The sequence below is a fragment of the Anguilla rostrata genome, chromosome 9, assembly GCF_018555375.3.
Source record: "Anguilla rostrata isolate EN2019 chromosome 9, ASM1855537v3, whole genome shotgun sequence".
NCBI lineage: Eukaryota > Metazoa > Chordata > Actinopteri > Anguilliformes > Anguillidae > Anguilla > Anguilla rostrata.
Genome location: NC_057941.1, coordinates 12,357,054 through 12,501,232, shown reverse-complemented (window position 1 = coordinate 12,501,232; position 144,179 = coordinate 12,357,054). Strand labels below are relative to the sequence as shown.

Sequence of the window (144,179 nt, the reverse complement as noted above, 5' to 3'; positions counted from 1 at the left end):
GGAGAGAGGCAAGCAGGCAGGCAAAGGGGTAGGCAGGCAAGCAGGCAGGCAAAGGGGCAAGCAGGCAGGCAAAGGGGTAGGCAGGCTCGCGGGCAGGTACGCAGGCAGGCGATAGGGGCAGGCAGGCAAGCAGGCAGATATGCAGGCAGGCGATACACGGTGTTTTAAATCAAGATTGTTTGAAGGGTTGAAAATTCCAATGTAAACAAAAAAGGGCCTTCTATAGCGTGAGTTTCCAAAAGTTTGAAGCTTTCGAAATGGCAAATTAAACTGAGCTTATAGAAGCGTAGAAGCGGTAAAAAACTATTGGTCACCCAGCGTCTTCCATTTTCCAAACTGTGAGACTCTCTCAGGGCGCATGGAAGACGCCATCTTAACTGATCAGGAGACCTGTGGCAAATGTCAAAATAAAAGTCTCAAGCCATGACTCTAAAGCAAAAAAAATAAGAGTCTCTCAAGGAAAACAAGTTTAAACTCAAATCTGGCTCCTACAGACTTCTCAATGTAAATGTTAAAACTGAAGCCAAATTTCTGTGGAATTTCAAACATTATACTCTTCATAGCTAATAAAATTATGTTAACAAATTTGGTTGACTAAGGGACGCCCCCTAATCATAATGTGGTGTCTAGAGTGCAAAATAAATCTTTCAGAAAATGTACTGTAGCCATGACACACTTTAACCATGAAATATGAGATTCATCAGGATACATAAATACAGTCAGGTCGGTTTGTCACTGTGATTTGAATCAACCCTAAACTAAAGCTAACAACTATGCCTGAAGCCATCAATATATAATCATTAAAAGGAGAAATATTGCTTGCTTTGAACACATTATATTAGATTACTCACATTAAACAGGTGCTCTCATCTTGAGTGACCTTTGTTAAAAATTGTTGTGCATTCTATATCAGTGTATGTACTGTAAAATGCATATTCAATGAGCAAATATGGAAGCCCTGGGTATTAGTCAATGTCAGAGACCTTGAGGAAATAAAGCTAATATGCCTTTGTCCCTTTAATATATGACTATTCAATACATATGCAGACCCTGCACACATTATCTGTAATGTAAACAGACATGTCCTTTGTTATTGACAGTTCAGGCTGTGGCAGGGCTGTCAGTCAGCAATGATATGTTATATCCCAACACCTCATCTGATGAATGATGCCTCATGCTCCCAGACTCCATTTCACAGTTCATTGACAAGGAGGAAACAAATGTCTCAGAAGGAATTAATAACTCTGTCATTGCTTTGACGAGGTGGTTCTCAATCCTTCTGCTGGGCCTCCAAGGGTTTTCAGCACGATACAAAGTAATGGACAGTACTTATTAAAATGTCATGTTAATTTCACATTATTATTATTTGGAAATAAATAAAAATATTTCAAAATGTAATATCGGACTCATATCCTGTGGATATGGCATCGTCATCATGCTACATAAATGGGTGGTGTGATGCAGCCTTGTGTTTACAAAGAGTTACCATGTTCACATCACTTATCTTATGAATAAATATAAAATATGAAAAATAATAAGGGACTGCTGGATGGTGACTGCATTCAGTTAAGGCACCGCACAGTGGTATGGATGAGTCCCAGTCCGGGATTGAATGTGGACCACGTCACTGTCAACTGTGGCTGGTATCCGCACAGGGTGATGCGCAATTAGCGATTGCGTTGCCAAGGGTATGGAAGGGTAATGTGTTCCATTTGTTTGGGGTCCTCATTTCATCATTCTCTTGTGACCCCCGCTGGTCGATCGGGTGCCCGTGGACCACGTACCAAAGCCGTATTCAAAATGTCTTCCTCCGACCATAGCTTTGCTGTGGGTAGCAGGGTGAAAAGAGGCAGACTAATGCCTAAATAGGAGAAGTACTGTATGGATGTCTTCAATGAAATATTATTGGACTTTGTAATTCTGTGAAGTTTGAAACACAAGTAAATGATATTTTTTGTATACGCATGGTTATGGTAAGTAAATTCAGCACACGCTTCATTCATATACCTGTGCTTTAAAAAACAAGTTCCTTGTTAGAGAGGTTAAAAACCAATAATCCTACGTTCAAACTGTACTGACTTTAGTTATTGGGTTGGTTTTTTGACTTTGATGTATATAGTAATGCTCATGTTCAGAACCACTGTGAGTAAAGTATCTGTGACCTTTAGCACTGTGAACATGTTGAAGATTTTTACTATGCTTAAGTTTTTTTTTTTTTGGGGGGTCTTCACGATGAATGTAGCCACTGCATTTCATGATAAGCCTTTTGACACTTTCTTTTGAAATCCTGCTTTCTGAAGCAACTCCCAGCACTTTGACATCAAATTTGTTTACTTCATGAATCATATTTCCTCCTATATAAATCCCACCAGATAATGTTGGTGGGATCACTAAAATAATTTTGGCCTCCGAATTCAATAAATTATCTCTATAGACCAGCTTATGTATGTGATTTATGACTGAGACAGTGTTGTACTTTCTCAGCATTGTCTATGAAGAAGGAAGGCCAAGCCTCTCTGCCTAGTGCTTGACCTTGGACAAGTTCCACATCCCGTTGCAGATTATACAGTCATTTTGAGTCACAATTAAACAGGAACACAATCTGACTGCAGAAGGTTCTAAATGCAGTCAGGATTTCACCATCAGATATGTATTCTATTGAAAAGGTATTCACCCTACCCTCAATTCCCAGCCACTGTAGTGTAAGGAAAAAAGGACGTCTCTCGAACGTGATGAAAATGTACAAAGTTTATTTCCAATACCGGCAGTGACAAAGCGCACGAATGACACTTTGGATTCAGCAGAGTCCGACTGAACCACAGACCTTTCCAGAGGCTGCTTCTTATTTGTTTTCAAAGCTTTGATCAGGAGTGTTGAATACACATACTAAGAAGAATGTAGTCAGTTTTGTAACACCTATAAATTAGGCCGTAGTGTATTGGTTGTCCTGTTGTGATTGAATTAGCACGTCTGTTGACTTGGATGGTTCCCAATCTTTCACTCCCGGTCGCTATTCTACCATTGTACCAACTGTATTGTGATAATGATAAGATCAAGGGAATGTGTGGCCAGCAGACATATTGGCATCAGAGACAGATTTCTTACAGTAGGCATAATTAATGAAATATTTATACTCAAATTCAGTGTTTGATCAATGCATGCATTCTGTTAATCAATCAGGAATTATAATGATTGTCATGAAATATGTTTTTTCCAGATTGTTTAGAGAGCATGAGTCTAACTTATTTGATTGATCTAGCTTATTTTGACAAAAATATGTCCCAGTGTTAATCTACAGAAAAAACACTTAAGGCATGTGTAGTTAAACTGAATTTATACAGCTTTGGTGAAATTCCTCAGATAATGCACAACTTTGTATACAGATTTTATTGAGACATACCTTCTGTACTTTCTTAGCACTCAAAGACATTGAGGTATATTAGTATACCCTAGGCCAGCTTCGCTTCTCCCAGAAATATATTTTCGCATGATGTTTACTTAGTCATGTAGATTGCGACTGAACGATCAGGGTGATGATGCTGGCTCATTGTCACTGGCTCATTGTCACTTGTTCCTCTTAGTAAAATAGCAGTATGGAAGACACAAGGAAAGGATGTGATGATGGCAGAATCAAGCAAATGTGTATTAAGAAAATTAAACCTCAGGACGCCTAGCACCTCCCCCTCTTCGCACCTGCACTTCCAGAACACGTCTCCTGTCTGTTCTGGCCCCACGATGGTGGAATGACCTCCCTGTGGAGGTCAGAACATCTGAGACTGTGACCCATTTCAAACGACGACTGAAGACCCACCTCTTCAGGCTGCACCTCTCCCCATCCCTCCCTTCCCCCCTGTAAATGACTAAAACTTAGGGTTGTAACTAGGCAGATGTTTCATAGGTGACTTGGTTGATGCGCCTGTCTTAACGACTACTTGTATTTTTATTTATTTTTATTTTTCCATAGATTGCGTTGTTGCCGTTCTCGTTGTTAGTGTTAATCAGTTTAACCATCAGGGTCCAAGTTGAACTATGCGGTTGTTCCCTGTACTTGGACCGGTACTTCTCTCTAGGGGTTTCGTCATACTTGTTCCTGGTTATGGTTATACACTTTGTTGTACGTCGCTCTGGATAAGAGCGTCTGCCAAATGCCTGTAATGTAATGTAATGTAATGTAATGTAAACGTTCTTGCTCTTTCAAGTGTCAGTTTGAAGCCACATCAATTACAGATGTGGCAGATTGGAAAGGTGCATCCACAGGTCAGTCATTTATATGTCACACGTTCTGATAAAGATACTTCCACTAAGGATACACTCATGTTTCCTTGCTAAAACATTCTTCAGGAGTTTCCTAGCTCCTCGCTTCTAGCTCCTTCAAGGAGCATTTAATGGGTTGGAATGTCCTTAAAGATGGTGGACCTTGATTGATTTTTAGGTCAGTCAAGGACCAAGGAGGCAAGAAAGAATAAAAAAAGCAATTTGAATGAGCCCCTGAAATCTTTTTATCTTTGTCTAATGAGCAGGGAGTAGCCTGCTGGTGCACTTAACGAGTGGGTGTTGCCACACAATAGGAAGATGTACTGCCAATGGTGTGGAAAGTATATGTCTTTCAATACCTTTCCTCTTGTTGTACCATGATCTTTCTTAACTCAGTGGAAAACATTAATGAGATTTATTACAACATTCTGGAAGCATCCATACTACTTAAATGATTTACAATTGAACAACAATTCTCTTTGATACACCAAAAGTTCCATACAAATTTTAAGAATCAGTTTGTAGGTTGCCATGGCATGGTTTGCTAAGCTGATCTTGAGCCAGTGATTTCAAATGCTTTCTCCTCATAATGACACTTTCAAGTTATATTGGTGACACAACATACTTTGGTATACACAATACTATACTTGAGACTCAGGGAAACACACTCCAATGTGAACAAACTCCTCTGATCTCAGTGGCTGCATGGGTGCAGGCGGTTAGGAGCTAGGTCACTAGGAGGCATATTCTTTTATGGGTACCTTCACGTTTAAGCTTTGTCATATCCACACATCCAGTTCACATTGTGTGACGTCCTCTGAAATGTTGAACAAATTCTGTGCTGTCGCATATGACACTAGCAAGTTAGTGATCCGTGTGAACATGCTAAGAGATATGTGGCAATGCACATTTCTGACTTGGTTCCATACATTCACAACAAAAATGAATTCATAAAGAGATGTTTGTTCACAAACAATCTATCACTAAATGTAGTAGGGATAAGGTTTGTGGTGGACTACGAAAATGGAAAAATATGAAAAATACTAAAAATTGTAGCTGGTAAATCCGGAAGAAACAAACTACTACTACTACTACTAATAATAATAATGAAGAAGAAGAAAAATTATGAATAATTAGAATAATAAGCAATATTCCATACAATACTACTCTCCTGTATATTTGCAGCATTCCCACCCTGATAAATGTTCTAGTCCCATTACACAAACCCAGTGAACACTGCAAAAAAAAAAAAATGATAAAACTAGCAACCTCAGCTGTTTTGTCTTATGTGGTTTAGCCAACTTCTTTCACACTTTTTCTTCTCTTTTCTCACTGTGATCATAAAATTTTTCGGGTATAGTGAAAAGGTTTTTGAGGTTTTGGTGTTTACAAAAAATTGCTGGCCATACTTTTAAAAACCACAGAGAATGTTGAGCTTTGCTGAACATAATGTAATTTAACTGAATGCAAACATAAGGGAAATAATGTTTCTCCTGATTCTGAACATGGTTTCTCACTCTTCCCACCTGCTACGTCGAAGCACTTGAGAATGGAAGTCAGAAGTTGCCAGGGAGTTCGGAGGCACACACAATAAGGGAGACATCTGCCTCATGGTGTGTCAGAATTATTACCTCTGTTAATGGACGAAGGTGTTCATTCGCAAGATAGCCGATACTGGGGAAATTCCAAGACAAACTATGACATCATATTTCACAAAGCCCCATCCCAAAATCATAATATTCCTAAAGAAAAGGTCTCAAGCAGAGGGGTTTACATAGCAAAGGCTAACTACAACAAAATCGAACCTTTTGTTTCTGCAGTGCTTCACATTCCTCTTTTCCTTCTAATTACTGTTAAGGTCCACACAAAATAAAACTGAAAAAGGCCATTTCCGATTATTATTTTTTAACACTGACAAACATTTCTCTCTGGAACCTATGCAAAACAGAATATAATGGAAAAGGAAACTGACGATTATTGCATTTTCAAGGCCCTTTTTCCTTCTTTTATGCACAGAGAGCAGCTGTTCCTTGGGAATATGCATTGGCTATTGGGGGGAAAAAACACCTTTACCACTGAAGTGCACTGCCCAATCCTGTGCTCCAGTAAACAGGAGTGAAAGTATACTGTGGCATTTTATGGTACAGTGTTACCCACCCATGAGATATTCATTTTAGTATTAGCATTTCAGTAGCATGGAAATGTGTTACCATGGTGCTAAGAAACCAAAAAAAAAAAAAACATATTCAATTTTTTAAAAAGTGAAATATGGCATGCTGGTTTTATCGCCATGTGAATCATCTCTTTGTACTTTGGATTGTCTAACACTTTCCAAAAACCTGGCTGATTTTCCTTAATTATCTTTAAGAAATGGTAGTATGGTCTTGTTTGGGATACTGAGATGAGAACTGTTGGCAAAGAAGGAAGGCCAAAAAAAAAAAAAAAACTGGTACCATATCCGTTCAGATAGTCTGAGAAAGGAACAATAAAAAAGGAATATTTGACACCATGGAAAATTATTGGATAGGTGAAGGTAATGGGGGGAAGTGACCTAATGAAATACAGACACGTTATTGTGCTGTCAGCATTCCTTGTCAGGAAGAATATCAATAGCAATTCTGCCTTTAGTTTTATGATTAGTGTAATTATCATTTAAATTGAACCTCAATAGGGTTTTATGGTCTGTTTTGAAGGGGTTGATCAATTGCAAAATGCATAATATGAATTATGCTGCCCTTTCATTAAACTTTAAGATCCATAAATGTCAAAGTTCAAATAAAACTGGGCATGAGAACATAGACTTGTCAGCACTTGCATGTGATGATCACAAAGAAGAGGTCAGTATAGAGAAAACCCTTTTTAACTCCACCTGTTTGTTTTCCCTAATGAGGACAATGTGGAAATCTTTGAAAGCATTGTAGCATTTAAAGTACAACAGCAAGGCTACTGATTTGTATGGATATATATTCAATAGAAAACTATTGATCTAACATTTAAGCAGGTTGTATGTTAAAGAGAATAACGTTTCAAAGTGGAGGCAGGCAGTGCATGGAATGGATCACAGTAACGGAACTGAAAGTACACATCATAAAGAAATAACTTTGAAGTGATTCAAAGCTGTGCCAATTTGTCAGTACTCTGGGAGCTACAAACAGCAAGCAACAAACTTAAGTTACAAAATGCCATTCAATATTATGAACCCATATGTGGGCTTTTATTGAGAAATTGATATTCTGTACTTTATAAGTCACTGCTACCAATAAAAAAAATAATAAAAAAATTTAAACCATCCTTTATCTAGACTCATCTTCCATGCAAGGTCTATCTGGGAGTTATACTTTGCACTATTTACACAACTCGGGGTCTAATTCCACAAGATCATGCACCCCCAACTTCAGTCCTCCAAATGCTATTTTACATCCAGTGGTGATGGTATTCATATTCTATGTATGTGAATTACTTCTTTAAATAAATAAATAATGTGGTATTCAGAATATTAAAATCAACATGAGGAGTATCTTTTCATTCAAGATTTTTAGTTTTTCCAAAAAAAAAAAAAAAGCCCTTTGAAGAGGACCATAATTAACAAGAGAGATTTCCTAGAAGCCTATTTATACCATGCTTTTAAAGAACTTCAAACAGTTTTACTGAACTCTGGGCAGAGCTCCGAGTTTGTTTTTTTTTTGTTTTGTTTTTTTTCTGAAAGCAGCACCTTGCTTATTTGTGAGATGTCATTACAGACTGGCGGTCAACTGCTCACAGCACCTTGCAGATGCTTTTGAAGTCAGCAGAGGGCTCCTTATGCAAACCCATCCAGCCTTATCCATGAAAATATGAAAGGGAGGTGCACTGTCAGCTCAACACAGAGATACAGTCACAGCACACAGCAGTGTTAAATCATGTGGAACTTTAAACTAGCATCATTCATGAAACCACCTACCTCCCCCCTCAAAAAAAATAAAATAAAATAAATAAATAAAAATAAATAAATAAAACAAAAATTATTAATAACAACAACAATAATAATAATAATAATAATAATAATAATAATAATAAGAAGAAGAAGAATGATTTAAAGTAAATGCAATAAGATGCCCTAAAAATGAGAATAGATGATTCTCCTTTCTCCTAATTGACCAAAATATATTGAATCTCAGTGTGGAATTGGGTTCATTATAACTGGTTGTCTGTCTAACAAATATGACTATGTTTTGTTTTTCATGTGACGATTTATTAAAGATGGCATAATTACATTACATTACATTACAGGCATTTAGCAGATGCTCTTTTCCAGAGCGACGTACAACAAGTGCATCAGTTCAAAGTGCAGAGGTGCAGAAAAACACACTAGAGTGAAGTAAAGATCGTAGTGCCAGAAGTGACCACAGATCAGGACTCCAACCCTGTAGGGTAATCTGTTCAGCAAATAAACAACAATCCTGCCAAGTACAAAACTAGCACTGAAATCACATTTGCGAATTCACATAATAGCTCAGTATTACAAGTTTAACATCATACTTGTCTTAATAATATCACTATGAACAGCTGAAATAGCCAATAACTGTGTAGCATTGAGCTCAAATGGAACCCAGGACTGTGTAATAATGATCAGTAGTTTACTTTATATTTAATAGATATGTGAAATTGTCGTATGCATAGGGAAAACATAAAATGTTGAAAATTACTGTTCATTGGAAATTAACTTAGAATTTGAATGAATGTCCCAAGAAGCAGACACAAGAGACAGTAAAAACATTTTAAAATAGTAATACAGCTACTTAACAAATGATTAATAAATGGATCACAGATGTCAATAATACTCCTTTAGTATTTCACTGTGAGTAATAACCTTACATTGGGCAACCAGACTATGCAATTTTATCAACCATATGTTTTATTTCAGCAAAAGTTCAAGTTGGGGTGTTCCCATGATGGGCTGAAACTATTCCAAGAAGCACATACTTAGATATTAGGGGCAAAGTAACCTAAGAAAACATCATTCATGTACACAGGACCACACAAGTTAAGGCCAAACATTTAGAAATGTGTCCACAAGGTTTTATCATTCTCTGGGTACTTAGATTAAGTAAATCATCAGGTAACTTCATTACAAATTGACATTAACAACAGCTGCTAACTATACAGAGGAATTGAGCCACTGTCTTTTTGTTCTTATGAAATTGACCCGTGTGGATTGTATTGGAGGTGTACTTTGAGTGGTTACTTATAAATAGATTAAATATGCCAAAACCTACTCCTTCAATGGATGACATCATACAAGGCTTGGTTGTAGTATCTAAAGATGCTAGTCAGCAGTATATTATTTGAATTATATGGAATGTGTTTTCACAGTTAAAATGTAGATTAAAAATGACCCTTAGAAAAAAGTATGTGATGTCTCAGTGTGATCCACTGTCAAAATCTGTGATTGGTTAACTTTCAGTCCCACTGAGTGGTATGGGACCCCTGCAGTCATGTGGTGGAAATAACTGAAATACAATAAAATAAAATAATAATGAATCATCTCATGAAAACAAGATACTATTTCTATTATCATAAAATAATATTTCTGGTATTAAGGACTGCCCATATCCTGTTTATTGAAGCCACATACAGTACATTAGTTTGAAATGGTTTTATGTAATTTATTGAATTACGATTGTGGGCTTAAATAAAGAAAGAATTTGCCTCTACCCCGAAAGCCATGGCTATTTAATACCCGAAAAGCTTTTCTTATACTAAAAAATATATATATATTTCGCAAAAGGCATACACCAACTTGATATTACAGAAATTGCATTCCTGTAATTCGGAAAGTGGAATCCAAGCATGTTTGTTTGTACTGGAACCATTGTATTATTCTCCAAATACTTTTGGACTACACTGTATATACCATGAGCTCCATAATGTTTGGGACAAAGACATTTTTTTCTTCATTTGGATTTGTACACCACAATTTTTAATTTGAAATAAAGCAATTCACCATTGATGTGGTTAAAATTCCGAGAATCAGAACTTTCCATAAATAGACTGCCCCCCCACACACCCTCTCCCTCCCTATATATATCACCCCAACCCACTAAAACACCCACATTGCAACCTAGAGGCAACATTGGAGTGGCAAGGAATAACTTCCAGCAAAAACATGTCAGAGGATAACTTGGGAAGAACCAGACTAAAAGTGGCTCTGGCTGGCTTATGTTGGAATTCAAGAAAAACAACTTCTCAGCACAGCTTATGTATAGGATAAGCCGTGCCAACCCATAACATGGTGGATATCACACCTGCCACCCCTGTATTAATGAGCAGACATTGGGCTAGCACTGTTTTGGCATTGCTGTGCTGTTTTGTTAGTTTTTCTCATTACCTTGTCAATCTCAGTTCACAAATATATTCCATTAACCCAGCATGAAAATGCAGGAAATCAGCTTACACCTACAATACTAGAAATAAATGCTCCATTAGCAATTACTTAGCCATGAAAAATGTATTACCTTCTTGCTTTTATCGAAAAGCAGAAGACGTTTCTTTGATGACACTGAAAAGACTGTGTGAGGAAATTTAAACTTAAAGGGCCTCATTCATAAAACATTTCTTAAATTATTCTTACTTTTAGTCTTAAAAAAAGACCTTTGTTTTTGTGAATATCCCAGGTGTATGATGAATGCTGACTGTTTGTAAATGTTATGTGCAATCCTGTTTATGGGATAAGCATAAGGAAACAGCCATGTACAAATATAGATAAGAAAAATAATGAATGCCAAAACGTTCTTGAAAATGTTCTTACACACAGCTTATGATCAAATGTGATCGTACACATGTTTTGTGAATGAGGCCAAATCACTGTGATGCTAATTGTCATTTTCTGCTGTCTGTTTGTTATGGGAAGCTGAGTTTGTATGCTTCTTGTGACTGGATACATTGGCTCAGTGATTTTGCAATGTGCTCATGATCATAGCCTATTAACTAGCCAATCAACAATTTTTTTTTGTGGATCATATAATTTCCATGTGATTCTGATATAAATTCCACAAGAAGGAAAATGCATACAATGCATTTATTGTTCATTGTCTTTTTTGGGCATTAGCTCAGGAGGTAGAGCAATCGTCTGGCAACCAGTGAGTTGATTGTTTGATCCCCAGCCTTCTGGGTGTGTCAAAGTGTTCTAGAGCAAGACGCCTAACCCGAATTGCTCCCAACAAGCTGGTTGGTGCCTTGCATGGTTGCCTTTCAGCGTTAATGTGTACGTGTGTGTATGGGTGAATGAAAGGCATTCATTGTATAGCGATTTATGCAGTAGTAACTGCAGTCCACATGCAGTCCATAATTTAAATTCCTGTATTTAATTATGTTTTTAATTGTTTATGGCTGTGGTCCCAGGGTACTGTATTCCATTATTTTTCTTGCACCCATCTATAATGAGAAGAATGACAGTAAATGCAACTTGAACATGACAAATGTTTTCATTTTAATTATGTGACTGTTAAAATAAATGTGTTCACCACATTTGATGTTCATTATCCCATGCAGTGCTGAAGGAGGTCTGGAAGGTAGTTGCATTTGACATTGAGGGTGACACAACAGGTTCCTTCATGCACCGAATTGTGCTCAAAGTGAGCCAGGGTGCTGTCAGCTCAGTTATTCATGCAGATTTTTTATTTATTTATTTTATTTAAGCTAGTCAATGAGTACATTGTTTTTCTTTCATCACCCGATTGCCAGTTCAGATCTAAAAACTTTCTGAGCAAATGTGGTTTTTGGTGCTAGTGGAGTTGGTTAAAAGGAGTGCGCAACTGCACTAGCAACAAAAACCCCAGAAAATGAGAATCAAATGGGGGTCCACTCCATAAACATCCAAGTGATACAAATTACCTGGTGGCAGGTAAGTTAGGAAAGTATTGAGATGGTTGGGTCCTGTCCCTTAAATACAATGAATGATTGAGCATACTTCATTTGTGATTTTAGACATTAACTTGTGAAACAAATACAAAAATGTGTACTATCATTGTTACAGTGATAGAACACATTTTTTGCAATACAAATATTTTCACCACAGAAACTGGCAGTACAGCAGGGTGCTTTGTGCCCCACTCTTAAAGGAAATAAAAAGAGGAAATATGATTGGCTATGAGTGAATCCAGCTGCAACACACCCATTGACAACATATTCAGCATAATCCCGCCAATTTCCATCTGTGCGGTGTGCTCCGCGCCTCTGGTCACAAAAATACCAACATTCAATAACCATGCCCACTGAGCCCACACATTGCACTATTTACTGTGCCCATGTGTCATGCAAGATTGATTCATGAAAATAGAGCCCATCCTGTTGAAAAGTAATATGGTTAAAATATGTGCATATACAGGAAAGCAGTTGTCTAATTCCACAGCATAACATTTGCTTCTTATTTGACTAATTAATTAATTAATTGGGGGATAAGACGATCATCTTTGATTGTTGCTTTTGGGATATCACCATCTCATTTGCTTGATGCTTCTTGGAAAGCGAAAGTCTTCTTTTCATGGCTGGAAGTTTTGGCCCAGGGCAATATTCTCACATGACTTTGAAAAGGGCCTCCAGAGCCTGCTTGAAGTTGAAGTCATGGAAAGCTGTAAGCTTGGGATGCTATTTTAACAGCGAGCCAGTGGCAATCAACAAAGCTGTTGCAAGAATTCCCAGAAGATCCGATAGAGGAGAATTTTTTTCTCTTTTTGCCCATGAAAAGTACAGTCAATGATGCTTCCAAGTGGTGACTGCTTCAACAGACACTACAGGCTATACTGGTTATGACTCAGGGCTGCAAAACACAGACCGGAATTACATAACCATGATTATTTTCATCTAGAACCATTTAGAGCACTGGCAGCCTGCCATGCTAATTATCAGCAATACACATTTGTTTATGAGAACCTTGTAATTTATTTATTTAGTGAAGTGTTATTCTATATGAAAGAGCACTACTTCATTTTATGATAATGGAAGATTCATCCTTCAACCGGATTTGCACATATCATTTTTTTTCTTCTCTGACCCCATAAAACAGTAAAACCCCTGTGGTAAACATGTGGTAACTGCAGGCTCCCCACAATAACTTGTTATATTTAGGTAAGTATCTGTTCTCACGGCCTTTCAGAACAGGTTGTAAATCTCTGAGTATTGCATGATGCTCTTGTAACAATCAAAATTTCTTTGGAAGATAAATATGAGCAACTATAAAATCACACTATGCTATAGTCACTGCCAATGTACCATTAATGCTTCTGATTTCATTATTATCAATTCAGTGTTTGGACCAACTACAAAAATTAGCAAATGATATTAGCAATTACATTAAACATTCATAGCAGTAAATGTCAACATACAGTACTGTTTGTATCCAGAATACCTTCAGCAGCACAGCCTTTGTTAAGTGATTCCAAGCACAGATTCCTCAAGGTGTGCTGTTAGCATACCCAAACCAGGTCATGACTACCCATCAATCATTGTGCCAAGGAACCAATGCAGGGCATTAATGTCTGGCTGGCGTGACACATTTGTTTTATATTATGTGACCCCTTCACTTGCCGAAAGTCCCTCTTTGTTTTGTTTGATTCCAGAGTTTTATACAGTACTGTATGGGAGGAAGTATGCGAGAGAGAGAGAGAGAGAGTCTACAAAATACAAGAAAAACTCAACACCCCAAACCTAACACTTACCAAAAGAAGAAAAAAGAAAACCTGTTTAAAAAGGCAAGAGACAACTCCCCAATGTCTTGAGCCATCAATAAATTGTCCATGACTGAGCAGGCAGGTACACAGCATGATTGACACTTGTGAATCAGTACCTTTAAATAATTCCTGAGCCTATTTGACAACACTTTTGACAGGACCTTACAATTTGTACATAAAAGTACAACAGGCCTCCATTTGTTTTTAAAGTGCTAAGTCCCCTTTCTTAGGCGGGAGAGTGTGCACTGCACATTGCCAGGAAACTGGTGGTGAGCATCCTTGAAAACACTCCATACAAACTTTTTTTTTTTTAAATCTCCAAAACTATATAAGTGTGGGAGGACAGCCTGTCAATACCATGCGCCCAACTTTATGAGAGCTGTTTTACTGTTGTTGTGAGCTCCTCAGAGTCTGAGGCATCCTGTTCCTCTGGCCCCAGCTGAGGTAGCCCCTGGAGAAGTTCCACAGTACAGAATTTCTCTGCCCAGCTACGTCTCCGCTAACCTCTTCTCTTGCCCTAGACCTGGCTGACAGGGTTCTGGCCACACCACCCTGTGTCTGCTGCCTATGCCGGCAAGTGAAAAGCTTGCAACCCATGCCCCCATACTTGAAACATTCCATGCTGCCAGAACTGACATAAACCATATATGACCCTTCCTCATGTTTTATCTAGAATTAAACATCTAAATCCTGTGTTGAAGAATCAAGAAACATTGATTAAAACAGTACCTCTACATCCAAGAGGTACTGTTTTAATCAAACTTCCAAAAATGCCAAAGCTCTTGTTCCAGCACCTCATCAGGGATAAAAGGAGGCACACCGGAAATAACTCACGTAGACAGGACGGCTAGTGGAGAAACCTGCACAAACACATTGTTATGAAAAACACCACTCTCAATTAGCCACCTTACAAAGCATTCTTTCAAAAACACAACTGCCTTATTCATACAGGAGACATAAGAGAGATTCTCATGGCCAACTTGTTCACCTGCGGTGAGGAGAAAATGGCTCGGGCACAATCCTCACGCCATGCCAACAAGAAAGCCATGGTGTCTCCCTTGTGGATGTCATCCCCACCAAACCCTGACCAAGCAAGACAACAAACACTAAAACAAGATACTTGCCACACAAACTAAAAAATGAAAACAAAAACAGTCAAAACCAGTCCTATTAGTTTTAAACTAAATTATGAATTAAATAGAAAAAAAAGCTAATAACAAAACTACAAACTCAGCAAAGGCTCTCAGTAGCAGCACCCTCTCACACGTACCCATCTCCCAGCATGCACTAGAGCGAGAGAGACACAGAGAGAAAGAGTGAAAGCGAGTTTTGAGTTTGATGGTTTTGCAGTGATGTAGGTACATAGTGAAAGTGAAGTGAGGAGGCAGGTTCCCCTTTTAGTGTCACTTACGAGCTGTACTCTGCACTGCCACCAGTATATGTAGGGCAGAGATGATGTTTTCTCCTATATCCGTCCAATGCTTTACAGATCATTTCTTAAAGTAGGGCAGAGAGGAAAAGGGGAAAAATAATGTTTTATAAACTTTCCCGCCAATAGTGAAGAATTTGGTGAACCTGAGTTCATGATTAAAGGAAATTGCAACCTGCAATTATTGCTGTCCTGTTTCCTTGTGATGTTGAACAAACGACTGCACTTGTGTTGCATGCAACATAATCTATGATCTTATGCTGTGACGTGAAATGCGCTATGATTATAAATGACTGTTTCTGGAAATCACCTCATTTTATGGCCTTTATGAATTACCTTAACTCACACAATTCTGGATAAGAAATTATCTTCTAGCTTAATGATTAATTATTGTCCTGATTGTGTTATAATGGGAGCATGAGAATAAAATGTATGATCAGAGAGTTTTTCCTGGTAGTGCAACACTAATCTTCGTTTTGCTTGGACCATCAAGTTTCCCTGAATGCCATTAAGGTCAGCGGATTATAGTCACCATTGTACCTTTACCATTGCCATTTGAAAACAATCCTGCTATAGATGGACTGCAGTCAATCTGCAAAATAATAATAATAATAGTAATAATAATAATAATAATAATAATAATAACAATAATAATAATAATAATAATAATATTATTTGTAACTTTATTTGTATAGCACCTTTCATACAGACTGCAGCTCAAAGTGCTTAACAGGAAAAATAAATACAAAAGGCAAAAAAAAACAAACAAAAAAAACACTACAAAACAAAGTGTTAATATGTGCCTTTGATTACTATTCTAACTTACACAAAATAGTCATTTCAAAGAACTTTTCGATATGTTTTTTCCATCTTGAAAATTACTTCCAATACTTGATTTTTTAAGTGACAGAATGGAAGTAATTGACTTTCTTAGTGGTGCCACTCCAGGTTGTGCTGGTTGTTGCTGTTTCAGAAGGAACAGAGTGCGTGGCTTCAGACCTATTAAAATGGGAGCAGTCCAAGGTGCTACCAGGAAAAAAAAAAAAAACACTACAAGTGCGGTGAGAACAACATACCTTTGAGCTGGAGTCATTTTGGAGTAATGATTTTCTGAAGTGCTGGGAAAGGGCTGAAAACAATCTTAATGTCTCCAAACATCTACTTTTACAACAGCTACAGACATTTTGTTGACAATTGTTTACACTTCGCAATATTGAACAGATGCATGGTAAAATAAAAAAGGCTTTGTATTGTATATTATATTTGATTTGATTTATAGGTTGAAATATACAAAATGCAGATTACCGGGTTATCCTCAATAGGGCAGAAACCCAAATGAAGTTTAATGGTGTAGATATCTTAATAGGAAACATATTATACTGTATACTGTATGATTATCATGACAGAAATTTTAAATAACAATCAACAACTACAAACAAATATAAGCAATGCAGTTGAAATCTGGAATTTCAAATATTTTTAATTTCTTCCCCAACAGTTTTGTGCAGGTGTGCGTTTGCATGTAGAAATTTAGTTACATTATACTTTGAATTTATATGGTTTTTAGAGATTTCCTGATTTGAGCAAGCAATAAAGATAACATATAAGTATAACCTAAAACTTTCACACTGCTTGGACTGGATTGCAGAGTCAACAGTTTGCCTCCCACAGAAAATGCCATTTCAGTTGTCATTATACAGCAGCCCCTTCTAAGTGCTTGTAGCAGAACTTTCCTGCAGTGTGACACGGCTGACCATTGAAGAGCACAAGCAGGTGATGCAAGTGTGGCACAGCAGCAATTGTTGTATTAAAGGTTTCCATGGAGTTATTATTCAGTCCTGACTTGGTCCTGATTACACAATTTACTTTGGGTTTCAGGGCTTACAAACTTAGTGGGCAACATTGTTTGTCATCAAATGTGGTCTCTTGCTCAAATACACACACACACACATGCACACACACACATACACCCACAACAGCATCTTTATATTGCTGTTGTCATGACAGTGCCCTCTAAAAGAATGGTAATGCTAGAAAATTTTGTTATTTTTGCTATATACATTTGGATTTGAGATCAAAAGATGACTATGGGAAAAAAGTACATTGTCAGCTTTTCTTTCATGGTATTAACATGCAAATATGTTTTAACCATTTTACAGAAACAGCTGTCGGCAGCCAATGGCAGTTTAAAGTATGCTGTAGAAGCTGATAGGATTGCATTCTGCTAGTTCCTTGCATTCAAAGCCGGTTATCTAAAAATTACTGAGCGATCTCTAGGAAAAAGAAATCAGACTCGCAACCTCATTTTTACAAATTGCATCTGCTCATTCCAGGTATTTGATGCAATCTTCAATACAATCTCCTTGTGCAGGATACCTTTCTTGGGCCTGTGGACAGCATGAGGTATCAGCCTGGTAAAGTCTGAATCACACAGAGGTAGGGTAAAATACAAGCAATTGGTCTGAGTTTGAATTTCCACCCTAATCTATGACTCTCTCATTTTAAATACATAACCTACTGAGATATACACATTTTCTTCATGAAGAAATAGTATGAACACATGATATTTCATGGAGAAAAGCATACAATGTTCACAGCCAGTGTGGAGATTGTAATTTTGAACCAGGCACCTGTAGTTTTGGCCTATAACGTTAAACTAAAAGATTTTCAGCAACAATTGTTTTCCTGGCCATTCAGGCAATTTTCTCATTTTCCATGACTTTTCCATGACTGGGGAACTCCAGGTTTACTGGGACGCATGGGAACCCTGCATCCCTAACATACACATGCAGTCCTTGTGCGGTGCCATGTGGTTCTTATGAACAAATTGGCCTTTTTGCTTCACTACAAAGTTATGTTGAGTCTGTGCTTGTGTTCACTCATTGAAGCGACTCATTCTAAATGGAAATTGAGGCTGTTGCCAACTGTCGAAATGTTCCTGTAGTATCTGTTCAACATAACGTGATCATTTTCAGAAGCTGAAAGCACAGTGATTGTCACTGCCAAACAGTTATAGGCTTACACAGATCAACAATTCCCAGATCAATGTGGATGCCTTGAAATGTCTCCATTGTCAGCGTAGCTGGTATGTCTGCTGCCAAATTGTTCTGTCAGGCTGCTGCCTCTGTCAGAAGAGATACAATGTCAAAAGGTAATGGCATGACGTAGCCAGACAGATATTGCTACAGAACAACTAGATGGTCGAGTCCATGTTCTCAACATCGACAGTTCCATTTACCTTCCACTGATGCTGAAACATTGCAATATTATGTCTCTGAAGATTACGATATAATTTCAATGTGTGTTCAAGTCACTGGAAATTCCCATTACTAGCCAGAGCCTCCTGCCATTAAGGAAAAAGCAGAAAAGAGACCATCTGGTTATACTATACTAACTGTGGCACTACCAGACATGTTTCCTGTACTGAACAAGATAGAATTCTAGTAAGTAGTATTTTAAATGGACCTTCCTGCAAGTCCGAAAAAATGTTAAATCTGTCTCAGAAGATAAGAGGGACTGCATCTTCCCTACATGCCACTGCTTTCCCAGTTCTATCTGCATTTCAAGTGGGTAATGTGAGTATTCTTCATTTCTCATATGGATGCCCTAGCACCCATGTCTTTATGTGAAAGAGCAATAATTATAGATGTCTGTGCTGATTCAGTCTTTTCTTGAACCACTGTCTGCATTGCCTTCAACACTTTAGATCCCTGTAGAAAGGTAAGGCTTAGTCTGGACTACATGAATGTGTCTCCCAAAAACAAACAACCAAACGCAGCATGCAATGGCGAAGAAAACGTAATCCCTACAATGTAAACGCACAAACTGTGAATCATTAATGCGTATCTATTGAGGCTGTGTTAGGCAGACTTTGTATAGCACTTTGAGGTACACTACTCTATGCTGTAAGGCATTTTGTTAAATTGTAGCCACCATAGCTAGATGTGCACGTTCGGGCACCATAAGGCGAACCTTGAAAACAGTGTCAAATGCATCCTCTGTTGTTCTGCCGAGTTTCAAACCGTACAGGGGTCTGTTCAGGGTCAGGAGCTGAGTCTCTACTGACTGCGAGGTTAAATGGCCCCTGGAATGCAGCTGGATAGAAAAAGCACAGTCCAGAGGACTCACTCAGCTTCCTCTTCTTAAAACAACAACCTTTTGACCTCTGTCTCCCAGCACTTCACTAATCCAGCATCAGAGAATCCCACACAGGCCATCCAGATACTGCTGTCTCCCAGACATCTGCCCAAATGTTCCATGTCAATCTATGTGACCTGGCTCAACAAACTCCAGCCCGGTAAAGGCCTTAGCAGGCCTAAGAAAGTGGGATGAGCGCAGAGAGCTGGTGGATAAGCAATAATGACATTGTGGGTTTTTGTTATGAAGAAAAATTATAAATCCATATAGATGTGTTAAAGTGAGATTGACATCTTTTAGTACATCTACCGAGTTTTCAAGTATACTTGCATTCAAACTGTTTTTTTTTTTTTGTTTTACTGAAAAACAGTTAAAAGTACGATTATAAAGGACAGAGATGCCTATTAATTTGAAATGGATCGAAATTTTAATATAACTGAAATATTTACTTTTAATGTCTAAATCCTCCAAGTAATGTTATTTTCAACAAGATGACTCTGGATGGGTTCACACAGATTGTGTGTGCGCGCACGTGTGTATGTGCATTTGTGTGTGTGCATGCGTGCATGACATATTTATTAATTCTGGTACAATCTAGTATGCCAGCCCATTATGATGAATATCTAGCTAGTAGCCATACTGAAAAAACACAGTGAGTAGCGTTTGAGCATGCTATATATTATTACAACTTATATTTACACACAATTTAACATCTTAAGGCAAAATTCTTAATATAATCAAGGCATGCATTATTGGTTCATGGATACATGCATACAATCACACAAATACAGGCACACACTCACACACACACACACACACAGACAGACACACACAAGCGGAGAAGTTAATGTATAAAGGTAGATTGGTGGTTTTCCTTGTTTCTGATGAGTTTTACACAGTCAGACACAGGCGATATTAATGAGGTGAGACTGAACGGATCAATAGCGCAGGTCAGAGGTCTAATCCTGACCTTGATCCAGGAATCGTGGTCTGCAAACCATCATTCCCAGGGAATTCCTATGGAAGTCAACCGAGCCAGTACTTCTGAAAGACTAAAACATTTAAATGCACGATCTAAAAAAATTTTCTGAGGGTACATTATATTTTCATTGGACAATATCTATTCCTGTTATTAGTATTATACTTCTTTATATGGTAATGTTTATAATCAAGCAAATAGCATGAAGCTGCAAAAAAAACTATTCTGAGCATAGCCTGGTTCCAAAATTCATTTCTGGCAATGGTGGTGATGGGTCCGATACCCTTGAAAATGGTAAGCCCTCCGTCCCTTCAGCAAAGAACCGCACATTTTTTTCAGGGGCAAGAAGGGAACAGCGTGCTCGGGAGCACACATTTGCATATCGGTTGTCCCAGAATGCCGTGCACCGTGGAAAGCAGCCTTGCGTGTCGCAGCAGCCTGAGGATGAGGGAAGTGTGGGTTCAGTGAGGCTAATGAGTACATGCTTTGTCCTGTCACTCACTTCATTGAAAAAAATGGAGGGGGGGGGGGGGGAGTGTAACACACAGACATGACCAGGTTCCCTTGGGTGCCCTGCAAAAACATACTTTTACACATTTGTAAAAACGCTGACACAGCCATTCACACCATGCTGCCGCTGAATGCACAAAGGAAGCATTTGATAAGACGGAGCTAAAATAAGGCTTGCATTACGATATGATAGGCCCACGTGAAAGAAAACATGTCTATGTTTGTGAATGCTCTGCACGTGTTTATCTGATGTTTCGATCCGGTCTGCAAGATCACAACAAAACAAACACGAAGAATTAAATTAGCAGCTGAATTCCTTTCTTTTCAAAAGCAGTGGTTTTGCGTGGTTGACCTTGAAAGGTTGTTGGGGGTGTGGGTTCTTTTTTTTTTTGCCTTCTGAGGGAAGTAAAGCTTCTACATGCTTCCTTGTACATGGTCTGTTTTGTAGTCTCACAGAAAGGTGCATTATCTCTTCGTTTGAAACTTTTCACACAGGCTGGGAAAAAAATGTAATTCTGCAACTTCAGCTGGGATAACATAAGGAAACAATGAAGACTTTTAAATGCAGGAAAGGAGTTTTGTGACACGACGGTGAAATTGCTCAGTCTGCCCTGCATATGATACTTTAGGTATTTCATATCATTTCGGCTTTGAAAGTCTTTTATTTCTTTCTCAGTCTGTTTTTATAACCAACACCTATACTATTATTTCAATACTTGTTATATTGGTATTTATCATATCTGATACAACAGATAACTTGTAAAAAACTATACAAATTGTAATGTGTATTTTATTTATTTTATTCCTTTGAGTCATTTTAGCTCATTGACTCACTGAACAATGTATAATCGTAATATGCTTGAACATTGTTAAACATAAAATGATATATGATTAAACACATAATCTTAATCATAAGAATAATATGTGAAACCAAGCAACTTGCCGAAAATGAGAGCATTCTGTAGTCCCTACGTTTTCAAAGCTATGGAATTGATACCGCTGTTCACAATGAAATCTAGGGACAGTATTAATAGGAACAGTTTGGTTTCTTTCGACCTGCTTTCAGTGGCTGTCGCTGCCTGCACACGTTGCTCCCTTTGGCAGATGGATCTGTCCATCGATATAGTTACTGCCAGTGTGGTTGGCATGCTACTGCATCCAGGGCCGCTCACCTCCAGAGCAGACAAACAGCTCGCCACAGTTCTAGGTGAGCGCTAACTCCAGCACGTAGGTTCCAGGGCATTAAAAAAAAAAACACCCGCAACCTGTCTTTCAAAATCCAGAATCTGGCCCCTCTGCTTCATCTAATGAGAAAGCAGCCATTTCAAACCCTAGACATGTCTGACTGATTTGATAGTCCTTTAGAAAATCTGTTCTGATTATGAACCTCTAGCATCTCTCAAGTGACAGCTGACTTTAGGGGGTTAGTGGTAATGTGAGAAGAAGAATAACAACATGAATATTGAGAGTAACATGAATCCCAGCCCACCCTGTGTCTTGACACAGCAGTGGCCCAGTGCACACAGAACTGATTCTCAGAAATGAGTATTTCTGTAATATTATTTCAAACAACAAGCCTCTGCCAACTCCAACAGCTTTGCCAGACCTTTGCTCAAACCTTAGCCTTGACCCAAGGACGGTGGGGATTCAGTTCATTTCTAAGGCATATTCTGTGAATTATCGATGGAGTTAGCAGTAGAATTCTGCGGGGAATATGATAATAACCATGTTACGCTTGGGTGTTTCCAAGTTTCGAGATGGAAGAAAAGCCGCGCTAGGTCAAAAGGAAAACATGCTCTACTTCGGATGCAATATCCAAGGGAACACAATAATTAATTTCAGAAAGTGTGCTTTATGTACATGGGCATGTTTTATTTATTTATTTATTTCCTCCGTATGTGCCTGACTGCTCCTGGTAAAACTAGGATAGTATAAGCTTTTATTAAAAAAACTAAATTTGACAGCTAATCCCATTTGAGGGAAGAATTTAAAGAAGGTGCATCCCTCAAGAATTGCATCCTGCAATTTCATTGTAACAATTTAATTAATTATTCATTAATTGTCACATGGGAATTTGTGTAATAAATTTGGAGATTTCAGAGCTTGGGGATTGATACAAGCTGGTGGAGCCATCCTGGGCACAAACTGAAGCTTGCATGTGGCTGTCACATTAACTCAAGGATAAAGGTATTGACCGCACTTCACAACTTCGCCCTTTGAAAAAAGCACTGGGCAGGGGCCAATCATTAGATTGCACACATGCAGCTGCATTCATCATGACATAGGATAAACTGTAGCTTGAAAGAATACAGTCGGCTGACCACATCAGATTGTTCTCTGTTGGTCTGTATTGGAGGAAGCTTACTTCCAGACTCCCCAATGCATTTTATAATTATCTGCAACATATTTAATTGCCTGGTAGCTTAATGCAGGCTCAAAATGATATGCACATTGTTTGCTCTATTAACACACTAAGGCTAAAACACATTGACTGATGTCACTTTATCGCATGCCTTGATTTAGATCATGATTTTATTCAAAAGGTTAGAAACTCCCTTCATTCCTTGTTGCTGCCAAAATATTTGTGTTCAAAACAGGTAAATGTACATAGTTTGAGGAAAGCTAGAAGTAATTCAGTATACACAGGCTGAATTAAATGTAAACACAATTATCTATTTTGCTTGTGCTCAACTTGCACACAGCCATAACAGTAAATGGCAAAGTATTTTGACCTGCATGGCTATATAACCATTTGACAACCAAAGCTGCATAATTATTTAAAGTTACACAGTTTATCATATTGTAAATCTTCAGCAATTGAAATAACCTTTCCCTTGTGGATTCTGTTTGTGCTTAAAAGACAATGTCAGAGATGTTCACAGTTCAGAGATTTTATGACATTTTTTTCTGAATTCACATTTCAAAATGATACTTACAGAGCTTGAATTATGAACCTTTGTATCTTTTCTGTGAGATGCAGTGTCATATCGCTTTCTGACATCGATTGGCATGTTCAGAAAATCCGAATGCCTCATTTCACGTGCTGCATGCTGCAAGCCCTTGCCTTGGAGCACTCGGGTCATCTCATTCCACCGGGCAGCCGTTGCCCGTTCGGCACGTGTGCCCTGCATTCAGTAGAACAGGTGGAGGAGTAAGAGGGTCAGAAAAGCAGCATGGATATCAAGGGAGGCAGGAATAATCATCGCAGGGAATTTGGAAACAGTCATGCCTCCCGAGACATCACCGTTTTCAAATCTATCTTGAGAAAAACCATCTCTATGCAAACCTACAGCAGCCACACACACACAAACACGTTCGCACACACACACACACACACACACACACATACACCGTGTTCTTGATGAAATATTTAAAGGCTCCATTTAAAGCACCGCAGAGAATAACAGACAAATATAAAGTGACAATGTTATTCCTAGAGGTGGCTGCCATTGACGTTGAGAGGTATTTGGAAATAATAAGACGTATAAATGGTGATCCATAAGCCCCAGCCCACGCAGTGCATTCTAATGAAGGGAATGGTTATAATTCAGTTCATAAAGAGCTCGGCAATCTCTTCCCCATGAGAGAGAGGGAAATACAATTACTAGAGGGAAGTGAGTACGCCTCCATTCTCAGCAAGCACAACCTAATCAAATGGACAAACTATCCCATATCTTTTGTCACTCCATTGCCGTGTCTATTACAGAGATAGCACAGGATGCGCCAAACTTCCGCTTCGATTTACAAGTATCCGATTCACCTGCTACTTCAAATGTAAATTGTGATTTACATTTGCTGGATGATAAAAAATAAATAAATAATAAATAAATTAAAAAAAAACATGCTAAATGCACTACACACAAATGCAAGCTGGGAATCGTGCTGATTCAATCGATGCTGAGTGTTTAATTTATTTGCAGGAACACACACACTATAATTCTGCTTTTGAGTGTCTTAAATGGAAGAACGTCTCATTTTCTGAAAAATAAAGAGTCTAAAAACTAATATAAAGAGTCTTATTACTTTTATTATTATTATATTTCTTATTATTATTGTTGAATTTTCATTAGAATTCCACACAGAGCACTCCCAGGATGAGGTGAACATTGTGCTCGTGCTTAGTGCAATGCACAGCATCCCTAGTGAGTGCATTGTACCTCCACACACGAAAATGTGCTTCCCCTCTTTCAGATTGGTATTGGATGGCTTTTCTGGGCAAAATAATGGCTTTGCTGTACTAGGAGGTGGCAGTTAGTCTTTCCAGCTGGGTCCCTTGGGAATGGCGAATGGCGCTGACACCAAGCCCGTGGGCCGCGCCAGCCCTTCTTTAAATAATGACGCCGGCTCCGCCTCATTACTCACTTTGCTCACCTCTCCTCAAGGTGACACCCCAATACCGTGGCAATGGCCACAGCCCCTCCCCCCTACACTCCCAACTCACACACACCACAAACACACGCACGCGAACACGCAAGACACACGCGCACGTGGGTACACATACAAACACACGCACGCGTACAAGCAAGACACACGTGCACGTGCGTACACATGCACACATACACACAAACACACACGCACTTGGATGCACTGCCAAGCTTTTGGTTACAAGATCCCTTCTTTGTGAATGGATGAACACCATCATTGTCCCACGCTGGATAGGTAGTCGAGAAAATGCACGCACACACATGCATGCACACAACCAGACAGAGCCTGGGAAAGACAGGGTTAATTCTGAACAGCTGTCTCACATTTGCTGGATACCTCTGGAGTTCTCCACAGCGTAATAATAACTGCATTCTTTGTGTGATCACACAGCATCAGGATCGGAGGATAGAGGGATAGAGGTTGGGGGGTGGAGAGGGAGAGAGAGAAAAGCCCAAGTGTTTCAGAAATGATTGGGGGCAGAATTGAAAGGAGATGAATTACAGTAAGCTTGGAACTAGAGGTATTCCTCTTTTTCTCTCCATTTTTTTCTTCTTTTTCCCTCAGACAGGAGAGGTGGATCTCGGTGTTAAATGAACACGTTTCCCTCTGAAGCAGGTGGTGCCGCGCACACTGTAGGGTTTCAGTCACAGGCCTTGCACATTTATTCCAGCCATTCAGAATGACACACGAGCAAACACAACAGATAACAGCTGTTAGCCGCCAGCTCTTTAACGGAACCAGTGTTTAATAGCCGTTTTCCTCTGTGGACCACCGTGACCTACCATTCCCCAAATTTATATAATGCATTCCAACCCGTGAAGAGGTGAGATCAGGGAGATGGATTATAGAGTTCTCACTCGCTGTACATGAATCACATCTTTGCTGGCAAAACTTGCTCGTCCGCTCTGGCATGAATTTACAGACACTGTCTTTATGAGTTACTAAGACGATGCAGAGCTTATGCAGCAGCCAGAGTCATTCAGTGCAGTCATGGTCAGGCATGAATCACATTGGCATCAGAAACTATAATTAAGACACTACATGAAATATAATAAAATACATTTGTTTTAGTGTTATGAATATAAAATACTGCATTGTTTACAAACATCATAAGCATTGTTTAGGAATGCTTATAATTTATTTTATTTACTCATTTTTATGCCATTATGATATTGTCTTCTCTGATTGTCATCAGTGCTATGAAACACTCAAAACAGTTGACCTTGGTAAGCCTTATGTTTGGCCTATGTCGCTGACTTATTTCACGGCGTCATAATAGCTTCCTTGAGGTTCTCTGGCAGAACTCTGGTCCTCACGTTGACAAATGCCAATAACAGACTCCAAAGGCAATCCAAAGCCTAGAATCAAGACTAGATACTGTAAGGTGTCTTATACCTGCACTAAATAAACAATTTAATACACCTGACTAATCAGAAGCACCTCTGAAGCCATTTGTTGCAAACAGTATGGTTCCTTGAGATGGGGGGACTATGTATAAATATTGCAGTACTTTCTACATGGTGAAACCAAAATGTATAAAAATGCCCTTAAATAATCTGAGAATGTGAACTTTAAACACATGTGGATTGTTTGATTGCAAATCTAAACTTGTAGAGTAAAAAAATGTCTTTGTCACAACATTATGGAGCTCACTGCATGCATATGTGTGTGTGTGTGTCCTGGGACAGTTTAATACAAGAACATAGTATATTACATTAATCTGAAGCAAATGTGCTGGCCCGTCATTGAGTAGATACAACTACACCAAGCTCAGATGTTTCATGAGGCTCACAAAAAAAGCAAATGTGATGTCTGCCCATAACCTTCCTCTGCACAAATTTACTAACATGCAGCTGAGAAAACGATGAAAAAAGGGATGGCCATCTCAGCAGGTCTTACTTAACAGATACCACCCCTTCAACACACTTTTTAAAGGGGAATTTCACTTTCAAACATATGGGCTTATTTTGTTTATATTGTCCTTCTAATGAATGTGTCAACCTTCATTTTCCGATTTGTTATTTCGTTTCAAATACACCGACCTATTAATTTTTTTAGAACAAGTCCACATAGTAGTAGTTTCCGTTTTTTTCTTTATCTTCGCAGAAAAGCTTAGCGTTGAAGTTGTGCAATGATATGCTGCCTAGGTCTACTTCCTGGATTTGTAAAGGTAAAAAACAAAACATCGTAAAATATTAACAAAACGAAATAACTAATCAAAAAGTGAAGGTCGACACATTCATTAGAAGAAAATTAGAAATAAAATAAGCTCATGTGTGTTTTAAAGTGAAATTCCCCTTTAAGAGCTCAATTTGTGCATGCACATAGCTGTAAAACTCTCTTTGGTCAATATTTCAACTGGTATCTGGTGCTGATCTTATTTTTGAATGCACTTTTCATTACTACATTTGTCCTTAGCAGTGACTATGGGTATATATTTGTATACATACTTACACTGTACATGTATGAAATAAATAGAGCACTGCAGCTGGTATTGTATGTGAGAAGGAAAGTAAATGAGTTCACGCATTATCAATTTGTTCAGTTGACCTAGATAACTCATTCATGTGATGTTCAAGGCCTTGGATCTACTGAAATTGTGCTGATGTTCCATTTTGTATAAATCCCAAAAGTGTTATATGGCCCTAACCTACTACAGCATTCAGCAATGTTTGCAGTTAAAGCACAAAAGTAAATAGGGGGTCAACAGAAATGTCTGGTGCTTAAAGCAAAGCTTGCATCCAAATACAGGTTAAAATCACATTCCAGAGCAGACTACATCTTTGAAAATACAGCATTGGTTCCTTCGATTTCCTTTGAATGTTTTAATAGTCTTCACTATAGGTCGCCACAAATAAATTGCAGTTAGTTATTTGGCACATTATTAGAGGTAATTTACTTTTTATGTGCACAATGGCATGTGGGGAATCAAATCCCTGGCCACACAGGGGGATCTGTATAGGGGATGAGAGGCAGTGACTGACAGATATGCCATAAGGTCATGAGCATGTTTTAAAGTTTTTGCCAAGTAGGGACCTGGAAAGTGTCCCCACGAGGGTACCAGTTTCCCTCCTTGTGGCGGTGTAACAACACCATGGTCCCTGGGTGGATAGGTCAGTAAGAACTCACACACACACACACACACACATGCGCACACATCTAGGATTTAGATTGAAATTGCCAAATGTTTTTCACTCTGCTTTTAAGGACTTATTCATAAATTTGATTAAAGGAGGATTAAACATATTTCAACATAAATAATAAGCAAAATGTGAAGTGTCTTTTAGTGAAGTGTCCAGATGCCTCCTAAAAACAAACTGGAAATCATCAAATATCTACACAGAAAGTTTATAATATCCTTTTCCTGAGGACTCAAAGCACATTGCAGATGGACATTGTAAACAAAGTGTGTATAATGTGTGTATAAAGTGTGTATAATGTGCACTCAACACTAGGCCAGTGTAAATTTCTAGCTTCTTAACCCTCCTGTTCTGTTCATTTTTTAGGTACAGCAAAAATGTTCCCGGGTGATATAAACATACAGGGGGGGTTTGCAAATACATGAAATGAACCATTTTCATTTAGAATGTTGATTACACTATAGGCATAGAAGAAGTTTCATACTGAAAAATAATTTTAAGTATTTTCCTAGATTTTCAACTTTAAAAAGGGTCAATTTGACCCGCAACATAACAGGAGGGTTAAACTGTTGGAAAGGAGATTCTTTATCACTAGTGTAGTATCTTTGTCATTGTTGGTGACAGTGCACTGTGCCCATGTTCTCTTGCATTGCAAATTCCTAAAGCATCCTGTCAATGACCATTTTCAGTACTACACTTCAGTAAATGGTTTTTGTCTAGCCACACTTACATCGCTGGTCATTAACTCTCAGGGAATAAAAGCTTCACCTAAACCTTCAAAGCAGAGTGTGCTTGATTCACTGTAGACATTCTGACATGTAAATGGACTTGAGAAAAACACTTTGTAACCAAAGGTACTTTTTGTTGATTATTTAATCAATTTAACTGCATCCTCTGGTGTTGACAAGTCAACAGAAAATTAGTGTCATTTAAAAATGCTCAGGTGACATTGTGGATAAGGTGACACTTATTTTTGATGTCCTGAATAACTGCAGGTGTCAATATTGTTACCTGCCTTTGCATACTTTTTTCAAAGGTCTGCATGAGCTTGTACCCATGTGCAACAATGTTTAATTTCAGATGGCATAGCACTCAACAGTCTACAAAGACAAGGTAGAACAATGCAGTACTTGCAATAACTACATCACAAAAATGCTTTGAACAGCATCTTTGCTTCTGATTTGAGCACTCATTCTGGGGATGGAAGTTCTAGTGGGTGCAATCTACAAACACGTGTTGGGCCAACACAAAGGCCAATGTGTGTGCATATGAATACATTACTGCATTTTAGCTCACCCAGCTAAACAGATACATTCTCCCAATTATGTTATGAGAGAGTTGCATTTGCTGGACCACCACCTTTCAAAAGGCACTGTAATCCTGTTTTAAAATTAAATAAACACATTTTCTCACCTGAAGCAATCTAGTAAAAAGCCCCTTTGCACAGCCCTTGATCTCCCACCCCTGGATCTTAGTCTAAAGAGATTTTAGAAAAAGTACTTAGGCAGACCTGCTCATTTGTGAGCTAGTATGAACACAGCCAACAAAAACATTTCCAGAACATTTGAGAAGATTCAGGTTAGATTTGCATTTAATTTTGAGATAACAGTATGATAAGAATATTTCATAAACAGTCTTAGAACATTTAAAAAAAAAAAAAAAAAAAAAGGTTTTGTCAATATCACAAAACTATGTATGAGTCATGTTACATACAAGTTAGCCATAACATCCTCTGAATGTTAAGCACTCCTTATTATTGCTTCATTACAGCCTCTGTAAAATGAATGTGTCTGGGTGAGCCCAGGTCACTTATGAAACTGCAAGAAGCTTCTGAGATAAACTGTGCTTTATGTGGCTTGGCCCCGCCTCTTCTGCCTTGCACTTCGACAGTTTTGTCTGCAGCACTTATCTCCCTTTATCATGTTTAAATTTCCTGGACATATCAAGATAAATCAGGTGGTGGAACGGGTTGTTTACACAGATGCGTGGGTGTGGAGGTATGAAATGGGAAAGATCCTTATCGTTTTTGTAACAGGGCTGTGCATAAATACAAGGATTCCTTGGAAATTCTATAAAAAAGCAGGAAATGCCACCGTTGTCTGTAACAATATCAGATGGAGCTTTTGGAAAAAGCTGATCAATTTATTTACTGTGAGAAGTTAATCACACAGTCCAACAAGTAGATTTTTAAAAAATGATAATTTCCACTGTGCGGTGTGGGGGGGGGGGGGGGGGGGGGTATTGAGGTATACTCAAATAGGATGAGATGCATCAAAAAGCTTTTGTATAATATACTTTGCACTGTCTTTCTGTTGCAACCCTACAATAAAACAGAAGTAATGTAAGTGTGGGAATATAGGCAAGTTAAACACAAAACAGTGATTTGAAGCAGCAAAACAGAACATTTGCAATGTACTTAATGTTGAGTACATTAATAATACAATACAATACATAAATTACTATCAATTACTATTGCAATGTCATCAACATTGTGTCGTAAAGTTATCTTAATCAATTCAGAATGTTGGGAACCATGTTAAGCTACTCCTAAGTTCCATGTAAGTGATAAAGACACAAAATCATTTTTTACAGCATTTTACAGTGAAGCACCTCATGGATTGGAATTGAATCCTGGCAGTGTCAGTGTTGACTGGCAGGGAGCCCCACGGAGAAACACACAGTTTGCCACAGTGCCTTTCAAGGAGTGAGTATTTAAGTCAGCAGGGATTTCAGCACCTCACTGTGTAACAAACTCCTCTTGTGGGCTTAGTGGCTTTGGTTTATCTGCCCCAGCTAAGTCAGAAGAGCAGCCCTCCAGTGCAATTAGTGTGATTTTAACTCACTTAATAAACAGTGTTAAAATAGATGACAGGCAAATGATGTTAATTAACAGCAGGTAATTTCGACTGGGCACGTATATCTATTGCAGACCTTTTCACTAACTTTTGGTAAATATATTCTTAGCATTATGCTACTTGAGGTGAGCCAGTCAGTGAATGAGTGAATGAATGGCAGCGAAAAGAAAAATTGTCCCGCTTGATTAATTACTATGTTCCAATGACAAGTTTAACGGAAGGATGGCACGGGCTTAACGACAAAAGCATGGAAATAAGAAAATAGTTTTGAGTCTCCATTTTCTAATGTATTAAATTATATTGTCTGACCTAACTGTAGACATAGTTTGATTAGCAAGCTAAATAAATATTCGATGGAGAACATTCTGTACCCCCGTTTCCCAGTGTGCACTTTCCAGTTTTAGTAACAAATGAGTTTCTGATTGCTCTGGCTGGGTCAGACCTGGAAACTTGTCGGCCCTTCTCGGCAGAAGGTGAGCGATGTTTCATTTGGAGCAACAGTTGATCACGCCGGGCCATTATCGCGATGGGCGCCTCTCTCGCTCGCTTCAAAATTCCCTCGGGGGCTTTAGAGGTAAATTGAGTGAGGCGCAAAGAAAGAAAAGGTGACACGGAAAGATGGAGCTGAGGGAAGGCACTTTTAATGCCGGGCGCTTGTCAGCACTGTTGCAGTGAATTTGGAAGTGTAAATCTGTCTCTGGTCTTTTTTTATTGTTGCTATTATTTGAAGCTCTCGTGGCTATTGTCCAGAACAGCTTACGGGCTCATCAGAGGGAGACTCCATTCACCTCTAGCAAGAGTTATTTTCCTGCGCTCACAATATGGCCTGATGTAATCCAACAGAAATGCAGTATGTGGATGTAGAATTTTTCATTACTGTACTTCTACAATAATTGTAAAAAGTAGCATATATAAATTACACACAATTGCTATTAATTTTCTTGCAAACCTTGCTGCAAATTGTCATCATTTCAACAAAACAATAAAATCGTATGCTTCGAAACAATAAATATCACATCGGGATCATCTTGTTGTGGAGTTTCATGAGAAACTTGTGGAAGCCAGTTGCTTGCATCATTAACACGTATGTTTCTCATTACAGAATTTAATGTTGACTTCTGATATGCAGTACATAACTCACTGAATGCCTTTGTGGTAAAGGCATATTAAATACAATATGCCCAAAACCACACATAATTGAATCAATGTACTTTCCCATTGTTACCTGGAATGTATGCAGAGGAAGAGCTAGAGTTACTTTTCATTTGAGGATTTAGGCTATGCTTGTCTAATTGTATAAATGGAATGGACGATATAGATTGGAAACGTCTGTTGAAGGGGTCATGAACTAAAAGGATCCGTTGGCAAAATAATTACTATACTGGGCACAGTTTAATAAACCTATCTGCCTTGCAAGCAGTATCTTGATTAAAATAAATAAATAAATAAACTGGTCAAAGGTTGTAGGTTCTATTCCCAGGGGCATTGCCATTGTACACAGCTAGTTACTTAACCTGAATTGATCCTGGAAATATCCAGCTGAATATGGGTTGTATGTAAAAATGCAATATATATAATTTGCTGGGTAAGAACGTCTACTGAATACTTAAAATGTAATGTAATGTAAAAGAAAAAAAAACATGAATCAATGACTAGACCTCTACCAACATAAAGATTGGCATACATATCATTTAAATTTATCTTCTTTACACTAAAAAACAAGCTCAGTCACCCCTCCATAAGTCCCCAGAGAATTTTGCGAAAAAAATTCATGAAAGAAAAGCATTGTTTTTAAACATATGTGGCAACAATTGTAACCAAAAATAACTAATGCGTATAAATCATTATGATAACTGTATGACTGTATGTTATTCCTTCCAATAGCAGTTAAAAAAGTAGCAAAGTTGCATTAGCAAATGTAATGAAACAATACTCTTTTAATGGTCAAGGGGATATGTCTACTCATATCACAGAATATCTGAATTAGGTAAGTGTTTTGGCATTTTTGAGTTAAGAGTTTGTGTTTTTTAATTGACTATACTAACATCAGGCTATCAAATGGGGGGGAGGGGGGTATTCTAATGACAGCTCTTTGACTCTTTGCAAATTTGTGGGCAGATCAACAAGGCTGGATTAACATGCATATTTTTATAAGTAATATGATTTTAACAAGGGTCAGCCATGTTGGTCAAAATAGACTGGGCTTGTAGGGATAGGATCACAGCAGAACTAGGTATATATGAGCCAGATTCCAACCCATTACCCTTTGACCCGGGCAAACAAAGCTGTTCACAGCACCAGCGCATAATGAACTGTGAGAAGACAGACGTGGTATCCGCGAAGCCCTTGCCACAATTGATTCCAGTTTTCTGTGTGAAAGACCAAAGTGAACATGTGGCGTCGGGCCTGCAGAGCTGAAGGCTTTCCAAAGTAGCTTCATGCTACTCTTAATCGTTCCAAGGAGCCTCCGAATTTGCCTTGCCACACTCATGGGAAAAGTGCAAACTCCAGCCAAGCGAACTATTCTTCAGATGACTTCACTTCCCACCGGCTTACTTTTTTTTTCTCTCTCTCTTTTTTTTTTGAGGAAGATGGTAATATATTTCTCCCTTTTGTAGAGGAACAGATTTCCATTAAACCTTATTTCCCATTTGGGTTAGATGTAGGCAGTGCAATCAGAGCGACTTCTGTCCAACAGATGTTTGCTCAATTAGAGACACCTACAGAAGGAAATGTCTGGAGAGCCTCATTTCTAAGCAATGCTCTTGTAGGCTGATTTGGTTAAATTGTTTTATCATGGTGTTTGCTTGCATATGTCAAAAGAGAGAAGGTAACAAAAATAAAACAAAAAAGCACACAAATGCCATCATCAAAGAAATGCCATGTATTAATGAAACCCATGGCCAACCCTGAGTTCACCATGGGGTGAGAAAATGGTGTATTGCTTTCCACTGCCAGCGGAGAAAGTGCAACAGACCTTGTACAAGTGCTTTTAATCGTACCTTACAAATACACAACTGCTTGACTAATGTTTACAGTTACAATGCAAAAACACCAAACACTCAACCGACTGACCTTAATTTGAACATGAAAGTAAAGGAGTTTATTTTATGTATTTTGTGTTTCAAGGGTGATAATTTGATCATTTTTTAAAGAAATTGAATAAACAGTTTCTGCTTTTCACCTCTGCGAATAAGCCAAAATGGATGGTAGACAATGGACAATTAATTTGGCTTCAGCCTGATGTGCAATATCATGCATTTAACAACAGGGCAATAAACCAACAATTTGTGGTTCCTGTCTTTAGGTCAATTCAAGTTCTTCAAGTTTTGACTGTGAACAGTTTTGACAGTCTATTTACAACAGGCAAAAAATAACATAAAATGCGACAGTGGCAAACCCATACCTTGTATTTGGTACACAGATCTGACTGTTTGCTCATAATGAGATGTTGTAAAAAGTAATGAAAAGCTGCATAGCGATCGTTTGCTGATGATGTGGAGCCTTGTAATTTTGTGATTGCAGAACAAGTCAATGCTTAATTTGTTTGGATGAAGTTTTCACTATTGTCGTGTATGATAAAATGCACTAGCATAGCATGAAGCAGTATACCGGAAATGCCATTCAATGGGAATTCCACTTCACCTCCCTATTAACCCCCCAGAAGTCATGTCTGATTGTGCGCCAGAAGTGCTATCATAGCCAATGACTGACTTGAGACTGTTCTTCCATTTGCAGCATTGCTTCATGAAATGGAAGTAGGCAGCTGTTGCCTGTATTTTGAATGCCTTGTAAGTTTTTGTGCAGCTTAAGGTTTGCATTAGCCACAGGATTTTTCCTCTTGGAGAAGGCTTGTCAGTATGGTTTTGATCCGATAGAAATGGTTGCTTTGTACTGGAGGGTGATTTCAGGAAGAATCATGATTTAGACGTACATTACATTACAGGCATTAAAGGCTCAAGCCTTTATTTGTTTATTTGCTGTCCAAAACGCCATAGTCTATCTGATAGTTTGGTTGTTTCATTTGTTTGCGTATAACTACCAAAGAACAATATCAGAGGGTGCACAATGACTTATTATTATTTGGTATGTACATAAAAAGGTATTTTATTTAGACCACAGGTTGTTGAAGTAGTATAGTTCTGCATGACAGTATGGCATCCTGGCAGCTATATTTTTTATATTATTATATATTATATTACATTATATTACAGGCATTTAGCAGACGCTCTTGTCCAGATGCACATGTACATCATTAAAATCCGTTGTGGTATTTCAGGCTCCAATTGTCCTAGAAGTGAGGCAATTTAATCCTTTGGTGTATGCAAAGTAATACAATTTAAGGAGGTTGTAACTCTGCAACATCAAATCACAGAATATATACACCTATGGCACCAATACTGGAATGATTAATCTTTGAGCCAGGGTTGATTCATCAGTCATTAAGAAACTGAATGGATCTAGGATAATAATGCAGACACCAAGCATGTCTCTGTTGTACAAAGTACAAACCAAGCGAAACCAAGGAAGCGGAGTATGCGAGTTTAGATATTACCAGGAGAAGTGGAGAAGACTCCGGAGGCTAACGTTACAGCTGCAGCTTCTTCTCCAACTCTGTCTCCTGCTTCTGTAGATAAGCCTGCTGTGTCAAGCCCACCAGCAGATTTGTCTGCCATTGATATACCAGCCGCTCAGTTTGATTACTTTGTACAACATTGTCGTAAAGGTGTTCTTATACAAACTGGTGCATTAAAATATATATATATATATATATATATATATATATATATATATAGAGAGAGAGAGAGAGCTGGAACACTCATCTGGTTCTTCAGATGAGTGCACTATTCATTTAATAATGTAATCAAAGTAGTATTGTGGTCCTCCTAGTCTGAATACGGTAATATAACCTGGCAATTTAAACTGGTATTTCCACTGAAATTAATCATTCAGCAATTCAGGAATGCAATCAATCTGTCATTATTATCTGTTTGGTGCAAGGAATAATGTTCAGTCTGTCATGCTGTTGTATTGAGAACAAGTGTAGAACTTAGATTGCAAACAACTTCATATATATAAGTTATTGACCCTAGGTCAGGCTGCATACATCATTAAACTACCACAGCAACAATGTGATATAAATAAAGAAAGAGAAATGTAGGTACTTAGATCTTTGGAAGCACAACGAGCTCTGTTGAATCAGTTTAGAGTACATCCTGAAACAAAAACACATCTAATTTTTTCCAAGATCCAAATAGATATATTAAGTGATTAATCCCCCCTTTTACTCTATGAAGTCTCCTTTGGACTTGCTGATAGATCCTGATTTTGAAAAAAATGAATGTCGGAAGGTTAAAGAGATTTTAGCATCAATGCAGCTGTAATCATCTTGTGGTTTGAAAAGAGAAAAGCATGCAGTTTGGGTAGGTCATGGGTATTTCTGAAAATTACATTAATGGAAATGAATGGTGCATCGTAACTCAACCTCCATAATTCTGTTCTGCTGTAATTTAGTAATTTTATACTATAAAAGTATTTCTCAGAATTTAAACACAAATTAATAGCATTAGATATACAATGATATTAAGTGTTAATCTTATTAAGTGTAGAGACAGTATTAAGGAAACTTTGGGAGGAGAAAGGAGAAATGCAAACAGGAAAATATGCTTCGGGTATAAAGAGGGTTATTCCCCCCCCCCCACAGAAACTCGAAAAAGTACATGATTTAATTAATCATCCATAAATTATAGCATGTTTTCAACGCTGGGAAATTGAAATCAAGATCTTTCTGTTTTCCCAGAATGTTTAGATTAGAATACCTTAAATATTAATCAGAATTAGAAAAAACATATGTATAGTTAGGAAAATGTAATGTTATGTTGCTTACAAAAAAGTCTCATCATGCCTCGCCGGAATTTAGAATTTATAAAAACCTCTCCTTCCCCATTATGGAGGCTCCCTGAGTGTGCTTTGTACCATGACAGAAAACCTGGTTACATAAAGAATACTGCAACCGTGTTTTGTTTCATATTAACTGCTATAATGCAGTAATCTACATGAAATAAATCTGTACAACGATGATGCTCAATATTAAATAATACAACAAGGCTTGAGAGTTTACTGTCTTACGGATTTTCCAAAGCACTTTTGGAGGAGCATTAGTTTCTCAGGTTCATGAAGGCTCCTGGAGGTCAAAATCTGTGTAACCCATAAGTAAATCGCCATTTCCGCTTTCAAGATGTGGGACAAAAACAGCATGAAGCCCACAGGCCTAAACCATCAGGGGCAGCTTTGACTTCAAAGCCAACATGACAATAGTTCTTTTTTTTCATATAGGCACTGTGTATATGTATGCACAGTATAATTGAATAAGGGAGGACAAGGAAAGTAGCCATCTCTGGCAATCCAGCATGCACCATTTAGCATTGGACAGAGACACTGACATGACAAATGGCTTGCGACTTCACTTAATAAAATCATCAATGACTCTTCTCACTCACTGGGCACCCCAGGAGCATGACCGTAATAAAACAAGCACCGGTGGGCATTCTTCTAAAGTGCCCCATCATTACCGTTACAAAGCTCCAGCCAGATGCTAGTACCAGAACCGTACTGCTAAAGCTGTCATTTGGTCAGTAAATATTCAGCCTTGGAGTCTCCTGCCTGCAGTGTACATGGATAAATCTCTGCACATGCTGCATAGTTTGTTTATCCCTTGTGAGATGTGCTTCCTGTTTATGATCAGTTTCCCGGCCTGTCATAAACCATCGGATCAACTCAACAAGACTACCGGAGATGTTGTAAATCCAAGTGCAAGTATTCTAAATACTTCTTAAAGTTTGAATATAACAGATCTAAAAGGAATAAACAAAATGAATAGAACACAACCTTAAGACAGATTTCATTGTACTGAATTGGGTTGCATAACTGCATCGTAATGAAGAAATGTTTTTGAACCTTTTTTTCATCTCATTTGATATTAGTTTAAAATATGTATATTACATATATTGCAAAGTAGCCTACTCAGCCAGGAATTTATCCTCCTGATAAACATGCTGATGATTTTCTTTTTACAGACGCAACAGCAGTACGTTTTTAAAAATCATTCTGTCTGAAATGAGATCTAACTATCAGTGCTCCAAAGACAATGATATGTCATTAAACCTTTGGCCTTTCACTTCAGATGCACCAGTCACTAATGTCTACAATTTTGCCAAATGTGTACCTTGACTACTTTCAGAATGTCATCCCATCCTGACCTCAGTAAAGACGGGTTATAATCTTACCATCCCTTCACTCATCAATCAGGATGACTGCATATAATTCACTGCGCTCTGCTAATTTGCATAACCCCTCCCATTACAGCTTTCTGAACACAATGGCTCTCAAATGTGTCCATATTTTTGCTGTTAGAATGAAAGTTTTATTTAATATTTATTCAGTCAGGACCACTGTTGTTGAAGTTTGAATCTTTATTGACAATATGTATTGGGAATACAGCTAAGTTTGGCGGTATGGCTCTTCTGGAAGCCTTCCCATACAGCCATGCAAGCATGCATGGATAAGGTTCATTGACAGCATGTCATTATGATATGGGGTGAAAAAGGAGCACCCAGAGGAAACCCGCATGGACACATGCAAACTCCATACACCTCCAGGTTGTTCTAACGAGCAGCTCAAACAAAAGGGGACTCCTGATGGGAAAGTCATGGTGAGAATGAAAAATGCAGGATCTTAAACGAGCAAAAAGACTTAAGAGGGAGTAAAAACCTTTTGAGGTTTTAAATTGATGCCTTCTTGTCCCATTCAAGTTCAATGAAGCATTTCATGGCACTTGATGATTTTGTTGTCATTATGATTTCTGCAATATTTCCTATTAGAGAAAATAGTGGGAACAGAAAGGTGGCTGTTTATCTTTTGGTATTTGTGTGAAAAAAATATGAGACAAGGGATTGATTTATTTAAGGTCTACAGCATTTTTATGAAAAGGCAAAATGGTCTTAACAAGCTACCAGATTGTCTAAATGGTAGATGGTTACAGGCTGCTCCACCTACCAGCTGTAAGCTGATTAAGCTGGTCCACCTACTAACTACCAGCTTCAAACCATCACCAAATCCTAGGTGGTATCCAGTTGGAGCAGAAGCTGACTCCAGCTAGATTCCATCTTAGGCTGGTAGCTACTGTACAATGTCCAGCAGTCACAATTGCTGTCACATATTGGGTCTAACTACCTGCTATGTGTATCTAGCTAGCTTTCCAGATTAACAATCGGTCTGTATGTTAATGCAGTTAACTTGTTTTATCCGTGTTTATATTGATAGTAATAATGGCATGTTATTAATGAAATGTAAAGCCTCTTTATGCTAAATAGCAGACACGTAAGTGTAAGATCCCGCGTCCAAACACAAGAGCTGTCAAAAATTTGATTGACACTTGGTGAAACTGCCGTTGAATTGATAAATGTGGTGCTATAAACTGTATTGAACTGATAAATGTAGTAGTGCAAGCAGAAATGCACTGTGCAATGGTGATTTGAATTGATTAAACTGCTAGTGATTAAATAAATGTCAAGGCAATCAAACACAATGATAAAATTACCTGTAAATAATTGTATTTTACCACTGAGAGAATATTTAATCTGATAGCATTTTAAAACTTCATAATAGTATTTAATTTGATTGCATTTTATTTGATGAATTTCTCTCTCTCATTGTAATACATTTCTAGAACATTCTATAGTTTCTGAAAGCAGTTAAGTGCTACAGATGCATGTTAATGGCATTGTTTATCAGACCCATTGTGTAGGAGTAACTGATTGATAGTGTATAATTGAACACATTGCCAAATTCGCAAAAAAACTGTCCCACTACTCTCCTTGTTTTGGAGCAGCGCAGCATTAGCCTGTAAACGTTATGGTCTACCCATTCTTTTTTGTGTTTCAGAATTCTGGCACTGTCTAAATTCTGTTCTTTATGAAACAGCGTATTCATTTGGTGGTTTGGTGATGTATGTGCTGCATTCCCTGGTTTACAATACGAGCCAAAGTATGCAAATGGAATCTGGATGCCTCTACTCCTTGTTGCTGCAGAGAGCAGCTTTTATAACTCAGTGCCAGCACAGCTGTGTCTAGCAGTGTGTAACCAAACCCTTATGTGTACAGCTGTACTCAAGTATAAAACATAATGAGATAGCATGTGAGAATGCTACACCCAGTTGCACACATATAACAATACTGGCACAGAACGGAACCCCAGTGGCACAATTTAGTGTTAAATCTGACAAGAACAGAGCCAGCACTAATAACAATGGGCTAGAATCTTAACAAGTTGTATCCGATTAGACATGGCAAGACTGCAATTTTTTAAAACATATTTTTTTGTGAATCCTTACAAGAAATTCATTATGACCCTAAATAAAATTATTTTAGAAGCAGCCCATCAGCCAGCGAGTGTAACAATTGTAATGATTTATTGGAGAAATAATACAGCAGACAATGTTCATCTTTGTGGTCAAGCAGCGATTTTGAACCAATTATATTGTAGTATTAATCACCATTATATGTTATCACCCTGTATATATGAAGGACCCTGCACAGGTCTATGGAAATGTTTATACATATGCACTTGTCTGAGAGAAATCAGTTCAAATTTTCATAAACAAATATGTCACCATTTGTCAAATCAAATACAGAGCAGCAGCTCATACAATATGTATTACTATCTTCTGATGCAAGTAACCACAGCCTTGAGAAGACTGTTACAACGGTATTGTTGAAAAATCAACATAAATGGATATTTTTTCACCAGATGTATTAGATTTGACTTAATTCTTCATAGCTAATAAATAAGAGTTCAATGGAGTGAAGTTCAATTGTGAAATGGAATAATGAAGTAACAGCACAATTGTGTTTGGAAAAAATTACAGTAATCAGTTTACAGGCTAATTATAAGAAAATGAATGTAAAGCTGCACCTGTCAATCAAGGTGGTAAGCACTCACACTAGAGTCAAAATCCAGTGCATGCTATTGATCCACCTCAAAATTAATGTGATTCAAGAAAACAAGCAAAAATAACACACATCTCACATCCATACCTACATTCACCATTCAATATAACCTATCATATTGGCTATGGTATAGTTACATATATCCTGCTCCCTTATTAACTGGAGAAACTTAATTCAGTTATGTTTGCCATTTGCTACAGACATTTCAATTAAAGCACATGTCTTCTAAAATCACTGTGTTTTTTATTTTTATTTGCTTGTTCCAAAAAGTGGAAAAATACATAAATTCATAAATCACCTAATGCCTTTATTCACAGTTAATGATTGGTGCAATGGAATGCCCCATAACTCAAATATATTTACATTCAATGCATCCAAAGCACTCAGTTAACAGGGGGAAAAAAATTGGTTCTCTGCTCTGCAAACACTAGTGATAGTACAGAATGTTTTGAAACTAGGTACTTTACGGAAGGCATGAGGTTGCACAGCTTGTGTAAATCACCATCACCTTTAGAGGAACCTTTCTTCCCTCCATGTCAGATTGATCTGAAGGGTCACTTCCATCAGATCAGGTCTACTTCTCTGCAAAGATAATCAATTTAAATAGACAGTCCCTTCTTTAAAAGCCAAATTGATTTTATGTTGTTTGAATACATGTGATTCTGAACACCCATTATCTTCTCCAAATCAGATACTGTTTTCTGTGATTCACTAAATATGCCCATTCATTTTCTTTTTCCTTCAGTTAATATATATTCAGCAATAACATGCTTTAGTAAGCCATAAGTGCTTTCTTGAGTATCCACACATCACTCACAATTCAGCTTTGCATTGATTAAACGTCTTATAGTGTACAGAGCCTTGAGACCAATGTGAATCCACATTAATGAACTGAAAAACACAGCTAATGTGATCAATCACCACTGACCTTAATGAGACAAAACATAAAATAGCCTATTCTAAGATTCCAATGTCTTGCATTGTCCCTCTTTTTCAGTACTCAGAACTAACTATAGTCCTTTCACCAGTCACAAAAGATTGTGAAGGTTTACATATTATAACACCAACGTAAGTTCCTTCTGGAAAAAAAAAAAAAATGTTATGGCTGCTAATTGCTTTTGAAGCACTACAGGTATCCATTGATATCTACTGCGCTATCAAAAGGTACAGTAGCTCTAGCCTTCAATGTACTGAAAGTAAACTATATTGAATAAAATGCCCTAACAGTGAAGGAAGACACCAAATTAAACTCTTCAAATATGTATTTTTGGAGCATCTAAATACACTTGGGTCAAGTATTTTGCAGGTGACAATCAGCCAAATGTATCTTCTTGCATCTCTGTTAACATAGCGAACAACAAACAACATCTGAACATTGCTAATGCTGTAAACCAATATTTTTCCTTTATTTTTTACTAATTGTTTTAAAATGTGCCCCAGTGTTTCATATCAATAGAGGTCTTAATTTATGCATTTATTTCCAATCAATGGTGATGCATCAACCATAATTGCTAGGATGTTTAAATGCATGTGTTGAATCACTTGAGATGTGGAAAATGTATTCCACAGATTTGAAATATTAGCTCAGATGCCAATAACAATACAATACAAAGCCATTGGCCCTGATTTCTAGATTTTTGACTTAATAATCAAGCAAGCATATTTATTCCAAAGCAGAACTATGTTTACCAAGAGCCCCTTATTTATTCTTTTGCGTCATCTTGCTCCCAAGAGTGTTTAGGATCTCATCAAACAGCATGTGAAAGAATACTATGTTTCAAGGGGTCATATAACTGCTGACAGAGAACTGAAAGATTCTGCATCCAATTATTTGAAGTGGCAAGATGAGCAAAAAAAAAAGTCTGGAATTGAAATTTCTGTCTGTCCCTATCATTGACTCACAAAGGCCAGTCATTCTTGTGGCTGAAAATGAGCAGTTGGTGTCTATGTTCTTCTTGATTTGGAGGAAGAAGGTTAAGGGTCTGGCCATCACAGCATGCATGTGCAATGAGGTATACAAGGTGAGCAAAAGACAGACTGATGATGGCCCTCCTAAGATAGATTTACTGGACCACAAGTTTGGCAGAGCAACCAAATTGGGTGATGAGCATTCATTCCGGGATGCCTTCGCTTGTTTTCCAAAATCTGGACTTAGTAGGAGAGATTACCACATCCTCATAACTCTGCAATTCATCTATAATAGATTTCATATGCAGTGTCCTGACTCCCACAGAAAGGAATATTTTCCAGCTTTCTAACATGCAATCATACAAAATTTGACTATGATTTGGAAACTGATAGACTGTAAGAACAAATGTGCATGTTCCCCAAAACCTGTATTGATCCAGCTGAAGCAGCACCAGTGGGGAAATGCATACTGCTTATCAGGAACGTGGTGCCATGCCAAAGTTTGAAACCACAACGCAGCGGCAAACTAGCTGCCAGCTTTTACCTCCATGTTCGTCTTGCTAATCTCTGTTGCTTTGAACACATATCCCTGACTTTTGGAGTTGTCGGATGCCTATGTCTTATCTGTTCGCTATTGTTGTATTCCATTAATTTACAGCATTGGAAATTGTACGCTGTAACCCAAAAGCGATTTATAATTCACTTCACATCCCCTACTCAAGGACTGAAGTGGTGAAAATTAGCCCTTACTCTGAATTCATAATCTTAAGTATGCAAGCTACGGGCATACATAGATGTTCCAGGATGTTCTGTTGTTTTTTTTCCAGATCTAATGTTGAAGATGAGAGCAGAAGTATATTGCATATATTGCAATTAAGTCTGTGAATGTATTGTATCATTGCGATATTAACTCTATACTAAAACCATATACTACTCCTGGCGGGGTCCCCCCAATACATACTACTGCCACTTTACCCACTGTCTGCTATATTGCAAATTCCCTAACTGCCGTTTCTACCCTCTTCCCCACGCTGCTGGCGGGGCTCTTGCCCCAACCCTCGAGAGTGCTTCGAGAGTCGTCTGGTCTCCCCCACCTCTGCGATCCAGCCCCTCTTTCGTCATTGCCTCCACCCTGCCCACATCTGTCGCCACCTGCTGTTCCCCATCACCACCACCCGGCTCCACCCATCATCTGAGCCACATCATAAAACTGACTGACATGTTGGTCAACAGTCGGCACCCTGAGCCGACCAGAGGAGGATGGGTTTCCCCCTTGAGCCTGGTTCCTTCCAAGGTTTCTTCCCATCTGCCACAGGGAGTTTTTCCTTGCCACTGTTGCCTTCGGCTTGCTCCTGTGGGGGTTTAGGCCAGGGTTGTCTGTAAAGCGTATTGTGACAACTGCTGTAAAATAAGCTATACAAATAAAATTTGATTTGATTTGAAATTTGATTTAACCATTTGATAAAAAGGGGTTCTGTCTCAGAGTGCAACCAAAATTAGCTTTGTTAATCTAATATCACCATGGGTAAAAAGAACAATTTCAACACTGCGTCATATTTTTAATGCAGAGAGGAAATCAGGGCCGGATAGATGACATTGAAAACCTGACCTTATTTCCTGTGTGGGTGATCCCGTTGTGGTGGGTCACAGATATGATTGTAATGAGAATTCTGTGCTGCACCAAGTGCCATTTTCTATTTCCACACTGCTGAACCAATTAGAACCATTTATAACACAACCGAAAACACTCCATCAATGCTGTAATCAAGAGCTCCAGGACTGCAAGAAACTTATATCCCTCTGTGAAATTAATATTGCAGTATCCCTTCTAGAAGCCATCTTGTGAGATTTTCTGCAAGCTAGCAGGATGTATATTGTACGTATGTATATATCGTACAGTTCCAGAGTTTATTTTAACATAAACATAAATATCTGTGACTTTATGGTATATGGGATTTACGGTCTGTAGAATTCAGGAAAGCTTTCAGGGATTTTGTGAGTACTTGTTGGGTTTCTAGCACCCAACCAACACCCCCCCCCCCCAGGTAAACTTTTCTACCACACTGCAAATTTTAAGAGGGTGTAAATATTGCAGAAGTGTTTTTTTTTATTTTTGCGTGTGTACAATATGTAAGATCTGGGAGGGAACATGGATGTTGTTGTTAGCATTTCCTGTGGCTGTCCTGTTTATCTTTTGGAAGAGAGGGTCAGTGTAAGGAAACTCAATATGAATTTTTGGATTACATTTTCTCTGTAAACAAATGCATGGAGTTATTTTCCCGCTGCCAACAAGTTTCCATTTATATAAAGGGACTAGAGAACCAGCTGCCTTACACAAATAACACAGTAATTATCTGAGAAGGAACCATTATGTCCAGCCCTTTTGGAGAGGCCTCCTTGTCTCAACAGTCCAAGGATCATCAAGCTTTGTACAATTCAGGACCCAGCATACACAATTGAGATTCCACATAATAAGAGAGTGGAGCCACTCAATTCTGTAGTCTAAACAACGAACTGAATCCGCAGGGAAACACAGTATAGACTTACATTATTATTTGTGTATATATTTTTGTTCTCATAAATTTTGTGTGTGTGTGTGTGTGTATACAGTATGTTCTCCCCATATCTAGAAAAACTTGCAGTTAGGCTGTTTGCTTGTCTTCTTTATGGAGCTGCCTATGAAATGTTTTGTAAATGTTACCTTATGTGTTGACTTTGTGGCAGTGTTAACTGCTGATGCTTTGATTGTTCGGTTAGATTTCCTTTAGTTAAACTTGTCTCACTGACAATTGACTATTTTTTATGCTACATCTTTCATTCTGGATGTTAGACAATGGTGGCTTATTTCCAACAGACGTACTTCGAAAAGGAACCTTAGCTATGAACAGCAGAGCGGAGCTGACCGCATATGGAAACTCCCATACAATGCTTCACCAAACTGAGCGGCCCGCGGTTAGCAAGCCGTCTTCACAAGGACTGTCCCTTTCTTTCTTCCACATTTTAATAACAGATAATTATCTACGGAAAATAGAGTTGGAGGACTGAAACTGACAGAAAAAAGGAAAAAGAAAACAAGGCACACAAACACACAAAGACAGTCGTTTCCTGGAAGGTTTTCAGAGTGGGTCTGGCCATGTGAGATTTAATATCTGGAGCTCCAGGTCTGGAAGAGATTAATGGTCACAGCAATTTTTTTATTTTTTTATTTTTTAAAGACCGGACATATTGTTTCTTAATACCCAGATCCAGAGATCCTCCATTTTGCTAGCTGTGTGTTTTTATTGATTTATTTTTGTGCATCATGTGTTTAAAGTATTTATGTTGCATACTTCTTTCAGTATGAAAATATCTTACCTATATGATGAGGAAGAATGTGACATAGAATTAGTTTATTATGTCAATTATATATAATGTAATGGAATATGACGTGGAAAGTTTAAAAGTGGAAAACGGGGTTTTCTTTTTAAATTCATAGTCATTCACAGCCACCACAATAGCACGTTCCTCACACCATGTAACACACTGTTACTGTGATTTTGATTAGAAAACCACAGCTTTATACAATATGGATACACACTCCCATCATACTGTACATGCTGCATATGTACTGAGAATGACAGGGTAATTTGACCGTTCAACAGGCAGATGCAATGACTGCTGGAAATCTGTCTTTTTAGTGCCTATCACTTGCTATGAATGCTGCGGTTACAATTATTTTCATAAGCAATACATTCATTTAATTTAACTCAATTTCATAAATCCATGACAATGCAAAATCATATCATTCATCTAATATTTTTAAACGGCATTTGGCATTTATTATTACTTCATATACCTGAATGATATGATTCGGCATTTTCATGCATTTATGAAATTGAATAAAAATATAATTACTGCATGGTTGAGCTGATCTATTAAAATGGATTTCAGGTTTCTTAGAATTTCAGTTGTTTTAAAATATAAATCCAGAGGGGCAGAATGCAGTCACAACAAGATCCTGTCTTTTTTTCCTCTATTCAAAGCCAATACATGTCCAGAGACAGCCGCTGTGACATCAGTCATTCAAATGGACTGTGTGATTCAGAGTCTGGAGTGCCAGGCAGAGAGACAGGCAGACACCTCACCATGTTACTGTTATACAAGGATCAGTCAATTTCTACATAATCTCAGGTCTCTTCAACAGTGTGAGACCAATGTAGTCAGTGATTCTGGTCATCCCCAAGTGCTCAGTTTCAATAAGCCTGATTCATTCTCTATTCAAACCATATCCCTACTGTATGTCTCCTGTTTTCCACAGCCAAACTGTATTTATTGTAGTTCAACATTTTGCATTACATGGTTGCACCAAGTGAAGTAAGTACTGGTTTTGTCAGTATATCAATGGATTAGCTGCAGTAACTGAAGGATGAGTTCTGACAGGGAGAAGAGAAGAGGATATGTTTTCTTCAGAGAAGCAATGCTGTATAATTGCTGATAGCTCTCTTTTCGGAGTTGGGTTTTTATCTTGTGAAAATATGCTGGTCACACTGCCAATCACTGAGGACAATGTCAAGGGGAGGGTAAGGATGCAAGTCAGCCTCTCTGTAGATTACTTTCTGAGAAATGCAAAGTCAGTATTCACGTATGCAATGCCTTTCATCTGTTCATCTACCACTGACAGTCGTGTTTGCTATTTGCCAGTCTTAAGGTGTTTGTGAATCTCAAGTTATTGTGTTAAAATATATTTTGATTATAGGGAATAGTCATCTCTTCTGCAATGTAAAGCTTCACCCATAAACCCTGGACATTTGACAACAGACTCTTTATTGTATTTGTTTAGTGCCATGCTCGTGCTGCAATCTCCACAGCTGAGGTGGGAGATTGTAGAAAAGCTATTTTTTGTACTACTGCACAGTGAATCAATAATCTTACCTACCTCAGTTTAGCAATGAAGACTTCCAGCACACCAGTGCTGTGTAATTAGTGTATTTACATGGATGAATAGCTACTGTGCATACACTTGCATGCAGACATGGAAATCCATACATGGGATAATATCTATCTAAATTCCAATGGTTTGAAAGCGAAGGGAAGATGCACAGGGAAGAGAGGAATGTCAGCTTCCAAGCAGCTACGGCAATGCTGTTCCGCTGGACCGAAGGTGCTTTTCCCAGGAGTTTACATACATACCCTCTCCCTTGCCTCTTTCCAGTCACGGTAAATCGAATTAGGCATTTCTCATGCATTTATTAACATACTGATTTCCCAATGTTTTGCCCTCTCACATCTGAACTCCCCAAAAATACAAATGCATTAAGTCTAAGCTGCAGTAAGCAGTGGCCTCGCATTTGCTAGTCGGAATGTAACAATACACTCAGTTCACAATTTGGTATGATTCAGTGTTCAGGATTCCATACACTTTTTTGATTTTTGATAAAGTTTGAATGGGGAAAAAAAAGTTTGAATGGGAAGAAAAAATCTGTTGCATTCAGAACAGTCAGTGCTGGAATTAGAAGCTTCTGAACAATTAGATGTACTAGTGGTATGTGTTGTTTTGAGTGTTTGGTTCCTGTTGCAGTACTGAGTTACAGGCTCCAAACGTTTAGTAAAAAACATGCTTTGCAACCATAATGCATTAAAAATGACACTACAGGATGTTCTGAAGTAAAACTAGTCCCATGCATTTTGGTGGCATAATTGGAAGATAGGAGATTTGGTGGATATTGCTATCCATTTTTGAGCTGCATGATGCATATCCATGCCACAATGTATTGTTACACACCTATTTACCAGTCAATGGTGCCTATGTGGCAGTTTTTTTTTTTCTTTTTTTTTTTTTTTAGCTCTCCCATTTCCCCATACTTGGTTAAGTTCGTCACACTTTGATGACATATTTTGATGTAGAACATGAATTTGCATATAATGTGCAAGTATGTATTAAGTGCCCAAGTGTGCAGCGATTTTTAAAACCATTGGGAGACACTTTTTGTTCCATGGTCCCTATTTCAAATAATTCATTGTAGTCACACCACTATTAATAGCTAGCTGTGCAAAGCTTTATTCGGGCTTGCTAATTACAGACAAATTAACAGAGTTTGCGAAGGTTATATTCACATTAACAATAGCATAATGATGCTACCATATGAATAAAATATAAATTTACAACATTAGCATATTTGCAAACATCCTTCCAAAATTGATATTTCTTTGGTGACATTTTCTTCTAGTAAGCACACACACCGGCAACCTTGTGACTTGTGTCAGCAATAACCATCACCAACTTGATGCATTGTGGGTCTGTGTACCAAATATCACTCTGGAGCGATCTTAGCATAAGTCTGGATGAAGTGCACATCGAGTGCACTGCAATTTGATTATTCGAGAAATGCAACGCATTTGTGCACTTACTGTATGCTAAGCGCATTAATGTGCATGCCAAGTGCCCAAGCGTGCAAGTGTGATCAAGTGTGCATACCGGGACAGCCTCAATAGATGTTGTCAGGTGCTTTTCAGAACACTTGCACTGCATCTATAAATGATTTAGCCAGGGCTGTTCATTCCTTTTATTTTAAAATGTATTTTATATTTCAGACATGACCTTGAATATACAGTATATTCATACATGTCAAATACAAAGCCCATTGTAATGTTGAAGTTGATCATGACTGATATGACTGATAAAGGACTGTTATGGCTATTTACATTATGTCATAGTATTGTGGGAGTATTTATTTGGGAGACCATATTTCAGAGATCAGTTCTCGGTCCCACCAGACAGTACTCATGATAAGGGCAGAAGATGAAGATGTTCTGCTCCCACTCACTGTGGATTCTTTCATACCACTAAATAAATCAGTGGATGTTTCAGATGTACTGAACAGTTAGGAAAGGAGTGCATCTGAATGAGCGATGTCTGGAACAGGGCCACCGCTCTATGGTCATGCAGATGGACCTCAACAGAAGCCAGGTTACGTGAATGTGGTGACACACAAAGAGAAATGTGAAAGTTCACACCCTCCTGAACGGTATTTCACTACTGTAACAGTACATTTAGAAGAGGGAGTTGCTGAGACTGCACTGTGGTGATTTTGTTCGTGTTTGTTTATTTGATTATTCTTATACATGCATACATGCATTCCAGAAATTTGTAGACATGTTCTAATTGTGCATATGGTACCAAACACAGAACACAGATTTTTTCAGGGATATTTGCAAGTGCAAGGCTGAGTATGTATTACAGGATATTAAATGTAAATACCTTTGTGCTAGGAAGAACAGAAGAAAATTGAAACTCATTTGCATCTGAAAATTAATATTTTTTGAACATTTCTCTTCTGTTGTATGTGAAGTTATTTTCATAATTATTTGACATTTCAAGCAATTACAAGCCTTTTTAGAGGTTACACAAATATAGTTTACAGAGATTATTCAACCTGCATATCCCTTGCATTGCTGAAATGTACATTTCCAAATTCTCAGTCATGATACCAATACACATTACTGCAGAGAGGGACCTGAGAATACTGACAAATGCATGACACGTCATCAGAAACATCTCAAAAATGCAATCAAGTCCTTTGTGCCTGAACAAGCAAGGTGGGGAAGCAATCTCAATTTGAGTGTGTTTTATTTTGTGCAGTGTTCTCTGCGCATTCAACATAAACCATATTGGTGTGTCAGAGCTCAGGACGTAACGAAACATTACCAGGACCACTCTGAGCCTCATTACTGCCAAAGGAAATTCATTACCATTAAAGTGTCAGACCATCAGGACAAGAGCAGAGCCATGATTTAAAGTGGATGACGGGAATTACATTGGCATGGTAAAGCTTTACAAGTAAGGACAAAAGCAATAACCCAAATCAAAGATATAACATTAGCATCCATGTACACCCCCCCCCCCCCCCTCCGCTTTCCAGTCCAGCTGTGTCAAAAATGGCCTCTGCATAAAAGGAAAGGCTTTTCTCCAGGGTGTGGTTGCTTTTTTAATGAGGCTTTTGAAGGTTTATAAGTGTTCAACGAGTGCCCATCCACAATACAAGTCCTCAGTGTCTGGTCTGCCAAAATTACACTGACTTGATGTGAATGGTTGCAGGATAAGTTGCATTATTGCCTAACACTAGTCCTTTTCATGGGCCAGTTGCTGGACAAATTTACAAATAACTGTGGACATGTGAAAATAAAGCATCACAATTGTATTCACTAATAAACGAATAATTTCCGCTCTTGCAATGACAAGGCAAATAATGCTCATACAAAATCAAGTAAAGCAAATGTCTCAAATAAAAAGCACTGACAAATGGTCTTAGCCAAACAAATAAAAGGTTGAAGGAAATACAACATTAATTCGGTGAATTCAATTTTAATATATGCATATGCATATGCAATTGTCAGATGCAGCGATGCTGTACAGCGAGGCAATACTGAATCATGATTTTTGACTGTTAATAAAACAAATATGTTTAATGTATTAGCTTGCATCTGCATTACTCAAAATCTGTCTTTCCCATTTATCTTTTCATGGCAGCTGCGCTATTTATTTAGTATTTTTCATATTAAAAAACAATAAATCAAACAATAAATATCCTGTATCTTTGTAATGATGCCTGCGCCTCCAGGGGTTGCAGAAGACTTGTTGTTCAGTGTCATATAAGAGCAGATGGTCCACCTGCTTTATGCTTTTCTTTTCCACTTCATTCAAGTGGGGGAAAGCAGAGAGGGTTACATATAGAGATGGATCACATTACAGGAAATGTCACGTGGGGCGGGGGAGTAGATCCAACCCTTGTCCGCATGCATGGAGAGTTGGCCAGCCTATGAACTGTGTCACACAGATACAGTGCAGTCTAAGTATTTGGATAGTAACATAATTTGTTTTATTTTGGTGCTCTACTCCACCACACTGGATTTGAAATGAATGTGAGGTTAAAAGAATACAAGGTTAAAATACAAACTGTATTAATGCAAGTACTGGGTATTTACATCCACATGAGGTGATTGGAGTAGTAATTACATCCCTTCTAATACACTTTCCCAATTTTAGGTGACCAGAACTCATTGGAAAATTGAATGCTCAGCTGTTTCTTGACCAGCTGTGTGTTGTTGCATCATGAGTTGATGCACAATAAAGCCAAAAAAATGTGTACAGATGATTCTAGGCGTGGCGTTGCATTTCCTGTATCTGTTGTATCACAACATGAGGACCAAACAAGTGCCAATGCCAGTGAAGCAGACCATCATGAGGCTGAAAAAAATCTGAATAAATGAATCAGACACATCCAAAACATTAGATGTGTTTTATACATTAAGAAGCAAGAATGCGCTGGTGAGCTCAGCAACAGCAAACAACCTGATCTTTCCATTGCAAAGATAAACACCTATTTAACTGCCCAACTGACCAAGAACACTTTCCAGGACATAGGCATAGATGTGACAAACTACCATAAAGAGAACACTACACCAGCATAAACTCAGAGGGTTCACCATAAGATGCCACTGGTAAGCCTCAAGAACTGAACACCCAGGTTAGAGTCTGCTAATGGCAGCAGCAGGATGAATTCTAAAGTATACAATAACATTTTATCTGCTTGGATCCAAACAAATGGCTTGAAACTTATTGGATGGTGCATTGCTTTGCACCAGGACAATGACTCTAAACACAACCAAGCAACCCAGGAGTTTTTCAGGGTAATCTCCTGTCCTGAATAAACTGAACTTTCATTTCACTTGCTGAAGACAAGACTGAAGGTAAAAAGCCCCCAAAACAAACAGAAATGGAATAATGCTGCAGAACAGGCCTGACAGAATGTCACCAGGGAAGATACTCAGCATCTGGTGATTTCTATGGTTCGCAAATTTTAGGTAGTCATCGACTACAAAGGATTTGCCACCAAGTACTAAGGGCTGTAATTCGTACATGGTTCACCCAATATTAATGCATATATCCTTAAATTAAGGCCAACAGTCTGCACTTTAACCTTGTATTCATTGTTTCATTTCAAATTCAACATGCTGGAGGAGAGCCACAACAACAACAATCGTATCACTGTCCAAATTGTAAGGTTAAGGTTTACTTTATTGTCTCCCAAGGAAGAAAATTGTCTTGGATCAGAGAGATCCTACTGCATAAAAGAAAACAAGACATCTCACATCTTGACAGGCTGTATTGTATTTAGAAACAAAATGTTATTCAGGTGCTACCACGGTAAAACCAAGAATAAGAAAACATCTTAAGGAAAATCCAATATTGTAGAAGGGAACAGATTCAGACTTCATAAAATGTTTTCTCGAAATTCATTGCCCTTGAAGTTTTGTGAAGAAGGCTAAGCAATGTTTCATGTTTATGAAATACACACTGATCTGATCACAAAAGGTGTTTTTTTACATGCACAACTCTGGGGGACCTACACAGCCATCACTCAAATCCACAGTGCAGGTGTTACAGGTGTTTTCCATTTACATCAAAGCCCAGCCGTTTAATTCTCAGCAGGTGCTCTTGTGGCTCAGTCAAACCCATAAAAGGGAACAATAAATGTTGATTTATAGAGTGCATTATGGGGCATGAGGTTATCATGTAATTCTGCTTTAATTGGTCATATAATTTAACACTTTATTTATCTGGCTGTGCTAATGCTATACAATTATGAGTAGCTATGCTGCTGATGCTAATTTCATTCTAGCCACAGATTCCCAGAAAGTGGTAATACTCTGAGAAGCAGGATAGTTCATGAGTAATCCATTGTGGTTATGGGATTAAGTGAAGCATAATTATTGTTCACAGAACCCAGCGTATTGAAGAGGTATAAAGACTTCAATAGGCGTTTCCTGATTAATCATTGTATCAGGGTCAGCTGTTACCATTTACCCATGTAGCCACTGCAATCATGGGGGCATGGATAATTAAAAATGCCATTATTTACTTCATGAGCTGTTTTTTTATGCATAATCCCAACACAAATGTCTGCTTTTCCGACACATAGTCTGAGATGAAGGTGGGGATAGAAAAGGGAAGGGGAAATGGAAAAGATTAAATTGCTGGCGACAGAGGATTTACCGTTCCTTAATGCTCCAAAAGCAATGCATGCTTGGAGAAAAAGAAAAGAGAGAAGACATGCCAGAACAGCAGTGTTGTTTTTATGACCGTGCTTTACATTTCACAGCTGATTGAGTTCAATGAAGTAATCACTTACAAGCTGTGCTGACAATTAAATTCCTAACAGCTTCATGCCTGAAAAGGCCAAACCCTGCCATCTGAACTGTAAAGCAAACATGCCTATGGCACTTTTTTGTCTACATTTTTTATTTAAAATATTTTTTTACATGTTATTTAACCAGGTATGTACTCTGAAAAGCCATTTTTCTGAAAAGCCATTTTTCTATTGCAGGACCAATCTAGGGAATCAATATGGGTAAGTAATGCAATTGATTGTGCAGCCAATCAGACATGGAGAATAATTAGCTAACCACATTGAGAGAGCTCTTTTTTTTTGAGAATTTGGCCAGGAGACCAGGGTTAACATCTCTGCTCCTTGAAAAAGTCCCATGGAGTCCTTAATGACCACAGGTAGTGAAAACTTTAGTTTTAATGGCTTGAGTTTATGAATAACTGCTGGTGTGACTGCTTCGGTTTTAGATATCCTGTATTACGTGTAAGGTTTGGAAGCTCTATAATGAGCAGTTGTCACATTATAAATAATCTGTAGGACACGTATTGAGTGTAAATGTATTCATTAGGAGTGGTAAAATAGATAAGGTATATTAATTCAAAAATTTACACTATTAGCAAATTTTGCCCTAGCTATAGGCTTATTTTTTTAGACACACATTTTTAGGGGAATGCACACAGAGCTTGATTAACAAATCCTGTCTTCACTTAGTTACAGTAATAACCACCTTTGTGATACTGGTTAAGCCTGATTGAAGTTGTTAGGCTTTGTGAATCCAGCTAACGCAAATAAACCGTGGACATGTTGAACATCCTTTGTAGAATACCCCCAAGGCAAGGTGAGTTACAGCAACTATACTCTAAAGTGCTTTAATTGATCAAATAAGTGCTGACTAACAAGAAAAGCTGATCATGCAGGTCTCGAGGACTAGAGTTGTCCCTTGCACCAGTCCCACAGACAGAAACAGAGGTATGCTTCAGCAGTGGTCTGAGTGAGATGGACAAGGCCTCTGTGAATGGAGTGACACCTGGGCATGCCTGCTCGTACATGTGCTGACAAGCTACAGCGGAGACACCTGTATTTGTATGTCCCTGACAGTGGGAGTGTGCGACATTTTATTTTTGACCACGGGGTCAAGTGTCAAGGCTTCTCCGGCAGCCCCTGTGCTAACTCCCCGCCATTCTGTCATTCTGTATCTCCAGCTCCTGTCAACACATAGGGTGGATGAGGGCAGAGACCTTGTCACTCTTCCTTGCATCCTAACTGATCTCATTACACCAAGAAGGATGATCTCATTACACACTCCCCCAGTATAACTGTACATTTGGAACATTGTAATATTGTCATGCTGTCTTTTATGTAGGTAATCCAAAACGTATTTAATAAACTGAAAACAAACAAAAACAATTATTGTCCTTCCAGATAATTATAAAATTCATTTCACGGGAGCATGGGTTAAAAACAAATGGATTTCCTTTCTGCTGCATGAAAACTCTACTGTATATACATGAAATATATTTTTAATATATTAGTGGTTATTTCTAATACAAATTCCAGATCCGGGCCAAGTTTTCAGCCTTTTCCTACTTGTCCTCGGTTCCCATAACCAGTCTATAGTCCTTGGACAGTGCCTTGCTTGCTCTTTCCCATAGTTCCTCTCGGTTTCTCAGCATTTGTTCTCCCACAATTCACTTCTACCTCCCAAAAGGTTAAAGTAGGATATTACCAAATTCATATGCTGGCGCATTGTAGACTGGGGAATACATTCTTGGCAGTGACCATAAATATTGTCCCATGAACAACAGTTGGGGTTTTTGTAGTAAAGGCTTATTGTACCCAATGTTTGTCCGTTGGGCTCAGTGTCACTTCAATGTATGCAAAGAGAAGATGGATATGAATAATGTCATAATTTGATTGCGGTGATTAGTGCATATTCAAATATCCTGGTCATGCTGTTCATTCCAGGTCTACAGGCAGTGGACAAAATATGTAGCATAGTAACCTTTTTTAATTTTCACCACAAAAATAGAGTAAAATCAACAACGAAAGTATTAGAACATGTTTTGCATTAGGTTATGGCCAATTAGTCACAGCCACAACAGCGGAGACTTACAGAAAGTTTAATAAAAAAAGGAATGCCAGTTTATTAACAAAAAAAATATAGAGTATAAAAAATAATAAAAAATAAAAAAAATTAAGAAAAATAAACGTGTCAACCCAACCGTTTAACCCAGTCCTGGAGGAAGACACTTTGTAAGAGAATAAACCATCGGGTGAAATAAAATCTGAAATTTCTTTTGCTCTTTCAGGCCGAGGGACCTGCCAGTAGCCTTTGAGAAGATTATGTGAAACGAATACAGCTCCACCCACCTGATCAATACAATCTTCCGTTCCTGGTAAGTGGCAACAATCAGGCTTAGTGATGTTACAAACAAGCATGGTGATGCCCGAGATGAGGATACGTGTTTGGCTATGCCATTCTTAAGCATGTATTCAATTTTGGCATTCAGTTGTATTCTTTTGGTGATTGGAACATGATTAAAAAAAAAAAATTAAAAAAAACATTTGTCCTGGCTGGAGTATCAGGAAATAAAACCAAATGTGTTTTGATCAACTGAGTCAAGTAAGAACGCTATCTCTCTGTTAAATGCGGCAACTGGATATGAAGATATTTCAGGAAGTGGGTATTGTTTTGACAACCTGGAAAAATGCATTTGTGAGGAGTTTTAAAATCATCCTCTTTACCAGGGCTAAGGGGTGTAGCACAGGAAGCAGAAGAAATAGGACAGTATGTTCGATTCCCTACAGTGCCTGGAACAATGACAGGTTTGCACACACTACAATTTACTGCAGGATCAGCTTCTTCACTCCTTCTTTTCCCCCACAGTAAAACCAGGAGGATGAGCAACATAATATGGTTTCAAAAGATTGACATGACATAACTGTAGTCTTTTTCTCCTGTCTGGAGTTTGGATCAAATAATCTTGATCAGAAATGTGATTTTCCACAACGTAAGGACCACTACATTTGGCCTGAAATGGAGAGCCCACTATTGGTAATAAAGACAACATCTGGACCCCTGGATCAAAATGGCTTTTAGTCTGACAATCGTATAAGCATTTCATCTTGGACTGAGCACACCTGAGGGTCTTGTGAGCCGCAGCACAAATCTGGTGCAACCATAAAGGGAAATTGTTCACATAGTTTATAACATTAGGTGGAGGTTCACAAGTTCTCCACTCATCTCTCAATATGGCCAAAGGACTGTGAACCAAAGGCCAAAGGGTGTGACCAAACACCAACTCATTCAGCCTAAAACCAGTACTGTCTAGAGACACTTCCCATATCCCAAGCAACAGCCAAGGTAAATTTACTCCCAGTCTTGGGACAGCTCGACACAAATGAGTGTAACATGGGTTTAATGGAAGAGCTTTGAGGCTCCCTGACTTTGCAGGTGATGTGCTAATGGGACATTCCCCTTTCCAATGAGCCATATTGTGACAAGTGACAAATTTGAGTAGGGTCATATTTTCCATTTGTCCCCAGATCAGACATCACAACAGGAGCAGCATCATTCCTTCCGGGTCACGGACAAGAGAATTGTTCCTTCCGATTGTCATTGCCATGAAAACGGGAGACAAAGAAATTACCTTTATGGGTTACAGCATAAATCATCCGCGAATATGGTGGCTTCCACCACACAATGTTTTCCGCACTCACTCATGTAAGTTGCAGTGGACTTGGAAACATAATTCTTAAATTGTTCCAGCACAACCAAATTACACAACTATGAAAATGTTGCCACATTTGAAGCCAGACACCACAGAGAAAGATGGGTAAGTGAATAGTGAATTAGATGTGTTCATCAGCCCTTCAATTTCAAAAACATTTGATGGTAGACCTAATCAATTCATAGTCATTAACTCTTAACCCCTGCAACTGACACATTCATCTAGATCCAAGCGACTATACCTATTTCCTGTGACATACATGACGTAACCTGGCGGCCTCGGGCCACTGTATAGAGGAAGCCAGTTGCTGAAATAATGTGAAAAAATGATCGGGATCACACTCATTGAATTTAGGAATGAATTGTACATTTCTCGATATGGTACACACTGAACAACCCTGCCCCCTTTTGTGGACACAAAGGAGTCAATCTCAATCCGGGAGGCCTCAAGCTTATGTTTGCTCACCAAATCTAATTGCGATTCACAAAATTTCACCAAATTGTATTTCTTTTGGTCCTCCAATTGCAACTTGTATTCTTCCAACTTTAATTTTCTTCCAATTTATATTTAATTTCCAATTTGCGTTCTTTACATTATTTTTGTTGGTTTCTCTTTACTTCCAATTGTAATTTATGCTCACATTGCCAAGCCTCCTCTCTTTTCTGTTCCGTTTCAAAACAATTTTGGAAGACGATTCAGCTTGTCGCATTTTCAAGTGTTCCGTGAACCAGTCACACTATCACAAGAATTGTCTATTTCAGAAAAGAAAAAAAAAACAACAACATTGCTTTGGTGAGTGCACGTCATTACTTTCAGCTTTCTTTAAACCTGCTAGCTGAGGAAGATCAGTATTATTCATATACTCCACAAACACTGCTTTTCTTAGCTTGTTAAAACTGCTTAAACGTATCCCAAAAACAGCAACCTCCAAGTTTTTAGGAGTGGACTCCATGCCAACACGAACATTTTCCAAACCAACTCGGGCACCTTATATAGAACGGGTCATTCATTATGGCATAATTGCAAACAGGTGAGGTCAAAATGGAACTTCGAGCCTAATTCCCTAATTAATATCGAAACCCCAACCCTAGTCTTCATGTAGGTCACGGATGATATTTAAACACAGAACTGCAGCCCAGCCCAGGGCTGCAGGAAAAATGTAACTTGGCCAACCAGTCCCAGAACCATGGAAGAGTATCCAAGACACCCACTTAAACCGTGCCAATACCCAACACCAAAACAATTCTTTTTTTTTTTTTTTTGTGCAACGATCCCCTGAAAGGAGAACGCCACTACAGCCTGCCAGGGGACCTTTGCTCTTGCAAACGTGTTTTGCAATGGAGGCTATATAAGCTACTCACTGTTCTCATAGACTTCCCTTTTTCATGTAAACCTATACTTGTCACTAGCCACAGTAACAAATAAAAATAATAATAATAATTATGAAACATAAAGTGCCAGTTCAACACTTTAACCTGGTCCTGGAGGACAACACCTCTCCTGGGGTCAACCTGAGCCCTTTCCTACAGCCTGGACAGGTGCTTCCAATTAGAGGACACACCTCTTTGGCCTCGCCCCGGGCAGTACATCGCCTGTGAGTGAACCAAATATAAAAAACAGGGAACTGTGACAATTATTAGTACTCTTTGAATGATTTAGGTTGGAAATAAAACATTTGCCACACCCTTCATTTATAATTTAAAGCTAATAGATGCAAACGTGTACAGTACTTGTTCATGAGAAAGTTTTCTGTGTTTCAGTATAGAGTGCTGCTTAAAAAGCATGACTCTTTTCCTATTTCTCTCTCTCTACCTGTATTGGAACAGATTACAGAAGGATGGCAATAATGGCCATATACTTCCCATAGTTATTATGAATAAACAGGTAATTTGAGTAATTCCACAAGCAGTTAATCATAATGAAGTCACACGTGTAGATAAATTTATATAATTCAAATGTATACTCTGAGTATCCCTTATAGCTACATGAAATGAGTTATGTGCCTTGGAAGGATAGTAAAGTAATTCGTCTTCATACAAATATTTAATATTTCAGCATATACATTAAAAAAAAAGAGATGAGATCATGTACGTACTGCACTGCTCACTATTAATACATTGCAATATTACGCATAACAAAAAAGGAAGATAAAGGCATTTGGGGCATCAGCAAGTAATTATGACTCCAGCAATTGTGACTTTGATCCACAAAGTATTTTAAAGTCCCACACCCACCACCCACATTTTTTAATATTTAATATTACTGAGTCCTCATTACAAGGGTGTCAAGTTACATGAAGAATAGGGTATACAAACCATGGCGGTCCCCTTAGGTCTTTTTAAGCACATCTCAGAGCTTTCAATCTCATTAGTGTTCTTACTTTCTTCTACATGGTTTATAAAGGGCCAAACATACTATGGTGGTGCCCTTCTGAAGGGGAGATGAGTTATAAAAATAAAAATAAATTATATTTTCTTTTTGGGTCAACGGCATAGCATAATAGTGAGGGCAGTGTGCTTGCTGCTTTGAGTTTGCAGGTTCAATTCCCACGAGGGACATTGTCATTGTACCCTTGAGCAAAGTATTTAATCTGAATTGTCACAGCAAATTTTCAGCTGTATAAACGAGTTATATGCACAACAAATGTGAGCTGCGTTAGTCACTCTGGATGCTAAATACCTAAAATAAAAATATAATGTAAACTGTGATTATGTAAAGCAACATTGTCTACTGGAAATGTTCTCACAACGTGGTCTTGCAACAATATGTCTGCCAAACATACTAGCTTCCCTCAAAACCAGTGTTATAAATCATATCTCCCCGGCACAGCATAAAAAATACAGCCTTTGATATTTCTCAGAGGTGAAATTTTCCTTACTTGGCTCTTTGTGAAACACAGAAGCATTGTGGAATTTGTGTGACAAACTTGCCTCTCTGTCGTACAATACCTTAGGACCTCAGAGCAAGATTCTGTAATGACAATATCCGTGATTTAATATCACAGCTCTTACAAAATTGACTGTTTGCAAAGTCTGGCCATGTCTCACACCCCCCCTTAGCTGTTGTTGCTAAGTCAGTCATGCTTTCTGCTAATTGGTTCTAGCATGATTTCTCTAAGTGAGTTTATATAAGAAACTATAGACAATGTTTCAAACTCAATTGCTTATTCTTCCAGACACTCTCAATGGTCACATTATATATATATACAGACAGGTGACAAATGAAAGGAAAAGCCTGAATAAATGAGTGGAGAAACATAATGAATGCAGATGCATTCATACAGGCGTACTGCATGATACAATTAAGCAATTGACATCCTATCATGCTTTGTGGCATGTATAAAAATGCTGAGCAGGCCCAGTTGACCTTGATTTTGGATCAAGATGGCAAGAGGGAAAAGAGAGAGACTTTGAAAGAGGGTTCATTATTGGGACACTGATGGCAGGAGCTTCAATCGCAAAGTCTGCTCAACTGGCTAATGTTTCAGTAGGAACAGTGACTAAAGTGACATTGGCTTTTAGATCTATGGCAAAGACATCAGTAAATAGGGTAGGAAATTGTGGTTGATTCAGTGACTCTGATCCTTGTGCATTAGTGAGATATGTAAGGAAAAACAGAATAGCAACTCTTCCTCAGGTGACTGAGAATGTCAATGCAGGATGTGATCAGACTGTCTGCAAGAACAGTCTGTCGACATGAGAGAGGGATATTATAGTAGGGTTGCAGTGCATAAATCCCTCATTACAAAGACAAATGCACATTTGAGAGTTCAGTGGAGCAAAATCCATATGCACTGGTCTACAGAGATGTGGAAAAAAAGTGATATGGTCAAATGAGTCATCCTTCACTATATTCTCGACAAGTGGGCAAATGCATATGTGGCGAACACCAAAAGAGCAGTACAGGCCTGAATGCTTGACCCCTACAGTGAAAGGGTTTGGTGGTTCTGTTATGCTGTAGGGGGCATTTCCCTGGCATGGTTGGTCCACTTGTCCTCTTAGAGGGATGGATCACTGCAAATCAATGTAAAGTTATTCTGAGTGATCACCTTTATCCTATGATGAATCATTTCTGTCCTAATGTGAGTTGTCTTTTTCAGGGTCACAGTGCCCCCATATACAGGGCACGAGGGGTCACTGAATGTTTTTATGAGTATGAAAATGATGAGAATCATATGCTATGGTCTTTGCAGTCACCAGATCTCAACACCAAGTGAGATAATATCCTTTAGAAGAATGGTGTTCCATCCCTCCAGTAGAGTTCCAGAGACTTGTAGAATCTATGCCAAGGCACACACAAACTGTTCTGGTGGCTCGTGGTGGCCCAACACCATGCTAAGACACTTTATGTTGGTTTTTCCTTCAATTTGTCACCCATTTGTATAAATATAAAACAGTATTTTAAAACATTTATTTTCACCAAATTATTGTAAACCGCTTTGGATAAAAACGTCTGCAAAATAAATGTTATATAAATGTAAGTAAAATATAATTACACTTGAAACCTTTTTGTATACTTAAATTATATTTTGAATACACTTAAATATACTATTAATTTGCTTATATATTTATTTTGAATTATTGATGATATTAGTGGTAATCAATGATGAAGTATTGTTGTCAAAACCTAGACTACCTCTCACAACGGAAGTGAAATATATCTTGTCTGTTTTTGCTGTGGCCTGTATTGAATTACAGAGTACTTTTGTTCTTTCACAGCACGGTACTTTAGCTAAATTCAGGAACTTACTTCTAATCCTCTCCAACTGCATCTAATTATCAGTGAGACATTATTTGGTGAGGCAATGTTTTTTCCTCTCTTCTCTTTCCAATACACACAAACATAGATCCTAAGGTTAACATTGTTCAGCACCAAATGGGCCAGTTCTTATTATTTATCTTCTTATTTTGCTGTTTGCAGACAAACGTTGTTCTTGCTAAATTTTACTAAAGGAATTTAAGCAACATTCTCCATATTATGCCAGATTGTTATTCCATGTGGATACTGTAATATTTGTGTACAAATTTTGATCTGTCGCTACTGGTAATAATTCAATGGAGAGCACAAACAAGGAGTGCCAAATTCAATTTTTCTGTATTTGACTCAACAATTTTTATAGAAGAAATAAGGCCCTGCCTGAATAGAGCATCCGAGTCAGATTTATGATCTCTTTTATTGCACACCTTTCCCAGGGTGAAACGTGCAGTGACAGAACAATGTGTTCTCAGTGTTGACACATTCTGTTCCAATATGATTTTGATTCTTGTTTGTACACTTCCTCCTCGTGCTTAAAGGAAATATGTGGATATCAACACAACTTGAAAATCACACACAAAGCTCCCCTATCTGAAATATAAAATATGCTCCTGGCAAAGGATATAATTTGACATATTACTGTGGTCTGAATTGATATGCATATTTAAATGTTATGCAAAATGTAGGGAAACTGAGATGTGTGAAAGGAATTCATGTTCTGAACACATAACACCTGTCTTTCCACTGCAGTTGATTTGTGGAGAGGTTTCTTCGGCAAACTGGCTGCCCCGCATTATGCACGTGGGTGCTACATATTGGTGGTGAATAAAGCAACCTACAATATGATGCTGGGAGACACTAGGGAAAAAGCAGGTAATAACTGGAAGAAAACAAAGTATATTCGTGTTTTATGAAACATAATAAACTGTTTAGCTTATCCCAGTGGCCATATAAACTTATGAATTTCTGTAATCCAATAGTTGAAGCTAAATTGGGCTGGGCTTGATTCGTACTTTGGTGGAAAATCTCAAGGGAAAATTACACTGCTGTTTGCAGTGGGGTTTTTGGGAAATTAGGTGGTGGTCTTCAGGATGATGGAGCGATGGAAGAAAACCAATATAGTATAGAGGTATAGTGACAGGAATTCCAGCTTTTAAATGAGGCATTAAACTGAAATCCTGAACACTATGCACATTAAAGATCCCATAGCTCTTGGAAAGAGTAAGAGGTTCTTTGGTGTCCTGGCCAAAATCCCAACTCGACTCTCTCAATCTGGCACCCTAATCATCATCCTAAATGTACTAAAACATGATTGAGCGCCTGCTAAATGACTGCATTGTAAATTGTAATCACCCAGTTTAATTGCCTTCATAATTCCTTCCTTCTCCAGCTTAGCTGAAAGCTGCTGTGCATCACCCAGGTAGATTTTACACTTTGGTGGTGGTTGTGCTTCAATATGAAGTGATTTCAGATTGTGGAAAGTACCACATTATTATTAATATAAAAATAATTATTATTTGGCACAAACTGCACATGTGACAGGTACTTGAAATACAGTTACCTGAAAAAGTTCCCAAAATGTTAAAACAAGCCCCATTGATGGGCTTTCCCTGAGTCTTCACGTTCTATCAAAAAATAAGAGGCCCAACATGTAAAATGTAGCCAAATACATTCAAATGACAGGCCTATCACAGACCTACATTAATTCATTTGAAATCCAATGGGTCTGGGAAAATAAATGTTTAAAATAAGAGTCAGACCACCCTCCTGAACAATTCTCTCTTAAAGTTTGTTTTTAATGGGGGTAATTTTGTATGAAGACGGAGTCTTGGAATGGGTAAAGGAAGTCCCACTCGTTCTTGCTGTGTTTCTGCACCCCTGCAAGCAGACTGCTTGTCAGTCAAGTTAAATCTGTTCCTTCCCAGAAGTTCTCAGTGGTCTTTCACCTATTGATAATGTTATGATAGGTGTTTCACTGAGTGTTGAATATTAAAACAAAACCTAGGAAACTTTGCCAGCTTGAGTGTTTTACTGAAAGAACAGCCCACAAGACTAATACGTATTAATGAACTGTAGACAATATGTCACTGTTTCACAGGCTGTTTCACTGGAACTCACTGTGTTCAATGCAATTAAGGATATTTGTGGCATTCCTTGACATAAAATAATAGATCTCTTGTTCTGAGTAAGATATCAAATCTGAATGTTACATGGCACGCCTCAGCTAGCTGCTCCTTGTTCTACTTGTTGCCATGGTTCTAGCCTGTTAACTATGAGAAAGCGGTTCACATGGCGCTCTTTGATAGTGTGGCATCTGGCTAGGCATCATGGAGGATGTGCCAGGGTAGAGCCATGGGCATGGTTTGCAGATAAAGAGGTTGCAGCTTTGCCAGTTCATTATCACCACTGCTCAGTGCCAATATCCTATTTCTCTATCCTATTTTACATTTCAGCTTGAAGAGCTGCCATTCACTACAAGGTTCAGAATGAGAAAAACTCTAAAAATCTATAACTGAAAAAAAGTGGCAGAAATATTTCACATTTAAATAATAGCTGCTATTCATTTTAACCGACTCATTTGTTAATCTGAAGCATCAAGCTAGGTTGTTTTAACAGCTTTCAAATATAAGAAGTCATATCCAGTTTAAGGCAGTGTTATACAGTATGTAGTACATATCTGAAAATAGCTCAATCCACAAATTTAAATATAAAATCCGAGAATATTACTCACAACAGTGTATGTGTTGCACAATAGAATGGAACAGGTATAGTTTTAATATGTAGAAATGTGAAGACAGTTGCTTTTGGTTCCATTATATAACGCAGTTTTCAAATCGAATGTACTGGAGTACGAAGCCAAAACAACGAAATTGTGCCACTGTCCAAATCTTTACAGACTGCACTATAAACATATATTAAGTGCAACTTAACCATTCTCTAATATGCCATGTCTATATTTGACTCACCTATGACACTATTGGATTGCATACATTAGAATTAAAGAACATTTATGGTAAAGATACAAAAACATAAATAAATTATATATTGAAAACTGGCCATACATTACTGCAAAATGTTGAGTCCCAATCAGTCAAATGAATTGTCAATGTGAAACTTCCAATGTACTTTGATCAATCTTCATCAAACAAAAAAGGGACTCTCAAGATGATGTCTGTCAAGTGTAAAATGATGGAAGGGACTAATAAAAATATAATATTCTTTCTGAGGATTTCAGCATAGCTTGGACTGCCATGACACTCCTCCCTTTACACCTCCCAGCTTCTGAGACACTGAATGAGACATGAGCAGCCAGTTAACAAGAAGCTGTCAGTTCAGTCAGGGCGATTTTATGATCCACACATGGAAGTTCAATTTTCACACTAACTATGATCCCATGGAAAAGTTGCTGGGAAGAAAGGTCATGGCCTAACACAAAATTAGCCATAACTTAGCAACTGCCTTTCCAGTCCTCACAAAACCTTTGTCTATTTGTGTATCTTGTCTGTGTTTTCTTTGTATATTTTTTTAAATGTATACCTGGAAACCTATGACGTCTGCTTTTCATTTATCACCAATATTTATCTGCTGCTACAGTGTCTGTCTTCACAAATGTGGATGTAAAATGTGATTAAACAGCAAATTACAATGGTGAAACTATTTGGTAAAATATTTACACTGGTAAAACCACGAGGCTTTATGCAAACCTACAGCAACATGGACAAACTATACACTTAAAGAACTTCAATACTTCATCAAGAACTTTCTTTCAGTTCTGGTGAATGAGAAACTTTTTTCTTTTTAAAAGAAAAAAAAATTGCATTGTTATTTGTACTTTGTGCATAGCTTTTTAATGATGTATGATGGGTTAAGTGCAGGCAAATCAAATATTTACAAAGAGGAGGGAGGGAATAAACTACCAGTTTAATGAGCTTTGTTGCCGGCGAAATCAGATCTATGCACCTAGAGCATCCCTCGGTGGGTAAACGACAGCCTAATGCACCCAATTAATACAACATGCAATTGAACATTTGAGGATAAGAACTGACGCAGAGCAGCTTTCCAGTGGGTGTATTCCTCTGGTTTATGTATTTGAGTATTGGATGTGTACAGTGGTGCGGACCGCATGGTCTCCTCATGCAGCATCTCACGGGCAGCTGAACGTTGTCTCGATGGTCCTGGCTGCATCTTGAACGGTGGCAGAAGGTGGGGAGCGAGGACTTCTCAGGGACATGGAGACAAGCGCGAGGAAAAGAAATGACATCCGGCGTCCAGAAGCCGGAGTGGGGGCCCTTTGTTATTGGGTGGGAAGGCAGCGGAAACATAGTTCTTCATTAGCGGGGTCCTGTGGACCAGAGCTCGGGCTGAGCATACCCAGAATCCAATATCTGTATTAGGCTGTTATTCACTATAATAACCACAGTGTCCAGGACACAATGTTTTTCAGGAAAGGCTGATTACCCTCGCCCCCTCCCACCTCCCCACTCCACAATCAGAGCCACAACCATACATTTTACTGACAAATAATACAGATATTGAAATTCTAATGGTGCTACTGGGTTTTTTTTTTCTTTTTTTGTGAGTTGAATGTCAATGTGATGCACAGTGCGAGTAGCAAAGCGCAGAAGAAGGAAAAAAAGAAAATCACTGGCATTAACCAGTTTCAAACTGTGACATGTGCCAAGTGCCTGTTCTGGTTAATCAAGCGGTGTGACAATCTTTCCGCAAGATCACCGGTGCTAACGTGCCTCCAATCAATTGTAAATTGAATCTTTTTCTTTTGTGATCATTTTATGTGGTTGAAAACTGACATTTTGTCACTCAGGAGACTCACTCTTTCAGGAAAAGGTTACACATTTGGAGATAAATCTTTCATGATTCATGATCGATTTCCAGCGATTTGTTTAAATATGTATGAGAGCTGACAGTACAATAGACAGTGGTATATTGGTACTAATATAATGCAAAAAGGCGTGCTAATCCAAATGACAATTTTGCATCACCATACTGCTGAACAACCATAAATTGTTTATTTAATGCTGAATTTGCATTTTAAGTGAAAATAGTGCAATTGCATATGTAATGTTTAATGGAAGTAAGTTGTCAGAAATTCTGCATTAAAAAAAAAAAAAAAAAACTTTAGAACTCCAATAGCCTAAAAAATTCTGTTGACACATTGTGCATTTTAGTTGCAAGAATATATAGTGTTACTGCTCTGAAAAGTACACCGTTTGTCCAAAAAAAAAAAAAAAAAAACACCTGCAAGTAAAAGTAATGGCCATAAAATTGTCCAATTATAACTAAAACATCTTACCCTAGAGCCAAGATTTTGTCTGCATTGCCAGGGCTGTTACAGTAACTCTGGGTCCACCCTAACTATTACCTCTGGGTCCACCCTAACTATACACCTACTGGGAGATATGCAGCATTCATCCAATACACATACGCATACGTTTTCTTTATTTTCAACCCTGACCTAATCGTCACCAATCAGATTTACAACGCACTCTCCACTTTTTCATTGTGTGCTGTTTTGTGCGTTCAGGGTTAACAGCAGATTCTGCCGATCCACTGGCTGATCCCAGATTTGGCGGTGCATTTGGACGAATGACAGTTTTTCTAACTTGCCAGGTCTTCTCTCTGTTGCTTGTGTAGCTGAAGGAAATGTATCCTCTGGGACAACACATATAGGTTTAAATGTAAATAAATAAATAAATAGCTTCCCATGATCCTTTTTGATCTGTATTGGTTTCACGTCAGCACTTCTCGCACGTCAAATAAGTTGGCTCTGCCAACTGAATGCACGTTCTATTTTTCTTTCCTTTTGTGTTTGTTTCCCCTCCCCTCCCCTGCATCTGATTCCATCACACCTTAAGCTGCCATTAACACAATCTTATCTCGCAATCCCGCATTGGATTGTCCCTCTGCATCGTGAGCAGCTAGTGTCACGACCGCTTCAGACTTGAAAGGACAGCACTTGCGGCTGGGGACGTACGTAGGGGTCTGAGTCGCATGAATTTGAATGATCTGCTATACAGAATACAATCCTGTTTTTTCCCCCATCTCGGGCTTATCCCCTTCAAGTGAGGAGGCCTTGCACATAATTCCCAAAGAGATGATTCGCCCTGCATATAAAGTAATGATAAAAAGTAACAGTCACTAGCTATTCTGTGGAGAAAAAGAAGTGGGATGCCATGGGCCCATTGAGATCCTATAATGATATGCTTTCAGGCCCCGTAACAAAGGATTGCCATCTTGGGAGCCTAATGAAAGTTTCGCCACATAGTAAAAACGTACAAAAATAAATTATTGGTTCAGATTTTCGCGTTTCACAGACTCGTCTCGAATTATGAGATTTTTCACAGTTTGCTGAGCAGCGATTGGCCCTTGAGGAAGCTCACAATGGTCTTTCCGCTGCGCATGAGTGGCTGCTCTCGCCACAGCTGATGGACACGGCTGCGGCTCCCTTTATTGCGAGAGTATCGAAGAATCCCCTCCGCTCAGGCACGGCCGTATCCTTCTGAGGATATAAACCTCACGAGGTCTGGAGCTGTCACAATCTTGTAATAGCCCCATCCCAGATTTACAAGGTGCGACCACTGTAATGACCACAGAATAGCTATGCTCTCCCAAGGCGCACGTCCAATAGGTGAAATACGGTATGAAGGTCAGTAATATTTTATGGGGGGGGATTGAAAAATGGCCCCATAACCGACGTGATATCGCAATCCAATTTAAAGTGGTTTAACAAGCCAGTTATTATCAGAGAAATGCCTATGAAAATGGAAAATAATAATAATAATAATAATAATAATGATGAAATATTTTTGGAAAATAAAGTTCTTGTTTGTGAAGAGCTGATTATATCCCAGAACAATTATAGGCCATGGAATTTTATGTTCAGCCTCCATCTCATGTCCCATGATGTCAAAATTGGGATTAAGAATAAATGTAAAAAGTTTATTATTCCCCTATCTAGGGACTCATACCAGGGATAATGTTAATGTAGCTACATTATTATTGGCTGAGCAAGGAAGACTCACCTGAGAATTGGATCCTTTTACTTTCCTACTTTCTTTTTTTCTCCCAGTCAACTTTTATACAGACAGCTGACCTGAGAACTCCCAAAAGTGAACAAAAATTGAACAGACATCTGGCAGAATGCCAAGCAACCTTTTAGATCCACTACTAACAAACTACTGTGATTCAAATGGCTGAACAAGTTACTCCACACCAGATAAGGTACTGATGGTAGGCTTGTAGGTGAACAAAATGCACAACTTCCAGCAGCTTACTGGAATGTGATAATACGTGACATTTTTAATATGGCATTGAAAAGAAGAAATAACTTTTAAACTGTATGAAAAATGCACACAAGCCATTCAAAACCACTCTCAAGCCATACATCTGTAAACCTTTTTTGATAGTAGGCCTACAGTATAGGACAGAAAATATTTTTTTTAACAGTAATATCATCAAACATTGTCAAAAACAAAATAAATATGTTTTAATAAACAACAACTGAGACACATCACAGACAACTCATTCTGTAGTTACACAGAATGTGGTGACAGGGCCATAAACAAGGTAATAAATTAAAATGAATTGCTTCCCATTTAATAGACAAATTGAACAGCTAATCAGCAACTAGGGCCCAGTGGAACTATATATAAGAAATGCACTGGGGTGAGCACAGTGCAGTTTGGGCATTGGTTAGGGTAGAGGTAAGAGAGAGGATAGTACAGCATATGCCTGCAGAGATGGAAAAGAGATGGAAAAGGGAACTTAGGTATTATACTTTTTACAAGTTATGTAATATACAGCACTTATTTATATGTGCTTTTAATGCAAGTAAATAACTTCCCCTTTAAAAATAAAGAAGTCTTTCAAAGATGGACGGTGCTAGTGGTGCCAGCTTTAAAAAAGAGACTATTTTATGCAGGTGCAATCAAGAAAAATATGAAGGAAAATACTAATCACATCCTTTCCTTTGCACAAGATGGTATACAGAAAGAGGGTATTACACTTTTTCAGAGGGAGCCTAACTTCTATTTACAAATACCTAGGCTTTATAATTTCACATTTTCACAAAAATGGGTAGTTCGCATTTTTTTTCTGATGCAAATGGAAAAAAAAAGAACTCCCAGTGTTCTTATTCCCTCATCTAAGAAGCTAGGCTGAAATGCAGCAGGATCAGGTGATATAACCGCCAAAGCTGATCATGCCATTTTCATTGTGTGAGACTGCCCCATCTGCACAGGCTCTGTCCTGTAAAGAGCCCTGCATTCTACATTCGCCATATGTTTGCTTAAAAAAAAACAGCCCAACATATAGTGAATATATGGGAACTTTCAAAGCAGTCCAGTGCCTGTGTTAGTCCCATTGCTGCTTGTGAGGTTTTCCGTTGCCTGGCCTAGGTTGTCAGTAGCTGTATTTGCTGAGAATGCAGATGTCTTAGATCTCAGCATACCCAAAGCAATTAGAATACAATAGTCTCCTTTCTCCCCCTGAACCAGCATCATTTATTCCAGTTTAGACTTTACTCTAGTGACCTCTGAAAGAATAGGAATCTATTCTTTCTGCCGTCTTGACCGATTTCATTCTACACACCAGCTATAGCCAGATCTCATAAAAATGTGCATTTAATTCAATCTTATTTAAAATGTCCTGTATGTGATGTCCCTTATATTCTGCATTCAATTATATTTTTGTTGAAAAAATATCAACTGTTAAGTGTTGTGCTTGCAGCCAATGAATATGTGCCCAGACATTCTTGATACACCAAAAACAATATCACGTTTTGAAATGGATGCCTATTATTATTATTATTATTATTATTATTATTATTATTATTTCACTGCCACAAGTTCGTCAGTGCAATCTCCAGGCACCAGACACAGTTATAATCTGACTTGACCCAGACCCAGAAGTAAGTTGGCAGAATGGAGTGAATAGACTCAACATGTGGAAGCAATGATCCAGTCGGAGAGGAGAGGGGGGAAAAAAAAGTAAATTGAGTCATTACGGTACTTGAGATATTACCTGGGGCAAAGAATCTCAAACCGGTGGGAGAATCCCCATATGGGGCTCTCTTTTCGGAATGATCAAGGTTATTGTGTCCTGCTGCACCTCCCTGCTTTAAACGAGGCTACGGGGATAAGGGAGCGGCAGGCATCCATCAAAGAGCGACAACAGGGAGGCGGCTTCCCCGCTCGAGTCTGAGCTGCCGTGTTTGATGGCCGCCGCTCCGAGAGAAGGCATCCGTAGCGGCGCAGACACGTCACGCTGTGCGGAGGTATACGGTTCCGCGCCATTGACCCCGAAACCTCGGAGCTATTGTGACCCTGCCCACCCCGCGCAGTCTTTCACAGCGGAGCCCTGAGTCACTGGAATGTTCTTTAAAGCGGTATTAGAGCTGCATTGCTCTGAGATCATCACACCGGGGACTGCGATGCGTCCTCATGACAAGTCATGGCTAAGATCTCGGCGGTTCAGGCTCATGCCATGGCTGCATGTTCAATCAATCCGGTCTTTGAGACTGTAATGTCAGCTTTCCTCTGCATTCTATGCGGCTCAAATTTTGAAAGTGTAAAGATTTAAAGCAAGTAAAAATAATCTTTAATAACTAATAATCTTCATTTCATTTGTTCACTGTAGTAGAGTAGTAGAATGTATAGTACTGCACTAATTTCACACCTGAGGATTGGCTTAAAGGATTTTCTCAACACAGGAAGCCAGTAAGTATTGGTCAGTTATACAAACGAAATAAACATTTGTACTGAAATGAAAAAATTTCCAGATTCAGATCCATAAAATTATTGTGGGTTCAAGTATGCATTTTGACAAACGTTACATGTTTTCAATGTTTAAACAATATACTCAGTTGCTGACAGCTATTGGCCTGGATTTAATAAACGGTTTCCATAATTTCTAATTATGATAAATTTTCCCAAGCAGAAGTATGAAGTACAAAGTATGAATGAATGAATTTCTCAAAATTGACAGTACAACAAAATCATGGCCATCACTGCACCTACTATATGTTCAAGATGGACTACAATACAATGCAATAGCATCTTATGAATTGTAAAATCATGAAACCAATTAGCTACAGTATTTTTATCTCCTTGAACCCTATGGTGTTTTTTTCACTACCCTCAGTTTTTTTTCTAATTATACAGGTTTATTATACAATAGATAACCCCTCTTGCATCCCATTGTTTTTTTCACAAGATTGTCTATATCTGGAAATTAGTTTGTAGGCGCTATTATAAGAGGGGAAAAATAATTTTTGCTTACTAATATAGTAGTCAATCCGGAATCTAAATGAATGTATCCTTTATACAGGCTTACAGCATGTAGTTTACTTAGGGTACATAAGGATGGTTGAGTCCAAAAGACCTAATTATTTTTGACCCACAGCCCACATCTACGGAGTCCTCAGTTCTGTTTTTTCTACCAGTCCAGTCACCAGATAATCCTATATTGCCCATGGCATCTCAATTTAAAACCACTCTTTTTATGCAAATAATTTATCAAATCTCACATGTTAATGGTGCTATGTAGTCAAGGTTGCCAGATGCCACTTTCATTCTCCTATCATTGAATCAAAAGCCTGTTTTCATGGCTATGAATATGGTAACAATCCAAGTTGACGAGAACAAAAGTTTCATTTATGTTAACATAGCTAGCTAGTGATGGCCGTCCTTCTTGCCAGGTTACCATTGACTAACAATGACCACTTTTGGAGGCAGGGATCTCTTATCTCATCCAACAGTAGGGATTCCAGTATGCAGTCCAGGGTTGTCTTAATGACATGAGGAATAAGGAAAATGCTGACACATAATGTTATCGCTCTCAATGTAAATGAGAGGAGCCTCATCTGCTGTCAGTGGAAATAAATACTAATCGAACAGTCATAATGTAACAGAACTGTCTGTGCATTGCTGAGTAACTAGCTAACAATTTTAGTGAACATAAAATTGTATATAAAAACATAATATTTATTCTTATTCTTTACCTAATCTATGTGACATGCAAAAATGATTAGTTAATGTTTGCTCCCTAAGTGCGCCATTTAACCATTGTTTTTATTTTTGATATACAGATCGGTTACTCCTCATTTTAGTTACAATCCTCATCGAAAGTAATTATTTCGAAAGAAAGCTTGACAGACTCAGTAGTGATTAGCAACAATTGCTATGTACTAGAGCACTGTGGTGATTCAGCTAGCCACAGGATGGCTATAAACGGACACCTTCACCCTTCCCTCTTACGGGCTCTGGGCAAAAACAATAAACTAAAACAACAAGCTAAAATAACAAAATCAAAAGAAAGTAAAACAGAGCGACAACTATTTAAGTTCCTCGCTCTGTAGCCGGACTGCTTTCCAGCAGACCAGCTCCTCCAACTTTTCAGTGGAGTTCACTTTTCGTTATTTTTAAAAGAAACACAACTGAAATTAAATGCAACTCAAATAAAGAAACTTGCTCTCAGTGTCAGCTCCCGGTCTCAGCCCCAAACTGTGGAGAGCAGCACACCTTTAAGCACCTGGGCTGATTAGCTAACGCAGCCCAGGTGTGTATGCTCTCTCCACCAGCCGGCGCAGCCAGGACCAATCTGCTTTTCCGGCAGACCAAATGCCACAATACGATTTTTACCAAGATTTTTTTTTTTCATATGACTATTTCTCCAACCAATTTCTCTCAAGTTTTTAATATTGAAAATAATCTTTGATAAATTCCCTGATTTTTTTATTTATTGTTTTTAAACTAAAAACCTAAAACAATAGTCATATCTATAGAGTGCACCATAATAACATATTTTTAATTCCTTCCACAAGGTGCATCATGGTTTGGGGCTGCTTTCCTGCTGAACAGCTTGCAATCATTGAGGGAACAAATAATTCAAAATTGTATCAAAACATTTACAAGAGATTGTCAGGGTAGCAGTCAGTCACCTGAAGCTTAATAAAAGTTGGGTGATGCCACAAGACAATGACCCAAAACATGTGCGTAAATCAACAACAGAATGGTTTGAACAGAAGACAATGCATGTTTTGGAATGGCTAAGTCCAGACTTAGCCCAGTTGAGGTGTTGTGGCATGACCTGAAGAGGGCTGGTCATGCAAGAAATGAAGAGGGCTGTTCATGCGAGAAATCCAAGACATATCAATGAACTGAAGCAGTTTTGTGAGGAGGAATGGGCTAGAATTCCTCCTAACCATTTTGCAAGTCGGACCGGCAGCTATAGGAAACACTTGGTAGAGGTTATTGCTGCCAAAGGGGTCCTACCAAAATACAAGGGTTCACATACGTTTTCCGGCCTGAACTGTGAATGTTTAGACTATGTGGTCAATAAGGAAATGAAATGTGTTTTATTGGTTTTAGCAGATTGTGTTTGTCTATTATTGTGACTTAGATGAAGATCAGACCACATTTCATGAGTAATAATGCAAGTAAGTCCAAACGGTTCTCAGACTTTTTCTTGCAAATGTATACATGTATGTATTTGTATGGGATTATATGCAGGCAACCAACAAAGAAAAAAAGTTAGATGTTGATTCAAGCATCAAAGCTAACCACAAATGAATATGTCCATAACTTTTTATTTAAATTAAAAAAAGAATTGAGCACTTCATCAGCAGTGACAACATACAACATGCTGCATGTTTTGCTTCCTCGACTATGCTTCACCAGTGTGATATGCTTCAGGAGTCAGCATGCTGTGAACAGGTGTGCTTGAATGACAGATTTTTAATTGCTCCTGTTATTAGAAAAAGAAAAACGACATTGATAATCAGGATTTCTTACCTTCAGGTTTTCAGGATACGCAAAGTGGGGGGAGCTTCCACTCTGCAAAATCAGAATGTCAAGAGGTATCCGCTGTGTTCCCAGGTAGCTGCAAGACTGAATGAAGGAGATAAAAACAACAATGGTGATTCCCTTTGCTTTTTTCCCAAGGCATACTTATTTTTCACCTTCAGTTTCTATTTCAGTCCAGCGATGGACCATTGCAAATCTCCCCAGCTATTTTAATCAAAATTAATTGACAGAAAACCGGAAAGGCATAATTATCAGTTCAGAATTTCTTATGAATTTTTCATGGAATGCAAATGGAATGCTCTCGGGGTCTTATTGTGTTGAATTGTTCTTAGTTTGATCATGTGATTTGTATTCTGGGAAACTCGAGGGAGGGTCACCATTTGCAGCTCGGTAATGCAACATGGTGACAGGCCAGGTGGGCACGTGGCCTCACTCCATAAAAATGTCTAAATGCAGAGCTGAGAGACAATTAACATCAGAAAATGTAATTTATGGAGCCTGGGGGGCACTTGGTAATTTAAGGAGCTGGTCCACCTTCATAGTAGGCGGGAGGTTGAAAGTAACTTCACCCCTTCTAACCACCAAATATTCTCATTCTCCTCTGGCAGTGTATGTGTGTGCGTGTGTGCGTGTGTGCGTGTGTGTGTGTGTTGGTGGGGGGTCGAAGTAGCTGTGGGATTGTTACCATCCAAGAAATTTGTAATAATCCAGGGGCCCACAAGACAAGGCTGTCAAAGCAATAGAGCACACATATTCTGTATAAGTAGCAATTACTCGCTATATCATGCCATTTGTGAGTACTTTAAGCATTAATTGATGAATATGGTTGATTCTACACATAGGGATGTGCATCCATAGCCATTTTATACAGAGCAAAGAGCAGGCAAAGGCCTGTATTAAATTGTTCTTACAGTAAATGCGTTAAGCAGGGTTTCTCATGTGTTGAATTCCTAAATCAACTGCTCGTTTCCATTTGTTCAGCTCATTTATTCAGCGACATAGGCAAAGTCATTATCCAATGTTAACCACCTTTTTTTCTCTCTCACTCATGATTTATATTCAAAAGATTTAGTAAAAATGTTCTATTATCACCGAGTCTGTTTCGCATGTTGGTCTGGAGGAAATGGAGCTGGAGCGCAATAAGCTGGAGTGAATTGGGTTTATTTAATAGCTATCATGGATGTGTGAATTAGTCTTCATTCGTTTGACAGGTCATTCTAACTAGGATCTAGTCAGAGGACAGAGATCAAGGTCAGTCTGGTAACATGCTGTAATTGCACCCTCTGATACTGACGCAAATTTGTTTGATAGAGGGACAAAATGGTTATATGCTGCAGTGAGCATAACTGACCTCATCCTAACTCTGAAGCATTGAATTTGATAACATTGATTTGAAGTGCCCTTGATTGCTGGGATGTTATTACAGCCTACTGTACAGATGAACGCAAGAGCAGTCTGCTGATTTTTTTTTCTTTGGAGCACGCTTGGAAGTAAATGAGGGAGAAGGCGGTCAGTGGGCACCTGCGAATAACAGTCCCCATTGTGGTAATTATTATGTTTCCATGTCCGCAGCTGCTTCCGTTTTATTGACGAGTCAAAATGCCCCTGTTACTTACTAATCCCTATAATTAAGAGCTGGACCACCCAACAATTTGAAAGTCGTCCCATTGTATAACAGCAACAGATGTCCTGTAAATTGCTACTCTCTGTCTTGAAGTTACATTCGGTGCCTATCATGAGGTGGCAGCAATGCATCACTGGAACTGCTAAATGATGGGGAAAAAATGCTATTTTTAGTCCATGGCTCCACATCAAAATCTGTTCGGATCACAATAATAATAATAATAATAATAATAATAATATAAAAATAAATTAATTCCTTGTTGACTTTCATAATGAACAGTGTTTAGAGAGATTAGCAAATGTTCATGTAGGTTAAATACCAGCTTAATTATTTGAAAAGCCACATTGCAAATAGATAGATAGATAGATAGATAGATAGTGTAGATAGACAGACAAATAGATAGACAGACAGGCAGACAGATAGATAGATAGATAGATAGATAGATAGATAGATAGATAGATAGATAGATAGATAGATGCAGTAGACACAACAATCACAAGAGTCTTAAACAATCACATTACAAATGACCCATCAGAAAGCAAGGCTTCTTTTTGTGTTTAAATTTGGCGTGTAACATATTAGAATGACAAAAACCAAAACATTAATCATGCCAGTTGCAAATATATAGAACTGAAAATGGTGGTGGCAACGCCTTTTATATGTGCAAAACAAAGGGCCTCAAAATACAATTAGAGACAGACAGTCCCATAAGAAATATGTAAATCACCTAAGCTGAGTCACCATTGGTGATTTCATTAACTTGTCACACACATAAATCTTTTAAATGGAATGTTAATACTGGATATGGGAGCTTTGCATCATTATATAATGGTGTGTTATGTTTGAGAGGATAGCACATAAATCAGTGACGCACACTGTACATTATGCAATGTCATCCAACGACACAAAAATTTTATGGACCATTTATACCAGAATGCTTTGGTCCTTCAACCAGGCACTTGTCTCTTTTCTAGGATGATTACATTGCTGAGAGCCTACTGTATTTTCACTGAATGAATTTATGGTTGGGAACACCCATAACTTGAGTTTGGAAAAAAAAAAAAACCTTTTTTAAAAGTTAAAAGGTAGGCAACAAAGACTTAACACAGTGAAGGCCAGAATTTCAATTATACCTTTTTCCAGGGATGTGAAGAGATTTGGAGTGTTGCATGCAGTGTGATGTGGTTCAATGTTCTGGTGGGTAGCATAGATTCAGGGCCTGTTCAGATCATGCTGGACTGTGTTTCCTACAGCCGCTAGAGATGGAAACTTTCTGGCGAATATTTTGGACCGAGCCTATAAAGATTTGTTAATTTGGGGAAACAACTGCCTGCTTTACACAGCGCAGCCTAATTTGCAAGGTATGTGGGTAGATTGTTTCTAAGGTATGGATATTCTGCTGTATATGTATGTATCTTCTGTGAGAATATCCTTTATGTTTCCATACTCAGTGTAGTTCAACGCGTTTTAAATGCCATGACTTTAATCACAGCTTGTCACGTACGACCACACGTCAAAGCAAAATACCACTATCTCAACATCTGAGTGATTTCAAGGATTCTCCAATTAACCTTTATGGTCTTGGCTTTTCAGCACACTTCAAAATCCTTCACTTTAACAAAATAGGAAAACCTGTTTTCTGTTTATAAGACGACAAGCTAATATCAAAAGTGGGATTTAAGTCGATTTAATCAAAAGAAGGAGTAGGGGAAAATGTGTTTCCAACACCGGATCCAATGTGCAGTCCTTAATCCTCAGAGAAAAAAAATGTATTAGGATATAAAAGCCATTTCTGAGAGATTAAGGTACTGCCAAGTTAGGGATTTGTTTTGCGTTTGCACTGTGCTTCCACTTCTTTAAAACATGTGAGGCAAACTATAATCGGAGCGCTCTTAAACATGCTAAATCCTTCAGATGATTTTTTTTTTTTTTTACCCATATCTTGCTTCAGTATCAGTGAAAGACGAATGGGTTCTTGGGCCTGGCTGTGCACTTGAATGACTTTATCTTGCAATTAGTGTGCCTAGCCAATAAACTAACCTTGGCCGGTGCTGCCAGGAGATAGATTTCATGCTATTAGCTGCAAAGTAAACATTTTAAATTAAAGAAGGGCATCCTGATATTATTCTGTGAAAGCAAAGGATCGTGCAGTTTTAATCAGCACTTATGGGAGGGGAATTAAGGTCAAAATAATAAAGCACTTTGACTTTTGGACATCTAACATTATGGCTATATTTGAATTTTGATGAGATGTGACCTTAGATCCCATTAAGCATTCCTCCTTTGCAGTTCTTTGTTTAACAAAAATTTTGCGATTTCCCGATGCATTGATAGAACTGAGCATCCCCTTGACTGTCAATCTCCCAATCGGAAATGTTTTGCCTGTAGCCTGAGGCTGGTGTTAATGCAAGAAGTCATATTGAATGATGTCATCAAACTCGCCGTGGAACAGGTTTCAAAAGGCATTCACTGGGATGTAGAGAGTGGTGCAGAGTCAAACAGAAATTAGATTTTAGTTTGTCAAACTGGTAAACGATGAATGGCACAGTCATATATTAGGTGGAGTGCGGAGAACCGGGTCATTATGTGATTATATTTCTTTTTAAAGTTACAATCTCGAAGATTTCCGTTTCGTTCTCTTTGGCAGTACCAATGGCGAGAAGCGGTAATTGCAGGTTTTGTTTTTGGACCTCACTTCCCATAGATCCAACCGGATCCAACCAGTGTCGCCTGTGTGACATCAGTCAGTTGGCACCTGGGCCACGCCAACTATAACACTTACTATTTACTGAATAAAAAATGGTTGTTATAAAAGTAACGTTATGCACATACTCATTCGTTGTCCAACATTAGGCTAACTTAAACTGTCTTTACACTGCCGAGCCGGGTTAAAATGCTGTAGCAGACCTGGGGTAGAATTAGTGATGATCAATTTCCACTAACGTTCTTTATCCACCTTTTGCCCGGTATGAACATCTTTACGCTGCAGAGAAGAATTTGCGGGATTCGCTGTGGCTCGTGTATTTATGTATCTTGTGCACAATAAACAGTCTTTTTCGTGAATGATTGTTGTGTTATATTTTTGAAACAACTGCCTTGCAAAATATTACCCCTGGTGTTTCTGGTTTTGCTAGCTAAACTGTTTGAGGATAAAGCTGAGCTGGGTGTTAAATTAGCAATCAGAACAAGAAGAATAAAACAAAAACAAAGGAGATTTAATCAAAAAAGGACATCAATGCTGAAGGAACACATGAGGAAGCGTAATAAAATAATAACAACGCTAATCCATACTGCCGTATTCTTGTATTTAGTTTTCTCCGGCTTGACATCTTTTCACAGAAATCAGACCCGGCTCTGCTCTACCTATACCTCGGCTTTATTCCGATCATTATGAACTTGATGGCAATGTAAATAACGGTAACGTTAAGGCCAGTTCAGATCAATGATTCGCAACGAGACAAAACAGTTTTAGAATGTTGCAGAGAAAATAGCAGTGGTGTGAGCTGGTTAGTTGCAGAGCGTCTGAAGCCGTTGCCTGAGGTCTCAAAAGACCCACCTTGTCAAATCGTAAGTGCAGTTTTACAACGTTTACAATCAGACGTCTTGGAATTTTGCAAGTTGCATCCAGTCTCGTTGCGAATCATTGATCTGAACTGGCCTTTAGTTAGCTACGTTGCAACAAGGTAGCATTGCATTCAAGAGACGGTTTGCGAGGTCAGTACCAGTCGGTAGCATTTTTTCTAATTGTTAGCTGACATTAGATTGTGTTAATTACATTAGCTAGCTAGCTAACGCAAGGTTACCTGATATGAGATATGGATACTGTGTGCAACATTGTCTAAACTAATGTTGCCTTTCTTGACATGGTCCAGTAGCTAGCGTTAGCTGTGCAAATGGCTATGTAATTTAGTAATGTTACATTGTCATCAAATGTAATGAGAAATCTCCATCAACAAATAATATGACCTCATGTTACACAGAAACTGTTTAGGGTTCCATAACACCCCCCACCCCCCTTCTCTGTTATTGTAACGCTAGCAGACACCGGAGAAAACAGTATGCCGCTCACACACAAGTGAGTTGAACAGCAAGCCTGTTGCGTTAGTTCCGCCTACCCTCTCTGGTGGACCAACCACTGATGGGTGATGGAAAACGCGTCACTAACTATGCGCCACTTGTGATTTTTTTCTGGGAATGTCGCCACTGACACCCAGTTCTTTAATTATTAATTATTAATATAATAATAAAAATTAATATAATAATAGGCTCAATCATCATTGTGTTACCTAATTCGGCGATAGATAGTGACTTAACAGACATTTATTTTAATGAAAATCTTCGAGATTATTACTTCAAGGACTACCTTTGGTGAAAAACTGCTGCTGAACCATCTTGTGTGGGTGAAAGAGGCAGAATCCATTTGAGAACAGAGTACATAGCCACTCCTCTTGATTATTTATACCTGTCTGTGTCATATATTGTCTGTTGCCTGCATGTATCATGAATGATTATTATATTGCACATTATTTTGGAGCCATCAGTGAAATTGATTATTAGTTGTGCTGTAGCTTGCTAGGTTTATATGCTTTACAAGGAAATGCAGATGACTGTCCCAGACATAACAGCCCAGTTCTGTTTGTTTGTCATTGTGGGATGGAAGTTTTTTTTTGTTTGTTGTGTTTTTCTCCATTCAAAAATGTCAAACAAGGACAAGACAGAAGACTTTGTCAGCATATGAAAGACATCATGGCCCATCTAATAAGCATATTCCTCATCAATAGCTATTTTGTGCACAGATGTTTATCCCAGTATGTTTACCAATGGTCATCAAACCATGTAAACTACTTCCTTCCTTTTGTTATTTTCAGTGTTGCTTTATAGGGGGAGGCTGGATGTGTTTTTCATGGTGAGTGAAATTGAAGTGGATTGATGTTGTTTTTGGAAAGGTTTTAAGAATTAATTTACTATGTGCAAGCAATGTGATCATCAAACTACTGTTTTCTAACTCTACAACAAGAACCATATGTTGTGCACAACTTCTGGAGGCAAACTTCAGAGATGTTAGCTGAGCATTTTGTTGCAGCCTGCTACACAGCATGCCAAGACTCTTCCTGAACTGGGGGGACATGAAGGGAAAGCTAGACCTATTAGGGGTAGGTTGGGGGCATCCCTGTCTTCTCAAAATTGAGCCATAACATTCTGCAGGGGTGAAATATGTGTGAGAAATCTGGGAACCACAGACTATTATTACTTACCCAGAAATCCACTGGTATGGAAAAAGTTAAACACATCGTGCAGAGTTGCAGCGGTACTCAGACTCCGAGCCCACATGATTGGTTGCCTTCACTGCCGAGTTTAAGGTTGAAAATGAAAAAGAGGTCCCTGTGACTAAATTGTACTGAAACATGCCCTTGCCACTGTGAGCATCTGAATTCATCCGGACAAAGAATGTGTTCTTAGTGGGGAGAGTCTTTTATTGACTTATTTTTGCAGTGCACAGGCAGTGTGGTAAACCCCTTCCTGGAAGAATCGTAAAATTCAATACAGGAAAAGAATGGGAGTGTTCCTCATCTACATTGTGATTGCTGTGATCTAAAATAGCTTCCACAGGGCTCGTTATGCTGTGGCCTACTGCAAACATGCAAGGGTTTGCATGAGATGAAAAACTCACATGGTATCACAATTTTTTTATTTTGTTTTGAACCTGAGGAGAAAGCACACCCCTGCACGATACGATACCCTTTATGCAAATATCCATCCATCCTTTGTTTAATGTAGTAATTCACAATGGTGTACTATAATGAGCAAAATAATTGCCTTTTGTCTAATTTAGTTGTGGGATAATATGTCTGACCTCATGAAAACAGAGAGAATACTCATCATTTTGGGGAAAGCGGGCATTAGCAATTATTGTGGATTAAAAAAAAAAAAACTGAGAAAGGGAGGAATGAAAAATGCTCAATATTTATTCTTTTTTAAAATTCCTGTTTTATTTATGTGAACAAGAGAAGTGATATTTTGAACCAGCCACTTTTTTCTGAGGAAAGTTTTTTTTTTTTTTTTTCTGCACATCTATTCACAATAATTAGAAGTTGAGATGACACCAACGCTGTTTGAGTAATTGGCCATGGTTAGAACAAGCCTTATAATTAATCATTCAATGCTGGGATATGACAAGCTGTGGTGCATACTGCCCCCCGCCCCCCATTTGGGTGCGTATGCTATGACCTCAAACAGGAAGAATTCAGCATTTGCCCAGACATTTTATGGAGACATAAGGTTTGCAATGTCTCCATGTAGAAGACATTGATACCCAACATGATACTGGAAAAGGAGGTGCTTACTGATAATGGCGGGTCCCGATAATACCTATACTTGAAAAGAGGGACGTCAAGAAGTTCATATTTTGCGAAGTGAGCATTATATAGACCTGGACTAAATCAACATCTGTCTTTAACCATGAATATTAAATGCATGATTTTGCATTTTTCCTCAGAATTGCATGTTGCCGTGCTTTCATTTTATTACTGGACTTTCCAATCTGTCTTTGTCAATGATAATAACAATAAAAATAAATAAAAAAGGGAGCACCTGCATGCAGCACCGAGGCAAAGTTAGCTGATACACTGGCGGTGAAGCTATTTTTATGGAATCTAAGCAAAAGTATTGTATATTATTGTAATCGAATTATTATTATTATTATTATTTTGAACTTTCAAATGAATACAGCCACTACACAGAAAATGGTTAGGGTCGAAATTCATCCCTGCCTCCCTTCCATGTGATCAGTCAAGTGCTGATTTGGTGTTTGAGTGTGTGAGGCAACCAGGGCAGAAAAAAAAAAAAACTGTCATATTCCTCCACTTTCACAAGTGAATTATGATTCTGCTGCCCTGTCTTTTCGGGGGTGGGGGAGTCCAATGAAAGCATTCAGGGTAAACACTGCTGTTTGATTGTGAATTACTGGCACAACAGGAGAAATGTCAACATGGCAGGAAGGGGAATGGTGGGCCAGACAGCAGGAGAAGAATGTCATTTTCTGGTCAAGCAGAAATTTGATAGCCCATAAAGTGTAGCCTTTCTTTGTAGCCTTACTCTATTCCCGAAGATGCCAGTCTGCATTTTTAGCCTCAGTTATAGCTCCGCGTTGAGAGAGCACTTCAGTCATTGAATATATTATTGCACACTGTTTTGACTGGCCCAATGGAGGAGTGTGACATAAAAAGGTTAAATAACATTCATGGATGGATTTTGACACTCAGACACCGAATGTTATGCTTTTTTCCCCATATACCATTATGGAAGTGACACGGACCCGTTCTCACGTTACATTTTTTTCACATTGCCGTTTTTCTTTGCATTTCCGCCCTCCCCAGACGATGGCGGTTTGGCCTGCCTCTTTGAGTATGTGATCTAATTTAGATTATCGGGGAAATGGATCTTGTTTCCTTAATGCCCCCTGGGTTTTGGAAATTAAGGAAATGTTGTGACATTCCACTTTAATTAGGCAAGGCAGGATCTCCAAGACTGAATGAAATCTCACAGATGGAAAAAAAAGCATATGCACGGCACTGCTATTAATCTACTGGGGTAGGAGAGAGACAAAGAGAGAAAGAAAGAGAGAGAGAGAGAGAGAGAGAGAGAGAGAGAGAGAGAGAGAGAGATAGATAGAGAGAGAGAGAGAGGGTGAGTAATGCAACATGGAATAATAGTAAAAAGTGCAAAGGAGGAGGAAAGGGATGCAGCACCTCAACTTTTGGCCTTTAGGTGATAAAGGTTTGTATTAAGAGTTTCCAAATTTAGGCACACTCAGATGCATTTCCCATACATTCCCTCTTTCCACATCAAACTTAAGTGAACTAGACAAGACACTAAGGCCTTGAAGGGGTGAGTAATCGCCCTAATATGACACACTTCCAGCCCAGGGAGGAGACACATTCATCTTGAAAAGATTTTGCAACGTCTTTGTGTCCTTGTTGTGAACAATAAATGTGATATGTTTTGTTTAGTCCATGAGAAGGGATTTTTTTGTTTTAGTTTGTTTGAATTTCCCCCCCACCACAGAACAATGTTGTGTAAGAGCACAGACCTGGAGCATAATTCAACATACACAGCACACAGGTGGAGCTGGAGTACATATATATATATAATTTATGTAATTTGCTCTACGAGTAGCGTAGTTGTTGTCATTTTGAAAATGACAACAAACAAAGATGGGATGTGGTCCCATAGGGAAAACTAAAAAATAATTTAAAAAATGTTTTTGTTCCTTTTATTTGAATTGACCCAAGACATCAAATTCACCTTTGAGTCATTGAGTCTTGTGATGCAAATGGAATAATGTGGGACTCAAGCCAATGGCTTTAGGTGCAGGACAAAATGTGTAGCACTATGGTTAGGGAGCTGGACTTGTTATACCCTCCAAGGTTATAGGTTTGATTCACAGGTAGTGGACTGTTGTTTTACCATTGAGCAAGGTACTTAACCTGAATTGCTTCAGTAAAATACCCGGCTGTATAAATTGATTCTGAATAAAGAATGTAAGCTGTGTAAGTCACTCTAGATAATAATGTCTGTTAAATGCTGAAATGTGATGTACTCTGGTAAGTGTAGGAGGTAAGAGAACTAAACCAATGCAATACAATTCAAATACCTGTTAAACACAAATTACATTACAAATGTAGGCCTGCTTTCCAAGTGAGAAAATCAGGCTTTAAAGTACTTACTCATTGCTTAGCTGAGAAATGTTAATGTTTATATTGATTAAGTCCAATTAAATACGTTCAATATCACTGCCCAGTCATTATGCAATTTGCTTAAATTAGCTTTATCAATCACAGACACTGAATGTTTACCTTTGTTTTATGAAAAACATGTTTGAAGTGTTATCTGAATTTGTGGAAGAGGCAAATTGCAGATTAACGAAATGAGAGGACAGGGAAAAATTCAGCAGACAAGTGTGGTATTAAAAAAATAAATAAACATATTGTAGCTTCAAGCAAGACTTAAACGATGTTTGGATATGGGAGTGGGCTGAAAAAGCAGTCCCATGAACGGGCAGAATTACTCTTTTGTTTGAATGTTTTTTCCCTCTTTGGAGATTTTATTTTATTTATTTTTTTGGCGGTTGAGACTCAGTATTTTTCAGTTTTCCCATTGTTTGCACTTTACCTTTGTGAGAGTGTCTCTGGTAAGAAAAAGCTATACAAACAAAATTCAATGGAAAATTCAGTCTACGTTTTTTTTCTTTCAGTTTGATCATTGTTCTCCTGTACAACCTGAGTGCCCTCCCATCTATACTGGATGCCCCTGCTTTGCTGTTATAGTATGTATGACTTTTGAATGTTGACAGAATATGACATTTATGGTTTGGGGCTGCATGGTGCTGCTGTCCTCATTCCACGATTGATGTTTCAACTCTGTTTGGTGGGTCCCATATAGAAAGATATTGAAAGGAAGAATAAAAATGACTTGGTATTTGCAGAGGAAACTACCCCCAGCATATTGTATGTGGCAGGTCTCATGGGAGACAAGCCAGTCTTGCTACAAAAAAGAAAAAGAAAAAAAAAAAACTGCCTCTCAACACAAAATGTGTTCCAGGAGGGAAAAATATTGTACTGTGCTTAAATTGACATTCCTTGCCATGGCTGCATGACCGTGGACAGTTTAACCTATGGTGTCTAACTTATACATTTTATATTGATGTGAGGGCAACAATTCCTCCTCTGATTACTGCCTGAACCAACCCCATTTTGTTCTGCAGTAAACAGGAACATTATTAACAGTTATATGACAATATTGTTAAACTAATGCATGCTAAAAGATGTTGCGGTGTGCATGTGCACTCCATAACACATCTTAATTTCTGTGGCCTTCTTTCACAGCAGAGCTCATTTGTGCAAAGTCATGTTTGTTTATTCTGATGCTGGCACTGGCCAACACAGAGCCGCAAAGAAAACGATAAGTGGGGCTCGCGTCAGTCGATTTAACATTTTAAATATAGCTCAGACATTCCGAGTAGAGGGGCATCCTTTCTCGAAGTTTGTGGTTTCTAAATATACCTTCAAGCTTGGACCACACAACAGACGGGACAAAGTAAGTGTTTCAACATGGAGTGCAAAGAGGGGACTGAATAATTGTGAAAGGTGAGGGAACGGCAGAGCATTTGGTATAATTAATCACCTGAGGTGAAGTGCCCAGACATGCCAATGCTCCGTTTCCTTGAGACTTTGCACAGACTCCACTCTATACAGCCTTTAGCTGTATGCAGCCCGTCGAAACAGACATGACTTTTCATTCTTTTAATGGGGGAATATTGAAATCATTTTGAGGAAGGCTTGAAGTATGTGACCCATTAAAGACCGCGACAGCTTAAGGCTCTCTTTCCTTGAGCAAACTTCACAATCTGGGTTGGTTGGAATAACTGTCAAGTTAATGAAAAATAATTTATCCCTGATGGCTCCCTCAAGCAAATTCCGCCACTTGAGAAAAGTTCAGTAACGCCAAAGGGAACGGGCAAAAGAACATGTCAAATATGTGGAACATGAATGCAAAATATAATGCAACTAAACACAATCATCTTCATATTCCTAAAGAAAATATTATGTTTTTCATTGAGGAAAAAAAAAGGCATATCCTTCTCATTTTCGGTGCCGAATGAATGCACTGTTCCAGAATTTCTGCTTTGTGCGTTTGCATCCTCTGAGTCAGAAGTATGCGTCATTTGCTATGCTCGACTTCCTGTCTCTGCCCAACGTTCGCTCCCTGCTTTTTGTCTTCTGAGTCTTCCTTGACGTGTCTGTGGTCCGTTTTCCGTGAAAAGTGACTCAGAGCAGATTTAATTGGAATGCATGCCTTGTGTGCATGGGCTTGAAAATCTTACAGCATTTCACAAGATGCTGGAATCCCTCTTGGCCCCCACTTGACATGTGTAATATACAGTCCAGGTGGCTCCTTTATCATTGAGAAATACTATAGCATGTGAAATGTGAAAGGCATAAACTAACCTAAAAACCAGCATCAACAGGTAAAAATCTTCAAGTGGATATTAAAGCAGATTACCAGGGGCTTGAAAACCATGCTAATTTCCCCTTTGGCCACAAGAGGCACGTTGTGTGTTTGATTTAATGAGTAAAACACTGTAGTAACCTTGATCACATGAAAATGACAACATAGCTAAATTTTAGTCTTGCTGCATGGTTCATGCTTGAGTTGCTCAGTCACACATTAACGTGCTCCTTTGTTCCTATTAAAGTTTACAAGTCTCAGCTAAAATGCAGCCACTCTCAGAAAGGCTAATGATAATTCCTGAGAAGCTGAAATTAGTCGCAAGCCTCTGCAACAGATGCTTCTTTTACCTTGACCTGTATTCCATTTTCAAAATTAAAAAAGTAATAAATAAATTAAAAAAGGAATGAACAACAAATGAAAAACAAATTTTGTGTTTTATTTTTTCTCTAAAAATGTGGATTTAAATATATCATGGACAGAAACATGTTGAAGTCAAACTCCAAATAATGTATTTTTCCTGAACCGAATCACATTAAATAGATAGCTTGTTCTCAGTAATAGGTTTTCCAATTATCATACACAGGATTCTCTTGAGCATGTTAAAGAGAATTATTACATTCTGGCCTCCCGTACAAATCTTCTTTTAATTTGAAGATACTAAATTGAAAGGCTTTCCCTTTGATGTTTTGTGGATTGAATAAATTAGTAAGAAAAATTATACAAGAGCTGAAACAACATTGATAGAAAAGCCCCAAGTCAATATGCATTTTAAAAGTAATGAAAACCTGTTCTTGAAAATAAATCCTGAAAGGAAACACACTCCTCCTGATCTGTCCTATATCTAAATAGCCAGTCACATTCTTCTGCATAAATTGAAACAAACCGACGCTGACAACAGGCTAGGCTAAACAGACAACTGCCTTGATTCTGTTAGTCTGCTACCCGGTGAGTGGCAGATTTTCCTTTCCAGTTTATTCTTTGTACTGTTGTCGCACACTGAAATTATTAGGTCCAATTTACAAATTTGGTCAGGAGGAGAGTTAATATCCCAAAATCATTCATTATGTGGGGCTAAAAAAGGGAAATCCTTGATGTCAGGCCTCAGGAGACATGGCCGGGCCTGGGGCCTTTTACGCAATTTCACACTGAGCGGGAAGACATGACTTATGCAGTTAGCCATACATCTCGACTGCTCCGGGAACTAAGGGTCATGAATTACAGGGTCTGCTATATCGTCTGTGCTCATGCTTATCTCATTTATTTATGCTTTTATCAGATGTTTCCCTTTAAGTGTGTCAAGACGTGCGTATCCTATTAAAACAGGTGTTTGCTGAAATGGGTAAGTTTGGTGGCACAAAGAGCCTCGTGCTCAGTCCGACATTAACCATCACCATCGGCGTGAAACACAAGTGATTATTTAAGAGCTAAGGTACACATGCAGGCTTTTTTCTTTTAAACGGAATGGTTGCAAGTCGATAGGAACTGTGATACAAGGAAAGAGAGGTCTTTTATAGTTTCTGCACCCCCCCATCTTCTGCCAGAAGCGAAATGCACAAACAGTGATCTTGGGTGTATCCACTGAGGGAAAATTCATTTTTACAGACAGAATTGTCTCGGTTCAGACCCAACTCTTTAAATGTCAAGAGAGACTGTCTAAATTAGAAGAGCTTTTGGAGGAACTGCCTGCTGGCAGACAGGATACACTGGCTCCTGAAACCTGCATCCTGAAAGCTGCAAGTTATTTGTCTGTCAGTCCTGCCTTATTATCTCCTACAGCTCCATTGGGCTGGTAATCGCCCTGGCTCTCATTCTCCCAGCATCGCCCGAGTGAAGTGGAAGCAGTTTATAATGCTTGCTGGTGCAGAGCGAGACTCTCCCCCCCACCCCCTTTCCCAACATCCGTCAACTCTCCTGCCACCTGGGCTGTTATTTTCTCCAAGGGCCCTTGGTCCACTCAGTCATCCACAGCTCCATTGCCAACCTGCTTGTCTCTGTCCAATTTACCTTTGTTATGGCAAATCCATAACAGCTTCACACACAACAAACCCAATCCTAAGTGAATACAGCTGGTGAACCACAGAGGGAGTGTGGATAGGTAGAGGGCATACATCCCTGAACCCTAAACCCTCCGTAAGCCCTAAACCCTAAACTCTCGCTCTGACCCTGACCACATCCGGTCTTCAGATGAACTGCTGCACACATGAGCTGTCTTGCTGTTCTGCATCTGATACTGCCACACTGCCCGTACTTCAGGCAAAAATGTACTTTAACTCAAAGAATTGTAAACAATGACCAGGAGTTTACAGCAATGACAGACTGACTCACATTAGACTTCATCCTTCCAAGGAAATAGAATGAACTGAACATCTGCTTGGAGTGGGACATTACAGAGAAGCCAATTGTTTCTTGTCCTTTGGGGCTGCTGGCCATCACTGACACAGACATGGTCCATATTTCATACTAGACCACAGGGCACATCCATGGACTAGAACAGTGTTTCTCAACCCTGGTCTTGGGGACCCACTGTATATGCTGGATTTTGTTCCAACCATGATAACATGCTCTGTATTGTAACAAGTTGGTAATTGTTCTTAAAAATTAAACACGTTTACAATCTGTGGAAGGGCGATTTACCCTCTCAAAGTCACATTATTCCAAAAATGGCTATGTATAAGGTCCCCGGAATTTCAATCAGTTAGACCAATGTATTCTTTAACTTTTTTTATTTATTTATTTTTATTTAAAGTTACAATCTCAAAGATTTCTGTTTCGTTCTCTTAGGCGGTACCAATGGCGAAAAGCAGTAATTGCAGGTGTGTTTTTGGACCTCACTTCCCAGAGATCCAACCGAATCCAACCAGTGTTGCCTGTGTGACGTCAGTCAGTTGGCACCTGGGCCATGCCAACTATAACACTTACTATTTACTGAATAAAAAATGGTTGTTATAAAAGTAACGTTATGTACATACTCATTCATTGTCTAACATTAGGCTAACTTAAGCTGTCTTTACACTGCCGAGCCGGGTTAAAATGCTGTAGCAGACCTGGGGTAGAATTAGTGATGATCAATTTCCACAGACGTTCTTTATCCACCTTTTGCCCGGTATGAACATTATTCAACTACAGAGACGAATCCGCGGGATTCGCTGTGGCTCGTGCAATTATGTATCTCGTGCACAATAAACACTGTCGTTCTCGTGAATGATTGTTGTGTGATATTTTTGAAACCCTGCCTTGCAAAATGTTACCCCTGGTGTATCTGGTTTTGCTAGCTAAACTGTTCGAGAATAAAGCTGAACTGGGTGTTAAAATAGCAATCATAACAAGAAGAATAAAACAAAAACAAAGGAGATTTCATCAAAAAAGGGCATCAAGGCTGAAGGAACATATGAGGAAGCGTAATAAAATAAAAACGCGAATCCATACTGCCGTATTTTTTATTTAGTTTTCTCCGGCTTGACATCTTTACACTGAAATCAGACCGGGTCTGCTCCAACTATACCCCGGGGTTAATGCTCTGTGTAAAGACGGCTTTATTCCGATCATTATAATATATTGATGAACTTGATGGCAATGTAAATAACGGTAACGTTAAGGCCAGTTCAGATCAATGATTCACAACGAGACAAAACGGTTTTAGAATGTTGCAGAGAAAATTGCAGCGGTGTGAACTGGTTATCTGCAGAGCGTCTGAAGCCTTTGCCTGGGGTTTCAAAAGACCCACCTTGTCAAATCACCAAGTGCAGTTAGAACGTTTACAATCAGACATCTTGGAATTTTGCAAGTTGCATCTAGTCTCGTTGCGAATCATTGATCTGAAATGACCTTTAGTTCGCTGCATTGCAACGTTGCAACAAGGCAGCATTGCATTCGAGAGACGTTTTGTGAGGTTGGTACCAGTCGGTAGCGCTTAGCATTTTTTCTAATTGTCAGCTGACATTAGATTGCCTTTCTTGACATGGTCCGGTAGCTAGCGTTAGCTGTGCAAATAGCTAGGCTATGTAATTTAGTAACGTTATATTGTCATCAAATGTAATACGAAATCTACATCAACACATAATATGACCTCTCATGTTACACAAAAACCTTTTAGGGTTCCATAACCCTCCCCCCCTTTTCTCTGTTATTGTAACGCTAGCAGACGCCAGAATTAACAGTACGCCGCTCACACACAAGTGAGTTGAAGAGCGAGCCTGTTGCGTTAGCTCAGTTTACCCTCTCTGGCGGACCAACCACTGATGGGTGTTGGCAAACGCGTCACTAACTATGTGCCGCTTGTGATTTTTCCCAGGAATGTCGCCACAGACACCCAGTTCTTTAATCATAAATAATAATAATAATAATAATATAAATTAATTAATAATAATAGGCTCAATCACCATTGTGTTACCTAATTTGGTGATAGATAGTGAATTAACAGACATTTATTTTAATGAAAATCTTCGAGATTATTACTTTAAATTTTATTTACCCAGGGTAGGTTCGCTGAGCACGGATGCTCTTTTGCAGGAACGCCCTGCTTCACACTCATACACATTCACACCTGGGAGCTCCCCAGTACAACCACAATCCTCTATTGTTGGCCACTGAGGAGCTCCACTGAAGGGAGAGAACTTTTTTTAGCCAATTAAATCAGGGGATGATTAGGTGGCAAGTTTTTGCGAGAGCCAGATCTGGGATTTTAGCTAGGACACCGGGGAACCCCCTACTCTTTGCGAATAGTGTCATGGGATCTTTAATGACCACAGTGAGTCAGGACCTCGGTTTAGCGTCTCATCCGAAAGACGGCATCTCCTACAGCACAGTGTCCCCGTCACTGCACTGGGGCATTGGGGTTTATTTGACCAGAGGGAAGATTTGCCCCTGCTGGCCCACCAACACCACTTCCAGCAGCAACTCAGTATTCCCTGGTGGTCTCCCATCCAAGTACTAACCAAGCCCACACCTGCTTAGCTTCAGCCAGTCGGCAGGAGCAGAGTGCATGGTGGTATAGCTGCTGGCTAACTTACTGTGCTGTGTGTAAAATATGGCAAATAATTCTAATTGAATGTTCCATTTTTAATTGATCATATTACAAACTGACAGGTGAAATCAACTGGGTCCTACTTACTGAGATTATGGAAATCTACCTAAAACCATTCATGTAAAATAAACAAACGAGATGGTTCATCTCAAGGGGTTTATCCTTCTAATAAAAATGGACAGCAAATAACAACAAGCCAAACCTGTGTTACATTAGAATAAGTTTAAACATACAATCACACAGTTTCAACAACATTAATTGATCAAGATAATAGGCTTTGACAAAAACCAGCATACTTAGTGGGTCCCTGGGCCCAAGATTACAATCTATTATATCAGGATCTAGGATACTTGTTTCAATGTAGAGCAAAATTATGCATTTTTCAGAAACTAAATCTTACACTGGCATTGTCTTCCCTATCTAAATCTTCACAAATTAAAATATTTTTCATCCAGTTCCTGCTTGTCTTTAACAAAAGGTCGCGTGTGCTTATTGCAGTAGCGGATATGATTTAATAAATGCCAAGAAAAGGAGGCTGGTCTGGGATTTGAAGCCAGAGGCTGATAGATCTCAGGAAGGACAATGCACAGTGGAACAGCGGAACAATCTGGAAATGCATTAACTTTTTTTGTCTAAAGCCCAAAATAACACACTAACAATCCAATTTATTATTTAATTGAAAAGCTTCCAAGCTTGCTTAATTGGCCTAGCATGTAACAGCACTTATAAAAAATAAGCCCACTGTACAATTAGCTCTGATGAGACTATTTTTTACAGTGAGGTTGGGGTTAGTCACTAATGGCCGAATCTTTGACGTTCTTCTGAAATTGTGACTCTTAATCAGTTATGAAGGCGGGGCAGCTGTACCTGGCCCTGTTTTTAACAGCCAATGGGATATTCTGTAAGCGTGGCTTGGACCTCCAGAAAGAAAGCTCCCCTAATGCCAGGGCTCGCTGAGAAGAAATCTCTCTCTCTCTCTCTCTCTCTCTCTCTCTCTCTCTCTCTCTCTCTCTCTCTCTCTCTCTCTCTCTCTCTCTCTCTCTCTCTCTCTCTCTCTCTCTCTCTCTCTCTCTCTCTCTCTCCCTCCCTCCCTCCCTCCCTCCCTCTCTCCCTCCCTCTGTTCTTTTTTGTTTGTTGGCTGTTTTATTTTCCTGTTTTGATTTATATTGGTTTCTCTCAATTTTATATTTGAATAACAATAATTCTATGTCTCCTTTAACTGTCAAATAAAGGGGAATCTCTCTCTATTTGAATTCTTTATTTGTTTTTCCTTTTGTGGTTGTCTTTCTTTTTTGTTTGCTTTCTTGTTTTGATTTCTGTTCTTGTCTCTAATTCTTATGTTTGAAATATTTGGATAACAATAAGTCAGATTTCTCTTCTCTCACTTCATTTCTTTCTCTTTCTCTCTTTCTTTCAAATGGCATTAATCCTGTGATGCCGATTGCTTTGCATACATCTGGGCACTCAAATCTGTTTGCGGCAGAGTGGGCCTTGCATCCCAGACCGTATCTGAACAGGAGCTATAAACGATATTCACAGCATCACAGACATGCTTGGGTGTTCCAAGTTTCAACCATAATCCTGCTGGGGGCCGGTGATTGATACCGGCATTATATTTATACCAAGAGCAAACAGTAATGGGCTTTTTGAATAACGACTCTAAGATCATCTGAGATACATTGATGAGCTTATAATTACTGAATCACTGCCAAGCGTTGTGTAACGGATGACCTAGAGGGAGGCGAGCAGCAATAAAGAAGCATAAAAAGAATGGCTGAGGCTCGGAGCCACAGCATGTATGTGTTCTGATGACCTCACCCTTCACCCACATCCATAGCGGTAATGATGACTGGGGATTCTCCCACAGTCCTGGGTTTGATTTGTAGAGCAGGGCCCGACACCCCTGGTCAAATTTCCCAACACCAGAGCAGGCTGTTAATGATACATCCTCTCTCCAGTGTTTCCCCTGCTCCCAAACCAATTCAGAGTAATCGAGACCTATTACAAGTTTTTAAATGCTAAAAAATGCAAACTAGGAGTCAGAGAATTTTTTTGTCTCTGATGTCTGTCGGAAAGCCCTGTGGTGTCTCGCCGGAAAGCGCGGAGCAATGAAGAATCAGATCTCGCAAAGGAACCAGGGGGTTTACATTTTCTGCGACTAAACATTTTGACCTACTGGTTTCATTTATATTAAACCTGTGCAAACTTGTCCTTGGAGAGGGAAAATACAAATCTGGAGGAGATTGGAGGGGAGATCTGGAGGAGAGATCCCCAATGAAAAAAGACATGAACTCAAATCTTAACTGAGGATTAATCCATTTGCAGTCCTCATGCTTCTTTGATTAGACAAAAGATGGATCCATGCAAAACGATAACATCTCAAGGCCCCGTGACAATTTGAAACAGGGGTGCGCTCGCACACAACAAAGGAAGCCGTCAAACTTAACCATGAAAGGCCGTGTCTAGACAAAAGAAGTTATCACTGCATAAAACAAACCACACAAAACAGATGTTCCAGACTTTGAACACAAGGCCTCATGGTCCTCCTGTATTTAATGTGAAAAAGGTTGGAAATATAACATCAGGAACTGAAACCAAAGGGCGGTAATCCACTGCATCTGCACGTCTGAAACTGACCATCCCATAATGTGTTTCCCATTCCTCCGCAAAGTCATATCTCACAATGACCTCTGTGTTAACACCTGGAGACAGGCAAAGGTTATATTTTTACAGGATTTATATAGCTGTGTGTTACCAAACTCGGACCTAGCGCAAAAAAAAAAAAACATTTAGTTTTTATGAGTGGAAATAAACCATCAGCAAAACCAAAGCAAATAAGGTATATTATATTAACTCCATGTTTATTAAAGTATTGAATTACATGCTTCCCATTGCACATTTTGTTTTCCATTGCAATACAGTAAGAATTAACATTGACTTAATGATTTTGGCTGCGTATGCTTCAGTGTATTTCTTCACCTATGTCCTGCACTCTTCCATGTTGTTTGCACACAAGCAGTTATTTTCTGATTTAAATGAATATGTTAGCATTAATCAAACTTGATAAAATGTCAGAGAACACATAAGATGTATGTGAGTTGTTCATCTTTCTTCTTTTTTTGGCGTAGGGTATGGGGGTTTCTGGCAAGCACACAATCTTTCTTTGGTGAAGTCAGCTTGACCAGACAGCCTGCTCACATATTCTGTAATTCTAAAATTCATGGACACCAAGGTAGCAATGTGAACATGACTTGTCCTGCTAACTGTTTTCTTCACGTATATATACAAAAGGCTGTAATTCCTATAAGGATCACCAAATATGGATGTAAATACCTTCAAATTAGAGGTGACAGGTTACACTGTAACCTAACTTCCATTGTTTCATTACCAATTCAATGTGCTGGAGTACATAGCCTACACAACAAAACATGTGTTACTGTCCAAATGCTTTCAGACACCACTGTATATATTAGGTCTATATGTTTTCCCAAGAACCAACAGCAGTCAAAAAAAAAATTAATTACACTTAAAAAAAGGTACATCCAGCATGTCATCAGTTATTTTTTATTGTTCTGTTCAATGGTGCAACAACAGCAAGGGCTCCCAAAGTATTATGGTATTCCCAAAGTATTATGAAGCAATGGATATAAATGTTCTAAACAGATGTTCAGATTGTCTAACTAACTAATATGGATTCCCAGCCTCAAAGGCACTTGTGAAATCAGGCACAATTTCTGTTTTCCACTAGCAGTTTGTTTTTTTTAATATATATTCTGTTCACCAGATTTACTGGGTCTGCCCCAATTGATGATCCCCTATATATAAGCATTATCACGCAAATCCTTGCATGCATATTGCATTTCATTACTGCAGTGCGGCAGTTGCAAATGATTTCAAAGGCAATGAAGAGGAAGATGATTCATCTGAAGTGTAGGCTGACACTGGCTTTACTGCTGTAATGGACTGTGATCATCAAATTTGTAAGGAGTGTCAGACGCAATGCTTTAAAGACAAGTGATGTAGAAAACTTAAACCAAACTGTCCTGCTGATGGTGTCAACCCCTATTGCCATGGAAACCACTCATGTGTGATAGCACGACTTTGATGCACAAATGTGGATATGATGATTGTTACAATAGTCTGCACCTCAGGCTTGTGGTAGTAAAAGCTGGTGAAAATGTTACAATAATTATGACTAGAAATCAAAATCATGACATGTCATCAAAATTCATGACAGCCTCAACAGAGAAGCAACAAGACCACATGGGTAATCAGGGCAGCCAAGCAACAGCACCACTGCCCAAGGTTAGCATACCCAAACCTGTCCTCTATTCCAAAGTGCCTGATCCACTCCTGTACAGCAAGTCAGTGGATACTGTGTGACAATGAGTTAGATAGAGTTGTCAATGTTTGGAAAAGATTTACAAGAACATGTAGAAGTAGAAACCCTTGGAGTGTTCAAAATCTAAATTGACACAGTGCTAGATAAGTCTCAAATCCCAGGGTCTTAAGACACTAACTTTCCATCTGAAGGGCATTTACTGTAGCAGTGATAGGCAGATCAGGAAAATGTCAAATTGACATTGGTACAGTACAAGGAAGTTGAGTTCAAGTCACAAAAAATATAAACTATAGAGTAAGAGGCAGGCTGCCTTTGTAAGCTGAAATAAGAGTGCTGTATGTTTATGACAGGGTGGCACTTGGCATGAAAAAAAAAGACTGAAACACTCTTCAAAGTCACGCAATGAACGAACAATACTGGCTATGGCTACTTGCACCCAGCATGACTTGCTGCAATGCATTCGACGGATCTTGTCTTTCTGAGGCAGTTTGGACTTTGGCCAAATTCTAAGTGGTTGGTTTGCAGAAGCTTGTTGCATTTGATACGCCTCCTCTTGCTACCCAACCCATGTTCAACACTTCCCTGTGTCTTTCAGTTTAAGCTTGAATCGCCTTAGACCCACCTTACATGAGTAGGTAGAAAACATTACTCACATCCTAAAAATGGGGAAGTTTATGCAAAGCTAGTGATAGATAGTCTTTAGCAAGTAAACAAAATGAGAAACCTACATGTGCAGAATTACCTGCTCCAACAGTTTTAAGTTCTTTGGTGCAACTTGGCTTGGTGCAGAATGGCCAGCCAAGAGAAATATGTAGTGCCTTACACAGGTACACAGACATTACCCAGGAAACTGGAAAAATGCAGATTGGACTGGTTATGGTTTTTTCTCCAGGCCAATGTTAGGTGAAGAACACATTGCAGCCACCAAAGAAGGTGCTACCTTCCTTAGTGGCAGCAATGTGCTCTTCACCTAACATGGGCCTGGAGGAAAGTGTAGTATTACCTGTCTGGCGGTAGTGTAGTATGGGTAAGAAGCTGGACCTAAAGGTCACAGGTTCAATTCCCAGGTTGGACTATTGTTGTACCCTTGACCAAGGTGCTTAACCTGCATTTCTTCAGTATATATCCAGCTGTATAAATGGATGCAATGCAAATGCTATGATGCACTAGAGAACTGTTTGGAGCAATGTTCTACAGTTCAGTTTGGATAGACATCAGGGTTTATTCAAAGCTACTTGACAGACCAAAATAGCAGCCCACAGCTGAACTCGCCTCGCCTCACCTCACCTTTGTTCAGCACGGTTCAATTATGGATATGATGGACAAGTCATGCAATGGATCCAATGGAAAATCTCTTAGAAACTCTGTGTGACTTCCCATTGAACAGAATGATTTATCTACACTATATTTATCTATATCTACATGTCGATGTCATGTCGGCTGCAAGTATTGCTACTGGCAAACAAATGACCATGAGACATTGAACCTTTTAGCAGAACAAAAATGGACTCCTCTACTCCTCCCACTCATGATATTTTAGTTGGGTATTTTAGATTATGAATTAATATTTTGTGCAGGATTGAGCTATTTGTATATGCACATATAAGGTTTTGTTCATCACGTGGTAAGTATGTATTCCAGAAGTGTTGCTTTCTTGCTTCTTAATTTTGTTTTGCTATGTTACATTGAGTTTAAAACTCATAAGCATGAAATGAGAAAATATAACATTCACCAAACTGAATTACTCATGTTTATGGGCAATAGCTCTGATTAAAACAAATAGTGGTCATTTTCAAAATAACTGGAATATTTATCTAGTTCGGATGTTACAAAACCAGAACAAAGTAAATTATTGTTGTATTCAATAAATGATATAAAGTGTTTATAAATTTGACATCGTATTTTTCTTTTAGTGAGAGAATGAAGACAAATTGCCTAAAATCTAATCACACATACTCACGTAAACACACACACACAATTTACAAGTGAATTTATTAAGAAATTAATCAAGCATGATAATTCAACAAAACACACACACCTGTGTTGCAGTGAAACACAGGAAATTATCTTTTTTGTTCTGCCTTTTCCTATGCAAACCTAATAGACAATGGCAGAATCTGATTTAGTGACAGAAATTTATAATGGTAGTATTGATTTACTCTGAACAGGAACAAGATTAAAAGGTAACCTCCACTTTTTTTCTCATGAGGAATGGATGTACTACCTAAAAGCTTAAATGAGTCCGTTCATCATGTACTACTCATTTGGCCAGACAGGGTACTGGGAAAATGAGTTTCTTCCTTCCTTCCTTCAGGAAAGGTCACAGTGAAAGGTAAAGTCACTGCATTTACAGTACTGTACTGGTCTTGATGTGACCAGCGGTGTGCTAGAGGTTGAGGCAACACTCGTTCAATCATTACCCCCCCCCCGCAATAAAACATGCCATTATGTTGTTACTTAAGACTTGCAATAATAGCAGCGGGGAAGCCCCTTCATCATTTGGCCTGTCTGTCATGATTCTGCAGCAATGAACACCTTTGGGTGATGAGTCTCTCTGCGGCTCCTCCCCTTCCAGATAAACGGCCAGAGTGTTTAGATGGGTTAGTTATGAAAGGACTGTTTTAACTTCATCCAGTGACTACAACACTACAAATACCATCTTGTGAAATGTAGGTTTTGACAAGACACCACGATTAAAGTCTAATGTAGTGCAGCTAATTTTACACAAAGTTACACATTTTCAGGACAGACATGTAGCCATTAGAACACTTATTCAAAGAGTTCTCCAATATTTAAGTGATGTAACAGGATCTCATAGATATGTAATTAGCATTACCAAGCGCCTTTGACTAGGGAAACACAAACCATAGATCCAAGCTGTTCACACAGCTTTCCAAAAAATTGAAATCTAAGATGCATGCTGAAAGAGAGTTTGCATAGCATCATGGTAACTGCAGCTAAAGGCCATGTCAGCTGTAGGCATGTAACTCCAAAGCAAATCTATCAGACCTAAAAACAATCGCCATCAGTGAAGCAGAATACTTACATTGTTGAAATAACCTAGGGATTCCAGAACAGTTCCAATGTAGTGTTTGGAGAATTTGGTGTCAGTTTTGCTTGTTTAACCCTGATGACGGAACCAATTCAGTTGCCTTAGAATGTGTATTTTAAAGAAGCTGTTTCCTTTACATATTGCAGTGCGTATCAGAGTGACAGGACCATTTATGCTTCAGTGCAAGGCCATGAATTTTGGTTTTAAATAGAAATGGGTTGTGCTCTCTAAAACAGATGTGTGGACAACTAAACAATCAACGTTTTTAGTTAATATGTGGCAAAAAAAAGTCAGGTTTCAGCATAAGTGTATACATTTTAGTTTAACAAGGGTGCTGTGATTCCAATGCCTTTGATTGGCTGAAAATATGTTACCGATGCTAGAATGAGACACAATTATCGTGAAAACATGACCCAAAGATAAAACCTGTTTAATCACTGATTTCGTTGTAATTTCACACTAACATCTTGTCAGAGTGGTCTGGTTAAATGTTTTACTAACAACCTTTCATCATCATCAATTACCCGGGACAGGATGGTCAAGTAACAGTTGGGATATCTTTCCATATCTGACTTAAGTTGAGTCACATTTTTCAGTGTTCAGATAAGTCTCTCTGTATTCTTTGGATTGGCTTGAGTGCTGAACAGAACACTTCCCAGAGATCGGCTGAACTTTATATCAACAATGATCTGAGAAAAATGGCCACTTTCTGGAAACTGTGTATACAAGAAATTTAGTGGAAAAACACCTTCTGTGGAGCCACAGAAAAGGCTGAAAGCTGCTGTTTTACAGTCATCATGGACACAGATGGACAAATTTAATTAAACATAAATGTTCTGTGTACACATCTTCGTAGGCGATTAATATTTTATGATTTCATGATTAGCAAGCCACCTCTGGCACAGCAGCTGATTAGCTGAATTTATGGATAAAATATGTTCATTTTTAAATCCCATTTGAAATGAATGCAAAAGGCTTGAGTGAATGTTATAGTACTTTTTAAAATGTGTATCCACTCACTTGCATTCTTCCACATCAATTACATAAATACAAAATAGCCAGTATAAAACATTGTCTATCTTCACCAATCTGAGAGTCCCAGTGTTGTTTCCCAATATATATTTCACTTGCTCAACATTAAACGTTAATTTCACACCTGAATACACATCCCCCTCCAAGTTATGCCATTACGAAAGGCTATAAAATTCATAATCTTGCATATAATAAATATAATAATGGCAAAGGAAAGGGAAAATCACAGCTATTATATTTATCCACCAATGTGTTTGCAAGAATTCATTAATTTCACTGCATTGAAAACTAATCAGAAGAGCTTTGTGTCAAGTTCAATGTGCTCTCACTTACCTAGTCAGTCTTACGTAACTGGCATGAACTAATTGACCTTATTTGTACAGAAACACCCCAATCTGAATACAGTTAGATTAATGCACTGGTCAACCTGCAATAGAAAAGTAAAAGTAAAATACAAAGTAAGTAAGTAATAAATACATAAATAAATAAATAAATAAATATGTGAAATTAAACATCTAGCTCAGAGTTTAAGGCATTAATACAATGAGCAAGCCCTGCAAGAATTGCTTATTGTCAGATTTAATTATTTAAAGGTCAGGCATTGATCCCCATTGGATTGGCTTTTTCAACACTGTAAAAATGTTTTCGGTGGTTGTTTAGCTTTCTTGATTTTCAACAAACCTAAACAAAAAGAAAAAAAAAGTCATTTTGGCTAGCTTGATTTATTTTAAATCAGTAATGAACAGCTGATTGGGGGGATGTCACCAGTTGGAATGCCATATGCCTGGACCAGTGTTCTGACTTTGGCAGAACTTGTTTTGAATAATATATACATTAAGGCTAAGGCTTTCTTGTATGGTTCACTGTATGATGTCATCTCAGGACCAGAGTTACTGGTTTATTTTCAGGATAAATTATCTATGGAGATATTAACAAAAAATGTTCCAGCGTGAATTAAATTAGTTTGAACAGCCGGTTGGATACTTTGTTCCATTAAACTTATTCACAAGGTTTAGTGTCTATGAAGTCATTATTTTAAAGCGTGTCTTGCTCTTTCGCTTATATTGCGCCCCTCTATGTTTAACACATAAAAAGAAAGACAAAAAGGCAGCACTCAAACATGCACTTTGTGGGACAGTCATGGATTTTATAAGATAAGTGTTGACCTTAGGAACACTGTGAATGGAAGAAAAGTATCTTAGTAAAAGGAAATTGGGAGAATTGTAAGCTGACTTGCTTCACTTCTTCCCTCACAATGTAAAACAGGGCTCCTCCAGCCTGATCCTTGAGGGCCACAGGGTGTGCTGGTTTTCATTTTCACCCTATAATCACCAGCCGGTTCATACCAAAGAAGCCAGGTGAGGTGAGTTAACTGTGTAATAAAATGCTTTAATTGACCAATTAAGTGCTGAGTAACAACAGATACGCGTGTGCCTGTCCACATTGTGTGCGTGTATGTGTGTGTGTGTGTGTGTGTGTGTGTGTGTGTGTGTGTGTGCGCGTGCACACGTGTGATTAAAAAAAAGTTAGACTTTAGATGAAAACCATTTTTCATAGATTTCCATGCGCCTGTTATGCTTATTGCAGGAGGACACCGTTATTGGTTTTCTGGGATTGTCCTGGATGTTGATCAAAAATGGTAACTTTTTCACCAAACAATGGGAGGTGCGGCAGGGCAAGTTAATTAAAAAAAAATCTTATCCTGCTAAATTGCTGTAATTTAAAGTTATAGAAGCAAGTAAACATTAAAGCTCCCATTTGTGAGAATCTGGTCATTGTTCATTTTTTGGCTGGACCGCAACAGTGGGGCCAGCCCTACAAACGCGAATGTGACTGAGTGAGTGATGAAGTTACACCATTGGTTGGCTGGATCACGTGTGTTAGGTCCAGCCATATACTAGGTTTTAACCTGGTCTTGTTTTTATGAGTTGGGCAGAGGATCACCATGCTTTAATAGTTTAAGTTTAACAAGTGATCAATAAGTGTGAGTCTTTTCCTTTCCACTACAATGCTGAAAGGAGAGGAGCCAAAGAATGAAAACTCAAGTCAAGATTCAAGCACTCAATACTGTCAAGTACTCAATACAATTACTGAATACATATCAACTATGTATCTTATATTCATTGCTGAATTCATAAGGGTTAAACTAGATGAAATCAGTTGAAATAATCATGTCAAGTTATCTCAGATCAAGCAAATGTTGTGAATATTATTATATATATTATAATTGTAATATAATGAATATTCCTCAAATATTACATCACAGTTTTAATATAGCAAATATAATAATTAATTGAGATGGGGTGAGATAGAATGACCATGAAAAAAAGAATAATTATTAAAGTAACATTATATAGAAAATATACCCCTGGACAACTAGTCAACACAGCACTAACCTCTTACAAATTCTGGCATGAAGTAACATCATTACAAGTTGACAAGGCCCCTAAGGAGAAATATGGTGGTGGAATTTTGATGGCACTTAATTAATTCATATAAATTTAGAGTATCTAATGGTATAATCCTTCGTTACTACAATGTTTTTAACTTTCTTTGATCAAAAGATTGTAATTCTGGACTATTCTTTGACATGGTAGTTAAAATGACATACTTTGGCTTGTTTCAAGCTCTAGTCTATTCATCTTGTCTTGATGGGTAATTTTCTCAGTCATTAAGCAAGGTCTCTATTTTCTACTATTACTGCAATGATAGATTTGACCACTGCCTGTTGAGATATAGCCACCGAATCATATGAAGTTTTGAAAGTTTCACATGGTTGGTTTTATTTAAGGACTACGTCCTCAGGTCACTTAAGGACAAAAAGGGGTAATTAATGGCGCGTTCAATTCATTGTTCTGTGTAATGAGTGAGAAAAAGTGATTGTAGTTTAAAGTGGACAACTCTGCATTTGAATTTAGCAACTTAAATCTTCACCTACTTTCCTAATCAGATTGACAATTTATATACTTTAGCTGCATCTGAGTGTGTGTGTGTGTGTGTGTGTGTGTGTGTGTGCGTGCGCCTCAGAGACAGGAGGAGATTCGATTTTGGCTGGCAGCATATGGGTTTAAAAAGTTCTCTCATTGCTTGATCCTTCTGTAGCAGCAACATGCACTGAATGTTCACTAGAATTAAAATAATAATAAAAAAGAGTGGTGTTCTCGTGCAGTGTGTTGAAACTCTGACAAAGCACCAAGTTTAAACCGTAGCCAATTAAGGCAGTCGTAGTAAGGTTGACCATTTACTGTCACACTTCTTCATTAACAAGCTGGTGAAAACTGTAAATAAAAACAATACAAAATATTTGGTGTCTGTGTTCTTAACTAAACATTACATTGTATATAGCTGTAAATATGAATATGCATTGCTGTTTTGCACTGTAGGTAGCAGTTACTCTGGCTACTAGCATACTAGCAGTGCTTGTACACAATAAACAAAACCATTTTTTAAATAACTTATCAAACATAATTTTTAACAAAATACTTATTAATATATGATCTTTAACATGTCTAATGTCAAATAAATCAACTTACGGTATTGCTTCTATGATGGTTCAATGTGGATTACTTTCAGAGCATGCGCCGCATGTCTGTCCTGTTTTTCTGCAGAGCCAGGAAGTGGCTAAACAGGAAGTGATGTCATCACATGACACAATTGGACAAATACTATCAATTTTACAAACAAGTTTGTTAAACTGTAAAATAATTATCAACTTCCTTTTTTTCAACTAGAAATAGGTGCCAACAAATTATTTAAAGTAGAAAATGGAGAAAGTTAAACAAATGCCTTAAAGGCAACACAAAGAGAAATCCGTTCTCTACAATCAGACAATTGAGCTACAATCGCCAACTAGTCAAAGGCTAATGCCAGAATACAACCTGCCTGCAAAGACAATTTTATTCCCTTCCATCGGATCAACTCCTAGATCCAGTGGTGCCACTTATATGGGCAGAAGAGAGTAGGATGACAGAGGAGCTGCTGTGCCATATGATTGCTTATGGGGAGTCCTGAAAGCTCTGCCCAAACCAAAATCTGTTCCATACTGAGAAAGATCATTACAGGGAATGATAAAAACAGAAATATTTTAGAAGCTGTTACCTTTGGGACTGTTACCTCTAATTCCTCAACAGTCATTGTTAGAATCCTCCCTCCCTCCCTCTCTCTCTCTCTCTCTCTCAGAAACTGGGTCATTCCCTGTACAATGAAAACAGAGGTCATTACCAAGAATGTAGAACACTGGAAGAGATTTCCGTCTCTGTGGTATTTCATAAATTTGACTGTATCCAATACCTTGGATACATGCGCAAATAATCATTTTATTCACGGGAGGCCTCAATGAGGGAAGAATCTGGTGATGGGAGAAATTTATTTTCTCGTTTGAATGCTGGAAAAGAAATGGAATCCTTCAAAGTACTGTCAAATTAGCACATACTTAGTTCAAGGCAAACTAATCACCCCCATCCACCCGCCCTCCAAACTTGTCATATAAAACTAATATTACATAAAATATCTGAAATGTTGGCTCTATAAATAGTACGTCTTCATCTGTTTTGGAAAGAAATTCAGTGCAAAAAGACAATTAAGCCAAACAAATTATGTGAATGTAGTCTTTAGAATTGTGCTTTGGGTTGTCATTGTTTTGCTACTTTCTGTCTCAGCTTTGCAGGTGCAAATGATAATTATTCAGTAAATCCACATTACTGCCAGCTCCTGAACTGTGGGATATGAAACAATGTGAAAAGGACCGATCAGAATAAAGGAACAACACCAGGTCTATGGTTTTCTTTCCAGTGGTCAGTTGCCAGAGGGTTTCAAAAATGAATTTAGCATTGGAATTCCCAAATGAAGGGGTCTGTAAAATAGAAGTATTCTCACCTGACCCTTTTTTTGTTGAATGAAAGAGCCATATAGTTATATAGCCACAACACCTGTATATGATTAAACCATTTAACATAAATCTTTCTCCCGATCTGGTCTCCACAAGCTAATTGCTTCTGATTACAACAAGATGTATAGTGGAAATTGCCAGGTAGTGAAGACTGCATTTGGGATCTATAGTTTTGTTAGGAAAGAGAAAAATCTAATTCTCTGACAGGAAACAAAAATGAAATGATACCAAGTATCAGCATTTCCTTTTAGTCAGTATCCTTCAAGCTACATGCATACCAAGTCAACCCATGCGGTACCCCTCAAGGCTTAAAGAGATAATGCACACAACAACACAAGCCTTGTATTGATAGCATTATATACTATTCAATTTAAAATCACTATGTGCAAGAATTTTATGCAACTAACTTTCAAGTAACTCATTAGTTCCAATATTGCATCAAAATGCATTTACAGATTTCAGACTTTAGAATGTAATTTCCAATATGACATTATAACTTTAAAAAAGGGATATGAATGCCAGTGGGCACACACAGAGCAACTTAAATGGAAAATGAAAATGATGTGTTCAAATACAAAATATTATGAAATAAAGTTATATTCTGTTTTGTATTTTAAATCTAATATAAACAGTGAATATTTGCTAATCCATCCAGTTCAGTGCAAAATGTGCTCCACAAAATGTATATTTCACCACATTATGTCTATCCTGCAGCAGTTCATGAAGTGAAGTAGTAAAGAGGGATCCTTAAAAATAACACTGAGTATACAAGTAAAATTCAATTTGGCAGAAGAAGAAATGGGATTCTCTTAAGAGGGTATGGCCTGTATTCAATGAACATTTGCTCTTAACTTTAACTAATGTAATGTAATGTAACTAGACTATTAAATGTAAGTTTTCTTTTTTTTTTTTTTTTTACTAAACATTGTGAGAACATTTGTAAAATTCATCAATCACCAACATTAATTTGCAAAACTGTTTTTTGACAGAAAAGCTACACTTGCTTTACCATTTTAGTATTAGTTGAATCTAGGTTTTTAGTTCAGAATGAAGAAAGCTTGTCTTCATTGAAAACCGCAAGTAAAATCACATCCATACTCAGCAAAATGAATGAAGAATACTAATGTGTGTAAATTACAAAGCATGAATATGTATGGGTCAACAACATGCATGTATGTTTGCATGTACAATGTGTTTGTCTATATGTATGTGCAATATGTCGCTTTGGGAATATGATGCAAGCTATACATTTTTTATGTATGTGTGTGTTTGTGTGTGTGTGTGTGTTGAACTAAAGAAATCTGTCTTTCCACTTGACTGGATTCAGCTATTTCAATAAAATTCAATGGTGATGGTTTTGAATAGGATGTTTAATCTCTTTAAATTATTTATAATTTTCATATATTTAAATGAAGGGAGTCTGACAACTTTGTTTAATTTTATTTCATATGAGCGTGGGATGTGAAACTGTCATAATAAATGGAACTCTGTAGTGATGCAGGGTGTGCCCTATTTCTTTACATTAAGATGGGTTCAAGCAAACAGTAGAAGCAAACAAAGATATGAGCTGAAACAAAGAAGGCATTCAAAGGTCTCTGGGCAATGTATTTTTGTTGTTGCGACAGGGCGCACTCTCCTCCCTCAAAATGAACAGGGAAGAGGCACATAAATGTATTAAAACAACAGATATAAAACTCACGTAATTGAGGATGAATCACCTTGTGTGTCCGGACTGTGTCTCGTCCCTTTGGTAATAGAAAACCTCTCACCTCATTAAGCAGTCCAGGTGACTGAAGCTTCTGTCGTCCTCTCCTGTTTGCTGTTCCTGCCCAGCCACAAGGAGATTTAATTGGAAATATGCAAATGGAGGCAGGTGCAGACTGTCCACACAGATGTTTTACCTGGAAAGTGGAGCAAGTTGATGCTGGCATTGGCTGACATGGAGGGCTCCTCCTCCAGCACAACCCACAGCCAGGTGGATGAGCTATGCTTCCTAAACAGTAGGCCACCCCATCTACTCGCACACTCTTATATGTCCTGTGCTTCTATTTTAGTTTCACAGGTGTTATGTTCTCACTGCACCTAAACACATTTGCAATGCTTTGCATTTAAAGAGGAACATTTTTCATTTTTTTTTTACAAATATGCATATATATATTTTTTTTTTTTTAATTTTTTTTTTTAATAGATTTTTCTGATCAGCACTTCAAGATGTTCAGATTTTGGATAAAGAATGGACATGACATTGTAAACCAAGCTTAGTTCAGCCAGTGGATTTAAAAAAAACAAAGACAGCATTGGGTAAGGTACCATACCATTTAATATAATAAACACATATTTATGAAAACAGATGCTTCAGTGCAAAATCTCATCTTGCTACCTTAATGTGTGTAGATTTGTGTTACCCTGTGTCAGGAACCATTAAGATTTTTCATACCAAATGTTTTGGCACACACACAAACACACCTTTTCACATATAAATAAATTAAACCTTCACGGAGAGAGGTAGGTAGTGACTAGCCAAAAAGTCTATACATAGTTACAGAGTAATGACAATTGGCATTGATTTGGAATGTAATATCCCTCTCTGTTTATTTCATCTTTGTGTATAACTATATAACCTGTACTGTAATATTGTCAATACTTTCTTAAAATATGAAAGCATTAATGAGCCAAGTGCCAGACTAGAAATAGAAAGTCTGGTTTAAACTGTGTAGGTCTCAATGAGCTCTCACTCATGTTTTTTTTTTTTTTTTTTCTATTTTTCAATCAAGTCTTTGTAAGTGGGCTACAAGAGTGTTTAAAGAGGAGGTCTTAGGAGTGATTTATGATGGGTCTATGGGTCTGGCCGTGTCAGGAGGAGTTTGAATTCTTATCTTTGAAGTGGCTGATTGGTGCACACATGTCTAAAGGCAGAGCAGTCCACTCCATTTGCACAATGGATGGTCTAAGCAGACATTTAGCCCATTTAATACTCTCCAGGTACAGAGAAAATGAATCTGCGCTGCTTTTCCCTTGCCCTTGTCTCATTGTTAAGGTGTAGATCACTGAATCAATGTGCTTGTATTTGGATGTGTGCCAGCTAAAAGTTACAAGGCCCAAACCCTGCTTTACTCTGTTCCTTTTCATTCACAGACAGTCATTAATATACAATCTGCCCTTACGGTTTCACACTAAGGATTCTAATAATGAATTTTGATCTCTAGGTCTGACTCTCAATGCTACATTCACTGATTGTCTTTTCCACAGAGGCCAATTCACAAGTAACAGAAGATGCTAATTCCTGATAATATCCCAACATAAGTTTCTGCACCTTAATCTACAGTACATTCATTGTGTAACACCAACAAACATCTAATGGAACAGAATATTTGTCCTCCATATCACTAGAATTTGAGTGCCATCCATGTAGTGCATGTTGAGGTTAATGTTGAGGTTTCTATAATGCAATTCACCCGTACTTACAGCAGAATGAATAAAACACAAAACTCCATCTCGTGTTGTGATGCAATGTGTATGATAGAAGTTCCTGCCTGCCATGGCATGAACATGTCAGCACCCACACTGCCTCATTTAAACTGACATAACAGAAGATGAAGAAAGTTTGCAAATTTTTCAGAAGAACGCACCAATGTCACAATGTCCTGTGGTTGCTGCCAGAGTTTGCATCTGCCGTTACATGTGGCTGGTATCCAATCAACAGCTGAGGTGTTGAAAGGCTCGACTTGGCCCCCAAGACAGGCGGGTGATGTGATGGTATTCTCTGAACCCAAAGATGGCAGAGTGGAATGAGAGGTGCAGCTGTGGTTGCTGTTTCTTTTCCACGTTTCATGAAATGGCTGAAAAACACAGATCACCAGCGTCCCGGAACTACCAATGAGCACAGATGTGACAGGGATTGATTACACACACGTGTTTGGGCTGAGTTTCAGCCACCAGCTTTAGCATAATGTGCATGACACTGAACATGAACACCTTTGTTAAAAGCGTGGGAGGTTTACACTGCCATTTTCTCCAAGCTCCAGCTAAGTTAATTTAACCCCATGTGTAGCGTCCCCTTTTTAATGCAACCCTGAAAATGACATACCAAAAATGAAATGGTCACTGGAACCCTTCGACAACAGACATAATCCTGGTCTCTTCAGAAAGGTAACCCTTGGGAGTTTGTTTTCCAAGAGTCTGAATTACTCTGAACATTACTGAAAGAAAGTATCCAAAGCTGAAACACAGCAGAAGTGGAAGTGTTTTCTCACCTAAAATATTTTTTGAGTGGATACAGTTGCTTGTGGGCGTGCCTGGTGGGCTTAGAAACACAATGGAACCACAGCCAAATCAGACAAATCCTGGTTTAAATTTGACTATACCACCAAAAATTATCATTCTGCGGGTTTTCAATAAGGCAAAAATGACACTTTGGTAGCCAAATTATACTATGGCTCTTTATATGTGAAAAATATGTATTGTATACTATATCCTAGTGGAATATGTGTGCTGAAATGAGTTTGCTTTCCCCCTGTCTATCACCCTCCCCCTCCCTATTCCTCAGCTTCAAAAATACCAACGTTGCCCTTGGCTAGGGGTGATTTCAACTTTAGCCGACTGGTAACACGTTGCCTATGAAGTCTTTGGACGAGTAAGAGGCCCGGGTTCAAATCCTACCTCGGACTCTATCTCGTTACACATAAAGTCTCAGGAACTTTTTGCTGGTGTGTAAAATTTTCATCATGCATACTGAAAAGGTTATGGTTTGTTTAAGAGGGAGAAACAATGTGTGTCATTTTTCTGCCAAAATATAGATCATTGTAAAAAGTAATTTAATTGGCTAAAATGCTTCTCAGTTGTTACTATAATAACCGGTAATTGGCTGGCTGTGTACTGGGCAGAACTTATACTGTTCTATGCACACTTTAAAATTGTACATTGTGTGACCATATTGATTGAAAATTTAATGAAAGAACTAATGAAAGACAACTTATGAAAGAATCTGTATTATATACATGAGTCATTTTTTTTATGTAATACATAACACTTAATGTGTATTAAATTAACAGTGCCCCGGAGTGTTCTTTAATTTCCATGAAAAGGGTTTACAATACTTTAAGCTGAATTGCTAAAGTGAATTCCTGTTCGACAAGTTATGACAATTTAAACAGTTTTCATATTAAACAATATATCTTTGAGGGTAGTACCAGTTAAATTATACATTAGAACACAGCTGGGGGCAAATGATATACAATATCAAAATTCATTTATCTTTAACATAGATTTTGCCACAAGGCTGTTTAAAAATGTGTTTAACTTGAAGGGGGAAAATGAAAGCTCTTTGTGTCTTCAGTTAAGATTGTATTACCTTTGCATTTATCAGAAAAAATTGATGCAAGAAACCACTTATTTTTTCCATTGCCTTTTCCCCCTAATTTGGAATGCTCAATAATATCAGCACTCATTCTGCAACCTCCGCTATTGATCAGAAGACACTTAATGTGCAGCTCAACAGGCAGACTTGCGGCCACCCAGTCAGCCAGCAGGGGTTGCTAATAAAAGAGCCTAATGAATCCCTCTCTTGCCTGGGCAGTGCTGCAGCCAATTTTTTTTTCACCTAGCGAGGCTACCAGCCACAGTCAACAGTAGAAAAACTAGACCATGGGCCTCATTCAGGGACTAGGAGAGTGCCTTAACAGGATGAACCGCTCAGCAGCCCAAAATCATCTATTGTTTTGAACTATTTTTAGGTATTTCAGCACCTGGTTTATTCTTCCAAATATGCACAAATGAAGAGGGCAGCATTTTAGGACCACAAAAAGACTATTACGATGATTTAGTATTCATCTACCTCTTTTTTACATTTACAAAGACAAAACAGAACACAAACATTTGTAGCACCTAGAATGTGAGTTCTGGAATGCTCAATGTGCACAGATTCTGGCTGGCAGCCTGCAAGGCCAGGTGTGCATTTTGGGCCGGCCAGTTCCCTCGAAAGGCTGCATTGTTCCAGTAAGAAGATAGATTACAACCTGAGAGCAGTTTTCTCTTTGTCTCTGTCTCTCTCTCTCACACACACACACACACACACAATGCACACACGCACGCACACCTGTTTTTTGCATGATTACAAGAGAAAGCACTATGGCACAGCATATGGAAAGTTCCAGAACACCTCTCAGCTGGAAATACGGATTTATAAACCCATTTAAGTTGTACGTCAATCATTGTCCTAAACAAATGTGACTTAACTGTCAAATGTGTGACAATGGAATGTTCTGTATTTTCAGAAAATGGGCATGTTGAAGTCATTTTTAAGACCTACAATAAGTTTGGGATTAGGGTTGAATAGGATTGTGATCTTTCAGAATGTAAACTTGACTCCTGTAGGGAGAACACTGCTCTACTGTTGAGCAGAACCACATGAGCTTTCTTAACAGATGGAATGAAGGCTGATATAACATAGCTTTTTAATGGTTTGTGGATGTAATACTTTAAGTCAGGGAAGCTTTAATAGGCCTCCTTTAAAGTGCTGCAACACTTCAGATCTGGGTTTAGGAAATCCCAGGGGATTTAAGCCTGGGGGAATGGGAAAGAGCTTGTATCCCAAGGAGTCCATGAAAATGGCATAAAAAATACTTAAAGAAATGTTAGCCTACTTTAAGAAAAAAAGCATCGCAAATATCATTTGAAACTCATTTTCTCAATGATGCTTGGTGAAGAACAAACTACATACTTTGAATACAATATCAGTGCATGTATCCTATACCCATAACCTCTGTGATCAGTATTCATGCACTGCCGTTGTTATCCTGTGAATTAAGGTCACATCATGTAGTGGGTTGACAAGAATTGTCCAGTAACAATTAACAAAACTAATGTTTTGTTGAGTTTTCACAAAACCTTTTGGCCAAATGATGAAATATCAAATGTGAAATTTAAATTTTCCTTTTTCCGTTCCTGTAACCTGAAGGGGAGGTGGGGGTGGGGATTAGAACTAAAACAAGGAATCACAAATGATATCCTAAATTAAATCTGCTTGTAGGCTGCCCTCTCAAATTTAAATTTAAGTTAAACATTGACCCACAAAGCCAACCAATCAGAGGAGACAGACCAGATGAACATTTAATTTATTTAACAAGACAAAGGTAAGCTCTTGGTACAGAAAGGAGGGAAAATACTTCTCTTCCAAAAAAAAAAAAAAAATACCAGCAGTTCTCCTTTTGCATTCCCTTTGTCTACATTGGATTATGTTCTAGTGCCATTTTCTCCATTTTGGATTGGGAGAGAAATAACACAAGGCTCATCCCTTTCCATAAATCAAATAAAATGTCAATGTTATTTCTCTCGGTCAGGTCATGAGACATCAGATTCTGCATAATTGATGCCGATACTTGTTTGAAGTGAGCATTCACAAGGGAAACACTTTTTCCTTTCTTGGTTGATAAAAATAAAAATAAAAATTTGGGTTAATCCCTCATATGAAAATGAAGAAATGATAAATACTACCCTGTTTCACATCGCTCATTCATTTTTCTTATTTCTCCACTGATGTCCCAGTGGATTGATTTTCAGCAGCCTGAAGTTCCTCTCCATTGTTATTTTTGTGGATGAGAAATTGCATGGGTCGTGCACTTATGGTCATCCATCTTAATTAAGATCGCAGTGAACCTTTAAAGTCAATAACAAGTGAGAGTCTGACACACCCAGGCTGCCCTTACTAGATAGAGACAGACTAGTCAACTCGCAATCTAATGTAATATACAATATGCAACCTACACAAGCTGTGGGGGGTAGTACAGAATGTAATGGCAATGGTCTCTTCTTGTTACAAAACAAAAGTATCACATCTTTGGTTTATGCTATTGGAAATACTGCAAAACACCTAAAAGCATTGTGGTTATCTTGAATCTGGCCCATGCTTATATTTGTAAAATGTATGCATATAAAACAATAATCTCTGGGTTCATATGCGTGATCTCCCTTTTATCATATTGTAATATCAATGTGAATGTCTGCATGTAGCTCTGAACATGTGATTATCAAAATATTGCTTAGATTAACAATCATAGCTTGGCTGTGTAAATATAAAATGCTTCACAGTAACATGTATCTACAGTATTTATTGCACAGCCATCATATAGTCCATTAATGGGTTCCATTTTCTTCACATAGTTCAGCCTGTAAGCAAATATTCATATAATTGTAATCTGTCATAATTCAATATTTCCATTGTAGTTTGCAAAACAGATAGCTCTGTGACTTACTGAAACATCCTGTCATGGTCACCATAGAGATTTTCTCCAGAACTTTAATGTGAAAATTACAAATAAATGTATACATTAAACCAATAAAATAGTTTGCATCACTCAAAGTTCATAGACAGCATGCGTTGGCTATAATACTTTCAAAATATAGGCTAAAAATGGATCATAGTACAGGCTTCATATACTTTTTTAAACTATGTAATAAATTGTTGGCTCAGGGCTACTGCAAGTGCTGTCATGTCTAATGCAATGCGTATAAAAATATTGCGAGGTAAATATGCACTTTTATTCAGATGAAGGAAATGCATTTGCATTTCCCTTTTCAGGACTGATGCGACCAGCTGGGTGAAAAACCCTTTTATCCACTATGTAGCAGAAGGTAGCAGTATCTGTTTTCTTAAACCTAAACCATAGCCACAGGTTGGCATTCACACTGTGTAACGCAACCCCCCCCCCCCCCCCCCATTTTGTTTCCCTGGAATGGGAATTGGATTTGTAGTCCCCGCCATAGACTCTTTCTAATGATTTACTGGGGTAATAAACAATCAAGGCATTAAAGTTAGAAGATAGCATTAGCTGCATAAGCATTCTGGGGCTAATAAGTCAATATGTGGATGTTTGTATTTATTTGATTTTGAAATGAACATTTTTGTCTCATTAAATGGTGGATTCATGATCATCTTGTTCTGCTTTTCACAAATATTCATAGCAGTGCTTACAGAGCATCATGTATTATGGGAGTGTTCTTAAGGCGCAGTTGGTTTGTACTGTATGAGTCAGAGGTTACAAGACATTAAACGACCAATGTTGGTGACAACGGTGGTGACAAAATTATTGCAGGGGAAAAAACAATCATATTTAGTAATTGTCTTTTAAAACATGGTGTCAAGGAGAAAATAAGAACAAGCATACTGTCTAAACTGTAAACTAGTCTACAGTTTCCCCATTATTCACATTGTCCCATGATTGTGTTGAAGGCCCTAGGTGCTGGCAGATTATCAACATCTATGGAAATGCCCTGAATGGCATATGTATTCGTTTTTCTTCATAAATATTGATTGCAATTATAGTAAACATACAGGTAAGTGCAATTTAGATTGTAATGTACAATAATATTTTTGTGGTTCACCCGAAGGCAATTCAGCCTTCCATTGGTTTTACCAGTGACATTACACATGGCATTATCAGTACCGAAGATCATTTAAAAATGGATTTCAGGACTCAGGTTATAGTCTGCAGGGCTCCATCACAACATGTATTGAAGTGTTTGCCTGTCAAATTTACCCAGTATCCAAAACAATAAACCCAATAGATCCTCATGGATCGTCATAGAAGGTATAAACCCTGTAATGGAAGACAAGGATTTTTTCTCGGTCCCAATAAACTCTAGCATATGCCGATAGTAAATGCAAACTGTGAACATATTGAGTCGCCATGTGTTGTCCATGTCCATATTCCATACAGCACAGTAACACTGGTCCTCTGATCCTGACTTACTGTGACATTATGTTTTGCATTCATATTATACCTCTGGAATATGCTACTGGTGTAATTACACAGAAGAACGGGGCCTAAATCAAACAGTGTGTACAGTTCTTAATTACTGCGACATTTGGCATACATCTCTAGCATAGGGGTCTGTTCAGCACTGAAAAACGCTGTGAACTTTGGCAGTCCTGAACTCCAGGACTTTAGCAAATGTGGCTGACAGACAGCACAAGAATTTTAATGGTAGAGGAGAGGCAGGTTTTAGATACACGCCCCTCATAATTAACTCTCAGGGATTTCTCCCTGGGATTCAGGCACCGCGGAGCCAAGTTTACTTTCTTTAAAGAGGGCTCACATAAACCAGGCCCATGTCGCTCGAGTCTGCGCATGACGTCGAAGATTTCTGTTTTTGTTTTCCGTGAATACAGAGGCAGCAGACCCAGCAGTTCGAGACCTGAGGGGATTTTTTTTTCTCTCTCTCTCTCTCTCCCTTTCTTTCTACCCCAATGGATTGTACACGCTGGCTCGGATGCGCATATCTCCATGGAGGGAATAATGAAGTATGACTGATGTGAGGAAGTCAGTAATATCACATTATCTTTCCTTTCCAGTGGAAAGAGGGAGTGATGTCAAGCTTGGATGTGCTGTGTCGGACATTGCAGGGGACTCACACAGCTGTTTTTGTCCATTCCTCAGTGCTTCTTCAGTCGTTATTGATTGTGCCAAACATCTGATTGTACTGTTCTCAGAATAAAGCTGTCAAATCTGTCTGTCAAGTGTTGAACAATAATATAAAGGGTTTTGAATCATTTTATGAGATTCAATAAATGCGTGAATAATAGTAACTTAGCCATATTTACTGTGGTCATATTTTATATGGACTCACTCTTGGTCCTACATTTTCTAACTAAAGTGGAATTTAGTTAATTAATTGAGTAGTATTTCTTAAAATTAATTATGATATGTGCAACATCAGCTCAGCTTATAACAACTATACATCATATGATGTTGTGACATATGGTGTTGCGTCACACATAGCACAATGTTTGTGTTAGGAACCAATGTGACCCTCTGTATGTTCTCTCAGAGATAATCCGGCTAACATTATGAAATTAGCAAGCAGGATCATAGGCACATACCTGACCTCTCCCAGCTGTACCAGACACAAGCCATAAGGAAGGCCCAGTCCATTCTGAAAGATCCCCAGTACCCCTGTTTAATAAACTTCCATCACTTCCCTCAGAGCACAGATATAGGCTACGATATTATATATAACAAATAGCACTAAACACTCTTTTATCCCAGCTGGCATTGGCTTTCTTATTATTTACATTATTTCTAATGTCTCAAAATGTATAAGGCAGAGACTGAACAGAATTGAAATAAATTCTCTGATTAATTTCAATTGTGTTTTATCTGTGCTTCTGATAACATGTACCAAACTTTATCTTTTCACTCTCGAGATTAGCAATGACTTTATGTTACCACTATGCCCTTGGTTATAAAATTCTATTGTATTCTGATGGAGCATTTCACATATCGAGGAGAAAAAAGCAAGCGTGCTAATTCATATTCAGAGGCCACGTTCTACAGCTCTTTTATTTCTGTGGGTACACCAAATCAGACATGTGCTATGAATTATCAGGTCTATTTTGGCAGTGTCTTTTTCCCAACAAAAAAGTTGCATTTTGAATTACAAGCATTACAGTTTAAAACCTTTGAGACACAGAGGACCGGTTTTTGCACACTGTGATGGTAATGGAACCTGAAAACTGACCTTGGAAAAGGACTGCGAATTCAACAAGAAATTGTCAGTTATCATGTGAACCAACTGGGGCATGTTGGGAGTCAACACTCTGCTGCTCGTGATTACAAATTAGGTCTGCCGCAACAGCCTCGCACATTCTGTACAGAGAACACCTACAATATATTTTATTTTTTTGCCGGAAATCATCTGTCATTCACAGAAATGTCTCTGGTTTTAATTCTTCATGGTTTTAATGATTCATGGTTTTTGATAATGATAAGCCTTGAATGTCAAACACAGTTCTTACATTATTATTTCACTCAGAAGAATCAGGATGCATTTTTTAACTGTTCAGGAAATTAATTTATTCTTTAAATCTCCTACACCTTGGGCCTCATTGATCTGGGAGTGGGAGGTACTTTCATCCTGTCATTACTCCATGACCTGCGTTCAATGGACATTCGCCATTAACTTTACTAAAAATGTTGTACCATCTGCATTTATTTGAAGTCATTTACCTGACTGCATTGTTTCCAAATCCATAAACTGGCTTTAAACATGTTGAATCAGATGTGATGTGGGGTGAATTGTCCATTAGAACTGAAGCCAAGGACTCAGCCATTTCAACTTGGGCATTTTACTGAAATTCCTTTGTCCTCACACCCACCAATGTAATATTCAATCTTCTTGACAAGTTTTCTAATTAGTTTGAGGAACACAAACATAGAAATTGGGTGTGCCCTAAAATTGCTTTCAGATTTGGCCCAATAGCTGTTCACTGCTACTAATGAAACATTTGGTTGTAATGCTGACAATGACTCAGTGTTTATTTAACAAGACTCACAAAACTAATTTATCTTAAATTAAATGTAACTACAACCATCTGGATTCCCAGATAGATTATAATGATGAAAGTAAAACTGTGTGAAGTTTTGATCACAACAATAATGATGCATTAGAGCAACAGGTAAAATAGCTTGCAACAATAACTACCTACACATTTAAACTTTCAACTGAGCTCAACTTAAAATGCACGTTGCTTCAATTATTTAATTTACAAGTATGCTAGCTTTTAATATAACCACATTCAAATTTAAATAACTTGTTCTTTTATTTTTTTTTACTAAATATTGTATTGCCAACATTAAACATTCTGAAAATAATGTGTAAGGACAAAAAAAGGACTACAATTATATTCTGATTATATAAAGCAAACTGTGGTTTGACAATCTGATCTCACGTCTGTATCTATTCATCCATCCATTATCTGTACCCACTTATTCTTGGTCAGGGTCACGGGGGATGCTGGAGCATATCCCACCATGCATTGGGCAAGAGGCAGGAATACACCTTGGACAGGTCACCAATCTATCACAGAACACACACACCATTCACTCACACACTCTGTCGGTATCTAAGGAAAACCAAATACACACTGTCAAATGGAAGTGTTAGGACAAATGTATAGCTGCCAAATGACTACATGTTATGACATACAGTGACAACTGTGTCCAACAGGGTCACTGGCCACAATGACCTAAGTATGTACCAGCTGACTGTCACCAAGCTATACAGTTATTTGTCCCCTTCTCTAGCCTGAAATGGAATGCCAATGACCATACATGTGATGTTTATGCAGGTCTAGCAGTTATACAGTACTCTATCAAAATAGTCAAATAGGATGCTGAAATTATTTAGCGTTTCCGTTTGTCTGTTCCACGGATAAATGTTAATTTTATTTGATAGCAGCAATGCATTCTATAGCTCAAGGAAGACAGTCTGTGGTTTTTGCTAATGGACCCTTGTAAGAACTGAAGGCATTTTCCAATTGAATCTAGAATAAACTCAGCTAATAAAAAGCCAGACTGAATCAAGAATTATAACAGATGTCAGCAGCTCTTATTCGATTCACAGGAATTAGATTTCATATTTCCTGTGTCCACTGAATTAGGCTTCTCAAAGTGGAGCCTTGTCTCAGTGATCATACATTTTCTTCACTTTATTGACACACAAACTGAAGCTGCAAGAGAAGTCTCAGATAGTGATTTGTTTTTCAAGGTCTAATATGCATTATCATCATAAATAATTATAAATTATTACTGTAAATAAATATAATTCACTCAAATAGGCCTTTGTTCCTGAATATAACAGTGTTGATGTTTTAAAGAAAACATGCTGTTGGTTGCAGCATAATTAAAAAACAGCTTTCCATTATCAACATTCAAGTGTTTTGGAAAATATTCCAAAAACCATTTTAACACTAAATCTTCCATCTGTTACAATTAATTTGTGTAACATTGATTTCTGGAACATAAGACGAAGGTTTTGACCTCACAATATCCAAGTCAGACCCATTTTCCTTATGCAGACTACTTGACTTCTGATCAGGTATGTTTTCAAACATGTTTCCACCATTGCAACAGGTGTTGAACTGCTGCAGACCAATGCATGGATAATTCAGTCCGTTTTGCTTGGGGGTATCAGGTGTCTAAATAAATCAAGACTTCCTTTTGTGAGTCAGATCAATTGAATCATGTGACACTTGCATAATGAAGACCTTTCCCAGGTTTTTTTTGTGCGCTGTGTCCACAGTAATTGAAACTGATTGGGCACCATATCACATGGTAGTCCCGCCACGTTCATTGGGACACCTTAGACTTGAACAGCAGGGAAACTCTTCTATCCATCCCAGTTTATTTTGTTAATATTTATTTTGTTTATTTACTTAATTGTTTATTGGTATTATATTGCACAACTTGTTGATTGCTTGACCAGTTGGCTAATGCTATAGGTTGAGTTTTTTTACAGAACTTTTTTTAAATTAAATTTGAGTCAGTTCTCAATAACATTTTGTGTTAGTTTAACAAAAGTGAAATATTAAAAAGAGATGATGAGTTAATTAATATTCATTTCTTAATATGTTAAATATCACAGTCCCCTTGTGCCATGGTTGTTTATAGAATTGGTCATTACAGTTCAGTTCCAACTTAACAATTAATCCGATTTATCCTTTTTTAAATATCACTTTGTGTGATCTGGCTCATACAAGAGAGTCACAAACTGTGTTATGCAGGTCTAATTTCTAGTGAGAAAATGGCTTCCAGGTTTTGAATCACTTGACAGGTCCACCATTCACATTCTGCATTTCAGAGGTACATTCATGGGTCTACCTTATGACCGGTGGAGAAAAGGAGAACAAGGCAGGACTTATGACGAAAATGAAGTCAACGGCACAATAAATGTTCTCTGCGCTTTTCTAATTGTTTGATTAATTGATAGTGCCATGAATGACGTTTATGTGAGGTAAATTATTCCAAAAAGAAAACAGGGTTATACAAGTCTAAAATAAAAACAAAACACTGCCGACCAATGGCATAAAGCCAAATGGGAGAAGGACTTTTGTGTAGTGTGATTTTTGTGGTTTTGTGAGATCAAAGAGAAAGTCAGGCAGGTGTGAAAAAAGTGGATTTCTCCTAATTCATCAACTGAATCTTCTGGAATATATGGCATTCATACAAAGTAGCCTTGATGCATCCACACCTAACCTGTTCATATTTCGAAGGCGTTCCATTCGCTACACAACCGTGCATGTTTCATATTTGCTTGTGGTAGTGGATAGCTATGACATCTGTGTGGATGCCTTGCTACAGTCCTATTTGTAATTGCAGATCTGGTTGAGAATCCCTGTGGCTGTATTCAAAGCAAAGCTGCACTTTTTGATTGAGACAGGTCCCTGTTTCTGCCTGCTGGGGTTTTTCTTCCACTTTTGGAAAGTCAAGATAAGGCTGCCGCGAATTTACTTCTTTAGTAATTTGCATTGTAGATGAGTTGCATCTTTGCCTCCCGGAGAGCATGTATTCAGACGTGTGCCATAGAACTTCTGGGTATAAATCATCAAAGCAAATGGAGCACAGAATAATCTGATCATGACTTTCCTGCATTTGGTTGAGGTTGGTAATGATACCCAGTCTTTTGCATCAAGCGCTTAACTCACATTTACGACTCCTTAATTGCTTCATTATAGAAAACAACTGGTAATAAAGTGGCAGGGTTTAAGAGGAAAGGTATCATAATAGTGAATTATACTGTAGTTATGTCAGAAGTAAAACAATTTCATCAGCCTGTGCTTGCCGTGACTTTTTCACGTGCTGTCGTACCTAAGCCATAAACTTCCTCCAGTTTATTGATGGGGGAGCGTGTAAGGAGGGGGAATGAATTAAATCTCCAGGTGCCATAAATTCATTCTTCCCCTTGACTGCTCACGTTGAACTGGGGCTGTCAGGGGCTTCCAAGACACACAAGCTGCATTCCCAGTGTTTGTAGTATATAGAATAATAATTTCGGTGAAGTAACTTATTTTAGGTCACGTTCAACCCGACTTTGGACCAGAAGTCAAATGCCAGATTTAGCGTGACACAGGACAAGAGGCCAAACTCTGACTCAGTATTACTTTTGGACATTCGGATCAGGACCAGTTTCAGCACAGCTTTCAACCAGAAAGTAATATTATTTTACATCTAGGTGCTATCCAAGTTTCACAACAGCATGCTGTTGGTTCATAGATCAGGGTTCCCAAACTCGAGAGTAATCGAAAAAGGGGGCATAGCAGGCTGTTTGAGGCAGAAGGTGACAGCAGATTAGTGAATGAGAGGTGAGCCATATCTGCCTAGCCAGTGGTGTGGTGAAGATTTCTTTAACTCGTGAACTCCTATTTTCACTCGTTTCACATCCTCCACACTGTAACTGGGAGATTGCAGGTAAGATTCCCAGGTAGAGCAGTGTCGTTGTGCCCTTGAGCAAGGTACTTAACCTAAATTGCTTCATTAAATATCCAAATGGATTTTATGTGGAATCTAGGCTGAGTTAGTTGTTCTGGATAAGAGTGTCTACAAAATGCTTAAATCTTAATAATGAATAAAGATGGGGTAGGCATGTGTTGCAATGGGTGAAAAGGTTATTTTGCCCTTTGCGCTGATACTGCTTTAAAATGTTCAAACAGAATTTAGTTGGGATATGTGTGTATTGCGCTGGGGACAAGGGTCTTTTGTAGTGATGTTATATTCAAAATATTCAAATGATATACGACACATTGCCCTCCTTGTACAGCTGTAGTTAAGCATGAGCAATTGGGTGTTTCAAGTGCACATGGGGATGTTCAATAATTTATTGTAAAAATATAGCTGTTGTATTCTCATGCTGTAGACACTTAACTTCAGTTGATCAGTGATATTTTATCGCAGTAAATATCCTCACCAAGACAGAAACACATAAGTACTATAGCAGTTCTGCTATGGGGTCATCTGCTGAACAGTTTCCAAAAACTCATTTTTTCCCCCGTCCCAAAAGGCCTGTCAAAAAAAGAAGTTTAAGTAAAACAAATGGGGAATTTTTGCATCCGATACACATAATATCTTATTCATGAACTGTCTGTGTGTGTGTGTGTGTGTGTGCTTGCGTGCTTGTGTTCGCGTGCACGTGTGTGTCTGGAATTATACTATCACAGCTATGCAATAAGGGTTCCGAAAGCTCATAGTGTCTCTATTGCCATTTCACTGCAGGTGGGGGAGAAAAAATCCCAATAATCACATCCAGACCTCAGAGGAGAGATTTCTCACAATCACTTAGCTCCTGCTTTTGCCTAGTATGGCTGTGAAGGAGCAGATTGCTCAATGCATCTCAGTGTATTGAAAATATCCTGCAGAGAAGACCCACCTGAGGGAACGGTGAGAGGGAGAAGTTCAGGTTTATAGGCAATATGTTGCAATTGGGCCTCGGAATCCAGCTTTATTAAATCAGGTTGTTTCAAGTCTTCATCACATATCATATTCAGAATGGCCGGGTCCAATGCCGTTGTGTAAAAGGACTAGAGGAGGTTCTTGGTCTGGATTTGTGTTGAATGCCAGACAGGGTGCTACAACATAGCAACAGCAGCGCAGTTGGCGATGTCTCTGTTCCTTCTGTTGGTCCTTTAATGTCATCTTTCCCCGTTCGTAAATCAAAGGAACATGCAGGTGAAGGCTGGCTTTTTGTATTGAACATTACAGCATGGGCACTGATGGTTTGCTTTAGAACGTATCTGAAACACATTGAAATAAATTAGTTTGGAGCCAGCTGTCAATATATGTGCCAAATCACAGGGAGACGCTAATACGAAAAACATTTGCCAGTTGTATGTGAAGCTTTGTGCCACATTACGTAATACTTTGATCATAATTCACTCTTTCCCCCTGAAGATAGACTGCAAGTTAGAACACTGCAAGTCACTTTAGAAGCACTGCTCTATCCGATGGTGAAGTTCAATGTCAGGGTTCTATGTAACACATATAGCACATGTACAAATAAAGATTTTTAAAATGTATTTTGTATTCTAAAATATTAAGAATACATATGGAGCCCAACTTGTTGAGCATATCCAGTGTCCACCTCAATTTAGTTTTGTCTGTAAGTGTCTTATCTGTTGTGATGTTTTTGTGTGGACCCCAGGAAGAGTCGCTGATGTTCTGCATCAGCTAATGGGGATCCTGATAAAATCCTAAATCCTAATTTGGAATGGCCAATGGCCAATCATCAATCAATTAGATAGCAATGCACATGGAAACCTACTCCACTGAACCCTTATATTCCCTAGGCAATGCAACCATACCACCACAAATTGCGTGTTGCCCTATGACGCCACTACGGTTGGTACTGACATGGTCAGGATTCGATCCAAGGCCGTGAAGCTCATCCATGCACCACAGTAACCGAATGAGCCATCTAGCAGTCCCATAATAATAAATAAATTAATTAATTAAAAAACCTTACAGTATACACTGCTGGATAATTATTGAAGCAACCAGCCAAAGTACCTGACCTGGGGGTACATGTGTGGAACCCCGCCTACCTCTGAGTCACAAGCCCAGTTCACTATAAAGCTACACTGTCACACCTATCTATGGTGCATTCTCAGGCACACTCTGCCATACAACACATGGTTTGTGTTTGGGATCTTGCAAGAGGGGAAATGAGATGATATGAATTAAATACATTACAAGGAATAAGAGTGACACAACTCAGCTGTTTTCAAAATCCACAGACCCTTCACCTCAGTATGTTTGCCTTCTTGTTAAATAATGTGCAATGCTTTACATGGTTGTATCTCCTTTCTCTTTGTATAGTTCTAGTGATTTTTTTGAAGAAGATACACTGCTGATATAATTTCAACAGAAATTTTCCGCAAAATGATAAAATCTCATTATGTGCCCTCAATGACATGCTTTTTCTGCTTCAGCAGAACCAAATACAAATTTTATGATACTAGTAAGACAAATATCACATTATACTTGAGTGAAACAAATTAATTTATTGAAATCCCTGAGTGCATTTGAATGTTCAAGTAAAACAAATGATTGATGTTGAAGAAAAAGAACAAAAAAAACAATTCACCTCCGACTACCCCCCCTGGGTGACATTTTTCATGGTTCGTTTTGATGGGAATAATTCAACCCACAGCACTGAAACAAACAATATATCTACATCTACAACTTTTAAAATGAAATTATTAGTTGCTCTGAATCAGTTTTATATACTTCTACACCACATATCTGTTGATCACCCAACACAACATTAAAGATTTAAACAAGTAATATGGCTATGCTTGGTGTTGGTCTCAGGTGTGTTAAGGACTATGTATTGTGGCTCGGTATATACATATATTCAGCTAAAAGGGACTGCCATATTATGAAAGGTAGTATTCCTGGCATCTGATGTTATCACTATTGAATTATTCATCAAGTGTGGCCTCTGCTGACATACAGTATTGGTTCTGCTGCAGTTAAAGATGGCGCTAGCATTTATCTTTTCTTTTTTCTGTGACACCTCGTATGTGGAGCCACCCAGTGACTTTCCTGATCTTATTTCTCTCTTTTTTTAATTACAAAGGTTCTTAGCAGATATTTTAATTTTTATTTAGGATCTACTCCATAAAGAACTGTATAAATTAGCAATGCTACATTATCAAATGCCTGGCGTAGAAACTAACTAACAAAGTACAAAGAGCCTAAGACCAGCTGGTTTCAATTTCAAGATATTTATTCATTCTTTTTTTTTTACTCCAAATCATTAGCTCAAATGAAGCATATTCGGGCAAAAAAAGAAGGTATTTTGCATGCAAAAGAGTATGTTTCATTCAGGTCTAACTGTCATTTTAAAGTCTTAATGTCAGCACCTTCCTAACTTGCACTGTTGTTTCAGTAATGACCCAGAAAGTAAAACTTTCCAAAATGTATTATTCAGAGCTGAGGAAAAAATACCTTAGTGTGGAATAAATGCTTTTAATATTTTACAAAGAACAAAATTTCAATGACAATTGGCTTTGGCTAGAATTCTTTAAAAAGATACTTGTTCAAAATCCCAGTACACACACAAAAAACTTCTCTGTGGCCTTGAAGTTTGTTTCCATGCTGATAAAACAAAGGCAAAAATATTTTCAAGTTTCAAGGCAATGTGTGTCTGCAGATATAATATATCAGGTCACTATGGGGACTATTGGAATGCCATTGGAATATCAGTATGCTCCCTAGAATACTATAAGTTTTTCCACTTGACCACAAATAATGGTATGTCCTGTAATTACATCTGCTTGCTCTGGACCATAATCTTTGCTTTTCAAATATCCACATCAATGGTTGTGTCAACTGCTGTAATACTGCCACAGTTATTGTAAAAATGGAAAAAGCCCATTTATGAGACAAAATGTCTTCATGCAATACACAACTTTGTGCTTACACACAAATTTATAATTTTACTCAGACTTATGTCTACGTTACTAAAGACTGCTTTGCAATTTGCCCTTAACCCTCCTGTTATGTTGCGGGTCAAATTGACCCTTTTTAAAGTTTGAAAATCTAGAAAAAATACTTAAAATTATTTTTTCAGTATGAAACTTCTTCTACTGGCCTTAATTAGTGTAATCAACATTTTAAATGAAAATGGTTCATTTCATGTATTTGCAAACCCCCCCTGTATGGGGATTGACCCGGGAACATTTTTGCTGTACCTAAAAAATGAACAGAACAGGAGGGTTAAAACCTAGACTCAGTCAGAAAGTGGTATCTGAGCACTTACTCAGATGGGCAAAGTGCATTATGTGTAGAATCTAGTACTAGTCACGGCCCACATAAATGGGGATTGTTTGGTTTCAAACCAGACCTGAAAGGTGCCGGAAAAAAAAAAAAAAAAAAACCAAGGAAACAAATTCCCTCCCCATTTATCCGCATGTCCCTCTGTCAGATGGTGAGAGAAAGATAAATGGCTTAGCCGGCTGGCTAAGTGAGCCCCCAGTCCTGAGACATTCAACAGCAGCCCTGATGCAGTTCAGATGTCAACACTCCAGCCTTGAGGTAACAATTTAAATGCCTTAAAACAGCAACATATTTACCTAATGATAACAAGCAGCCTTCTACTGCAGCAACTAATGTGTAATTACACTGTTATTAGGCCTCTAATTTGCTTCCTGAATTAAGTGTAATTAATTGATTGACAAGTGGGCAGGGTTAAAATGCCCAACGACACATACTGCTGGTTTCCATTAGGAAACAAGTTAAATAAGGTTAAAAATAAAAGTGGCACACCGGGTAATAGATCAGTTGAAAGATGAAGATGCTGCGGGATATTTTGAACGCACATGGGGTGAAAATCCTTGCCCCATGGGAGTCCCAAATATACACACACACACATGCACAGGCACGCTTACACGCACACATGGACACACACACACCTCCAGTGGTAAAAAATGCTGAATGTGAAAAAATGTGAAAATATATTGCGTTCGGTCATTGATTTTTCTTCACATTGTTTCTTCTTCAGATAACCAATGTAAAACAAGTCAAGAAAGGCTCACAGTTATGCTATCCAAGGGATTTGCACCAACTACAATATTTTTCACCACAGGAGGGGTCATTAATAATAATAACAAAAGCTAAATAAACTTAATCTGGAGAAAAAAAGGTCAGCCTTTGACAGCAGCCATATCTTTCAGTTGCTGTCTATAGCCCGTGGATAAAAAAAGAAAGAAAACCTGCAAAGGTCACTTTCTTCCCTCCCCAAAGCCAATGATTTGACATTTCATCAAGTCAGACCTGTCCAACATCTTTCTTTTTCTGGCTGTCAGACAATGGCTGAAAGATGCAGGGGGAAAGATTGCGGCAAAACCGAGTCAAGGCCATCACAGGCCTGCTAATCCCAGCTTTTCTGTCCTCAATGAAAATTCAAGCCACTTTTTGAGCAAGGTATTAGCATCCGAAGGAGGTTTTGAGTCAATATCCAGGGAGACATTTACATTACATTTTAGCATTTAGCAGACACGCTTATTCGGAGTGGCTAACACAGCGTACTTTCTTTCTTTTTTTACCAAAATCCAGTTTATACAGCTGGACATTTTTTGAAGCGATTCAGGTTATGCACCTTGCTCAAGGGTACACTGGCAGTGCCCCTATCTGGGGGTCAAACCTACAGTCTTGCAAGGGCAGTTCCCTAACCGTTGTATTACCCTGCCGCCCAGGTGCATCTGCACCCCAGCTGTAGGCTCCGCACACATGTCGATGGAGCAGGACATGAATCATTAATGCACGCTCAGGCAGGTTACATACAACATGCAGTACAATGTCGCCATATGCTAACATCATGCAAAGTGCTGGCCTTGCCTCAGAAACCCAGTGGGCCCTTTGAAGACCCTTTGCACTTAACACTAATTTGAATGCGTAATGCATTGTGCGCAGATGTGCATTTACTTAGATGTATTTTCACAATGTTTCATCTCAAGATATATCCATCAGTGCAAATGATATATGCAGGTACATATTTATAAGTCTAAAGATAAATTAAGGAAGTAATCAAACTGAAGCTACTCCACTGAAGTGGATATAAATTCATTACCTTCAGTGAGTGAAGTGCATTGGATGAAAATATTAAATTTATTGTATAAGCGTACATTTTTTTTACAGAGGATATTTGAGAGATATCTATGTGATGAGATTTTCCATTCTAGATTTTTTTTTAAATGTACAGGCATTATTGATAATTAAACATTTAGTGTGAGTCAGATCAAGGAAACCTGGATCTTCTTTGCTTTAAATTAAACTAGACCCCTGCATGTTTATCTGCGCAAAGAGCTATAGGCCTTAGTTGTCATTATTTCAGCATGCTTTGATGTTCCCATTTACCTTGCCTGTTGCTATGGAACTGAGAAAGAAGACAGTAACCAGAGAACAATTTGCAGGGTCAAATCCTGCCTGTACAGGAGAATGAAATGGCGCAGTAAAATAAAACAGCTCTGCATGCTGATAGATTAAATGAATATCATTATGGATCATTCATCGTGACAACTCAAGAGGCATAGCTCGGGGTGCTCAGCCGTGGTCGCTAGTGGGCAATTTGTATGCGATCCTCAGTGCGATGGCAAGAATCCTTGGTGAAATTCCCAGCAAATTTTATTTGTTTATTTATTTATTTATTTATTTACCCAGTTTTATTTGGATTTTGCATAACAGAGCACTTCTATGCGTAAATTAGAATGTTTCAAAGGTACAAGTTCAACACCACTTGTACACCTGAAAGAAAGATGGATTCCTGAGTTTCAAAGTAGGCCCCTTTTTTACCTCATTTCCCCATCTCCCTGGCCCAGTCCCATGGACTGGGATGAGGGATCTTCGTGTTATTTATGGGTTTAGCAAACAAACAGAATGCGGAAAGCAATAACGAGAAAGCTGGGATGGGGTACACCTGCAGTATTGGCTGTGGTTTAAAAAAAAAAAACAACAGGCAGAGAGAAAGGCCCTCAGTAAATATCTTCCAGAATGTGGATGGAAAAATGAGGGGGAGGGGGAGAAAAGATAAGTCAGCTAGTATCACACTGAAAAAGACCCTGTGTCATTGTATTGAGTTTCCATTGTCGGTAGAGGGAGGGAGCAGGGAGCAGGTTGGGTAACGAGAGCGGGGGAGCGCAGTTTGGCGACTGGCAGCATTCCTTTGCTTTCTGTCAGTGTTCACGGTCCAGCGGCACTGCTGACAGAGCAGAGCAGCGCTAGGGTACGTACGGCGCCTTGTCGGCTAGAGCATCGAATAACAACAGCCCTTCATTTCATTCAGCCTAATGCTCCTCAGCTCCCCGTTCTCAATGGATCAGTTCAGGGATGTGGTGGCACAGAACCTTCAGACCACATCCCGCCTTTGTGAGCAAGGTGAGAAAGACGAAACAAAACAAAAAAAAACAAAAAACCAAGCTCCTGCTGTTCAAATGAGAACATGCTGGGCATGTTCCTAAAAAGGATCTACAAAAGATATATACACCGGTATATAGAATGTGGTCATAGTGAGGTTCAGTCAGTGCGCCCAAATGACATCGGATGGCAGTGTACTGTGCTACATTTTTGCCTGCAGAAATTTACCTAGACATCTGTTGTCTTCTGCTATGTCAATATAGCTGCTGCTAACAGCAAACAGAAACCAATATGGTGGTGTAATTTGAAATTTGATAATTGTTAAAAAATGAATGCTTTCTTACGCACAGCTGGATCTGAAGTGCAAACAATTATGTCCATTCAACATCTGGTAAGGTAAAGATTAAATGAAGTCTAAGTAAAGCCACACATATACTACAAGATGTTTTAAATCTTTTCAAAATACAGTCAAAATATATTTTAAAAATCACTGCTGTTAGAGCACACACTACATGATTTAGGAAGGACAGAGAATCACGGAGGGTTTTCAGATTACAAGATTTTCACAAGTTGCCAAGGCTATACAAGTGTCTAGGGCAGCCAATAACTAAGACCAATAAGTAAAATTATTTCCAGTTTATTTTGAGATGACACTGTTCTTTGCACCATAAACTTGTGCAGTATTTATTTATGACATGTCAATATGTAATGCGAACGTTCTTCAGTTTAAACGCTCATGAAACAGCACAGACTTTAATAAATATGTTTTCTAGCCTGGATTATGTGTTGTGTTTAATGCTGGTTTGATATACTTAACAAAAGTCGAGTTACAGCACAGCACCCCCTACTCAAAACATGTTCCCGTGGCTACGTGAGCAACCATAATATTTGATTTAAATCTCTGAATAAGTTACCAGGACATTTCTCCTAAAGCCTTAACTGTGTTTAATTTTTATTTTATTTTATTTTTTTTTTAAGTTGGTTAAGTGACAACTAAATCTGATACGGTTAGGCCATAAAGGCTAATGCAAAGGCACTGCAGCAGAACACTAGTTGATTGTCTGTCATAATCTGTAAGACATGATCAAACAGCTACTGGTAGGATGCAATTTATTCTGTGGCAATAGTGGATAGAAGTGTCCTTATACTCCCAAGAAAGGCAGGTATTTCAAAGAACAGCAGTGGTATATTTGATGGGGAAAACAATGTCAAACAGAAAATAATGAATCCAAACGCGTAGCCTGTGTCCGAGGTCCAAATAAAATGATTTGTCTGCTCTATAACGGACTGCTAAGGAGTTTACAGAACAAAAACAAAATGACAAGAATAAACCAAACCATTCAACCTCTGCTGCACAGTCAGTGCCTCTGTTTTCTCAATGGTGTGATAGGCAGAATATCTAGGTTTTATACACCTTCCAGAGCTCTCTTAAATGCTGTCTTTAATGAGTTGATAACATTCAGCTGTTTCCAATCAAGTGCAGCCAGGAAGAAGCCATTTTGAAGGAGGAGCCTTTTGTTCTGCTTAAGGGTAAAAGTGGACACTGTTGCTATCTGTGAAACAGCTGGGTCCAATGATTTCACTGAGCTGGGTATTTCTCAATTGTTATAATACTAATTTAAGAATCTCTGAACGCAATTTATGTAATTCTCTTTTAATGTCAATTATTTTTTCAATTTCTTGAATGCCGGCTACTTCACCTAAAGTTCCCCAGGAAAAAAATGTAATTATTGTATTATATTTTATTCTATGCCATCTATCTGACAACTGGGTGGAACCACGGATTTCACAAGCTCCTTACCCCAGTTGTCTGACAGACAGTGATGGGGTCCAATTTTATCCAATCTCACTTGTTCTTGAGTGCGGCTCTGGGTTTTGAGTGGCAGCTCCTCCAGCCACACATTCCATCCATATGTAGGAACTACAAATTGATTGGAAATTAATAATTAAACAAGACAACAATTAAAATAATCTAAATTGCAAGAATTTAAAAAGCTAAAAATGCATATATATACTACACTAGTCTAAAGCTTTTAGGAGATGCACATTCTTATTAATTAATTTACTTATTATTTTTTATTTTACTTATTTTTCTTGTTTTTAGTTTAGTGGCCATTAGTGGCTTTGAGAAAAGCAGAAATATATAATCCAGTGGGACTGCAAGCATTACTTCATGTTAAAATGGAAATATGAAAATCATTTATTATGATAATGTGAGCTGTACACATAGTAGACAGGGCTGTTAAAAATACTCTACTTTGGATTTATGGCACTGCCTAAGTATGAGAGAAGTGTGATTCATTAAATCTCCCATCATCTTTCATGTTGTAAAATGCTCCAATAACCTCACCAGCCCATAGATGCACTTACACAATTATTGCAATCCTGCCACTACAGGTGTAGGTTAAGCCAACATGTTTGACATAAAACTAACCTGCCCTCAATATATTATTTTTATGTATATATTTATTATGAAAACACGTGTACTTAAAGTTGACATATAATATTGCAAGTGCAACTTTTTATTCTTTCCAGTTCGTCACATTAATCGAGGTGATTATTTAACTCACAATATTGTTCTTGTTATGCAAAAAGCAAAAATTATCTTTAAGTTTTGTGCCTAAGTTAAGGACAAATGCTTTATTCAATCCAGTACTTTTTCTCAAGATTTAGTTAAATTTCACAACTGTGCAAACCAAAATACTTGCATATGTAAGCTTTCATTGTGGACCAAAATGTACTCTCACATGCATGTGTTTTTCAACTCAAAAGATGGCCAAGCCACTGAGGTTCAGGCATATATCTCTGTAGAAAACCATTAGGAATACTTCAACTGTTCTGAAAAAAATTACTTAATTAAACTGATATTGCTGCAGGATAACAAATCAATATTGTTTTATGTAATGTTCTCAAGATCATTACGTTCTAAAAACAAACATCACATTGTCCTACTGTTATTTCCATTCAATCAAATGGATGCTTTATTGTTTTTCATCATGATTACATAAACAAGCACAATAAATGTTCATATCATGCATCCAAATTGACCAAATTATGAAAAGGGTTTGCTCCTGATCGTATGCAAGCAGTTGCAAAAACAATTATCCACAGACTATATATGAGGTTTTCTTCAGAGTGAAAATAAATATTTGCACATACTGTACTTTCATATCCACAGTTATGTTTTTGTTTTGAGTATATACATATATATGTATGTATATATACACACACATAGTGTGTGTTTCTTTTTATCTTCCTTCTTCCTGTTGAAGGAATACTGAGGAATACTGGCCACATAGCACTGGTTATATAAGCAGTTATGATAAGGACGCAGGTGAAGCTACAGTAATATTCCTGTCACAGTCACTTTTACTGGAGACGTGGCAGAGCAGCTCTGGTGACAGAAAGAGCACTTAAAATGTTAACACCTCAGCTCATGGGACCTGACTCATCATTGTCCATAACTGTCTCAGAGCAAATCTGATACTGCTGCAGAAGCAGAGAGAACCAAAACCTCAGATTTATCTTAATGTACATATCTGCATTTTCTGCAAGTAAGCAAGGAGTATTTTCTTTAAGCAAAACGACTAATACATTCTCAAAAATGGTACAACTGAGGGAGGGAAAGACGTCCAAAATGGCAGCCTTTAAGCTGTATAAGAGCATAGCCTTGGTAATAAATTCTTCATAAATATGTTGAGTGCCACATTAATTATTCAGAGAGCTGGTCCATCATAAAATCTGCTTAAGCATGAAAAAGGCATTAATAATAGATCAGATATGCAATCACCTAAAACAGAAAAATATGCTGTATGCATCTATGGGAATTTGAGTGAAGAAGAAAGGCCAAGTCTATTTTTTAGTCATACAAGTCTGGAACAAATGTTTTCCTGTGTCCTGTTTATCCCGTGATGCAAAATGGGCCCATTTCTCCTTTACATGGACATTTGTATACCTGTTGGTCAGCACCCTTATGAAAAAATCACGTGTTCAAACACCATGTGTCCAAAACCCGCACTCAACTTTTGAAGAGTACACACGTGAATTATAATAAATAATCCCTCTCAAAAAATGAGTGCAGGAAAAGGTATGAAAATTGTCACCCACATTTGTAACAGTCAGTCATGTAAAAATGTGGAATTTCACATGATTTCATGCAACGTGTTTTGTTTTCATTTGCATGTGAAAAAGAGAGTCATATATGAAAATGTTCAGTTCCCATGTCCCCAGTTCCCATCTTTTCAATGAATATTTTAATTCACATGTGAAAATATTTAATTTACATGTGAAATTGTGATTTTCAGATGTGAAAAGGCAAATTTCACAATAGATTTATTCATAAGGGTACCCACAGAAATTAATAGACAATTGCTCCCTTGGTTCTAACTAGCTTACTATGGAAAGGAAAGAGTGTCTGTAGCAAATAATTAGGCTGCAACTTGCACAAAGCAGAACCTATACCTTTGCCAAAGCATTAATGCAAATGCTGTGTAATGTGTGGATACACACATGTCATACAGTACTTACATTATCTTTAGGACAACTGAAGGCATAAAGCCTTACCTTACCTTGGTTTATACTAGAGTGGTAAAGTGGTAAACATTTTCATTCCAAATTAAAAAAAGAGCCAGTGATATACAGGTTATTTTACTGTGGGCAGCCAGTCCTTGTCACCCGCTCTGAATGCATAAAATTATGGCATATCAGGTTTATGGAATATGCCATCCAACCCTCCTAAATTCACTGCATGGACAGGTTTGAAATACCACAGAATTGACTGCTTTCAACACTCAGTTTTGTGTTTTTGACCGTGTGGTATGGCTCTCAAATTTCACATAATTATATAGATGTTTCTCCCCCCGTGTGCAGGGCAGAAGTGCCATGGTTCAATATCATTTTTTTTACTGCAAAGTACATCTGCAAAGCTTTCTATTCCCCAAAGTAGTAACCAAAGGTCATTACTTTTAATGGCCCCATTGTGTTGCCTGGGGATGTCAGAGTTTCAGTCAGTTCTAATTTAGGGTGTCGCTGGTCCTATTTCCTGGCACAAAAACCTGATGCCACACAGGCGACTCAAATTGTAACGAAACTCAAAATTAAATCAGAAATATAGGACTGTTGAGCTGATAGGAAAGAACTGAATTTAATTATTTAAGTATATGTCCACCTATAATACACTTTATGTAATGCATTATACATTGTTTCTGCATTATATAGTAATTATGTAAAGGAGTGGCTCCATTTTTTTCAAAAGAAGCCCTGGTTTGTTTCTCCAGATTAACAATGTCAGCTGGAAGTTTGTCTGTAGTGTCTATGGAGACCTGCACAGCTAATGGTTCTACTATTTTACATCAAATCAGTGTTAAAGACTAGGAAGGAACACAAAAAGTAGACCTGGTTTCATACAAGTCATCTTAAATGCCTTTCAGGACTTGCTTTCTTTCGTGATTCTCATTTGTAAATGCAAAGAAACCCCTGGGAATGCTATAAAAGTAAAGTACACAGATAAAATCTCATTCTCATTTATTCTCTATGTATTTTCTTTATTGTTCAAAATGTATACAGCTTGATTTAAATAGATTGCATATGTTACTTCCCTATTTTATCTTGTATTTATTTGGTATTGTGTTACTTCTGTAATGCACTGTACAAATCAGCAAGGGGTCATAGAGCAAACTGCTCTATGCTCTACCAAAAAACCTGTGGTTGCAATTTTCTTCATATGGCTAGAGAATCAGGTTTTAGACATATATATGTTTGGCTCTGATCTCCAAACAATTCATATGTGGTTAAAGCGTAGATTCTCAACTTTTATTAAAGAGCAATTTTTGGTTTCACCATTTTTAAATAACAGCACTTTTTATACATACATAATATTTTATGCTAATGATCATAATATTATATTTTTCAATAAATTAAATGTTAAACGAAGCATAATAGCGCTTGCAAATATTTCCATAAAACAAATGAAAACACTTAAATGTACGTTTCTCTCTTTTTGTTTCCCTAAAGGGAGTGCATACCTTTTGTCTTCCGTTCTTGTTGTTGTTTAATTCAGACAGGAAGAATGCAGAGAGGGTAAAAGATAGAAAGGAGATCACAGCTCAGTGTCATGGCAGTAGATTGAACTCCCAACTGTTCAGGGAGGAGTCATATAATGGTTTAAGAGTTGGCCTGAATCAAGGCTGTACTTTTACATTACGATGGCAGAATTGTCAATACAGATGTTATATTCAGATATCTTTTTCTGCTGTCACAGATGAAGCACTGTGTTGCAAGAAAACAAACATCTCTTCATTGAAATATTCATCTCAAGCACTCATAGAGTTGAGGATTAAAAGTTATATTTAAGGTTCATTTGTATTCAAATGAGACACTTCATGTTTGTAAAACAGCCGTAGGACTCAAACTACTGTACTGCTTTTAAAGCTGTAGGAAGCCACTTTCTCAATGTTTGCAATGTTGTGAAAACCTCTTGAAAATCATCAAGAGGTTGTTGGCACTGCCCACACAGAAAGAGACACACCCTCAAACCCCCATGCTTCTCCAAATACCTCGTCCTGAACATATACATTTCCAGCCACGACTCCTCGGCTAGGACGATTACAGGATTACAGATTGGCATAACATTAGCTACACTAAAAATGTCAGCTGCAAGAGCACAGGGAAAACAACAGAACATTTTCCGTTATTGCAGTGCTTACCAATAATACAACATTTTTCATTTGGCCACCCAGTTTTGAAGCTTATCAAGTGATGGTTTTGATAAGTTCATTAGCTAGTGTCAAGATAGCTAATGTACAGTACGCATCATTTTTTATACAGATGTAAATGACTATTTGTAATGTCTCCGGTAACGTATTTGTTCCGCATGCAAACGTGTCTGATTTTGGCCAAATAAAGGTAGGTCGTCTTTGGTTGCCCCTGAAACTGAGCGGCCTCCAACCGTTATCTGCCCCAAACATTAACACGTTTTTCAGTTGTAATCGTTAGTGTTCATTTAGGCATTTCATATATGATTCATTGTGTGTGACTCATTAGAAAAGTTTCCGTCACGGTTCCGTGACTTTCCCCATTGTTTTTCCATTATCGTGATTTCCTAGGTTTTTTGTGCTTTCCATGATTTTCAACAGTTTTGGACGATAACTGTCTGCCTCAACATAGCCTACAGTGTTATGTGTAATAGGCACATGCATTTTTACTATATTATCAAAAGCTAGGAGAAACAAAGTGTGACATTGTTGATAGATTCTGGATTGTACTGGTGTCAAGATTCCCATCCTTGTCAGTTGTTGTAGTCAGATGTTTGATACCCCCATCAAAAATACCCATTCTTATCCTGTTATGGTAACATTCAGTTACCATAGGAGGATCTCCATTGAGGACTAAACCTTGCAATGTACAACATGTTATACCAAAACAAACCTAATGGAAAAGTTATGCAGTTAGAGCATGCTCTAATTCTAACAGTATGCTGTTAAATTAAAGGCAAAACAGCATGCTCCTTCGTTCCAGGATTAAATGCACCAGCCTCTCGATATTTTACTTGAAGTCTATTCCTTGCAGCCGGTTACTGCCCGTTGATTTTTTATTTTTTTATTTCAAGTATTATTACTGTTGCTACAGTTGTGCATGCTATTTCACACATTTCCCACAGCTGCGAATGAGATCTAGTTTAATTAATGTAATTTACATTTTTTAAACTACATGATTCTTCATCAGCTTTTTTCAGTTTCTGTGATTTTCAACAACTTTGCCATGACTGTTCCTTGGCTTAAGCCAATATTTTCTGTGACAAACACCCAGCCTTACTCATTAGACTATGAGTCATGAGTGATCTAACAGCCAGATCTGACATATTTAGGCATGCTACTTGGGCTTTGTATTGCACTTCTGTTGACACAAATGTGTGATTTGAGTAGGCAATGAACATCTCTACACAGTCCAAACCTCCTCACACCCACCCTACTCAATGAAAATCTTCCCAGCATGCTTTAAAATCATCCGCCTCCAAAATCTCATGCATTCCCTTCGTAAGACTGTGATAATGATTTATTTATTTTCAGAACACATTATTAAATCAACTGCACATTGTGCACTTCACTCTGTCAGACTGAGTCCTCACCTGACACACTGTGACAAAGGGAGAAAAGAGGAGGCTCTTTCAATGTACATTGCAAGGATACACAGCAAGTATGTTCCCAAATATGATAATAAGAGCATGAATAATGTGTTTAATACAAATATTTGTTCCAAACTTTTTCAATACTAGTTGTATGCGGAAGTCTGTCTATATAACTACAATCATGAGGAAAAACCAGCTATAGTCGACTCAAAGTAACTTACTTGACTTGCTTTTCTTTACTGACTTCAGATGGGAAGGGGCCTGGGCCTGCTCACCTATTGAGATACTTAAAGAACCATACCGATAATTTGGATATTAAAGCCCATTTATTACAAATTTAGTGTATGTTACATTTCTGCAAAGCATACAGCTTTTTGTATTGTTGAATTCGTTTTTTTCTACCTTCCAGGCAGCCATTGGTATCCATTCATTAATGTTCGGTATGAAAGTCTACTTGCTGAGTTTCTTGCGACAGGTCGTGAATATGACATCCAACATTTTTTTTTTTTCAAATTTACATTACCTTTGCATTTTAAAGTGTGGATTGACAAGACAAGATGACAAAAACTTAAATACAGGACAGACCATTTGACCACTTTTTATTACCTCTATCATAAGTTTAGTGTTTACATTTGTCTCTGCTGCATGTGTGTCTGGTTCTTCCGGTTTGTCATCAAATTGGCCGTTTCCGTCTTCAGTTTCTAGGTTTGAAAAATCGTGCTCAGTAGTTGTAGCTAGTGATTACTGCATTTGACTTCACGTGTTTGACCTTATTTTGTTCAGTTCCGATTCTTGTCTTGCCCTTCTGGTTTGTTTGCTGATTGGATTTTGTGTTTGACCGTTGACTCTTTCTATTCGACTCCGATTCTTGCCTTAGCTTTTCTAGTTTGCTTTCCCAGTGGATTCAATTCAAGCCAGTTTGGGGTTTTGTTTGCCCAGCGGATTCAATTCAACCTCGACTTTCGTTTTGCCCCTCTGCTCACGGTGTACTGACTCCAGTTAGTTAGTGTAGTGTTCTCCGCTAGATTACAAATCATTCTATCGAGACACTATTTTGTTATGTTTTCTTTATCATTTTTGAAGGCACCATTTGCAAGGGCACCATAAAATAGATAGTTATAGTGTTAGTCATCTACATTGCATGTTACATAGCTCTGTATTTATACTTTATTATTATGATGCTTTAATAACCCTAACAATCGGAGTGTCAATGACAACAACAAAAAAGTTTTGACTTTTTTTCCTGCAAAGCCACACCCACAAACACAAATAATTTTGCAAATTCTCATCAAATAAAACTACAAACAGTGGCCTCTCTTAATACCCTTACTATATAGCTCAAGCTATAAATTAAAGTCAGTGTACTATAAAGTCAATGTCCACTATAGAGCTGGTGAGCTCTCCTTTTTTGCAAGTAAGGGAAGTGTCCTGGAGTGTGCTTTTCAAGTGCTCATAGTATGTATGTCACCTACCTCCTCCCCAGGCGATGTTCCACCTGCCGGGTCATCTTGTCCTGTGCTGGGGAGATCATTCCTTCTCTACTGTATCTGATCGCTGTCAGGGAGCCCAAAGAGATGGCTCAAGCAGGAGTACAGGTGGGAGGTCTTGGTGCGCTGTACATATGGGATGCATTTGTGAAGTGAATAGCAATAGGATGTTCCTCCCTTACAAATGTATACCCCCTGACATACAAGCTACTTCATCACACGCACTAAATTCAACATTATGAATAATCGTTGAAAAACAGATTTGCAAAAATCCTCTCTGAGCTTTTTTTCTTTCAAATAAATGAAGCACTATAATTCAACCAAAACCTTATGCTTTTATACACAGAATGCTTAACTGAAACATTTTTTGCATACAATGTGTCCTAAGAGATATTAATGATCCAAACACATTTCAATCTGTATACATTCCTGATGAGGAATATAAAAAAAAGATAGCTCCCGATAGAGAAACAAACAGAGATTATGTTTGGCTTTGTAACTATAGATTCTTTTCAACTTTATTCAGACAGGGGGAACACAGAAAAGGTTACTGTCAGAGATGGAATCCCAGTGCATGAAGTACTGTGGCAGGGAATCCAATTCAACACCCTACAGCACAGTTGACCTATGGACTGATTGAGAGCCCTGGCCTTGCTGTAGTTTTCTGGATATCAGTGATCATTAAGAGGTTCTTTTCTGTGGCAGAGAGAAGCCTCTAATGCTGTGGAGCAACGTGGACGCAGGTGCAGAGACTCAAAACGGGGAATAAGCAAACAAGTAAACTTTTAAAATAAAACAAAGTAACAAACAGGAAGGGACATGAGATACTAACACTAGGAAACAAAACAAATAACACCATGAACCAAGAAGAAAACAAACACATGAGAAAATAACCTGGGGACTACGAAAGGCAGGAGCAAGAAACAAGACAGAAGATTTGTAAGTAAGCAACAAAAAAAAAAAACAAGCAAAGCAAAGCATCGAGAAAACACAGCAAACTTACATAAAGAGCACAATCAGGTGACACTAATGACTAACGATAAACAGGTGGGGGGAGAAACTAATCAACCAATAAAACAATAACAGAACAACTAACGAGGGCAACATGCTAAACAACCAGACACTCCGGAAACAGATATGGACGACATCACAAAGGGAAGTTGTGCAGGAGAAACCATGGACAGGCCTAGGGTGGGAGACCAGAAGTTCCATGGCCTCCAGGTGCCACCATAGCCCTTCTGTATTTCATTGTGGTGTTGTCGTCTGGTTTGGCTCAAGTGACTTTCCGTAAGCCCAGATCCAACTGTAATAAATTAATAAAATGCCCCTGCAGAGTTATATTAAGTTCAGTGCGCCACAGCAGTATTTATCAAGAAATGGGCAAGTGAATGCATGCGTATTGTTGCAAGGCAACATTTCGCTTGATTTCCAAACATGGCATGACTTCAGCGTAGTCATAGAAATGCAGGCAAATATGTAACACGGATTGATTATTGAGAGGGTGCTTTGGATAATAAATATCTTAAGAGGACGCTGAAAGGCCACTGCCACTGGTTTCTATGCTCGGGGTGTCCCGCTCCTTCAGCCCAGCTTGTTTTCGGGTTTGGCAACAGGCAGGGAGCGGCCTGTGGTATTTTCCAGATCTAGCTACACCTACTCACATAAATCCCCTGCATGTCAGCCTGAGAATAAGCAGAGAGACACCACTGTCCGTTTCCACATGAGCTCTCTGTGAATGAAAGAGGACCACACAGCTATGTTCTGTCAATAGTCTCATTCTAGCAGCAGTAATCCCTATTCAGTAGACCTTATCAACCTCATAATTTTCACCTATGGCCTCTAACAGCAAATATGCTTGCTCAAGGTATTTTGTTAACCAGATGAAGCATTGTGCTGTAATGTGTCAACATTTCTGATCAAGGGATATATTAAGCCCTTTATGCAAGCCCCCTAGTGGCCAGGACACTGGGGTCCTGAAGTTCACATTCTCAGACATTTAGTGCTTCTATAACCAAGCTATGAGTGGCAACAAAAAACCTTGCGTTCTAGTTTTCAATTTTGGAGTTCATAATGCTATATATAATATTTGGCTAAACAGGTGAACAAATTCTTTCCATTCTCCAACAAGTGAAATAAAATCAAGCTAGTTTGTGATGAATTAGTTAGAAAGGCCAAAGAGAAGTAACCCATAAGTGTAGAACATCTATGGGAATTTTTACAGTAGTACTGGTGTGACTTGTACTTTTTAAAAATGGTATGAATATGCTCAGCAGTTATTAATGTAAAAGGTGGCTATTTTGATTAATGTAATATTTTTATTTATTTATTTATTTATTTTTTTGTAAAATGAAATTATTATTTATTTTTTATCTCGGATTGCTTGCAGATTGTGGGTGTACCAAAACTTTTGACCGGCAGTTTCTTTTTCTTATTTCATTCCTTTTTTCTGCTGTCTTGAAAAACCAATGAGGTGCAGTTTTATGTTATGATCCTGTGTTCCAAAGTGTGTGGCAATATATCTTTATTGGTTTAGAATTGGTTCATTCATGTATATAATTTAATGGGGTGATTCAAACCTCAATAAAATGCTGTAAAACTGCAGAATATCACACCAAAGCTATATGGTATACTAACACAATGGGCAGATCCATTAAAAGAGACATAAACAATGGTATATGACTATATTTCTTGCAGCTATTACTTATTGAGGGCTTTGATTCTAGTTTAGTTTAAAGAGGGATCTCAGAATTGAAGTGTGAGAAAAATATACTGAAAGAGCTGGTTTGGAATACGTATGTGGAAATTTGGAGTACTTCCCTGCATATTCTGCAAATTTTGTCAATGCAGTGGAATTCAGGACCTTGGGGGAGAGGGGTTGGTCATTTTTATTTATTTATTTTTCAGGGGATGGATGGTGGTTTCAATTCTTTATTAGAAACTTAATTAGTAAAAAAATATGGACTTAATGCATATTTCACACATATCATCGGCATTTCTGGGGGTGCGGGGGTCAAACCCAAACCCCCCTCCCTCCTTAATTATATTTCTGCACCAATGTATATTTTACTTCCAGCACTATTCAACTTCTGAACAAATGCACTTTCATATTCACCCTGCAATGAAGGGCGGTGAGTTGTCTGAGTGTAGTGAACTAAATCATTTTTCAATGTTTATCACTTTGGACAGGAGAACATTAAAATAGCCATTGGTAATGATTTATGTGTGACTGACTACTGGATTTTGCATTATATTTACAATATCAATACAAGCCTTAAAATCATATATTTTGATGTTGAGGAACAACACATGAATTTATAAAAATGTTCTTGAAGTACACTTTGAGTTCTGCTCAAAGGTATAGCACCTTTACACCGACACCATTCTGGTTGAGTGCCCAGTTCCTTAAAAGTGACATCACACTTCCACCTAAGAAAGCTTGGATGGATTGGAGAAACACATTTGAGTTTGCGGAGGATCTAAGGAGAGGCATTCAACCTTACTTTTGAATAAAGACTAATCTTTTATTGTGCACATTATCTGAAGACCGCAAAGTCAACGTCTCTTTCATCTCTCCAAAGTGCACATGTGCAGAGGCTGCTTTGATGAAGTGAAATGAATAAGCTGCCCATTACTTTCTGCTCCTAAACTCACAGCAGTGTGGAAACAGACTCTCTCTGCCAGTACTGTGACCTAGCTGCTCCGAGCACCTGGATGTAAAGGTGATATATAGAACTGCACAGAACAAAGAAGCATCTTTGCTTTATTTAGTGAACCCTAGAGAACACGAGTTAGTGAATTTCATCCCAGAGAGCTTCTCTGCAGCACTCTCTGTATGCAGAACTGTGATACACTTTATAACACATACCATGTGTAAACGTGCTAGTTTCCCCCAGACACTTTATCGAATGCTGTAGCTGCCCCACTATCTCAGACCATTAATAATGCAAACATGGTTTAGTGTGTAGGGCATGGCAGAGTTGTTTCAGGAATGTCTCTGCCTTAAACCTATATAAATGCACTGAGATAAAGAGACACATAATACCAGAACACTTGTATTTTCAGCATATAGTTTTACCTTATTTCAAAAACATGACCTGAATAATTATTTAATCA

The 144,179-nt window shown here is 38.2% G+C and overlaps 1 long non-coding RNA gene across 1 annotated transcript; it reads right to left on the bottom strand.

Annotated features, from left to right (window-relative positions):
* Window positions 1-23,962: 23,962 nt before the first annotated feature.
* LOC135262519 (uncharacterized) lies at window positions 23,963-105,500 on the bottom strand. The gene is made up of 3 exons (XR_010332239.1): window positions 105,419-105,500; window positions 75,791-75,886; window positions 23,963-24,141 (listed from the first exon to the last, which is right to left on the bottom strand). It is a non-coding gene; the product is annotated as an uncharacterized LOC135262519 (long non-coding RNA).
* Between the last annotated feature and the right edge of the window lie 38,679 nt (window positions 105,501-144,179).